The sequence below is a fragment of the Mytilus galloprovincialis genome, chromosome 9, assembly GCF_965363235.1.
Source record: "Mytilus galloprovincialis chromosome 9, xbMytGall1.hap1.1, whole genome shotgun sequence".
NCBI lineage: Eukaryota > Metazoa > Mollusca > Bivalvia > Mytilida > Mytilidae > Mytilus > Mytilus galloprovincialis.
In genome coordinates, this window is record NC_134846.1 from 84,030,200 (window position 1) to 84,163,501 (window position 133,302).

At 32.8% G+C, this 133,302-nt stretch overlaps 7 protein-coding genes and 1 long non-coding RNA gene across 9 annotated transcripts; 5 read left to right on the forward strand and 3 right to left on the reverse strand.

Annotated features, from left to right (window-relative positions):
* The first annotated feature begins 840 nt into the window (after positions 1-840).
* LOC143047080 (carboxylesterase 5A-like) lies at positions 841-10,754 on the forward strand. Its single transcript, XM_076220047.1, has 3 exons — positions 841-918; positions 7,236-8,723; positions 9,404-10,754. Exons 2-3 carry the CDS (start codon positions 7,237-7,239, stop codon positions 9,639-9,641), a joined length of 1,725 nt encoding a protein of 574 aa, XP_076076162.1. The 5' UTR covers positions 841-918; position 7,236; the 3' UTR covers positions 9,642-10,754.
* Positions 10,755-23,312: 12,558 nt separating this feature from the next.
* On the forward strand, positions 23,313-27,143 carry LOC143047081 (uncharacterized). Its single transcript, XR_012969398.1, has 3 exons — positions 23,313-23,482; positions 23,649-25,149; positions 26,854-27,143. It is a non-coding gene; the product is annotated as an uncharacterized LOC143047081 (long non-coding RNA).
* A 12,160-nt stretch (positions 27,144-39,303) lies between these two features.
* On the reverse strand, positions 39,304-44,166 carry LOC143046187 (fatty acyl-CoA hydrolase precursor, medium chain-like). The gene is made up of 3 exons (XM_076219227.1): positions 44,078-44,166; positions 40,144-41,654; positions 39,304-39,662 (listed from the first exon to the last, which is right to left on the reverse strand). The coding sequence occupies exons 2-3, from the start codon at positions 41,652-41,654 to the stop codon at positions 39,326-39,328; spliced, it is 1,848 nt and encodes a 615-aa protein (XP_076075342.1). The 5' UTR covers positions 44,078-44,166; the 3' UTR covers positions 39,304-39,325.
* Positions 44,167-46,558: 2,392 nt separating this feature from the next.
* LOC143046189 (carboxylesterase 5A-like) lies at positions 46,559-51,367 on the reverse strand. The gene is made up of 3 exons (XM_076219228.1): positions 51,212-51,367; positions 48,385-49,882; positions 46,559-47,266 (listed from the first exon to the last, which is right to left on the reverse strand). Exons 1-3 carry the CDS (start codon positions 51,273-51,275, stop codon positions 47,029-47,031), a joined length of 1,800 nt encoding a protein of 599 aa, XP_076075343.1. The 5' UTR covers positions 51,276-51,367; the 3' UTR covers positions 46,559-47,028.
* A 6,399-nt stretch (positions 51,368-57,766) lies between these two features.
* LOC143046190 (carboxylesterase 5A-like) lies at positions 57,767-62,209 on the reverse strand. Its single transcript, XM_076219229.1, has 3 exons — positions 62,095-62,209; positions 58,540-60,095; positions 57,767-58,086 (listed from the first exon to the last, which is right to left on the reverse strand). The coding sequence occupies exons 2-3, from the start codon at positions 60,093-60,095 to the stop codon at positions 57,930-57,932; spliced, it is 1,713 nt and encodes a 570-aa protein (XP_076075344.1). The 5' UTR covers positions 62,095-62,209; the 3' UTR covers positions 57,767-57,929.
* Positions 62,210-69,499: 7,290 nt separating this feature from the next.
* On the forward strand, positions 69,500-73,714 carry LOC143046191 (fatty acyl-CoA hydrolase precursor, medium chain-like). The gene is made up of 3 exons (XM_076219230.1): positions 69,500-69,631; positions 71,123-72,654; positions 73,421-73,714. The coding sequence occupies exons 2-3, from the start codon at positions 71,123-71,125 to the stop codon at positions 73,611-73,613; spliced, it is 1,725 nt and encodes a 574-aa protein (XP_076075345.1). The 5' UTR covers positions 69,500-69,631; the 3' UTR covers positions 73,614-73,714.
* A 3,185-nt stretch (positions 73,715-76,899) lies between these two features.
* Positions 76,900-83,038, forward strand: LOC143047082 (GDP-fucose protein O-fucosyltransferase 3-like). Its single transcript, XM_076220048.1, has 6 exons — positions 76,900-76,953; positions 77,547-77,610; positions 78,736-78,857; positions 79,672-80,075; positions 81,603-81,777; positions 82,462-83,038. Exons 1-6 carry the CDS (start codon positions 76,927-76,929, stop codon positions 82,927-82,929), a joined length of 1,260 nt encoding a protein of 419 aa, XP_076076163.1. The 5' UTR covers positions 76,900-76,926; the 3' UTR covers positions 82,930-83,038.
* A 2,295-nt stretch (positions 83,039-85,333) lies between these two features.
* LOC143046192 (GDP-fucose protein O-fucosyltransferase 4-like) lies at positions 85,334-103,458 on the forward strand. 2 transcript variants are annotated; one of them, XM_076219232.1, is made up of 6 exons: positions 85,346-86,259; positions 89,640-89,725; positions 92,939-93,519; positions 99,545-99,957; positions 101,472-101,652; positions 102,877-103,458. In XM_076219232.1, the coding sequence occupies exons 1-6, from the start codon at positions 86,252-86,254 to the stop codon at positions 103,399-103,401; spliced, it is 1,794 nt and encodes a 597-aa protein (XP_076075347.1). In that variant the 5' UTR covers positions 85,346-86,251; the 3' UTR covers positions 103,402-103,458. The 2 variants fall into 2 exon arrangements, with proteins under 2 accessions (XP_076075348.1, XP_076075347.1); XM_076219233.1 differs by lacking the exons at positions 99,545-99,957; positions 101,472-101,652; positions 102,877-103,458 and adding an exon at positions 96,314-96,344 and having other exon boundaries at positions 85,334-86,259.
* The last annotated feature ends 29,844 nt before the right edge of the window (positions 103,459-133,302 follow it).

Genomic DNA, 133,302 nt, shown 5'->3' on the forward strand with positions numbered 1-133,302 from the left:
TATTGACATTTCTTTTTTGTCAAATAAGTTATTATATAACAGATTAGTAAAGAAAATAATTGTGAAACCTATTGGTATAAATGTGTGGTTAAATGTATTACCATTACAGACAGAATTTCATTTGAAACCATTGTACAACTTTATTTTTTACTATTTAGAAGAAAATAAATTGAAGATGTATCGATGGAAACTTTTACAAAGCATTTTACCTACTAAAAAGTTATTATTTAGATGGAAGGTAACAGACAATGATTTATGTAACAAATGCTTTACTGAAGAAGATTATCAACATTACTTTATGACATGTTCTTTTTTACACGATTATTGGAGAAAAATTCATAATTTATTGCAAATAGTTAATAAAGAAAAAGATTTCACATTGAAAGATATTGTTTTTGGCTATAAAATATCTGATAAATATTACTTTGGCTTTAACTTTCTTATAACTATTATTGGGTTTTCAATTTATAAATCCTACTATGTATCTGATCAGAAAATGAAAAGACTTGATGTTTTTTGTCTATTCATTAGAGAATTTACAAAACGAATGTATCAGTATTCAAAGAAGTTAAAAGAAGATAATTTTTTAGTTTATGTTAAGAATCTATCTGACATTAGGTTTTAACGTTCATTAAAATGTATAGCTTATGTATCAGCTTCATGTCTCATGATATCATTAATTTAGCTAAATGCACAAATTTTCTTGCATTGAGTGAGTTTTTCTGTTTATGATAAGTTCAGTGATTGTTTGTATTGCAAGGCGTTTCATCTTGCTATCGACAAATATCCCCTTCAGCTGTATCTCGTCCATCAGATAGGTATAAAGATGATATAAATCTGCACTTATGAATTCAGACATGCTTTATCAATGACCACGATGTAAACATATTGTAGCAAAAAGATACCAGTACACAGCAGGTTAGTTTTATATATGTGTATTTGTGATTAGTTTTTATGGTATTATACTTCTTTCATTTAACAGATTTCTTTTTATGAAATCTGTTTTGTTTAACATCTAAATGATTATGAAACATCACTTAAATAGTAACTGTATTTATGAATTTATTAAGCGGAAATAAACCCATATTTTATACGTACTGTAATGTAAATATTCGAGAAACATCATATAGAAAACGAATGTTGTGGGAGGGGTGCTCCAGCATAAATGTGTGAAAATCAACGTTATGGAAACGTTCACGTAATTATGAAAAGGTAGGGGTTCAACCCGTATCAACCAATCAGCTAATAGGTTCTTGATCTATAAAATACTCAAAAGGTCAAAATGTTCAGCAGCCATTGCCCGCCATTATTAACGACTTCCAAATATTCTTATACCAAAGTGATGCCGCATAGTTGGAATAGGGTCCCAGTTACGGCAACCAGTCCGATACCCACGAATGTAGTTCTTAAAAAAATATATATAACTTTTGTTTAAAATTGTGTAGTGTTATTATTACACTAGTTCTGTAACTGAATGTAGATTTATTTGAAAGGGTCTGCTTTCTAGTTTGAATTTCTGTAAAAATTTTGATTGATTTAAATGTATTCTAGTGTCAGTACATAGAGTAGATTGCCTAAATTCTGGCCTTTATTCTTCCCCGGAAATAGACAGACTGACCCTGTTGTCAATAAAAACAAAATTTTGCAACGGAATGCCGGTCATGAGGCACTGAGATTGTACTTAGACACTTCAAAACAAATGCCTAACATGAACCAGAAGTCCCAAGGTGGCTATCAAAATTATTAATTGAGCAGGACCCCATTTATTTACTATGATTTTCAATGCGTTTCAATGGGGCAATTAATTGGGTCCTCGTTCCAGTTACCATTGTATATACGATTTTAATTAATTTATGTTTACTACCTTTTCAAAATTGAAATGTTCAGTATATGTACTGTGATAACAATGCCCTTCACCTTTGATTTGTCTGATAATATAACGTCAGGAAATTTGATATACATTTATTACAATATATAAATGATTGAGTTTGGCTGCGTCAAATGGCAAATATTCCATATAAAAATAAAAAGACGTGGATGAGACAGCTATCCACCTAGTTTTAATGAGGTGGATGTAAGCAATAACACGGCTTTCAACAATGAAGAAAACACGTACCGTATAGTCGGCTATATAAGGCCCGACATGAAAATATCAATTAAGAAAACTAACGGCCTAATTTATAACAATACAATTTACGAAATACAAATATGACAGACATAAACCAACAATAACCACTCAGCTACCGTGTTGGGACAGACACACAAAGAATGTGGCGGGGTACAACATGTTTCTGAGCGCCCAAGCCTCTCCTTATCTGGGACAATGGTGTAACTAGACAACATTAGAACAGACTACTTGTATAAAAAATCAGTTGAGAAAAATCGAATCACATCAGATCGTTTCAAAGCAGAAAAACATCAAATAAAAACACAAGCCGAACGTAGCACGGTATTTAAAAATCCCTCATAAAAAAAGACACCAGATATACATTCCTGACAGTACTCGCAGTTACTGGCAGCTACATGTAGTTCAAAGCCAATAATAAATAATAATCAAAGTACTGAAGTACTGAACATCAGAGGACCTCAAGTTGTGTTGAATTATTGATAAATGACAGGTGTTTATATTATACCTACCAGACAGATATGTTCACCATACAATATAGTACAAATATTAAATATAATATGCTATCATATCTGAGATACTGACTTGAACTAGGAAACTTAACTTTGTGAATTATCAATGATTACTTGGTCAAATGAGAACTGTTAGATTGGCATTATGACCATATAGTTGCACACATACAAAAATCGTTAGCGTATAACTTATAATAGAGAATCAACATAGCAAACAATTCTTCAAGTAGCTATATAGTCACTCACTGAACTATGAAAAAGAGGTTTAAGACAATCATATCAAAACAGATAAATTGTAATATTGTGGCTAATTAAAAAATAAAGTGGGGAAAAATATATTGTTTTGGCGAAAGAGGTGGCGAAAAAAATAATTGACCCAGGGGAAACTTTGGGGCTAAAGATACCAGATGAACAGCAAACTCATAAATGGAAAATAAACTTACAATTCCATGACTAAAACTGAAAAAGACATGCATACAAATAAAAGTACACTAGAAACAACATAGAAAAATAAAGACTGAGCAACACGAACCCCACCAAAACAGGTGATCTCAGTGCTCCGGATGGGTAAGCAGATCCTGCTCTACAAATGGCATTAATTAACAATGTTTGTACATGTAGTATCCAGGTCTTTTTTCTGAAACGTTTAGCTTTTGGATCAATTGCTAATTAAATGGATGTTAACACAGCAAGATTACTATCCCTTATTCTAGATTTTTGTTGCAGTCAACACAAACTCTTTAAATGTTCATAAATAGCTTCACTGAGTTACATTTGTATCTTGGTTTTATTGTAACACAGTCAATCATTTATCCATTATATTTTTTTTTTAAATTAGCAGCTATACATGTACATTGTAGGTTCTGTTTTCTAATTAGGCCTTTCCACCTTTCCGTGGAAAGACCTATTGATTTTGTTCTGATTATTATTTTTTTTTTTTCCGCCTAATTTTTTTTCTTGCGTAATTTTGTTGTTTCAAAAGATGTGGCTTAGATATTTGGAATATGATATCGTATAGTTTATACGCTTTAAAACTGACAACCGCGCAGTAAGAGTTATCTCCCCAAACACGGATTCGGAGTTTAGTTTTAACCGAAGCTATCCTGATACTCCATATGAGAGTTATTCCCCCTTATGTATTTGATATAAGTGATTTGCATTTCTAACTGGTAAACCATAAGTGATAGAGACCTAGGGTCTTTTAATTTGAGATCCTTGGTCCAAAAAAATGAAAATTAGGTCAAGGTCAAGGGTCAAGGTCATATTCTATATTTTTTATTTTGGCTTATTTTTACTTATTTTCAAAACCTTATAACATATCTACATCTTATTTTCACTAAATTGTTAGTTGCAACATGCCGTTACTTATAAATTTTTGTTGAAAGGGTGCATAAACAATAAATAGGAGTTTTTGCCCATCTTATATTTAGAATTATGCGTAAAGTCATATAACTCATTAACCATACATAATAAAGACCTAGGGTCTTTTGATTTGAGATCCTTGGTTAATGACCTTGAAATTGAGGTCAAGGTCATAGGTAATTTGCACGTTCTAGATTTTGACCTTTGCTTTAAATTCATATTTATATATTATAAAGCCATAGGAACTGACATTTTCACTTATTGCCCAAAATAGCCTAAACTATATAAAACTCCAAAAAGTTCTCAATTTGGTTCGTAATTTGGGTCTATTTCAAAAGTCTTAACACTCAATAAATCAGTTCTTTTCATAAAAGTACATTTTATGTTCCAAATTTGTCAAAATGTGATGATTTTGGGCAATTTTCAGACCTGAAAGCTTTAAGCCTTTAGGAATAAAGATTTGGCCGCTACCTAAATGTACATGTACCATCCAAAATGTTTTGTAACCAAAAGAATCCAAATCTGATATATATAATTCATCAATATAAAAACGTTTTAGATCTTGGATGGCAGCCAAGTTTAATTATGCCAAAAACAATTAAAGTTTTACCATAGTTATCTGTGGTATAATTTTCACAATTATTCAATGGTTTTGTTGTGTCTGATTTTTGAATAGAATAATAAAGATGGCAAGACCTGAACGATGCCGCCTAATTTTATTAAGTAACATATGAACAACAGAGTCAGTGTGGGGCCACTAAGCTAAACTGCCCGCTTTGCACCAGCCAATATAAATGAATGCCTAGGGTGGGAATTGAACCCACATACACCAACTCTGTTGTCCCTATATTTGTTTTTAAAATAAACAAAAAATTGTCAAGAACAAATTTAAAAATATAGCGCTTATAGGTTTGTCTCAATAAAGATTTGCTTAGTTTGCTCATGCAGTATCCCAATATTGCTCTCAATAGTATAAATAGGCTCATGTGTGCTCAAATAACCATTTAGATTAGTCTCAATATTGATATATATCTAACTCAATTGAGTAGATCTAGCTCAAATTTTACTCAACATATAACTGATCATATTTGCTCAATTTAAGATCTCATGGGTGCTCATAGATAAAGTTAACTGATTGTATTTCTCATAGATATAACTAATCATATTTGCTCAATTCAAGTTTTCATATGCATGTATGTGTGAACAAATGTCTGATATAAGTTACTAAAATTTGAGATGGATATGGTTACACATTTAAATTAAATAATGCTGTAGAGAATGATAAGCACAAGTATGTCATCAAATTATCATATAATTTTGGCGATACATGTCATATATGGTCAAAATAATACAATACTACAAGCTAAGGAAGACTTAAAAAACAGGACAGTTAATCTATATTTATATCTCCAAAACTGTAAGGTTTCTCCCAATATATCTATAGTAATTCAGTAAATGTGATTAACCCAAATTCTGACATTTCAGTGTAAAGTAAGACTCTTGATTTTACGAGCAAGAGTCTTTATACACTCAAAAAGAGTCCAACTCTATAGGAAGAAGAAAAAGTCTTCTCTGAATATTATATAAACAATAAATTCAACCAATAATTATATATTAGAATTACTTACATAGACATAGTCAGAGTCATTACAAATTCCGCGTATTTTCCAGTCAAGGGGACATATTGAATGCAACAAACTAAGTCGGGGAGCGAAAATCCGAAACAGTATCTTAAAAAACAGAAAATAGTTCCGTGTGTGTGTCCAAGTGATCAATCTACTTGTTAATTACGAAGAAAAGAAATTTAACTCAAAAAATTGTTGAGATCTTTATAAAAACAAATTGTTGTTATAAAAAATACACAAATAGTAACCTTATCTTTAAAGGCCTTGAAGGTTCTTGTTACTCCTACCCAATCTGATGGTATTTTCAAAATGGCTGCGGGGGACGTGACCTGATAATTTATTTTAATATTTAATATGACAGATTAAATTTTCCTGGTTTTGCTACGTTAATATTATAGACAAATATATGCTACAAACGGTTTAAAAAGGTTACTCCAAATCAAATAATTGAAATATAATTACCATTCTGTGTATAAATGTGTGAATTGATTTCCTCTCGATTTTCTACACACTCGCTCTAACGCGCAATTTTACACCAGTACCCATACCCTCCTTCCTTGATGGGTGCATTTTACATAGACAAATATAATCGTTTAATATAATCAAAATGAGGATGTTAATTTGATGTATGCCTTTTTGTGCTTCTTCGTTACATTTGTTGTTTTTATAGTGATTAAGATGATAACACAATGTTGACTGCTGTACCCCTATTTTTGACATTTTTACCTATTATGTCTGTTTGTTTTGTTCACGCATCGGTGACTATATAATGGAATTTGATGCGACTGTCATACAAGTGAGAGGTTTAGCTAGCTATAAAACCAGGTTCAATCCACCATTTTCTACATTTGAAAATGCCTGTACCAAGTCAGGAATATGACAGTTCTTGTCCATTCGTTTTTGATGCGTTTTGTTATTTGATTTTGCCATGTGATTATGGGCTTTCCGAATTGATTTTCCTCTGAGTTCAGTATTTTTGTGATTTTACTTTTTGTCCTCTTGCGCACTCGTGGTATTCATCCGCAACAACAATTTTTTGATATTGAAGATCGTTTGATTAAAATACAAATATTTCTAACGACAAAACATTTTCATATTATAAATTTTGCATTAAGAAAAATTAAAAAAAACTGAGTATCCATTGAAAACATGAATATAGAAGAAGTGATACGGAATTTTATTCTGCACTATATAGGTCCGCGGGTCTATAATGTCGGTTATTATTCCAAAACTAATTATATATGCATCTCTTTGATCTTTGCGCGAATTGAAAAGTAGGCGATGGCAATACACCCGAGGCCCCTCAGGGGCCTCTGATGTAAAAAATCATGTATTAAAATATATAAAATAAAAATAAAAGTAAAAAAATAAAAAGGTATAAAGGTCGACAAAAGACAATCTCTATGATGATAAATATACTGAGTGCCAATGAAAACGCAACACTTTGTTTTTCAAAAATAAAATTTATATTAGAAATGATAATCTTTCGAAATAAATTGTTCTTGAAAACTAATTACTTTAACAATAGATCGATATCAAATAAAAATGTTCCATTATCATCTATCGTGCGCAATAGGTAAACAAGTTATTTTTATCAACGTTATTTTTCAGTATGGTTCTGTTTTGGCTTTCGATCTCATTGCTGACAGTTTTCTCCAGTGCTTATGATACAGTCACAGTTAGAACAAATCTAGGCGAAGTGCTAGGTCTGCGAAGAACGGTTCTTGGAAAAGATCTGTATGAATTTAGAAAAATTCCATATGCAAGACCTCCCGTCGGAAATTTACGCTTTGAGAAGCCACAACCCTACGGGTCATGGGAAAGTATTTTAGACGCAAGGATGTTCGGTCCCTCTTGTTTCCAAAATAAAGATTATTTTGGAAAAAGACTTATGAATAAAAACATATCTGAAGACTGTTTATTTCTTAACATATACGTTCCTTCCAATGTTTCAACTGATAACCAAAAATCTGTTATAGTATGGATTCACGGAGGAAGTTACGCCTCAGGCAAAGGATCGATATATGATGGAGCTAGGTTGGCAGTAACAGGAGATGTGATTATCGTTACTATTAATTATAGACTTAATATATTTGGATTTCTGAGCTTGGATGACTTACCGGGAAATTATGGTTTATGGGATCAGATTATGGCTATACAATGGGTCAAGGACAATATACCATCATTCGGAGGTAACAGTAAATCTATAACTATTTCCGGTGAATCGGCTGGAGGTTTTAGTGTCGCTTTGTTGTCCATTGCTCCTATAAATAAAGGCTTGTTTCAGAGAGCAATAATGCAGAGCGGCACAGCCCTCTCTACGTATGCAGTAGGCAAGTTTACAAAATTAGCTTCATTTGAAGCAGCATCATATGTAAACTGTACTGACAATCACGACGATGTTCTAGCGCAATGTTTGAAAGAAGTACCTGCGCATGCTCTGTACACAGCTTTCCGTCGCCGTCAACGTAGAACATATTTACAGATTGCTTTTGCTCCTGTTGTTGATGGTGAGCTGCTGTTAGATGAACCACTGAATCTGATGACCAATTACAGTTCAGACGCGTCGATGTTTTTCCGGTCTTTAGATGTTCTGATAGGAACCGTGTCTGGTGAGTCATCGTTGTTGATTTTAATACTAAAACGTTTGGAAACAAGATTAGGATTTAATCTCACTGATGGAATTCCAAAACAGATTTTGACAAATAATATTGCGCCTGAAATTTCTAAAATTTTCTTCAACAGTAGTTTACATGTTTCCGCCGCCATAAGTAGACGATACAGTCAGTCACGTGACTACATGGAGCAAACTAATGAAATTCTAAATGTATACTCCGATTTTAGTTTTGATGTACTATCTCTTCAGTCACTACAGTTACACTCACCAGACGGACAAGACCATGGTAGTCAGTTTCATTATTTTTTTTCAAGAGAATCACCCTATCCGTTATTTGGAGAATTGCCAGCATGGTTTAATAGGTCAGAGCATGGAGCTGAAGTTATATTCATGTTTACTAATAAATTAACCAACATAACAGAGGAAAATAAACCTTTGTCAGAGATATTAATGAAGTACTGGACTAATTTTGCAAAATCTGGGTGAGTATTATAGTGCAGAACACATCATGATTTGAAAAAGTACAGAGGGCATAGCACTCTCCCTATCAAATGTGCCCATTATTTTAAAACGAGGACATGGCACTACTAGTATCCGTATTTAATACTCCCCTGATATGAAAGCGTATAGAAGGCATGGCACTCTCCCTATATAATTTTCCAATTCCGGTCGAAATGGTGTTTCAATTACACTTTACAAAACCCCAAAACTTTCGGGCAAAGAAACAAATTACGTCATAACTATACGGACATTATCATTGAAAAATGTGGAAATAGTGCAAGAATTAGGCAGGCATCAATCAATTGCAACACATGATATTTATTAAACTACAAAGTAAGAAATAAGGTATGAATTGGACATATGAGTCGGATGGACAGCATACATGAAAAATCTCATCACGATGCGTACAATTATGTATGTCAATCGTGTTAATAAAACTCACCTGTGTCCACGATATAAATTAATAAACAGGAACGAAAGAAAAAATGTAAGAGAAATCATACAAACTTTTTCTCAAACTCTATAAGACGATCTCTCTAGAAATTGTCAAAGATATTCTCAAATATATTTACATCAAAATTGAATAAAGATTAAGTGTATGTATTGCACGATTTATATACAACAAAACCTTAAAATTCTCCTCATGTTTTATTTCTTACAGAAATGTTAATGGTCCAGATTTACCACATTGGAAGGAATTTGACAAAGAAAAGGGACATTTTATCAATTTAGACACGAACATTACATCAGGTCAACATCTCCATGGCAACAGGATGAACTTCTGGTTGGACGACATTCCTATCCTTCTCCAAGACGGAACATCTGCAGCATTAAACATTGACTATAAATATTCAGTATTCATTAACCTGTTCTATGTCATGTTCACTTTCATGGGATGATCAGAGAGAGAGAGAGAGATTTTATCATATAAAATACTTCTTTCTTTTTTTTATGATTATATCTTTTTCGTAATATCTTGTCATATATTTTTTATTTGAATCGGTTGTTTCACTTTGTTATCCAGTCATCTCACCTTTTCCTAAAGATATAAAAGATATAAAAAAATATTGTGAGTATTTAATTATTTATCGCTGATGCATCAACACTTTAAATAAGAGGTGATTCTATTTTTAAACATTAAGTTCTATTTATTATGTAACAAATCTATGCATTCATCAGCAACTACTAAGAGCCACTGGCTGGTAAACAAGCGAACAACACTTACATACATGTTATGAATGTTGATCTTTGAAAGATATACCAGGTAAGTAAGTGTTTATTAACAACTTTTTGGAGGTATCCTCGATTTTGACTTTGCACTGTATAAAGTAAAAACATTTACTTTGACTAAGGTGTCGTTCGTTTTTCAATTTTTTATTTCATTTGTCCTTTTTGTATTATACTACCATGTATTATAACACATTCTATTAAGGTAACACGATACCAATTTTATAGATATTAAAAATGTTTGCCACAAATTTGCAGTAAAACAGAAAATAGTGTTTGCAGGTGTTTTTCGCTAGCTGCAAACATCCCGCAAACATTGCATCTTTTTTGCTGCAAGCGGGTGGCAATTTTGCAGAAAGATCAGTATTTACATTAAAATTGGAAGACAGTTAAGATAATAAAGAATGTTTGCCGCAAGATTGCAGAAAACTTTAACCATTCTAAGTTTGCCAGAACATTGCAAGAGTTAAACAATATTGATTGGGCATGTCTAGTTGATACTTCCTGGAAGCTAACAATTTGAAATTGTTGGCTAGGTCATGTTGATTGTGTTTGATAAATGTTACATATAAGAGACCAAGGAGGCATTTTGGTGAAATAACAGGATATTCAATATGTTATGTTGTAAGTAAAAATTAGTCATAGAACTGTTGATTTAATAAAATGATAAATGTCACCATCATACACAATTAAGTTAACAACTACAAATGTATGTGTTTAAAATAATCTAGCTATTGTAGGATGGAATTTTGTAAATTGATAAAGATATATACTGTTTTAAAAAGTTCTTTTCAATTCTGTATCAAAATTACTACCTAGCTTTATGCTCAATACTCATTTGAGATTTATCTTTTTTTTTTATTTCTTAAAACTGCTAGTGGTGTATGATATCATTTGAGAATGACACCCCGACCCCTCTTTCAAAAATGAAATGCAAGTATGTAAATGTATTTCCTTAATTGCCAGATAAGAAATGCAAGTATTCTTTCGATGACTGTTTGTATAAAGGCAGGAAGTTCTTTTTTCCAATTTTGATGTGTAATTTGAAAGAGATAAATTGAATATGTCTACACATGTGAGGGCCCTCATGGGGTTTTTGATTATGTGATTACTTGGCCGTTTTTTTTAATGATTATTTGATTATTAAGCCAAATATTTCATGATTATTTGATTACCTAGGACTGTATTTTTAGTTTATGATTATTTGATTACTAAAGATAAGCAAATATTTAATGATTATGTGATTATATTGGCAAAAAAATGGTGATTATGTGATTATTAGGACCCCCCCCCCATGAGGGGCCTCACATGTATGACATCGGTAACGTTATTTGAATATAATTTTCTGTGCAAACTCTGCCAATGTTACAAACGACGAAGATTTTTTGTTTGTTTTTGCACATGAATCTCAAGTAGTTATCAAAGGTACCAGGATTATAATTTAGTACGCCAGACGCGCGTTTCGTCTACATAAGACTCATCAGTGACGCTCATATCAAAATATTTATAAAGCCAAATAAGTACAAAGTTGAAGAGCATTGAGGAGCCAAAATTCCAAAAAGTTGTGCCAAATACGGCTAAGGTAATCTATGCCTGGGATAAGAAAATCCTTAGTTTTCGAAAAATTCAAAGTTTTGTAAACAGGAAATTTATAAAAATGACCACATTATTGATATTCATGTCAACACCGAAGTGTTGACTACTGGGCTGGTGATACCCTCGGGGACGGAACGTCCACCAGCAGTGGCATCGACCCAGTGGTGTAAATAGTTATCAAAGGTACCAGGATTATAATTTAGTACGCCAGACGCGCGTTTCGTCTACATAAGACTCATTAGTGACGCTCATATCAAAATATTTATAAAGCCAAATAAGTACAAAGTTGAAGAGTATTGAGGATCCAAAATTCCAAAAAGTTGTGCCAAATACGGCTAAGGTAATCTATGCCTGGGATAAGAAAATCCTTATTTTTCGAAAAATTCAAAGTTTTGTAAACAGGAAATTTATAAAAATGACCACATTATTGATATTCATGTCAACACCGAAGTGTTGACTACTGGGCTGGTGATACCCTCGGGGACGAAACGTCCACCAGCAGTGGCATCGACCCAGTGGTGTAAATAGTTATCAAAGGTACCAGGATTATAATTTAGTACGCCAGACGCGCGTTTCGTCTACATAAGACTCATCAGTGACGCTCATATCAAAATATTTATAAAGCCAAATAAGTACAAAGTTGAAGAGCATTGAGGATCCAAAATTCCAAAAAGTTGTGCCAAATACGGCTAAGGTAATCTATGCCTGGGATAAGAAAATCCTTAGTTTTCGAAAAATTCAAAGTTTTGTAAACAGGAAATTTATAAAAATGACCACATTATTGATATTCATGTCAACACCGAAGTGTTGACTACTGGGCTGGTGATACCCTCAGGGACGAAACGTCCACCAGCAGTGGAGATTCTTGTCATGCACATGATCAGTAATATAATGGTAATACATGTTTGCTAAAAATATGCTTCCTTGCAAATACTCCCGCTCGGTATAGCTTTATACCGGAAAATAAAATCACGGAGTTAGTTCAGCATGTCATGTAAATTATAAAGTATATATACATGTTTTCTTTTTCATCCAATGATACATATTAGTTTGGGTCCAAAGCAGCTTCTAGTTTTCTTTTCGACTTTAAAAACACCTTCAATGACTCGAAAAAGGGAGAGATAAACTGGGTATATATCAGACTCAGAGGAACAAACAAATTAAAGAAGGTGATAGATGAATTCAAGAGGAAATCCGGACAAACAAACTAGACGTGTATTAATTTAATATCATGATGATTTGTTTTTCAATTAAAATGCAACCCGACAACATCTTTTACTTTTTTTTGTTCTTTATAGTCCTAAACTGCCTTCAATTTAGCCTTAATGAGTTCATTAAAACTAAACTGCCTTCAATTTAGCCTTAATGAGTTCGTTAAAACTTAACTGCCTTCAATTTAGCCTTAATGAGTTCGTTAAAACTATAATGTCTTCAATTTATTCTGAGTTTATTCGTTTAATTTAGCCTAATTTTTTTCCGTTAATACTAAAATGCCTTTAATTGAGCCTCAGTTTCAAGTATGCACATTTCTGTTTTACCTTCATGGATAGGTTGTATAGATTTACACATCACCGATTTAATCCAATTTTTTTGGTAATTTAAAGATTTAAATTGTAGTTTATACGATAAATAATTCCTGCCTACGTAAGGTGGGATATTAATAGAATACAAATTGAGAAACCAGAGAGAGATATTTTTAGAAATTAATGAGAGAACCGAGATATTTTTAGAAATTACTGAGAGAACTGAGATAATTTTAGTAGATTGGTTAGCCAATCAGATAGGAGATATAAGTAAAGTTTTAATAAGCTCGTTTTAAGCTGCCAGTTCATCGTAGCATATTTTAATTTTGTTTTTACAAAAAGTTATTATTACAAAATAGTTGTTGCAGTATTTAAACTGCTGTGCATAAACTTTAAGTGTTGGATTATTCAGACTTTATATGAACTCAAATAAGTTATCCCGTGTGATAAAATATATCAGGAAAAGGAGCATGGAATAAACTTTGAACAATCCACGTGTTTGTACTGCGAGAAGTCTTCATTCATACGATATATGTTCTATTTTATATTTGTTTTGGAGTTTTATTATTCATAAATCTGAGGTCTGTTTATTTATTTATTCACCTATATTGCATTTGACATTACATTTATATATACACATGCACGGACGCAATGGGTCCGATTAGGAAAAAGAAAAACAATAACGCAGTCTATAATCCTACATTACTTGAAATTGGACAATTGCTAGACTAAAAGCAGAGTTAGAAAGAAAGATATCGCTTTTCCTATAAATGCAAAACGTTTGACATTGGTACGAATTTTGAAACCATACGAAAATTCCGATAGTATCACATCAAACACAACAAACGCACGTGGAGAGGAAGCACGAGGCGAAGACAGTCACACACGTGGTGAGGAACCCTTAAATGGTAGTGCGGTATACCATCATGCATTGCCACAACAAAACGCACGTGTAGATGGGGATCCGCGATCCCAGGATGCACCAAACACAAACAATAATGAAAACACGCCCAGTAACGACAATCGTGTTTTGATTGGAATTGTATCAAAATTATCATCGACTGTACAATCCCTACAACAGAATGTTTCCGGCTTAACAGGAAAAGTTAATTTATTACTTCAAGCCAGAAATGAAACTACCAGTATTAGTAGAATAGCAGAAACACCAAATGCAAATGTCTCCGCTCCGGTGGATAGTGCGTCCAATATCATCAATCATACTTCTACAAATTCAGGTCAATCTTGGTCAAATTTCAATTTACTGTCCGCATACAATGCATTACAAAACACACGAACTGCACCGAACGCAGCCGCAGGAAGCGAGGAACAGCTTTTAAATATGGGAAATTCAGGCAACATGGTGAGAACAGCACACGGCTATTCTGCAGAAACTCTACCGTTTGTGGAAACAATTTCACCCCAGTTACGAAAGAATATTATATCAGGTATGGACATTAATCTAACATCTTTACTGATACCATACTATTCTGGTTCAGGAACACACGAGTTAAGCTTGAGTGAAGACAAAAACAATAAATCTGACCCTAGGAGTTCAAGATCATTGTCTCTGGGCGAATTTATTCAGGCTTTTGGTATTTATAAGAACATTATGTGTACAACATTTCCTCATCGTAGGAGTGAGCTGGATCTTTATGAACGTGATTTGGTTGATATGGCCACCAGGTATCCGGGTAAGGGATTTTACGAGTACCATAAACGGTTTTCTGCTGATGCGGCAGCTCATTTAAGGCATAACAATATTCCTGTTGACTGGTCTATAAGAAATAACACTTTATTTTGCAATATTTTTGCGAACATTAAACATAACACATGTAGCATTTGCGGTAGCACTTTTCACTCAAGTAGTTATTGTAATCAGTCAAACAATAGCAACAGGAATACGACAGGGTCATACAGGTCAGATCAAGACATACACGACAGGGAGCGTTCTTACCATGGAGGAAAGGAAATCTGTAATAATTTCAACGGGAAAACAGGTTGTTTTAGACCTCATTGTAGAAATTTACATATTTGTCTAAGTTGTAATGGAGAGCACCCTAAAACAGTCTGTACGAGTTCAAAAAACGAGGCACTAGGACCCAACAAAATCGGGTCCAATATGCAGAGAAGAATGTAAACGATCAAGTTTCCCTAAGTTTAGGAGTATCAACACCCATTGTGATTAGTAATTTAGTTCATGAATTAGAAAATCATCCAAATAAGGAATTTAAGAATTACCTAGTTTCTGGGTTAAGTCAAGGTTTTTCCACAGGTATTACAACATTACCATCTAAGTCTATTGAGTGCAAAAACTTAAGATCAGCGTTATCTCAACCAACACACGTTTTAAAATTAATAGAGACGGAGGTAGAAAAGGGCTATTTAGAAGGACCATTTGATTTCATTCCATTTACACATTACCGCATTAACCCTATCGGTGTGGCAGAAGGTAAATACAATAAAAAGAAGCGTTTGATCGTAGACTTGTCGGCGCCTCATGAGGATCCAAAAAATCCTAGTTTAAACAAACTTATCGATAAAGATGAATTTTCTTTGCAATATGTTTCAATTGATGATGCTATCAGAACTATCAAAAGCCTAGGTTTTAAATCTTGGCTTTTTAAAACCGATATAGCCGACGCCTTCGAGGTTATGCCCCTGTCGCCAATGTTATGGCCGTTTCATGGAATCAAATGGGATGACAGATATTACTTTTTTAATAATTGGTGTTTGGGTGCAGGTCTAGCCCAAAAATCTTTGACACTCTTTCACAAGCAATTTGTTGGATTGCTCAGAAAAATTACAATATAGAGCACATTTTACACTTGTTAGATGATTTTCTAGTTATTGTACCAGAACAAGACAATGCTCAACAAACTATGAATACTTTTTTAGATATTTTTAAGTCATTAGGTGTGCCACTTTCATTTAAGAAAACTGAAGGACCATGTCATAAGTTAGAATATTTAGGGATATTTGTAGATACTATTAATATGGAGGCTTATCTCCCTTTAGAAAAGGTTTTACGAATTCAAGAAATTATAGAATATTTCAGTAAGCGCAATTCGTGCACTAAAAGAGAGTTATTAAGTTTACTAGGGCATTTAAATTTTGCGTGCAGAGTTATAGTGCCAGGTAGATCATTTGTTTCACACTTAATTAAACTGTCTACTACTGTTAAAAAGTTGCATCACCATGTGCACTTAAAAAGTTGTAAACCTGATCTTGTTATGTGGTCAAAATTTTTAAAAGATTGGAATGGTGTTTCCTTCTTTTTAAATGATAATATAACGAATGTTGCGGACATTCACTTGTTTACTGATGCTACACCTTCCTCATTTGGAGGTTTTTTATCAAAATGAATGGTTTCAAGGTGACTTTCCTTATGAACTATTGTCTTGTGAGCAAACATCTATGGCTTATTTTTGAATTGTATCCCATTGTAATGGCATGCGTGCTGTGGGGAGATAGATGGAAAAGGAAACGTATATTATTCAATTGTGACAATTTAGCTACTGTTGATATTATTAAAAAGGGTAGATCTAAGATTCAAAGCTTGATGAAGTTAACGAGAAAGCTCACTTATCATTCAGCAATTAATAATTTTGTAGTGCATGCCAAACACATTCCTGGTATAAAAAACTGTATAGCTGATTCTCTTTCTCGTTACCAGATGATGAAGTTCAGAGCCTTAGCACCACATGCAAACGCGATACCAACTCCTTGTCTGCATCCCTCAGAGCTGATGATGGTTTGAATTTAAAGATAGACGAATTATGGGATGCGTCTTTGAGCGAAAGCACTAGATTGACATATAAATCCGCTTTTAAATGTTTCAGAACTTTCCTGGTCATGAATGGTCAACCGTGCTCGAAGTTAATCTTCCTTATGTAAAAGAAGATCTTCTTGTCTATTTCGTAACTTATTGTCAAAAAGCACTTAATCTGAAACACCAGACTATTAAACTCTATCTTGCCGGAGTACGTCATTATTATATAAGATTTTTAGGATATGATCCTATGGCGAATGCTATCAGATTACCAGTTATTCTTCGGGGTGTTAAAAAATCTCAGAACAATGTTGTTCAAGAAAGATTGCCAATTACATCATCAATTTTGAATAAGCTTTGTGCTTTATTATCGAAAGGAATATTTTCACCAGTGCTAGACCTCATGTTTCAGTGTGCTTTTAAAATGGCATTTTTCGGTTTTCTTAGGTGTGGAGAATTTACCTGTCGGTCTTATAATGATAATTCATGTACAGTACTTTTGCAAGATATCACTGTGGATCCGACGAAACAGTTTTTCATTTTTCGCCTGCGATCATCTAAGCGTGATCCCTTTCGTCAAGGCGTGAATATTACTATTTATGAAAATGACACATTTAAACCAGTGGATACAATGAATAAGTATCTGTCTATAAGATATAACAATGGCGCTTTACCAAAATCTCCACTTTTTGTCGAGGATGAATTTCAATCATCGCCGTTAAGCAGGGAAACATTTATTTCTTCATTGAGACAACTATTAGACATACTTGGCTATAATACTGTTAAGTTTTGTGGTCACTCCTTTAGTATAGGAGCAGCTACATCCGCAGCAGCATGTGGTGTCGAGGATCATATAATTCAAACATTAGGCAGGTGGTCATCAGACTGTTACATACGATACATACGAACTGATGCCAAAGTATTGAAAAGAGCTCAGCACGATATGTGTTTTCATAACTAGTTCATTTGTTGTAGTTTAAAGCTTCAGAGAGATTATAATTGTTTCTTTTTTTTGTAGTTTTACACACATGTAATTTTTGTTTTTGTTTTTTTGTAAAATTATGTTACATTTGAGTGGTAAAAAAAAAAAAAACATGGAGACCATTTTAATTCCATATTTTAATAAATTTAGGTTAGATTACATAACTAAATAAAAAAAAAAAAATAAAAAAAAAATAATATTAAATCGCAATAAATGATGTATCTATCTTGGGGGCTTTCACTCATTTAATGGTATTAAATTCGCTTAATTTGGCCATGTTAATTTCGGGGAAATTATTTTTTACCCCCAAGTCAATTATACATCAGTATAGTATATATTCTTAATTATCAGTTCCAATTATTATTGTATAAGTAAGCATGGGATTATTTTGCATATCGTGCTGCTGGTATCCACCGCAGCCGATACCCCGCTGCTGGTATCCACCGCAGCCGAAACCCCGCTGCTGGTATCCACCGCAGCCGAAAAACCCGCTGCTGGTATCAACCGCAGCCGAAACAATGTTGCAGGTATCCACCGCATCCTATAGTTCATAGTTTATTTTTAGAATAATGTTTCAAATTATTGTTTAGATTAGGTAGATTTTTTATAAAGTGAGTAGCCCCCGAGAAAGCCAAAACATAGATACATTTATTGATTATATTGTTACATTTTTTACATGTTGTCATGTAGTTTTAGCAATTATATAATGGAAGTAGTATAGCTTGTTTTTATTAGTCTAGATAATAAATATATATACCACTATGCTATATTATGATGTTTGTTGTTTTGTCGTCTTTAGATATAATGCGAGGTTAAGAAGGGATCGGAATAACTATAGACAATAGCTTTTACTGATTGTCATTTAGAGAACATGTGTGCTTATATACAGTCATATAGATTTAACATTTGGGTTGTCGTAATTTGTCTTTGGTTAGTCGTTTTTCAAGTCACTGATACTAGAAAAGTATGATTGTATAAATGGTAATTTAAAGATTTAAATTGTAGTTTATACGATAAATAATTCCTGCCTACGTAAGGTGGGATATTAATAGAATACAAATTGAGAAACCAGAGAGAGATATTTTTAGAAATTAATGAGAGAACCGAGATATTTTTAGAAATTACTGAGAGAACTGAGATAATTTTAGTAGATTGGTTAGCCAATCAGATAGGAGATATAAGTAAAGTTTTAATAAGCTCGTTTTAAGCTGCCAGTTCATCGTAGCATATTTTAATTTTGTTTCCCACCCGCCCTCACCTTTACCTCTTTAAAAGTGTATTCACATATATATGTATTATATATTGGGGCTACTTACTATTGGCCATGTTAATTTCGGGGAAATTATTTTTTACCCCCAAGTCAATTATACATCAGTATAGTATATATTCTTAATTATCAGTTCCAATTATTATTGTATAAGTAAGCATGGGATTATTTTGCATATCGTGCTGCTGGTATCCACCGCAGCCGATACCCCGCTGCTGGTATCCACCGCAGCCGAAACCCCGCTGCTGGTATCCACCGCAGCCGAAAAACCCGCTGCTGGTATCAACCGCAGCCGAAACAATGTTGCAGGTATCCACCGCATCCTATAGTTCATAGTTTATTTTTAGAATAATGTTTCAAATTATTGTTTAGATTAGGTAGATTTTTTATAAAGTGAGTAGCCCCCGAGAAAGCCAAAACATAGATACATTTATTGATTATATTGTTACATTTTTTACATGTTGTCATGTAGTTTTAGCAATTATATAATGGAAGTAGTATAGCTTGTTTTTATTAGTCTAGATAATAAATATATATACCACTATGCTATATTATGATGTTTGTTGTTTTGTCGTCTTTAGATATAATGCGAGGTTAAGAAGGGATCGGAATAACTATAGACAATAGCTTTTACTGATTGTCATTTAGAGAACATGTGTGCTTATATACAGTCATATAGATTTAACATTTGGGTTGTCGTAATTTGTCTTTGGTTAGTCGTTTTTCAAGTCACTGATACTAGAAAAGTATGATTGTATAAATCTAGATTAAAAGTAAAGTGACAGTCAGTAGACCACTCCGGATGAAAACGGTGTCTGAACAAAACATTTAAAGTCGGATAATGCGGAAATCATTTCGCACAAATATATTGAAGTAGAATTTATGAAGTGTGTATACAACTTTGACTATATATGCGGACTATTAAACCAATGATGAACAATAAAAATATTGCGCACTTTGAATGTTAAATAAGGACCCTTGCAGCAACTCTTTCTTAGTGGTTCATAGACGGCTACACATATATATCTCTACCAAGACATGTGTTTTGCATGCACACGTATAAAACTTGCGTATTGAATGTTGTTTTCAATTTAGACTTGTTTTTATTTATAAATAATTATAAATGTACATGCATGTTGAAGTTAAAACGCCTGCCAATACAAACTCAATGTTCATAACAGAAAATTTATTGTGTAGTCCACCTGAATTTCGTAAAAATTGGCATTTGGTATTTTTTAATTTTTTAAGCGGAGTCAAAAATAATCTTCGTCTGTTTGTTATTTCATTAGGCGAGTAATTTATCTCCTATTTAACAATACAGATAGTTCTGGCTATTTAAAATAAATTAACACTAATGAAAAAACAATAACCTTCGATCTCAACTTTTAAAAATTTTGCACCATCTTTCGATTCTTCGATCAGGCAAAAATTGAGGTTTAAACATTTATTTTAAAGGGAAAGTCATGATTTATTCTGCAGGCAGGGTAAACTTTTAAAGTTGAAAATTTGATAGCTTGGTCACTCCACTTTATATCTTAACTTTTAACAGAGGTGTACCAGCACAACATAAAAAAAGATATTAAAATAACAGTTGGATCCTGACCCATTGTATCGGAGGTATTTAGCACAACACTAAGAGGACACGCCGGTTTCAGTGGTGTTACTGAAAGCAATTTGATTTTTTTCAACTGGTAAATTAACCATGTTTCCCGTCGTCGTTCGTTAATTTTTTACAAAATTATTTTCCTTTGAAATTACTGGGTCCATCGCAACCAAACTTAGCCAAAATATTTTGTTTTTAAATTGTCCAATTATCCCATCTGCCAACCAACATGACCGACAGGCTTTAAATAGGCGATAGAGGTAAAATGCATGTTTGGTGTATTATCTTGAAAATATCTGGCAAAACCCGAAATAATTTCAGAATATTTCGAATCACCGAATATATCTTCTTAGATTAGAATTGTCAGACGGTTACAAAAATTATTTTTTTTTCATTTTGCCTATCTTCAAAAAAGAGAGACACAAAGTACCAAAAGGATGTTCAAACTCGTAAGTCTAAAACAAGCTGACAATGCTTTAATTAGCAAAACACGAAAATCGACGAAAAGACAAACAACAGTACACAAAAACAACATAAAAACAAAAGACTAGGCAACTCGAACCCCACTAAAGATTGGGAGTGATTTCACGTGCTCAGGAAGGGTAAACAAATCGTGCCCCACGCCCGTCGTGTCGCACTGGATGAGTACACTTATACTACGAACAGCAATCAAGATCCGCAAATACATCAACATGGTCAAAATCGCCAGTCAATTCCTAATAAGAGTGATTTATACTCAGAATTGTTTTTTTCTAATATGTAATTGTGGCAGGCTTATGTTAGTACAAATCCGGTAAATAGTCTAATTCGATAGTCACATTTGTGAAAAGGGAAGGGTATTGTAGTTAAAATATAAGAAACATATCCGATATCATCTTTGAAACGGTTACTCCATAACGGTCAACCAACTCTTGATGGCGTCTGTAAAATTAACGAAGGGATGATTTCAACTTCACCATTTGAAACTCTCGGTTTAATAGCTTCCTTGTGAGCAGCAATCCTTTATCAAGGAAATCATGATAGGAAATACAAGCACTGGCTATCGTATCAATTGAGATATATATACTCCGTATGCACTATGCAGGCGCTGCTGAAATGTTGCACATATACATGGAAAGTTCATAATTAGGAAGCGGAAATCGTCTCTTTTGTCGTAAAATTTTGTTTTCAACCGACCCTCATTGTCAATATCTAGGTGTAAGTTAAGATATGAGGCAGGTAGTAAATATCCTGCTTATCTAGTTCGATGGGATAGAGTCGTTCAACATAGTCATCAAATTTTGTATTATTTAGTTAGAGAACATCATCTCAATAGCTAACTTCTTATCTTGCTTCATAAGAAAGTCCCGTATGAAGCCAGCCTCATAATAATAAAGAAACAAGTCGGCAAGAAGAGGGGCACAATTGGTTCCCATTGGATTTCCGATAGTCTGTTGAAAAACATGTCCTCCAAACGTAACAAATATGTTGTCAATCAAGAAATCAAGTCAGTTTCAGAGAATTTTTTGTTTGAATCTGAGTAATTCTTTACAAAGTAGGATTTATCCCTCCCCAAGACAAAATACTTGTATCTACGTTCGCCATTCCTTCACCAACATATCCGAAATTGTCATCTTATTATCTATAACATATCATTTCTTGCTCTTATACAGTGGCAGGTTGTTAAAAGTGGTGTTAATCACAAACAAGGAACCGATCATTTTATTTACGAAAGAAATCTGCGTTCTTTAAAATGGACGTCCACTTTATAACTAGCTAATGTAATACATCAAGAAAATCAAGAAAAAAATAATCATTGCGAAGTCCGTTAGAAAGGCATAAGCGCGAAATTAAGTATACCCGAAAATTATGGCTTACAGTGTTTTAAGATCGTTTTACATTATCACGAAGGGGCCTTTGCATGTGGTATTATTAAAGGCCTAACGGTGATCTATTATATTTGCTAACATATGCCTCTGATGGAAAGTTGTCTTATCATTTTTATGTTGGATAAATGTACTTCAACCTTTACACTGTTGCTGAATAAGAAACCTTTACAGGGTTTATTCATACTTTAAAATGTTACACAAACAAATTATGCATGCACTCTAGAGATATTGATGTATAATTATCGCTAAAAGTAGGTTTTTACTTAAGGTACTATTTTTATAACCTGTTCAGATCGACGGAACGACGAACTTAGTGTCGACTTAACGTTCGTCCGTTATGTCATCGTAACATAAAACTGTGGTGTTTTTTTCATAAAGATAAATACATTTCAAATGATAAATTTCATTTCAAACCCTTTAAGGAAGGTGCACAAGCTAATGTCCATTGTATTTACGTAAAATGCATATGTGCAAACGAAATCTGGAAATCGAATCCAGAAAAGTTAACGGTAATTAAATCAGCTAATCACTATTATGGTCATTTCAAACAAAAGTGTGAAGCATTTTTTGCTACATATTTTTTTAAATGTTACAAACAAGAAAGTGAGTGTTTTAAAGTGCATGTTATCCTGATGAATCGTAATAAATAAATCTGAACAGCTGACAGATGCAAGAAGTTGACATTCTACACTGTTAATTTTTGTCAGTATATAAGTAATGATTTACACGTACCGCCGTAAGCTTGATTCGACCACGTACAAGATCGTTGGCCAAGTCATCAGTCTTTGTGTTTATTGACTGACGATACTGTAGCTTTAGGATGTGACAATAAGACTTAGTCACTATAAACATTTCTATTTCCTATCATGTCTTGGTCGTATATAGTGTTAGGTATAACTGCTTCTGTAAGTATAGTTTTTTTTAAGACTTTGTTTTCTCTTATTTATTGTTAAATATAGAAATAATGATAATTTTGTTATAAAAAAACACACAGAGGAATATTGAAAAAAATTATGCAGACAGTTTGCATTTTTGAAATGAAAATTGACTTTGTGATTTAATCATTTACAGGCGGCTCGATGATGTTTTTTCATTTAGCTATGCCACTTTTGCTTGCTGTGCACGTTGAAGGACTAGAAATACCAACAACCATTAAGACAAGTCTTGGGCATTTGTTAGGTGTAAAGTATACAGAGCCTTATACAAAGAAAACAGTTTACGAGTTCAGAAAAATTCCATATGCCATACCACCAGTGGGGAAAAGCAGATTTACAAACCCTTGGTTTTATGGTCGTTGGCTTGGGACACTAACAGCAACAAAGTTTGGTCCATCATGTTATCAAGACATAGAAATGAGTACAGCTTTTCTGTCGAATACAAATATATCAGAAAACTGTTTACATCTGAATATATATGTTCCAAATAATATTTCCAGAAGAAATGATTATTCCGTAATGGTTTGGATTCATGGTGGCAAATTTGATAAAGGTCAGGGAATGACCTTCAGGGGAGGAATGTTGGCTTCTATTGGCGATGTCATTGTTGTCACTGTTAATTATCGTCTAGGAATATTTGGATTTTTGAGCACGGGCGATTCTGCAGCTCGTGGAAATTATGGATTTAAAGATCAACAAATAGCACTTCTGTGGATACGAAGATATATTAAATCGTTTGGAGGAAACCCAAAGTCTATAACGGTATTTGGCCATTCTGCTGGTGCAATGAGCATTGCACTTCATGCCCTTATGACTAAAGGTTTGTTTCGCAGAATGATTCTACAAAGTGGTTTTGCCACCTCGCCACTGTCTTTATCCACCAGTGTACCAAAGTATACAAAGAAAGTTGCCAAACTGGTCCGTTGCTGGAATAATGATAATAATCTGGTTGTTGACTGTCTCCGGAACATAACAAGCAAGGATTTACAAAGTGCATATCGAGATGTGATAAGTAAAATTGACCATCCTACATTGTCGCCACCATTTGGTCCGGTCATTGATGGAAAACGCATCACTGATAACCCGTCTAATTTATTAAGAAATTCGACTAATTTTAATTCAATTGATCTGTTAATAGGAAATGTTGTAAATGAAGGTTCAACTTATGTTGAACTTCTTAATAAATACCAAAAGTCGTATAGTTTTAATATATCGAATGGTATACCGAAACGTATACTTTGTAACCATATAGCACCACTGCTTGCAAAGGATATATATAGTAACAATCAAGAACTAAGTCAAGCAATATGTAACCGATACGGCAATGGTTCTGATCTGCAAGAACAAACTTCAAATCAGCTTGATTTTTATGGTGATGTGATGTTTAATATCCAAACAAAACGCGCTCTAAGCAGTCATTCAGAGGGAAATTCAAGTGGTAAAACATTTCAATATATGTTTGCACAACACACGGATTTAACACAGACTAAAGTATTGCCATCATGGGTTACGGGACCTGTTCATGGTAGTGATATATATTTTGTGTCTCCTTTCCTTGAATTGATGTCACTATCAGATGATAATAAGAAAGTAGCGGAAGCTGTAATGAAGTACTGGACAAATTTTGCTAAATATGGGTAAGTGACAAGCGAATATAGTATATATTTTATACATATAGATTGATGGTTGCTTTTACTATATTTATATTTTTACCAAACATATAATAGAAAAAACACAAAGAATATGAGGTATCGATCCACTAACTCTGATGCCTCGTTTAGTAAATCTCTTTAAATTACATGTATTCGTAATGGGACACTAGTATATTCCTGCTCCTATCACCATACCTTTTATTTGTCATTTGTAGCCATAATTATGTGTCTGTTAATCCAGTTGACACCAATAACTAGTTTTTTTTTTTAGATTGATAGTAATATTGTTCTTGTATTTTTAAATATTTGCCACTGGAAATGTAGTCAATAAACCAATCAGTAATCATTACTTTTAACAAAATATTATAAAAATGGATCGTATATCCCCCAATCACATAATAGTTATATACGAGTAATTTACGGATACGAAATGAAAATAAGATAAGATAAGATAAGAATTTTATTAGTCTAATCAAAAACCCATAAGGGCATCATTTTACACCACAATATGATTGGAAAAAGCAAAACGGAAAACTAATACGGTAACCATACTATAACTCTGTGGACAGGATCAGAGCCTAACACAACTAGCTTGAGTCTGGTGGGTCAGGGTTTTAAAATAACTAACCCATCTTTGGTATCTGCAACCACAGGTAAAACACATAAACCTCACCGCGAGGAATGGGTCGGTTATATGATGCAAATAAATACTTGATGGGGAGCAACACGTAGCCTATAAACGAAGAGGTGGTATCAATAAATTTTGTTATTAAATTATTAAATTTTTCTATAAATACTAAAAGCTAAATACAGATAAATATGCAAAGGTCGGATGTATCTAATGTCCTGTTTTTTCTTCCTTTCATATCGAAATCGCCTCTTAAGGAAAACCTGGCATTTTTTGTTGGTTTTAATCGTGTCAGATCAAATGGGTCACTTGATGTTCAGTTATTTCTTCAAATTTACAAAGGCCCATCTCCATGAATGAGCAAGCTTCAGATTTTCCGTGTCCCTCAACAACCAATCATGCTATCGTTTTTTTCTCTTGTTGGTAAAGAAATAATGCGTTTAAAATAACTGAAAAACTTATCTTCTTTTCACAAAGTTCAACTTCATTTTTACTTGTTTGGCTTTATAGATATTTTGATCTGAGCGTTACTAATTAGTCTTATGTAGACGTCTGGCGTACTAAATTATAATCCTGGTATCTTTGATAACTACTCTTACCAGACTTTGAAAGCAACAGAAAAGGTGTAATTTGTTGTTCAATAAAAGAAAGCTTACACATAAGTATACATCGATGATCTTGCATCTCCGCCGCAGGAATTTTCAATATTTAATAACAGATTAACTGCCCTCGGGTCGATCTGCAAACCCCCATGTAAATCTTCGTACGACAAAAAAAAAAATCATGTTTACATGTACATTGTGTTAAAGACCCATCGGTGACTTTAAGCTTTGTTTTGCTCTTTGGTCGAGTTGTTGTCACTTTGACAGATTCCTCGTTTCCATTCTTAATTGATACAAATTCAACCAAAAACTTTTCTGAAGCAATAATAGTTGGAAACAATACTTACAGTGATTGATTGATTGATTGATTGATAGCTGAAAGCTTTATTTTGTTAATCATTAGTAGGATTATCGACATGGACACATATTTTAAAAATGTTAGTGTTATTTTTATTTCAGGGATGTAAATGGTGATGACCTTACTCCTTGGCCAGAGTACGACCCTACTCATCAGAAATATCTACAGATTGATGTTAATATGACATCCAGAAGTAAATTGTATGAATCACGCGTCGATTTTTGGTTGGAGGAGGTACCAAATTTACCAAAAATAGAAGTAACTGTAGAAAATCTGTCAAGTTGCATTTCTGCCTGTACAGTTCTTGTATTTTCTTTTTCTTTGGTGTTATCATTTTCATTGTAAATAAAATAAAATCTTCCGTATTCCGTGTAGCAGAATACACATCCTACATCATTTTTTATTGTTTACAATATAAAAATAAGAGATATGGTGTTATTGCCAATGAAAAGACTATCTAACAAAGTTCAAATGAAGTGTATTTAATCAATTACAGGCAACTGTACGACCTTTAGCAATGAGAAAACTGTGTTTGATGTAATTTATTTGCGTATCATATCTTTATGCATAACTTTTATTTATAAGTGTTTGAAATATGAGACGAGTAAGGATAGAATTAATGAAATGTTTATAAACGACAAACGTTACATTTGATAGTAAAAAAACACAGAAGAAAGGCCAACAGCAACATAATTTGTCAACCTTTGTTTGACAATGTGACAACAAAACTATTCCCCTCAACACATACACAATAAACGCCTTACACAAATTACTAATTGATGACACTTAGTGGAAATGTTTTTATATATTTTTTATCATGTTTACCCAAAAAATTATCTAAAAAATAGGAGTTGTGATATAATTGCCAGTAAGAAAAAGACTGTATCCATAGGCGGTTAGGTGAAGGACAAAAATAATTTAATGTTTATAAACGATGAACATGTATGGTGGGGGAAACAGAAGAATGAACGAGAAAGAAACAAGACAGGGATGGCAAGGGGCGGATCGATCCAGCCATTTAAAAAAAGGGGTCCTATCACAGGACAAAGGGGGGTTCCAACTACATGTTCCCATTCAAATGCATTGATCGTTCAAAAAAAGGGGCATTCCAGCCCCCGGAACCCCCCCCTGGATCCGCCACTGGATGGAAAAAATCACTAGTCACCGGGCTTCGGTATGACAAAATATGACACATTTCAAACGAGAAAACATACGACCTGATTTATACTTTGACAATGAAAGATATACAGATAGGCAGACAGTAACCAAAGATAACCACTAGATTAAAGGTTACTTGCTTTTGACACATGCATATTTGAGTGTTTGTGAGCTCTTATAATAAGACTCATGACACAAAGTACCGATCTGAGAGTACACAGTTACTGAAAGCTAGTTAAACACATTATTTCAACTATATATAAAGTGATAAACAAGGTTCTCCCGTCTTTGTTTCTACACTTTTACAAAAAATAGTCCTCTCTTAAACTACTGGCACAAATGGAACCAAACTTAAAGGAGATGTGACATGATTTTTTTTTTTTTTTTTTTTTTTTGAAAATAAATATTTATTTATACATAATTACCCCCAATAAAACTTCGAAAGATATATAATTATCGTTTAAATGGATAAATTATGAATTCAAATGTATCGATCTGTCGACCTACTAATTATGCATATTTCAATCCCGGAAGTCACTCAGAACGAGGCTGTGACGTCAGTGGTTACATCAATCATATTTGACTGACGGGTGTATACATAATTAGCGCTATTTCATTTCCGAATATCTTAAAGAAAAATACATGACAGTGATTAAAAATGGTTCTGTGTGCTGCCAGTGGGTGCAACAATAGACATAAGAAGGAGTATCTAGTTCAAAAAATTGTCCGACGATCCTGACTGACAGCGAACAAATGGCCGCCTTGGCTATATATAGAACATAGAAGTAGAACGTATGTTTTGTCTATTATCTTGAAACCCATTATACATTGTTGTGCGTTTGTTTTTCTACATTGGCTAGAAGTATAGGGGGAGGGTTGAGATCTAAAAAAAAAAATTTAACCCCGCCGCAATTTTGCGCCTGTCCCAAGTCAGGAGCCTCTGGCCTTTGTAAGTCTTGTATGAATTTAAATTTAGTTTCTTGTGTATAATTCGGAGTTTAGTATGACGTCAATTATCAATGAACTAGTATGCATATGTGTTTAGGGGCCAGCTGAAAGACTCCGGGTGCGGGAGTTTCTCGCTACATTAAAGACCCATTGGTGGCCTTCGGCTGTTGTCTGCTCTATGGTCGGGTTGTTGTCGCTTTGACACATTCCCCATTTCCATTCTCAATTTTATGTATAAAAATCTGGCAAGAGCTTTGTTTTCCGAGAGTTTAGATTTACATACTGTCTTTTAACATTAAAACTGTCAGACAACGTTTTTTTTTAATGAAGACAATTCCATTAAATGACAAATAATGTTTAACAAATTTTCAGTTTTGATTACATGACGATTTTACAAATTTTTGATGTTTTTACCAATTATCCTTAAAAACAAGAGAAAAGTTCAATAGCAAAAAATATCAGCAGGTAATAATCTACAGATAGCTATATAGGGTAACATGGTCGAAAGAATCAATCAATTCTTATTGATGATTTTCACCCTTTTTCTTGGTGGTTTTGTCTATTACGTTGGAGACTTTAGGCAATAGATAAAGACAAAATTATCACAAAAAATAGGCAACAGGACAAGATCTACAAAAATGACAGAAATTGTCAGTCAACACCTTGTAGAAGTTATTTCAAACTTTATGATTTACATCGTATTAGTTTGTGCATTAAAATGAGGTAGAAATAACCAGTAAAAACTATAGGTCAAATCCTTTCCGGAGTTCTACTATTGCCATTTAAAGGTGATTTTTACCTATTATTGCATTTTTAGAGAAAAACAAAATTTAAAGATTATGAACAAATGCAAACATGATCAGTGAGACAAGATCTATCTGATAGTACAGTAAAATTAAGGTATGTTCTTCTCTTAAAGCATTAATTTGTATATGAAAACCTTGAATTTGTTGAATATCCATCAAACTTGGTCGTGAAAGATCAGGCAACGCATTATTTTGATCGTGAAAGATAATGCGTGACCAGACTTATTACTAGTTTACCATTTGATAAACCTGCAACTGGTTGAAGCCTGTGACTATTTTGATAAGGATGAACATTAAAGCTAATTTTTTTTAATTCAACACTTTACCTCGAAATTCAAAAAAAAAACAACAACTAAAAACGTCTCTAAATAAGTTTGAAAGATTCAGATCTGAGAATTGGTCAAGTACAATTCAGGCAGACCGACACTATTTAGCCAATAATATGGTTATGCAACGTTTAAACCAAAATGATATCTATCAAACAAAAAATTACAGCAAAACAGTATCTTTCATGAGTAATTTGAGATTGAACGATAAACAACATTTTGTACAACAGTACTTTCTTAAGTTCTGTATATACAACGCAGATGTGGATTGATTTAACTATATACTCCAGACTATAAAATACCAGAGCGCAAATGCTGTAATGTCTCGTCTGCTTTACTTATGATAGTTAATTTTTGGAACGTCTATAATATCAAGGGTTTTACTAGAAGTGTCAAATGCGCTTAATGTGCTTAATATATTTGTGTTCATCTGATGAGTTAAGCCTTTTCAATTGATTTTTATGGTTCGTTCTTATGTTATACTGTTATACCACGGTCTCAGGTTAGGAGGAGGGTTGGGATCCCGCTAACATGTCTAACCCCGCCACATTATTTATGTATGTACCTGTCCAAAGTCAGGAGCCTGTAATTCAGTGGTTGTCGTTTGTTTATGTGTTACATATTTGTTTTTCGTTCATCTTTTTTTATACAAATAAGGCCGTTAGTTTTCTCGTTTGAATTGTTTTACATTGTCATATCGGGGTCTTTATAGCTGACTATGCGGTACGGGCTTTGCTCATTATTGAAGGCGGTATGGTGACCTATAGTTGTTAATGTCTGTGTCATTTTTGTCTCTTGTGGATAGTTGTCTCTTTGGCAATCATACCACATCTTCTTTTTTTTTTAAATCATGATTGTCAATGGTTCATAAAAGGAGTGCAAGGTCAGATGAACCATGACGTACAGATCTCTACAAATATACTGTAGACCAAATACATGTGTTCCGATCCTTACAGTGCCTTAGAAACTGACAAATGTAAAAGTTATGCTTGGCCAATTAATTCGAAACATAAGGTCAAAAGTATATGAACCCTTACCGACAGCCAGACATAGACATCTTACTATCCTTCAATATATCAAATACAATTGACGTCATCATGGTCATATATGAAACGTGCAGACAGACATGTACACCATACACGAAATACCTTGGCGCCATATCATACAGGTATATATCCAAAAGGCTAGACAACATAAAACGAGCATTGCCGAATGATGCATGATAATGAGTTCGATGTTATTTGAAACCTTGCAGAAGTCGAAAATGTACACCTCACAATCATAACAACAGAAAGTTATCCTAAAGCTTAACGAATCCGCGATACGGACTTGACCACAAAAATGAATCTTCATCCATGAAATAAGGCAAATTCGGAGTCAGGTGAATCCTGTCTGACGGAAATGTAGTTTATAGGATCCAATATACAAAATGTGGGTATCCTATAACTCGTGATAAGTGAGTACTTCACATGACAATAAAAAGCTTCATCCTACAATCACCCAACTATTTTACATTTCATTTTCTGAAAATATTAATACTTTGAAAAGCTTAAACCTATTGAGGATGTTGACCTATATAGCTTTTCGCAATACCAATAACAAATATTAATTATGATATAATTGAAGAATAATTTGAACGTCTTCGTAGCATCAGATCTTTCACGATCCTTTTCACGATCTTCAAAAATGCGGTACGTGATCTTTCACGATCCGAAAAAAATCAATTTTTGTGTAAATAGTTCTTTATTTACCAAGTTTCAGATTATGCTTATACAAAATAACTATGAGAAGCATTTGATTAATTCAAATAGAATGCCCTTATTCGTATTAAAGTAGTTTTTCTAGTCGAATTTGTGAAAAAATCATGTTTGTCTACATTTTTTATGCCAGTGAAATGTCGAGAAGCAATCTGCCTTTTGTTGTTTTGTAATAACTATGTACTTTTAAAACTGGATATTCTCACATACTGATCATAATGTTGAACCATTTTGACAGACAGTTTTATTTTGTTGTAAATTTGTCTGTGTAATTAATTAAATTAGAATATGTATTGACCTTTCATATGTCTTTTCGATTAAATGTCTTTCACGATCCGTTACCAGAACTTTCACGATCGTCTCTCAATACTTGACCGCCGTTAGATATTCTTTCACGATCATTTCTCTCGATAAACCGAATGACACCCGTGTAGGTGAGTGATATAGCTTCATTGTTAAAGTTTATATCTTAAGCCTATACATAATTCAATATTGGATTTTATCTATTAGCAGCTGGTATCGAACTCTTGTTCTCTCATTTATTGCACAAAAAGTAAAAGAAGATTTCTGCATTAAACTACAGTTTGAATGAAAATTACAATATAAAAAAAAGAGACGTGGTATGATTGGCAATGAGACAACTATCCAACAAATGAAATTGATGTAAGCAGCTATAGGCAACCATTCGAAAATGATGTGGGCATGTTGTTATGATATTGTAATTATTGTATTTATTTATGTTGGCCTAATTTGTGTTGTATGGCCTGATAGTTGTTTACAGAATAATCTTAGAACTGTGCAGTTTAGAAATTACTGGAACAATTACAGAATGTTTGGAACTTTCCAGAATGATCCTTATAAAAGATGCGTTATATAAACTTCTACATTTTACTAGAAACTTCCATTGTAACTTTCTAGGATGTTCCGGTATAGATTGTTCTAGAATTTTCCTTGATAATTATATATATACAGACACTAAAGTTAAACGCTCACTCTTGCACTTGGACTTAGACATCGATAGACATTTGTATTCACCGCATTTGGATTGACACTTTAATTCTACAAACAACATCATACTGGATTGTGACCGTAGTAGTGAACGTAATATTCAGATTGGATTCCGAAAGATATCCGGATACAGACAAAGATAAAAGATTGGACTCATATTTTGACAGTTAAGTTGACAGTAATATTTGTGTAATACTTCTTGTAAACTTTTGTATAATAAATATTGTTAAATTTTATTATTGATTTGTGTCTTTTGTTGGCTACAATTTAAAGGCGATTTCTGGCCGTAACAGAAATTGGGGGCTCGTCCGGGATACTGAATTATATTATTCAAAATTTGTTTAGTAATTTTTATTATAACTAGCCAACAAAATTCTACAAAATGGCATTTGATGCCGGTAAATTTTTGAAAACGCCTGACCTGGAGGGGTTTGATAATTTAAAGAAAGAGGAATTAGTGTTACTTGCTAAACATCTGAAATTATATTTTAAAGTATCTATGAGAAAACAAATTATAAAAAATTTGGTTATAGACAAATTAGTTGACGCAGAAATTTTAGGTGAAGAGGCTCTTGAACTTAAGGTCGAAAATATTGACGCCTTTAAATTTAAACAGCTTGAATTAGAACATAAACTCAAATTAAAAGAACTGGAGATAAGAAAAGAAGATGAACTTAAATTAAAAGAAGATGAATTAAAGTTAAAACAGGCAGAACTTGAAATGAGGGAAAGACTAGAGATGGAGAAACTAAAACTTGAAATGGTCAAAGAAGAAAGCAACACTAAAGTCCAGTCAAAATCAGAATATTTTGATGCAGCAAAAAATATACGTTTGGTTCCCAGATTTTGTGAAAAAACAGTCGATAAATATTTTCCACAGTTTGAGAAAATTGCTCATAATTTGAATTGGCCAAAGCCATATTGGACTACAATGCTTCAAAGTGTTTTGGAGGGCAAGGCCGCTGAAATATACTCCGCACTTCCATCAGAAAAAAGTTCTGATTATGACACGGTGAAACAGGAAGTTTTGAAAGCTTATGAGCTAGTACCAGAAGTATATAGACAGAAATTTAGATCTTATAAAAAGTTTGATTCGCAAACCTATGTGGAATTTGCTCGGGAAAAAGAAGATCTATTTGATAAATGGCTTACTTCAAAGAAAACAGATAACAATTTTGATAACCTAAGACAATTGATGTTATTAGAAGAGTTCAAACATTGTGTTCATTTAGACTTAAAAACACATTTAGACGACAAAACTGTTGGGACAATACATGATGCAGCTGTAATTTCAGATAAGTATACCCTTTCACATAAAAGAAGTTTCAAGGGTCAAAATGTTAATACTCCAAGTGGAATTTACAAAAATCAAAGCACTGAGCGTACTGATAGTAAGCCTGTTGCACAGAATAAGAGTCAGTCCAGTTATAATATGTCTAGTCCAAAATTTGATACTTTTGAGAAGAATTCACTGATTTGTGCTTATTGTAAGAAAAATGGTCACCTGATGGCTGATTGTTTTAGACTCCAGAAGAAGAATGAACGAGATAATAAGCCGAAGTCCAGTGCTTGTACGACACCTTATATTACCAGTACGTTGGAATGTCCTGCGAGTCAGGCTTTTAAGTCCAGTTTTTGTGATTACATGAAGGAGTATAAACCCTTTATGTCTGATGGGTTTATTTCTATTGTTGATGATACCACTCTTCAGCCTATTAAGATTTTACGGGACACTGGAGCTTCTCGTTCTTTATTGTTAGAAGGTGTGTTGCCTTTGTCCGAGAAGACTTCTGTTGGTGCCTCCGTTTTGTTACAAGGTGTAGAGTTAGGTTGTATAGATGTTCCTCTCCATCGTATTTATCTGAAGTCAGATTTGATAACTGGACCAGTTATTGTAGGTGTTCGTCCTAATCTCCCTGTAGAGGGTGTTACGTTACTGCTAGGAAATGATCTAGCTAGGAACAAAGTTGTTGCTGAACCAATTGTTACCAGTGAACCGGTGGTGGATGTTAAATTACCTGAAGATGATGCTGAATTGTATCCAGCTTGTGCTGTCACTAGGGCGATGGCTAGAAAACAACAAGATGAGGATTTGCAAGAAAACCAGTTTGATTATATGGACCTCTCTGACACTTTCCTAGCCGACATTGAAGGTCCTGGTAGCTCAGAAAAGGCCATAATAAGACCACCTAGTGTTAACAAGAATGTTATTATGCCATGGCCAGACGTAAACAGCCATTCATTAGACCGAAAGAATTTATTCTAAGAACAACATAAAGACCCTGAGGTTCTTCAGCTCAGCCAGAGGGCTCAACCACAGGAGGAAGCAGACAAAGTGGCCGAATGCTATTACCATCAAGACGGCATTTTAATGAGGAAGTGGAGGCCTCCTGATGCTACCCCAGAGGAGGAATGGAGAGTGGTATACCAAGTGATGGTGCCTAAAGTTTATAGACAAGAAATTATTGGTCTTGCCCATGACACCCCTTGGGTGGACACTTAGGTATAAGGAAGACTTGCCTTAAGATCTTGCAGCATTTCTACTGGCCCAGACTTCGAAATGATGTCGCAGAATACTGCAAATCATGCCATATATGCCAGGTTGTTGGTAAGCCTAACCAGAAAATACCACCAGCACCACTTCTGCCTATTCCAGTCTTTGACGAACCCTTCAGCAGAGTTCTAATTGACTGCGTTGGACCTTTACCAAAGACCAAAACTGGAAATGCGTATTTATTGACAATCATGTGTACATCCACACGCTTTCCTGAGGCTATTCCGCTAAGAAATATCAAGACACCTACTATTGTCAAAGCTCTTATCAAATTGTTCACGTTAGTAGGACTTCCTAAGTCTATACAGTCCGACCAGGGATCAAATTTCATGTCAGGTCTATTTCAGCAAGTCGTGTACCAGTTAGGGATTGCTCAGTATAGATCAAGTGCGTACCATCCAGAATCTCAAGGTGCCTTAGAACGTTTTCTTCAAACATTGAAGAATATGATTAGAACCTTTTGTCTTCAATTTGACAGAGACTGGGATAATGGAGTTCACTTTCTACTTTTTGCAGTCCGAGAGGCTGTTCAAGAATCCCTTGGATTTAGTCCCTTTGAGTTGGTATTTGGCCATACTGTAAGGGGACCGTTAAAATTGATTAAGGAAAAGTGGCTTACTGAACATAATGACTTGAATCTTTTAGACTATGTATCTAGATTTAAAGAAAAATTGTACACTGCTTGTCAAATTGCTCAGAAAAACTTAAAAAATGTACAGAACAAGATGAAAATATGGTATGATAAAGATGCCAGGGACAGAGTTTTTGAGCCTGGTGATAAGGTACTTGTATTTTTGCCAGTCCCTGGACATCCTTTACAGGCTAAATAGTGTGGTCCTTATACAATAGAGAGTAAAATCAATGATTTGAATTATATTGTAAAAACTCCAGGTCGGCGTAAACAAAACAGAGTGTGTCATATTAATATGTTAAAACCATATTTTGAGCGTACTAATGAATGTGAGAGTAAACCAGTTGCCACTTTAGGCATGGTTAAATTTGAGAACAATCATGACAAACCAGATGTAATTGAACCACCTTTTAGTTCTAAAACTATGGAAGAGACAGTTAGATTGAAAAATTCAGAAATTTTGTCAAATTTAGACTCAAAACTTGCACATCTGTCTTTTGATCGTAGAGAAGAAATAAAAACTTTGGTAGTTTCTTTTTAAAATCTTTTTCCAGATGTGCCAAACATAACCACTGCTGTTTGTCATGATGTTGATGTAGGAGATGCTTCTCCAATTAAGCAACATCCTTACCGGCTCAATCCACTCAAACTTGAAGCTATGAGAAAAGAAATTAAATATATGCTTGACAATAATATTATTGAGCCGAGTAACAGTGAATGGAGCTCTCCTTGTCTCCTTGTGCCAAAACCAGATAAAACCTTTCGTTTCGTGACTGATTTCAGGAAAGTAAATTCAGTCTCAAAATCTGATTCCTATCCGATTCCAAGGATAGACGATTGTATTGACAACATTGGTCAAGCAAAATTTGTGAGCAAATTTGATTTGTTGAAAGGTTATTGGCAAGTTCCATTGACACAGAGAGCTCGTGAAATATCAGCTTTTGTTACACCAGATGGCTTATTTCAATATACTGTAATGCCGTTTGGCATGAAAAGTGCACCAGCTACATTTCAAAGAATGATCAATAATGTTATAAAAGATTTAAACTGTTGTTATGCTTATATTGATGATCTAATTGTATGTAGTGATAGCTGGGAACAGCATTTAACACATTTGTATGATACTTTTGATAGATTGTCACAATCAAATTTGACTGTTAATCTTGGTAAAAGTGAATTTTGTCAGGCCACTGTTGATTATTTAGGGCATACAGTTGGCCAAGGTCAAGTGAAACCTATTATGGCTAAAGTAGAAGCCATTTCCAAATTTCCTTCTCCTACAAATAGAAAACAACTTATGAGATATTTAGGCATGATTAGATTTTACAGAAAATTTTGTTCAAATTTTGCTACTGTGGTTCAACCATTGACTCATCTTTTACGAAAAGATTCTAAATTTATCTGGAGTGAAAATTGTCAAAACGCTTTTGAAAATAGCAAATCACTTTTAATTAATAGTCCAGTTCTGATTACTCCAGACTTTGAAAAACAATTTAAACTTGCCGTTGATGCAAGCGATGTAGGAATTGGAGCTGTTTTATATCAAGAGACAGATGATAATGTTGAGAAACCTATATCATATTTTTCTAAGAAATTAGATAAACATCAGAAAAATTATTCAACTATTGAAAAAGAGTGTTTTGCAATGTTGTCAGCACTTCAACATTTTGATGTAAATTTGAATCCCACTGTATATCCTATTCTTGTTTGTACTGATCATAATCCTCTCACCTTCATACATAAAATGAGAAACAAGAATCAGAGGTTGACTAGGTGGAGTTTATTGTTACAGGAATTGATGTAATTGTAAAACACATCAAGGGTAAAGATAATGTAATAGCAGATGCTTTATCTAGAGCTTATTATTTTGTCTGTTGCTTGGTCCGTTTCTGTGTGTGTTGCGTTTCGGTGTTGTGTCGTTGTTCTCCTCTTATATTTAATGCGTTTCCCTCGGTTTTAGTTTGTTACCCCGATTTTGTTTTTTGTCCATGGATTTATGAGTTTTGAACAGCGGTATACTACTGTTGCCTTTATTTATTAAAACACTTTGTATATACTATGTATTTTTGTTCATATTATTCATGATAAGTTTTTGTTAAACTAAAACTTCTTTTAAGGGGGAAGGTGTTATGATATTGTAATTATTGTATTTATTTATGTTGGCCTAATTTGTGATGTATGGCCTGATAGTTGTTTACAGAATAATCTTAGAACTGTGCAGTTTAGAAATTACTGGAACAATTACAGAATGTTTGGAACTTTCCAGAATGATCCTTATAAAAGATGCGTTATATAAACTTCTACATTTTACTAGAAACTTCCATTGTAACTTTCTAGGATGTTCCGGTATAGATTGTTCTAGAATTTTCCTTGATAATTATATATATACAGACACTAAAGTTAAACGCTCACTCTTGCACTTGGACTTAGACATCGATAGACATTTGTATTCACCGCATTTGGATTGACACTTTAATTCTACAAACAACATCATACTGGATTGTGACCGTAGTAGTGAACGTAATATTCAGATTGGATTCCGAAAGATATCCGGATACAGACAAAGATAAAAGATTGGACTCATATTTTGACAGTTAAGTTGACAGTAATATTTGTGTAATACTTCTTGTAAACTTTTGTATAATAAATATTGTTAAATTTTATTATTGATTTGTGTCTTTTGTTGGCTACAATTTAAAGGCGATTTCTGGCCGTAACAATGTAGGTTAAAAAAACCGACATGAAAAATATGACACAATTAAATTGAGCAAACTAACGGCCTAATTTATAACAAAATGTTTTACGAAAAACACATATGATAGACATAAATAAACAACAACCACTGAACTACAGGATATAGACATGGCACATAAAGAGTGTGGCAGTGTTAAACATTTTTGTGAGCGCTCAACCCTCCCCTAACTGGGGACAGTGGTGCAACAGTACTATGAAAATTGATTGAAGAATGCTTCACTCATCAGATAGACACAAATAGATATACGTCTTACAAAAACAGAGAGAGGACGTGGACGGGATACATTCCAAAAACAAAAAGACACAAAGTAGAAATCTGAGAGTACTGTCAACAAGTTAGTAAGCAAGTTTTAGCTAGCTATAAAACCAGGTATAATCCACCATTTTCTACATAAAACAATGCTAGTACCAATTCAGGAATGTGACAGTCGTTATCCGTTCGTTTGATATGTATGAGCTTATGATTTTTGCCATTTGATAAAGGAACATTCCGTTGAGAATTTTCCTTAGAGTTTGGTATTTTTGTTATATAACTTTCTACTTCAAAACTTATTTCTGTCATTAAGAATTTGATGATTTTTTTTTTTTTTACCAAAACATGTCAACAAATTGTAAAATTCTTATAAATCAATTATAAAGCTAAACAAGCAAACAACAGGGCAATTACTAAATAGAACATTTGTGGGATACAACTTTGACCATCATTGCCTGGATTTGTGGGAGTTGTTTTCATTGATGGCGTGCTTTGTTGTGTTGAAACTTCTTCTGAACTAGTTGCTGTTGAAATAGTTGCTACGGATGTTGTGGTCTTTGTTGCATTTAGTATATTTGGAATTGTTTGCAGCCAGAAGTCGATTCTGTCTTTGTATAAGTTCTGTTGAGTTGTAACATTGACATCTAAGACAATATAAGATTTCGTTACTAGATCATACTGCTTCCATACAGGTAATCCATCGCCATTTGTATCCCTATAGAAACAAAATAAATAAATTAAAATATACAAACATCCAATGATTTTAATAAAAATCACAAATCACGCCTTAATGAAGCTAGTTTGAAAATAATTATGCATACCCATATACATTGTATCACCACCAGAAAAAATGTATACAAACTGTAGACATGATTCTTTAGAATTTATTGACACATTGTGTAGGACGAGCGTTATTTGATGCAACCCCAATGTTCTTCCCTTCTCCATTTTCATCTGAGTCCAATTGTTCCATCCTTTATCATAGTAGACCTTTCTTTTGGAATTTTCTGTTTGCATTCATTTTCAACAGTATCATATATGATTACTAAAACTCGAGAAACATGACTATTTTAGAAATTTAAGTCAAACTTTCTGTTTCCCCCTTACTGCTACTGGTTATATATAATGTATAAAAAAATGCTTTACAAAATGAATATATAAAAACCTCTGGAAGAAGAAGTAGACACTATACATACCCTGTTTTAGCGAAGTTAGACCAATATTTTATCATAGTCACACTGTAATTCTTGTCATCTTCAGTAGCATTAGACAACGATTTAAATGGAAATAAGAACGGTATCTCTGATGCGTGACCTGGTCCTACAAACCATGGAGCATATTGTTTAGTAGACAATGACCAGATCGAAGAACGTCTGCTAATGTATTGGAAATGTTTGTGAGTGCTTTTAGCTGCGTGGATCTGAAGACTTTGCACTGCTGGACTATACATAAAAATGTCTCCATAATAGTTCACAGCATTCATACTTTGCTGTGATAGTCCATTGACTTTATACTGATCACATATAGGTTTAATAATGTCAGTGTTATTCTGAAAATAATCAGCTGCCATTGTAGGTATTATATTTGTACACAAAAGTTCCGATGGGATGCCCTCTTGCAAATTGGTATAATTTCTTGTATGCATGGTACTTACTAGTAATGAACCTTCTGATTCACAGTTTCCTATAATTACATCTAATGATTTGTAAAACTCAAATGCGGGACCTTTTCCACTCATTGTATTTTGTGGTGTGTCAATCAGAAAGTTATTATCAACAACGGGAGCAAACGCTATGTAAATATGTATATCAGGTGTCAAATAAAATTGTTTAGTAAGTGTAAGTAATGAATTTCTGATTTCATCGGCTGATTTATTTCGCAGGCAAGACATAGTATCATCTGTCAATTCATCAGAACAGTCCAAATCATTGGCAAGTGCTTTTGCAGATTGTCGAGGAATTGGTGATGTAGCCAATAACGTATTGCTAACACCACTTTGTGCAATAACTCTTTGAAAGAGTCCTCTATTATTTGGACTAATGGCCTGTAAGGCCACACTGAATCCTCCGGCTGATTCCCCAAAGATAGTAACAGACCTCGGATCTCCTCCGTATTGATCAATATTATCATGAACCCATTTAATAGCAAGCTTTTGATCCCACAGACCATAGTTTCCAGGTGCGACACTGTCAGATGTGCTAAAAAATCCTAATATATGTAAACGGTAATTAACTGTTACTACGACAACATCACCAAGCGCAGAGAGATAAGATGCATCAAAAAGCATCGCTTGTCCGTTCGAATAACCTCCACCGTGAATCCAGACCATAACGGACTTTTTATTTGAAGACGAAGCGTTAACGGGTGCGTATATATTTAACTGTAAACAATCTTCGGATTGATTTAAATTTGGGAGAAATTTAGCGTCTGACGGTGATGATAACTGAATACATGATGGTCCAAATCGTGTAGCATCCAGAGTTCCTGTCCATCCATAGTGAGCAACAGGCTCCATAAATCTAAGCTGACCAACTGGAGGTTTAGCATAAGGTATATTTTTGTATATTCTCAGTTGATAACTAGAATTTCCATCATTAACAGAAGACGAAACACCCTTTAGTTTACCTAGTCTGGTATTAACAGTTATCGTACTTTGACCCAGGACTGTCACTACTGCTAACGATAACATCAACAACACATGCATCATCTGAAAACAAAGACAGGAGTTCTTTTAATTATTACAGGACAAAAAAGGGAGGTAAATCGTTGAAAAAGTATAACTTTAGGGTTGTTACAAGCACCAAAGATAAATATCTTCGTGTATAACCTTCATATTTCTGAATGTAACAATATGCTGCCAAGTCACGCGGTAACCATCTATACACTTTTTTGCTATATGTATGATTAGAATTAATAATTACGGTAGAAAATTATCAGTCTATAAGCTACAATAAATAAACATTTTACTTTAATTTGATATATACAACTCCGACATTTCTTTATTCAAAACCATGTTTGGCCTTTATAGTAAATGATGACCAACGTAAAGCTACTACTGTGTGGGTACGCTGATGACTACAGGTACAACCAATCGATTGGCTAGTGCTTTGGTACTGACATTATTTAAGTGGCACTTTTTCATAAAAAAAATATGATTTTGTGTATTTATTTATCATATACGTAAAGCTGTTGCTTTATTTATGCCTGTGTTATTCAATGTTAAAAAAATATTTGTAAAATTATGCTTCCAAGAACATGTTGGATTTACAAATATGAAGAGGTGGTATGATTAACAATGAGACAATTCTACTGAAGAGATTAAGAGACATAAATTAACGACTATGTCACGGCCTTCAACAATGTGCAAAGACAATGCCGCATAGTCGGCTATACAAAAGCCCGAAATGACAGATGTAAAACGATCAAAACGAGAAATCTAACGGCCTAATTTTTGTTCAAAATAATAAACGAAAATCATTATGTTACACAGCATAAAACACCTGAATTACATGCTTCTGATTTGGGAGTGCCATATTCATTCCCATGTCAAGTGCGCTTAAAATGGAGTATACGTCACTGAAACAACAAACCAAGTGAACGACAAAATTAAAGACATATAAAGAGAAACATGCCATCTTAACAGGAAAGTTGTCGTTAGTCGCTCTCTATCATATTTGAATTTTGTTTATAATTGTTTGTTCTTGAATCAGGTCGTTTGTTTTCTTGTTTGAATTGTTTTACATGTTATCATATCGGTGTTTTTTTTAGCATAGTATACGGTTACTATTGCATGTCGTACGATGACCTAAGTTTCTTAATCCTCGGCTTTTGTCTTGGTTGATAATTGTGTCGATGGCAATAATACTATATCTTTTTTTGTAATTTTATACATGAGCAATCATAGATCAGCCATCAACATCACATTTTCCAGATGACAAAAAAACGCTAATATCTAATAATGCCACACAAAAGAGGGGCGAAAGATACAAGAGGAACGGTTAACGTCATAGATCGAAAATAAACTGACAATGCCATGGCTAAAAAAGAAAAAGACAAACAGACAAATAAACGTACACAAGACGCAACATAGAAAACTAAAGACTAAGGTAGAAATACACAGTTAGAAGTTTAGTTTTGCATTATGGCAATGGTGAATTTTTTAAATATGAAAGTTTTTGTACAATACAATTGATATTTAGATAATTGAAGAATACTATAGCCTTCCTAGTGGGTTAATATGAAAATTCAGATTGTTTTTAGCATGTTTTATAGGCCATTTCTGTTTGACAGTTCGTATTTTCCTATCCGTACTGCCCATAGGTCCATAAATTATTGTAGTGTTTATCAACAAAGAATTTGCACTCGATCTTTTCAATTCAATTTTATGATAAAACGAGCAGAAATGCATATGATTTTTTTTTTGGACCACTTGATAGATATAAACCTATGGTTTCAGGAAAAGTATAGCTGTAATTGATTAAATTTTTTCTTTGGACAAAATTTTGGAGACTTTTGTGACATGTTCACCCCCTTTTTTGCAATATTTTATATCAAAGAAATGCAGAATGTTGCCATGGTTACACCCAAAAGGGATTATATTTCACCATTATGACAATTAGAAATCAAATCTATGGAAGATTTTCTTTCTATAAATATATACACGCATAACACAAATATTAAGCCTTATTTGTTAGAAAGGAGAGGAAAGAGGGTGTTTAAAAATTATGAGTGTCAATTTTAAGGGTTTTTCCTAACTGTGTATTGCTACCTAAGCAACATGAACCCCACAAGAAACTGGGGGGGGGGGGGGGGGGGGGTCATCTCCGGATGGGAAAGAAAATCCTGTTCCACATGTAGCACCCGTCAATTTGCTTGTGATACAACTGTTATTTGTAACAGGCATGGAAAAAAATGATTCGAGGTAACCGTTAAATTAGTTTGTTTGAGATACCAGACCTCCTCCTTATCTGAATTAGTGTATACACAAATGTACATAAGAAATATCTTTTTTACAGGAAAAGCACTTAACATAAATATAATGCTATAACATATCTAAAACATAAAATGAATATATTTTTAATTAAATTTTATATTGAAAGGGTTTATATTAAAAAAATAAAATAAACTTACTTATTTTAACGATGTTACTCAAATATATGGGTGTATCAGTATGTATACAGTGAACAATTTAAGTAGTTGTGATGTTGATAATATTTATCAGTTAGAAGATAGTGAAAACACACAAGGTTTACTAAATAGGACATTGCGTAAAACAACTATCAAGGAAGAAATGATATCAAAACAACGCTCTACTAATCACATTTGTTTTCTTCAAAATTTAACACTTAAAAAAGGATATTGGGGAGTCCTGCATCCAGATTTTTTTGGTCATCTGCTTGATCAGAATACTTTTTTTCATACAATTGGGGATCAGAATATTTCTTTTAGGAAAAAACTTAAACCCCCGTTGAAGTTAAATGGTCGTTTACATACCGTTTTACTGCACAAATCGCGCATTTCTACATATATTGTCTCTTCATTGAGGCTAAAGATCAAAATATTCGAAAATTCAAGGGCTGACATAACCTCATGGGACCATGATATTGCACTTGAAATAAAGTTCAACTTCTTTTAATCTTACTTTTACTGTGCGTATTGTGGTGTTTATTAATGCACTTTAGATAGATGTATAAAAGGGATGGGGGACGAGATCTTATAAAACATGTTTAACTCCGCCGTATCTTTGCGCCTGGTAAGGAACATCCAGCGTTTGTTAGTCCTGTGCTGTTTTTTGTAAATTTTGTTTCATTTGTATGTTTCCGGAGATAATTTTGACGTATCTTTCGCTAAAATAAATATTTCGGTGCTAGCTGAAGATCGCCTCTTGATGCACGAAGTTTTTGCTGCGTTGAAGACCCATTGATTTCCTAGGGTTGTTTTCTGCTCTTTGGTGGGGTTACTGTCATTTTGACAAATTCCCGGTTTTCATTCTCTATTCCAATTCTTTTAGATACACATTTTGATTTATTACCAATGAATTACCCTAGGTATAAGGCATTGTTTCCCAAACACTGCTTTTAACAATGCCCACAAAAGTTTCCTCCACAACGTTTAACTCGCAAACATTTTTAAACACGCCACATTCTATTTGTGTTTATCCCAATTCAGGAGACTAATTCAGTGGTTGTCTGTTGTTGCTGTATATTATATTGATGATCTTCGTCTATTGTTTTATACATATATCAGGCTGATGGTTTTCTCGTTTGAATTGTTTTACATTATAATGATGAGCCTATTATGGGTTACTATACGGTATGGACTTTGCTCATTGTTGAAGGCCTTACGGTGACCAATTACTATAATAGTTGTTGACTTCTACGTCTTATGGTCTCTAGTTGAATTATGTTTCATTGGCAATCATATTACTTATTTTAATTTGTATATCTAAAGATTTTCTTGTAAATGCTTAATCGTTTAAGATCATTGTTGTAAACTTTCTGGTAAATTATTAAACCAGGGATTTCATTACCACAAATTACTGAAAAACTAAGTTCTTCTATATATATAAAGATTTGGTTTGGAATTTAGATTGTACCGGTAGAAAACTTATTTCAAACGGGATAGAACATCTTCATTTTTACGGTAATGTTTGTTTACCGTGACCGAAAATTTAGAAACGATCCTGGTAAACGTATCGATCCTTTAAATACACTTATAAATCAACACTGTAATTAGATCATTGAATATTGTTTTTGTAGGTATTAATGTTGTCTTTGTTATCAGTAAATTTAAAGCACACATTCATGGATCTACAATGGATGATTTCTTTTTTTTATTATTTGTTAGTGGATTTGAACTAGCTGTCAGTAACTGCAAGTAATTTCTTATCATAACGTAGTGTGTTTTGCTGTTGGGATATATAAGTACACGTCCACGACCACTGTGTGGTTTTGTCGGATGTATTTCTCTTTGTATCCCTCGGATGAGTTAAGCCTTTTTTGACTGATTTTTATAGTTCATTCTTCTGTTGTACTGTAATATTCTTATGTTGTACTGTAATATCACTGTCCCAAGTTAGGGGAGGGTTGGGATCCCACTAACATGTTTAACCCCGCCACATCCTGTATGTATGTGTCTGTCCCAAGTCAGGAGCCTGTAGATCAGTAGCTGTCGTTTGTTGATTTGTTATATATTTGTTTTTCGTTCATTTTTTATACATAAATTAAGCCGTTAGTTTTCACGTTTAGTTTGTTTCACATTTGTCATTTCGGGTCTTTTTATAGCTGACTATGCGGTATGGGCTTTGTTCATTGTTGAAGTCCGCACAGTGACCTTTAGTTGTTAATTTCTGTGTCATTTGGTCTCTTGTGGAGAGTTGTCTCATTGGCAATCATATTCTATCTTCTTTTTTATATTTCATCAATTTTAGAAAACTACAACAAACTAAGACCAAAAAAAAAAAAAAAACATCAAAAAAAAAAAAAACGTATTAGTTAGTCCATGGAATTTATTGGTTATGTTCATACATATTATTTTTTTTCTGAATTCAATGAGATCATTTAAGTTCTGTCATTTGATTATTTGATAGGAGGCTAAAGTTGCTGTTCTTACTTTTTTTCTTTCGACAATAATAGATTGTGTTTAATTTTGTTGTATTTTATTGGCCATTTTACCGACTACTTTATAGGATAGTTCAAATTGGGCTTTGACATTTCTCTGTATCAAAGGATGTAGACCAAGGATTTATTTCAATATCGACAAATTCGTTTTCCGTCATCTAAGGTCAACGGAACAGAGATCCGAAATTAATTGTTTATTGCTAATTTTGTTCTCGTTCTGAAACATGTTTATTAAATCCATATCGTCGATATGACTTGATTTTTTATTCCTGTTTACCATGAAGCAGAATATACGTTACGTTTTAAGTGTGTAAAAGTCAGTATTAAACCAAGGAAGATTTGTGCAAAATTGGTTGTTGTTTTTTTGATAATATGTTTAATGTCCACTTATGAAAGCACACTATGAAATGAATAATCAAAACATGACCTTATAGTACAAAAAATTATTCATTATGATTTAAATCAACGTAAATATATAAAAACCAAAACAATCATAACAAAGCTGATTTGACAACATGGTTGGCCTCCATTATTGTCTAGTTTCTGCATTCTCAAAAGAGGCTTAATATCATTAAGCCAGAAGTCAACACGTGATTTGAACAAGTTACTCTTGATTTTCACATTCACATCAAGTTCAGCATATTGTTTATCATGGACATCATACTGTGGCCAGTGTGGTAATCCTGGTCCATTTACGTCCCTTAAATTATAAGAATATTATATAAAAAGTTAATTATAATCTATAAGCTTGAAATGATGACAATAGGACAACTAATACGATATGGCATGTTTCCTGGTGTTTCCGTCCATATAGTATCCGTTTCACAGATGACCGCGGACATATTCCTAATTTTAGTAACTTCAATCCCATCCCCCTTTGCAGAATGTGACCTACCGAGGTAGACTCATTACTGGTTTTTTTCTTACATGAACAACATAACGGGTGCCACATGTGGTGCAGGTTCTGCTCACCTTTCCCGAGCACCTGAGATCACCCTACGTTTTTGGTAGCCTTCAGGATTGTGTTGCTCAGTCTTTAGTTTTCGATGTTGTGTGTTGTGTGCTATTGTCTGTAAGTTGTTTTTTTGCTTATTTAGCCATGGCATTGTAAATTTAGATTCGACTTGTGAGTTTGAATGTCCCTCATGTATATTTCGCTTTTCTTGCATTGTAGATTTAGGAGTTCTCAATCCAATCAAGAGGGATTTTGACACATGAAGTGTTAACTGGGTGACATTTTATTCGATACACGCTTGAACTTGAATTTGACTTAATTTTTACTCTATTGAAAAGTGTATATATATCATTATGTTTGACAATACTGTGTTCTCAACTACATTTTGTACACAACATATTTTTCTATTTTGTTGGTGTCTAATTTATATTTCGGTGTACATTTGTTTACAGTTTTGAACAGCGGTATACTACTGTTGCCTTTATTTACATTGTGTAAGTCAGTTGTGTTATTTATTTATGATTTGGACTTTAAAATTGAGAATGGAAACGGGGAATGTGCCAAAGATACGTCAAGCCAATCAGAGAGCAGAAAGCATGAATGTTTACTCAATTTAAGCTCCGGTGTCCCAATCAATGTAACTTAATTTTGTCAAAGGACCTATACATTACTTTCATGAATCAGGGTGGTTTAGCTAGCAATTAAACCAGGTTAACCCCACCCTTTGGTTCTCCAAAAAAATGCCCGTACCAAGTCAGGAATATAACAAATGCTTTCCAGTTGTTCCGTGGTTTGATAAAGTAACTTCCTCGATTGTGAGTTTACGGTCTTTTGCAAAGTAAGAAATACTTAATTTAACTTACCCTGTCTTAGCAAAGTTAGACCAGTATTTCATCAGTGTCATGCTGAAGGATTTATCGTCTTTACTGGGATTAGATATAAGATCAGGGAACAAGTAAAATAACTCGTCGCCATGTGCAGTGCCGTTGAACCACGGAGTACCAAGGGAATTATCAACCGACTGTCGTGTATTCAAGTAGAAGAAATGATGGGAGTCTCGGTTTGATGAGTGAATGTTAAGGTTCGACACGGATGGACTATAAAAAAAAACGTCACCGTAGAAGTTTACACTATTTCTGCTCTGTTGGAGTAAAGAACCATTACTTCTGTATTCGTTACATATAAGAGGTGTCATGCTTGATATGTTGTTATAGTAATCTATGGACAAAGTAGGTATAATGTGATCACACAAATAGTTAAACGGAACTCCAGTGGTCACGTTAATATCTTTCCTGCCTTCTAAAATAAGAATCAGCGAGGACCCTTCAGAATCACTATTTCCCATTAAAATATCTAGAGATCTATAAAAATCAAGAACTGGTCCTGGATTTTCTAAAATATTCTGTGGCTTGTCTACAAGAAAGTTATTATCAACCACTGGAGCAAACGGAATTCCAATATGAACCTTTTCCAATTGATGTGTTTTGTTTGATATCATCTCACAAGCTTCATGAATATCTTTTGCCGACTTAGTTCGTAAACATTTCATTGTGTCGATGGTCAAATTTGATGAACAATTCACGAGTCTTGCTAGTTCTTTAGCATATGCACGCGGAAATGGCTTTGTTGAAAAAATACTGTTACCAACACCGCTTTGTAATATTACGCGTTGGAAGAGTCCTTTATTTTTGACGTTGAAAGCCTGAAGACCCGCGCTAAGTCCGCCTGCAGATTGGCCAAATAAAGTGATTGATTTGGTATCCCCACCAAAACTTTCAATATTATTGTTAACCCATTCGATTGCCATCTTTTGATCCCAAAGTCCATAATTTCCAGGTGCAATATCATCGTTTGTGCTGAAAAATCCAAATGCTTCTAGTCTATAGTTGATAGTAACAACAATGACGTCACCGACAGCCGATATATATGAAGCATTATAAAGCATTCCCTGACCGGTCTGATATCCTCCACCATGTATCCAGATCATAACACTCTTCTTGTTTGCTGTGGACGAATTTGTTGGACAGTAAATGTTCAGAAGTAAACAGTCTTCTGATTGATTCAAATTTGGCAGCCATTTGTCAACAAAAGCATTATTTGTCTGAATACAGGAGGGTCCAAATTGCGTTGCATCAAATGTACCTTTCCATTGACCATATGGAACAGGCCTTCGGAATCTGTATTGACCAGTAGGAGGTTTTGCATAAGGTATATTCTTGAATATTTTATAATGATAAGAAGTATTGTTGATTGTCAAAACTGACTGAACTCCTTTGATGTCCCCTAGTTTTGTCGACAGTTTGAAGTTTGTGTCCGAATATACAGTGGTGCAATTTAAAAACAGCAACGAAAGTAAAGTGACTGAAAAGGAATGATTTCTCTTTAACACTTAAGCAGAACTCAATACAGTCTTACAGTAAATAATATGTACCAAGATACGAACTATAACTTATATAAAGACAATAATATTAAACATTACCCGAATTTGTCATTTTCTATATCAAGAAAAAAAATTGTAATGTCAATTTATCAAATGTAATGTTGATTTACTTATAAAGTTCACCCATTTTCTTTTTGCATGACCTAATTTCTTTGTGAAGCTTTTTTATGTTCACAAATGTTGATGATGTAGTTGTCTTAAATATAGGTTCGCATTGCTAACTTTTTCAAAAGAGAATAAGATCAAATAAGTACTTCTATGTAAACAAAATATAGTAATATCATATAATCTTGGCTGACGCCACTCAGATATGAGAAGACTTTATCTTATAATTATGCTACCTTCACTCGTAATTCGAATTTGATTCGCATTAAATAATTCGAATTAGTTTAATTCGCATTCGAAACGTTTTACGTCCAACCGTAAATTCTAGTTCGAATTGCCATGCGCGTCAAATTTGCTTTACTGTCCGAACGACGTTTTCTTTAAATTCGTAGTAACAAAAACGCATTATTAATTCGAATTAGCCAATTCGAATCAATTCGAATTAAAAAAGGGAGAGTGTGTGAACGCGATTAGCGATTTAGATTCGCATTCGATTTGAATTCAATTCGAATTAAATGTACGTGTGAACGAGGAATTATATTCAAATAGTCTGATTAACTGACGACATATCGGAATAATATATAATGTATAAACTACATAAATGTATCCAATCTTCAAAATAACATTGTAACTTAGATCTGAGCGATACAGTGGTATTTGTTGGTTAATCAAAGCCTTTATTTATGATTGAGATGGATGTTGTTTATTTAAAGAAAAGTTATCTACAGAAACATCTACATTTAGACAAAGATAATAATAGAAATTGAAAACGGACCTCCAATTCACTATAGGCATTTTCAAAATATTTTAAAAATCGTTCAAATTTCAATAAGAAAGCAATAAGATAAAATATATCTTTACTAAAAACAACTCGATTTTAAAGGTCAGCGTTTACAAATTGTTTTGAATTGTACAATTGATGTTAAGAAAAAAAGTTAAATCTGTATTGCCTTCGACGTTGCTTTACTATTAATTATATCGTCCATTTTATAAGAAGCGTTACTTTGCTGTTGTTATCGCGTCATCAGTTTTACCACTGAAGGAATTTGAAGTTTACTGTTGATTATATACGCCGCACACAGATTTGAAAAGACACATACTTTTTTTTATATCAAACAACCAAATCTTGCATATATAGTACCTACCGAAATGCTGCATGATTGAATTCAATCCATAAAAGTCACTTACACTTATTTGTCTTTTGAGCATGTAACTGCTATCATATATTTACATTTTATCAGGACACTTCCGTAGTTAAGATAACGAGGAAAAAATAAACATCTACCTTTACCTAGTAGTATAAAGTTGATCATAGAAAGTGTTCTAATTCATATTCCAGCAGATATTTGAATTTTGAGTTCTGTTGTTTTATTGTCTGAAGTATGGATATCCTTTTCTTTATATGTTCTTCAATATATTGTGTATTGAGAATCCGCAGCTTAAAAGATGCACTTTACTTGAAAAATGTATGCATTAGCACCGAAATTATCAAACATAGATGCCAACTCATCAAATAAAATAATTTAACCACATATTGTTTCAAGCTGGCAGTTTGCAATTTTAGCTTTTTTCTCTCTCGGAATGTAAGAACTTAATCATATAACATTTATAAATAATACCACGCTTGGGACAGCCGGATCTAATTTGTGATGTCATCAAATATGTTATGCAAAAGTTTATAGTTCCCTTTATGTTTTATGGAGACAGTTATCTGTACTCTTTTTGAGGCCTTTTTATAATTGTGCATTTATACTATGCCCTTTTTTATGTCAATGTATTTTGATGTAGCCTCTGTATTTATATATTATATCTCTATTCTTCTGTATAATAAGATAAATAACAAAAATACCTAACTCCAAGGAAAACTCAAATCCTAAAGTCCCTAAACAAATGGCACAATCAAAAGCACAAACACTTCAAACGAATGGATACCAAATGTCATATTCCTTACTCGGCTAACAATATGTATAAAAGTAATGACTATTAATTACATTTACTGGACTTTCATACTGATATACTTCATTGTATTATTTTACCAAAAGAGGTATAAGAACAATAACAGGTTCATCTTTACATTATCGTGTAACCCAAAATAAAAAAAAAATAAAAATAATAATCCCCCCCCCCCCCCAAAAAAAAAAATAATAATAGAAATAAAATGTTTTACTTTTACCTATTTTTAAATGAACAATTAGCAAAAGGTTTACATGATATTATAAATGAACAAATACATAGATAATGGGAGAAGACTTAATAAGCTTGATTAACTTGTGTCTCATCCCTTTTGCACATTTAAGCAAATAAAATATGTTTAAACTTATACAAATATATAATTTAGGATATAATTGTACACCAAATAAAGGCCAGGGGCCTGGTTTTTGAAAGTATCTTATGACTAGTACATGTCTTATGATGGTCTTAGGACATGTCATAGTCGTAAGATATGTTTTCGAAAGTGTCCCAAGTTACGATATATCATAACTTCTTCAGTAAACTTAAGCCCCCTCGCAACATGACTTATGATTGTCTTATGATAATCAACTAAAATTCTAATTACTTTTCATGCAAAATTTCATGTTCATTACAATAAAAAAAAAGAGTTGTAATGCTCAGTCGGCTAAATAGTAAAGATTTATTCTTTTCCACTTCGCAATTAAAACTTAAATCTCCTGCGACGTAAAATGGACTTCTTTTCATAGTCATGATTTTGAAAAGTAATCATAGAGTTTCATATTATTTATTTCCTTACATAGTACTAACTGCTGTACCCATATTTTGACTATTTTATTTATTATGTCTGTTTAGTTCACTCATCATTGTAAATATAACGGAATGTGATGAGACTGTCATCAAAGTGAGAGGGTTAGCGCTATAAAACCAGGTTTAATCACCATTTTCTACATTTGAAAATGCCTGTACCAAGTCAGGAATATGACAGTTCTTGTCCATTCGTTTTTGATGTGTTTTGTTATTTGATTTTGCCATGTGATTATGGACTTTTCGATTAGATTTCCCTCTAAGTTCAGTATTTTTGTGATTTTACATCTATTGCACGGGCATTTCGTTAAGCGGGTACTCTATGTACCAAATCTTTAAAGTGTTCACTACAAATAACACTTCGTGTATGATAATACACAGGCAAAGTTCGAGATTTTATTATATATATCAATTAAGAAATAATTCATGGGGGCTTAAATATATCGTGATTTTACCAAGGGGGCTTCAATATATCGTGATTTTACCACGGGTTGGCCCTTTATGACAAAAAATTTACCCTGAACGATAGCGAGGGGTAAAATATCGGCATAAAGGGACAATCCGTGGTAAAATCACGATATATTCAAGCCCCATGAATTATTTCGATTCTAATAGGACAAATACGGCAATTGTTTTGGATCGAAGCGCTCTAGGTGAAAACATTTTTTGCCTTTCCCGTAAATAAACGCACTTTTAAATTGACGTAAAATAATGGAGCAAACTGAATAATTGATGATGCTTAAACTATTTACAATAACATATTTAGATAAGATTGGTTGAATCTAAATGATTATTGTTCTTATATGTCTCATATGTATACAAAAATGTATATAATATAACATGTTTTAGCATCATTTGTTTACGTTTCCTTGTGATGATTTTCGGTTTTACAAGTGTGTATTTTCCCGTAAAATGCTTATATGCTGACGTCATTGTTCTATCATTCATAAAAACACATGACGTCGGAGTGCAATCGGAAGAGCCCTAACAATATATATATATATATTTTACCACGGGTGTGTACTCAAAGCGTTTGAAGGACGTCATGTTAGAACTCAGATTTTAATTCCATTTCATATATAATTTCATGCTCATTATAAACGGAAAAATAATTTGGTTACTAATAAGAATGGTAATATTTCAGTCTGATGTTTATCTTTACTATATATATATATATATATATTTTATCATTTTCAAATCATTATGCCGAGTTCACACGTAATTCGAATTCGATTCGCATTAACTAATTCGAATTCGAAACGTTTAACGTCCTAACGTCAATTTTAATTCGAATTACAATGCGCGTCAAATTCGCTTTAAATACTGTCCAAACGACGTTAACTTTTTTAAAATTCGTATTCACAAAAGCGTATTTCTAATGTGAATTAGATAATTCGGAATTAGCCAATTCGAATTAATTCGAATTAAAAAAGAAGAGTGTGTGAACGCGATTTGCGAATTCGATTCGCATTCGATTCGTATTCAATTCGAATTAAGTGTCCGTGTGAACGAGGCAAGAATAAAAGAAAACATGTTCACTTGTGATAGTCATACATGTAAGAGCATCACAGTTATGACTATCTTAAGACAGCTTTGATTTACATTATATGACATATCATATGATAGTCATAAGATGGTCATAAGATTTGTCCTAAGATATATCTTATGACATATCTTACGATACTTTCGAAAACCAGGTTTTTAAAAGTATCTTATGACTTAGACATGTCTTATGATAGTCTGAGGACATCTCATAGTCGTAAGATATGTATTCGAAAGTGTTCCAAGTTACGATTTGTCATAACACACAAGGCCAAATCATTATAATAAATATGCATAGGAATAAGGGAACATTTGAGGTGCAATTATACATAAATTAAGAATGATTTGTGCATCAGAAAAGTATATAATTTAACAAGAAAATAGATATAGTATTGTATTGGCATATTTTAATTGAAAGATAAAAAAAATAATGTCATACAATTGTGAAACTTCCAAATCAAATACACAAAATGGTCTTTCTGCTTTAATATGAATTATTAATAATTAAAGAAACTTTATTTTTTTTAAATTTTGATGCAAGAAATTGTTTTTTTAATCTCAGAATATGATAAAGATTCTTTGATAGAATGTCATTGAATTTTCATTTCAATATAGTGAAGTATTTGTAAGATGCTTGGGTAGCAATTTGAATGGAGAGAACATCTTCATACAAGGTTTGCGTTATAACGCAAAGGTTTACGTTATATTGAAAATGTTTGCGTTATAACCACTGGGTCTATGCCACTGCTGGTGGACGTTTCGTCCCCGAGGTTTTCACCAGCCCAGTAGTCAACACTTCGGTGTTGACATGAATATCAATAAGGTGGTCATTTTTATAAATTTCCTGTTTACAAAACTTTGAATTTTTCGAAAAACCAAGGATTTTCATATCCCAGGCATAGATGACCTTAGCCGTATTTGGTACAACTTTTTGGAATTTTAGATCCTCCATGCTCTTCAACTTTGTACTTGTTAGGCTTTATAAATATTTTGACATGAGCGTCATTAATGAGTCTTATGTAGACGAAACGCGCGTCTGACGTACTAAATTATAATCCTGATACCTTTTATAACTATTTGCGTTATAATGCAAAAGGTTTGCGTTATAACGCAAAACACAAACATAGGGAGAAATGTTTAAAAAAAAGTTGTGTGGCGCTAATACGCTTCCGTAGAATAGTAATAATTGATAATCATACTTTTCATTTTTATATTTATATTTATCATTTTTTCAATCATTTTTTAAAATAATAGAAAATAGTGTTTACTTTTGACAGTCATAAGAGCATCATAGCTATGACTCTCTAACGACAGTTTTGATTTACATCCTATGACATATCATATGATAGTCATAAGATGATAATTAAATATGTCCTATTAAGGTAAATCTTATGACATATCGTATGATACTTTCGAAAACCAGTCCCCTGATATCGTTGATGAGGTTTTAATTTATTGGCGTCAATTGTTGCTCTTTTAAAAAAAATGCAAACTATAGAGTCTTTAACAATAATATCTGTTATGATTTGAAATGATTGTCGATTGCACTCTTGGTATCTCTATTATATTTCGCACTCTTTAAGTGACGTTTCGTTTTATGAATAACTTTCTTTCGAATTTATCAAAATGTATATTTATCATATTACAGAAAAGGTATAGATAATATAGAGGATTTAAATGTAACTACTAATATTCACTTCGCGATGATTCATCAATGTACAAAATGTAGATGTGCCCACATTAATTAGATCTTTGAACATCGTACCAAAACTAAGGAGAACAGGGCGGTCAGTTGATACATTAAACTCTGAAACTGCTGATATTGAGTTATCAGTACAATTAAGGCAACATAGGTTTACAGATGTTAAAATTTCATAAACTTAGTTAGAAGTCAAATAACCAGAAGGAATCGCATTAACTTGAAAAGGAGTAAGACCGAGTGGGTCGACATGGTACGCATCTCATAATGTGCATGCATCAAACACCTTGAAAATCAACACTCGGTCACAATATCACAATTTGGAATAGAATCCCAAAATTGCAAATCTAGATTAGACTACTGTTTTAAAGATCTAAGAATTCGAAACCAGGGGCCTGTTTATCGAAACTGTCATGAAATCGGTCCAAGAATTTCTTAGGACAGAAAATAGGATAAAGTTAGGACCGACTTTCGACATGTCTCAGTATGCACTTAGAAGCTATCTAAGAATTATCCTAGGAAGGGTGTCCTTACCACTGTCCTACGTATTGGCGTAAAAGAAAATAGCAAATAAAAAGTGAGAAAAAAAAATGAAAATATTGTATCAAATTTAACCAATAACTATAATATTATTTGCACCTGTCCTCAGTTTCGAACATGTTTTTCAGTGGTTGTCATATTTGTTTTTCGTTTTTGTATATTTTTAATTTCTTGTGTACAATTTGGAGTTTAGTATGGGGTTCATTATCACTGAACCAGTATATATTTGTTTAGGGGCCAGCTGAAGGACGCCTCCGGGTGCGAGAATTTCTCGTTGCATTGAAGACCCGTTGCTGACCTTCTGCTGTTGTCTGCTCTATGGTCGGGTTGTTGTCTCTTTGGCACATTCCCCATTTCCATTCTCAATATTATTTTTATTATACAATTGGTTTTCCTGTTTGAAATATTTGCACTAGTCATTTTGAGGCTTTATACATTATGACTTGGATGGAGATTTTTCTCATTGGCATTAACCCTACATCTTCTTATTTCTATAAGCGTAGACTCAGAGATGTACTGTAACATATTAATGGTTGTTACTATTTACCTTCCACGTAAATCCACTCATATCGTAACCTAATGGATATTGCCGGGTTCAAATCTAATCAGAATGAAAAATCTCAAGCTGGTGATTATTCCGTTACGCGTACGCCTTAAATTCGGATAATATCGTTGTTAAGTTTCATCTTATAACTGGTGCATTAAAATTGGTTTTAATCTGAGGCAGGTTTTTCCATTTTCTATTCCATTGCATCATTCGCACAGGGATATCAGCAAGTCAAAATAACTGTTTTTTTCTTATTTACGACAACTAAACTGTGGATTTTTTTAAATAAATAAATGATATCCAACGAAACAGAAATGTTTGGTTTAAGAATTATAAGGATTGATAACTTTTTGTGGTGGTTATTTGAGAAATAATTCATGCACGCAGTAGATTTTTTTGAAATGTGTATAGCTTTTATCTTACGGGGTAAAATAGAACAGCAATACACACTTCATTTTCATTCGTCCTTGACCCTGTGAAAAGTTTCAACAAATATATGGCTTGCACGAATTACTTCTTAATTGCATCTCGTAAAAGAAATCTAGGCGATTACTGTAAACTTGAGGGAGTTGGAACCTTACTTTATGTTTTAAATTAATAAAAGAAAACTAAGAATAAAGCGACTGAAATTATCAGCAAAATTTTATTCAACTGTAAATGACATTAATATCTGCAAATAAAAATAGTTTTTGATTTTTCAATTTTGCACTTTCAGGAAAGTACATTAGCCGATTCAGTTAGAATGAAATTGTCTGTAGAGGCGGATGATATTTTAAATTCAGTTATTTTGAAATAATATTAATTGAGTCATCCAAAAATCCACTCTGTCTTGGTATAAGTTGTTCTTCGTTGTAACATTAACGTCTAGTAAGGCATATTGTTTTGTAATCAAGTTGTATGTCGGCCATCTTGGTAGACCAGCAGAATTAACGTCTCTAAAAGGAAAGATAAAGTAAAGTGTTAAAAGTAGAAAATACTCTCAAATCATTAATCATCGAGCTATAGAATTTTCAAAAAATTTTCTGCTTCTTTTAAGCAATAGTATGAGGCGGATGTCCATGCACACGACAACTGCTCATCGAAAGTTATGGATGCATAGAACATTGAACTATTAGGAGACAGAATAAGATATTAGGATTTGTCTCCTATCTTTGTATTTTAATACTTCTCTTCATACATGTTTCCCAAAGCTTAGACTTCTAGAGAAACTACGATTTTTTTTTACACTGATGGTACTCATTCAGTTCTTCCCTCGCCGCGATATAGTCTTGTTGTGCTGATGCAGCGAAAAACTATCACTAATCAATCAATCAATCAATTAATCAATCAATAGATTCTTACTTTCATTCATAATTTAGAATATTACATTATAGAACTAAAATGCTTACCCTGTTTTTGCAAAATTACTCCAATATTTCATTAAAATGTTTGAAAATCGAGTATTGTCATCGTCTTCTATGTTATTCGATCTTTGTCTCAGTGGAAACAAGAACGATAACTCTGCTGAATGGCCAGCTTCTTTAAACCATGGATACGAATCTTGTTGTGGAGAAAATATAGATCTTCTTTTATTTAAAAACTGAAACTGTTTTGAATTGTAGTTTCTAAAAGCGTGTGAATTTAGACTTTGAACTGTTGGCATGTACATCGTATTGTCTCCGTAAAAGTTCACTACATTTTGGCCTTGTTCTTGTATGGTGCCTCTACTATAATACTTCATACATATAGATAATGCTAATGCAAGGTTACCCCCAAAGTAATCTTCAACGAAGGGTGAAACAATATGCTTACATAAATAGTCTGATGATATTCCGTCTTTCATGTTGAAAGGTAAATACTTTTGATGGGGCTTCAAATAATCTAGAATAAACGAGCCTTCTGATTCATCATTTCCTACAATTATGTCTAACGATTTATATAGGTCGAATTCAGGCGAATTCCGATTTTTTATAATATTTACTGGTGAATCTTTTAGAAATTGCCCATCAACGACTGGCGCATAATTGAGGTCAAGGTGAATATCCATGGAATTATTTTTTAGCTTTAAAATACTACCGTTAGAAGAGTGTTCAAGATAAACTTGATAAATATCTTTTGTTGATTTGCTTTTTAAACATTCAACCGTTTCATTTGTTAATGAAGAATCACAGTTTAGACTGAGAGCTATTTTTTGCGTAAGTGAACGAGATTTAGAAGAAGTTGCTAAAATAGAATCAGCGGTGCCACTTTGAGCTATTACGCGTTGAAATAAACCCTTGTTTCCAGAATGAATAGCTTGTAGCATGACACTAAATGCTCCAGCTGATTGACCAAAAATTGTGATTGATTTCGAATTCCCGCCAAAACTTTCTATATTGTCCTTCACCCATTGAATTGCCAATTTTTGGTCCCATAATCCGTAATTTCCAGCAATTAATGCATCGTTTGCGCTTAAAAATCCAAAAATGTTAAGTCTATAGTTTAAAGTGACTACTATGACATCACCTATGGCACTTAGATATGAACCATCATAGAGCATCCCTTGTCCGGACTCATATCCTCCACCATGTATCCATATCATTACTGACTTCTTATTCGATCTAGATGTATCACTTGGAATGTAAATATTCAGGAATAAGCAATCTTCTGATTGGTTTACATTAGGTAAGAAAGCGGCCATTTCCGGATATGAATATTGCACACACGAAGGACCGAATTCAGTTGCATCAAGAAATTCATCCCATGGCCCAAACTTGAGTGGTTTTTCAAAACGAAGATTCCCAATGGGAGGTTTTGCAAATGGTATTTTTCTGAACTCACTGTAGTTGTGCTGGATGCCTTGCATTGTTAATGTGTTCGATAAACCTTTGATCTTGCCTAGTTTTGTTTGCAGTGTCAGGCCAAGAGTATAACCACAACAGGTAAAAAATATAGCCAGCAGGAGCACTGGACAGGTAAAGGCCATCTAAAAAATAATAATTCTATTAAGTCATCTAAGGTATCATATTTTATTACAAAGACACTCTTTAAGCCACAAATATTTAATTTCCGTTCCTAGTCTAAACTACTAGTTCTTCTCAAGTGGATACTTTTCACTAGCATCGACAGAAAGTTACGCCAAATGAAGAAGATTCAGTACCATAACTAGCCTTTCCGTTTTCTATAGAATAAAATACATGTTATATAACATTAACAGAGGAAACTTTGACAAAACAGAATTCGAAATAGTTATAAGCGCCTTTTCACGAACTTCTATTGGAAAGATAAGAAGTAGCGGAAACCAAATTATCTCAATGGGATTCTACTGTTTTTGAGGTTTTACCTAGTACCAAGGAAGTATTTGACATCTTCAATTTACTACGGTCACTCTCAATGCTTATTTAACAGCCGATCATAGCAAGTAATACACTTCCAAAATGCCGCAATCTGTAAAATATTAGTTTGTTTTTTTATTAAAAACTTCTTTCAAAAGCAGTTCTACGTTAAAAAGATGTACTGTGGATTTCTTTATAAATCGTGTGAATTCAATTTTCGTGGATTAAGCTGATATTATATAAATTAAACACAAACTTAAAATTTTCAAACACCAAACACGCCGTATTTATGTTTTAATTGGAATATAGGGGGTGGATAAAAGGAGACAAAAGATACCAAAGAAACATTTATAAATACCTATAAATAGAAAATAAACTGACAAAGACATTGAAAACAAAAACAGAAAAGGATAAAAAGACAATAGTACCCAAACTCACCACATGGCAAACCAAAGACTAAGCAATACAAAACCCAACAAAAATCAAGGGTGATCTCAGGTGCTCCTGAAGAGTAAGCAGATCCTGTTCCACATGTGGCACCATCGTGTTGCTCAAGAACGACCTGATGATAACACACCAATCGTCATATGTAATAAGATATCCCATAACTGTCAACCAACATGTGATGGTGTCTGTAAAATTAACGAAGGGATGAGTTCAACTTCACCACTTATAACTCTTGATTTAATAGCAACTTTGTGAGCACCAATCTTCTTTCAAGGAAATCTTGATAAGATATATAAGACCTTGAATACCGTATTCACTGGGAGATATATTTTCAATATGCAACGCTGCTGGAGTGTTGCTATATAGAAATGGAAAGTTCACAAACAGTGTTGGGAAGCTGAACTCATCTTTTTTTTTTTTTATCGTAAACTATTTTTTTCACATGCCTGGAGTTTAAGAAATTAGATCAATCGTAATCAATTGCTTACTTTTGTACACTAAGTCAAATTCGTTAATTATTTATCTTATATGGAAAGAGACGCTTACTTTTCCATATTTAAACTAGATCTGCCCATTACGACACGGACTTGTTATTCGGGGGTGCTTATGAGTAACCAAATATGAACGACCATATTGTTACAGGCACATGAACACATTTATGACGTGTTAAATAGATCAGTACAAAATCAAAAGCATTCTCGCAGTTACAAAAAGAAGTTATCAAGCGTACCATGCTGATATACAATCATGCTGTTTTATCCTCAAATATCGGTGGTTGTACATAAGAGTAGAAAACATACGTACCCTGCTACAATAAAATCATGTTCTATTCTCAAATACCGGTGACTGGACTTACGGAAATATAACATAATTATGTACACTGCTGACATGAAATCATGTCGTTCTTTACTCTAATATCGGTGACTGGACTGAAGAATATATAGCATAGTACCCTGCTGACATGAAATCATCCAGTTCTATTCTCAAATATCGGTGGCTGTACATATCAATATATTACATAAGTACAGTTGTGACATGAAATCATGCCGTTCTTTACATAACTATCAGTAGCTGTACTTCAGAGTATAATTCGTGAAATATTAGTACATAACAAAAATGATATTATGCAACTGAAAGAATCTTTTGACTTGTTTATTCATGTTTTCCCCCTCCAAGGTGTATTATAAGTAACAAAATACTCACTTCAATAATGCAACTGGAATATCTTAAATACTCAATAAACGACACGTAGTTTTCAGCTAAAATTATAAACTATTGAAATAGTGACCACCAGTGTATGTATATCAGCGCAATTCTAATATACTGACAACTGGTCAACATTTGTTATCTTTAAAATCCCTTTGATAGTCCCAATATTGAGTAATACAACTATTATGACCTGTTACGATGACCAGATAATTCCGGCATCTGTTAGTAGTCTTGAGGTCAAAATCAACCTACCAAACTTAAGAAGTTATTGGTATACCACTAGTAAAAGTTGACTGATCTTTAAAGCTCTCAGCTTATTATTCAGAAATCAAAAGTGACTGAACTCGTAGGTTCTCTCGTTATCATTCGAAAACTTAATTCCATTGACTAAGGTAGAGGCAAAAACGTCTGGGTCATATATAAAAATAATAATCCTTAACCTTTCCGATAAATCCAAATCATGTACTTTCCGTTCTTTAGAAATAGATTTTAGACATAAAATAGTTAATAATTTATTAAACTTGAATAAATTCATATATCGAAGTTTGCTAAATTTAGTTAAATTCGAAATTGTTGATTTACAAACATTTGCGATTCAAAATATTGGAATGCTCTCATACTTTTAATAATTTTATTCGAACGAAATTTTATATATATAGTGCTATACTACACTTTGAGCCTGTCACGCTGTTTTTTTGTCATTTAAAAAAAATACTCATTTTTATGCAATCATTCGCAAGAATTTATCATATTAGAAATATACTAGTTTATTATTCATGGGTTCATATAGTTTGGCAATTAAGAAATTTGCTTTTCCAATTACTTGTAAAAATAAGCATGTGTGGTATAATTGCAATGAGACAACTCTCCACCAGAAACCAAATAACACAGAACGTATATGTACCCAAAGATGGAATCAATGTTGTCCAGTTTTAGTAACAGTCGTATTTCTCCCAACCAGAAATTAACTCTGTCATGGTATAATCTCTCACAAATAGCAATGTTGACATTTAGTATGGCGTATTGTTTTCTCGTGACCATTAACATCCATGAAGAAAAATAAACATTGAGATGTTGATGACTCTGTTTGTAAAATTATAGACCAGTAAGATTCGCCGATTGCAAGATATAAACTAACCGGGAAAACGTTTGTTGAAAATTAAGTGAAAAAATAATATACAGTGTGTATTTGATAGTACGAGTGAGCAGCTATGCTAAGAGCTCACGATACGCCTTTATTGTGCATCTGATTGAAATTATTGCAAAGATAAAATAGGATATTTAGAAGATATTTAAACAGAAGCTACACATATGATACTCTTATACGTTTAAATATTGGGTCAAATATGACTGTTAAATATCTTATAACACTAGAATTGTAAACCAGAAATTTTTCAAAAGCGATGTAACATTTATTTGTACCGACAACTGTGTCGATCATGTAATTTAAAAGATTTGTCCCAAGCATACTAGAGCTATTGGAGTATATTGAAAATGCATTTTGTTAATCTGATGGTCTAAGTCTCATACACACATATACAAATACCAATTTTAAAGTCTTTGGGTTAACCCGACCAAGGTTCGAACTCACGACCTCCCGCACTCTCAGAAAATAAAAAAAAAAAAATACATAAAAAGGGAGCTTCCTTTTATCAATCCCAATAACAGTTTAAAGTCGAAATCAATCAAGGCATAATTGAGTAAGTGTACGATATGTAAAAAAAAAATCCTTGATTAAAAAAGTTAAGTCCCGTTATTGTTTCAAAATGTTTCAAAATCGAAAGAGGGTTTCTTTCGTCAATCTTAATGTTGTGTTAAAATAAAATTATAGTTGATTCTAATATGACGTGCTTCTTTCGCTTTGTGAACAAACCCATGCTCTAAATCCAATAGAATGTGTTTGCACATGCGTATATTGACTTCTTCAGAATAATGAATTTTATCAAATTATCATGCACTTAATATTTTTCCTTAACTTTAAAACACTTTCAAACTCTTAAATGGTGCACATGATGTTTCTAATGCATTTAGTATGACTGTAATGTGTTGCATTCCGAAATTGATATATTTGAACTAGATACGACAACCGTTCATGCTGGCTGTTCAAACTCCTCCCTCTGAAAAATCACAGTGCAAGCCGTTTGCTTCTTTACAAACAAAAAAGGGAGGTTCACGGAAGAGCCTACACAAACGCTTTTACGCGTATGCTTATCGGACATAACAATTACTTTAATTGTCCTATTCAGAATCGAAATAATTGATACAAGCTATACTTTATTGTAGTTTCAACTTGGGTAGGCATTATATTTGTGTTATTTTAGCCCTCACTTTCGCTCGGGCAAAAATAATCAAGAATATAATGCCTACCCATGTTAAAACTACAATAAAGTATAGCTTGCATCAATTAATTCTTAATTGAAGCTAATTTAAATTATCGTCCGAAGTGTTGACCGATTGGTGGACGGACGACACTGTATAATATTATACTATGATACCTTCCGCCTTCGACAAACGTATAAAACACCACTGTGTTTGAATTTCATAATAATATATTTCAATAACATCTATTTACAGAAACTGTCATTAATTGTAAACAACAGTTTACCTTATAATCATAAGGGCGTTGATTCATGAGACAAATGTTATGTTTATCAGTGGGTAACAAAATACTGAACGGTGTCAACATGCTGATTCCTAACATACCGATTTTAAGTCACACTTATTTTGATTCCACACACAGCGAAAGCAAATCACACTATAGTTGTTTAGGTTCTTATACTTCTATTAAAAAAGGCAATCTGTTCAAAACAAGTATAACAAGAGTATTAGAGCACCATGTACTAAGAAAGAACTAAAAGTTGATACTTTTGAATAATGTTTACGTTTTTTACAATAAGCTATAGCTAATGCTAATTAATGAGATAGTTTTAACATCTCTAGGTGATTATAAGAATACCCAGATATTGCAAAATTTGTTCAGTACAAAATCAAAATTTTGCTTAATTATTTTACCTCTGTTCACGCTAAAGGTTTCCATGGGAATAGATAAATAGCTTCATATCAATGATGTGCCTCTTTAAACAATGATACCTTACATAAGACTGATCATTAGTGAGTCGCGGTATCATGTATAGAAATATGTTTGCCCCTAGAATGTATATTCGACTTTGTACAACTGGGCTGAAAAAAATGGATCGTTATTTATTTCATTCGGCATTAACGTCGAGAAGCAACAAAGAACTCCCTTTTTAACCGTTCGTATTTTGAAAGTATCTAAGAATCCGACTTCCACAAGAATAAACAAAAATATTAATCGTGCTTTACACGCACATTTTTACATCACAGATGCAATATAAAACAAATAGCAGGGGCCTGGTTTTTGAAAGTATCATAAGATATGTCACAAAATACATCTTAGGACATATTTTATGATGATCTTATGACTATCATATGATATGTCATAGGATGTAAATCAAAGCTGTCTTAAGAGAATCATAGCTAGGATGCTCTTATGACTGTCATAAGAGAACGTTATTTTCTATTATTTTAAATAATGATTAAAAAGTAATAAATAAAAAAATTAAAATGAAAAGGGCATATCCAACAGTTTCAGGGGAGGTAATAACAAACGTAAACGTCGTCTATTGTTTCCCGTAATTTCACGGTGTTTCAACGACGTCATAATGGCCGTCTGGAAAGGGCGGTTTCTTTCCTCAAAGGAAAGGGTACGGCGGGAATCGGTAAAAAAACTAATACGTATAGATTATCGGGTTTTTTACACATTGAAACATATCAGCCGTGAGCCACAATGTGAACCTTTTTGGCGAGTGAGCGTAACGAATACGACCTTTAACTGGTAAACAATGTAAAACAAAAGATGACACAGTAATAAAAAAATATTGAAATAGGAAAACATTGTTACATATACACTGAAAAGTAGAAAATATCTGACGATGTTGGTGTTTACTTATGTATGAGGAAACAAACATAATTTAACCCAAAAAAAATGGTGAAGGTCTAGACTAATTAGACACGCCCTCTTAAGAGTCAGCGGGTCCATAACAGTATACTTTATCTAGTACCACATACGTTTTACCGCTAGCAAACTTTTTATATCTTGGTAATGTATCATCATTTAATTCAGATCCACTTTCGCCTCGTCGTAAATATGCGTGATATATTTGCCACTGGAGAACGGGAGCAATCAATTCATCAGTTTCATATAGTGATGCATAATCATTAGTTTTCAACTGCTAATTGTCATAGTTTTCCAGTTTTGTTATTTTATTTTTATTTTATATTTTATTTCTAAACGAAAATTTTAGAATTTCTTTCCGCATCTTTCTCTTTGAATTCATTTGTTTGAATAATCAATAATAATATAGTAATATACATCAGTGGTTACATTGTGTGCAGCCAAACTATGTAGAGGGCAGTAGAACAGAAAACCATCTCCATTGTGTATATATGCAATAACTCATAAATTGAAGCGTAAAACCACGGTAGCCAGGCTCGTTTAGGTGAAAAAGTACTGTGTCAATTTCATATACTTATATATTGTAAATATGTCATCAAAGCAAAAACACATGAAAAAAATGGCCACAATTTATAATAAAATTCAACTTTTTTTCGGCCGTTTCGTTTATTCTAAAGTGAATGTCTCACTGATCTGTTTTGTTAATTAAAGTTTTTTTTCATCTACAAGTCAACTGCAAAAGGCGCAACAGATGTGTTAAAATCAGCCATGCGACCTATTTGAAGATTCATGTGACCTTTGTTGTTGTTTATAGATTTTATTCGAAGTTCGTATATCCCTTCAACCATTTATTTAGATGGTATTTTAACGTATAGATAGCGCGAAACTCTCCGTACTCTATGCATCGGCTATACGACATTTTTATTTCCACTAAACGAGGCTGCAAATTTATACATCCGAGCAGCTAAACGGCTGCACCCAATTTTAGCAAAGATATACAAGTAACTGTCGGACGGGAGCAGTCCAGAGATGTGAATATTTCTATACCCAATCAATCCTTTTTTTATGAAAAAGATTTTAAAGGTATACATTAATACGACAGCAACCCAACGACACATATAATTCAAAACACTAAGAGTCAACATACAGATTTTTGTTTTAGCTAGAAGCCTGTAAAGAAAAAAAAAAAACCAAAACTGCAACATGAATATATGATACGGAGTCGGTGATATTTTAGAAAAGTGTTTGGTTGCAAAATTCCACGTGCTCCTTATTGATTTCGATATGTGAAATTATAGACAGTGTTATATAAATCAGTGTAAGAAAAACACTTCTTTGTAAAGTAATGGTAAAATAAATAATGATTATGGATGACGGACGCCAAGTGGCATATTAAATGAATAATCAGAACAAAAACATCAAATGTAAATATAAAATGAAAATTAACCCTGCTTTGTACTATAGACCGACACAGAAATGGATTTCTAACGTGTGATACGTTTGTTTTAAAAGAGGGATGAAATATACCAGAGCCGGGGACTATTTTAATAGTTTGTAATTCCATGGTTTGCATGTTTCACACCCGGGTTTCACAATTTTGACGAACACAATAGTAAGCTAACTGAATTATTATCTCGTACAGATACTGGTCCATTATGAATAAGAAGATGCGATATGATTGCTATCGAGACAACTATCCAACAAAGTCACTGTGTAAAAATACATTTGTCTGTCTTCCACACCGTCGCACTGCCTTTTTAGCGGGGAAATATAACGTTACGTCCCGAAACGTCTTAATTTTTGGCGCAATTTGTGAGGCTTACGGAAGGGATTGACTAAACAATATAATAATACTTGATTTTTCTCAAAAACGAGTATGGTGACAAATATTTTTCAAAACGTTATGACGTTCCATTTTTTTCAAAGAATAACATATCTGTCTTTGGTCAAATCGATACCGTTAGAAGTATTTAAAAAAATCTTAAATGTGCATTTCAAACTTTAATGTTCATTTCTTGCCGTTTTGGGGGGTAACCATAACGTTTTTGGCTTTATTTGAGTAGGAATTAATTCTTTCAATGGTAAAGTTAGATTTTTCTAACCATCTTGAACTATTTTGCTTCAATTTGAGCCCCATTATATAAGTATATGTGGATTAAAAAATCATATTTAAATTTTTTAAATAAAAAACGTTTGTTTCTTCAAAATTGCAAAAATGTTCAATTTTCAGCAGCATTTTTTGCAAAAACGAAATCGACAACATATATTTTTTTTTGGCAAAATTTTATTCTCTGTCAATTGAAGAATAAAATATCTTAAAGGGAAAAAATTCTCACCGTCAGAAATAAACTGTTGGATATGCCCTTAATTATAACCATTCTTTTTATTTACGAAAATTTCATTTTTTTCATTATAATGAACATAAAATTTCATACAAAATGGAATTGATATATGAGTTGATAATTTGTTTAAATTTAGTTTGTAATATATAATAAATCTTGAACTTTGCTTTCATGTATTATCATATACATGCATTGTTATTTAACTGTGAATACTTTTTAGGTTCGGTACATCGAGTACCCGCTTAACGAAATGCCCGTGCACATACGTTTATATAGTACTATTATATATTCTAGGAACGAAATAAGATGTATATTTATTATACAAAACCATGAGTTAGAAAAGAATTCCAAATTGTATGTCGCAGGAGATCGAAATTTTAATTCACGTAGTTGACAAATATAAAATCTTTACTATTTAGCTAACTGAGAAACACAACAAATATTTGTTTTTGCAATTTACATTGAAGTAATTAAAATTTAAGTTGACAATCATAAGACCATCATAAGTCATGTCGCGAGGGGTCTTAAGTTTAAGACAAAAGTTATGACAAATCGTAACTTGGGACACTTTCGAAAACATATCTTACGACTATGACATGTCCTAAGACAATCATAAGACATGTCTTAGTCATAAGATACTTTCGAAAACCAGGCCCCAGATCATTCAGATTCATAATATGATATGTTTTTTTTTATTTCACATGCAATCAAATTTTCAATCTAAATTTACTCGTTGGGATATATTTATGAAGTTAACCTGATCCAAAAAATAAATAAAAAGAAGCGAATCGTGCAATATTAAATTTTGCACATCTTTAAGAGTTTCTGTATTTGTTATTCAAAAGCTTTCCGAACTGGTGGGTGGGTGTTTTAGACCTGCTATTGTTAAATCTTGTATTTTTATAATTAGATCTGATAAAGTATTTTTGTTACTTTTGTCATTTGATTGCTGTCTTATTGACACACGTTTTTTTTTGTTCTTAGATATGATACATTGTAAAACATGAAATGTAAACAAGATCTAAATAAAAGACAGCGCTAAGGCCAGATAAACATTTATTTAGAGTAACACATTTTGAAACATCTTGCTTGCTTCTCATCATAAGGTCATTAAAGAGGACCAGAAAGACAAATATTATTGTCTCCATATATATAATCTTCATTATTCAGTGATAAGAAGGATATACTTGTACGCTATTTTTTAATTTGTAAGGTATGTAGTTCTTAAATATTTAATTTTTCGAATCACATGATATAATGAACAATTCCGTTTAGTTTCATTTTATTTAATGACTGTCGACTTATAAAATATTAATGAGAAGTTGAAATAGTATGAATATAACGTCGATGGGCTTCTAAAATGTCGTATATGACTTTTGTGGCTAAAAATACTTTTTGACACTAATGGTCTGGGCGGGAGGAAATCTTTGGTATTACAAAATAGCAAACAGTTAGACTAATCAAAATGTGTGAAATAAGACATATTACAAAATTGCCAATGACAGTTGTTTGTAAAATTTGCTTCCAAAAAGTTGTATGAATACTTGAAAATCGTTGTAGAATGGCTTTGGGAAAAAATAATTGTACATTTTTTATTTCTGTGAAAATAATTTACGTTCTTGAATAATCCAGAAATGTCAAAGTTTTTATTTCACTGCTTTTTACAAAAATGTTCAAGTTCACATACGACATTTTGGAAGCTTGCATTTTGCCAAAATTTTCAAAGCCTGTTTGTGAGATATTTTTTTATTGAAAAATTTGTAATTTACAACATTTTAGAAGCCCAGCGACGATAAGGAGGTGTTGTATGATTTCCAATGAGACAACTTTCAATTAAATTTCAAAAGAAGTGGACGTAGCCATTAAAGGCAACAAGGAGAAACCCTAAACGATAGTGTTGGCTTTTAAATGCTCCGACATGAAAAATATACAGTTTAATTGAGAAAATCATCGGCCTAATCTTTACCAAAAAATGTACGAAAAACAAATAAGACTAGAATTGCCATTGCAAGCAATAGCGGATGTCACCCTCCCCCCCCCCATTGCCACTAAGCGGCAGCCATTTCAAAAACTTTTAACAGTGAATGCACATATTTGCATGGCAATACATCTTTCTGTAAATTTTCAGTACATTCAGAGCATTTTATAAATGTTTGACTTTTTTGCAGTTTCCATGGCAACGGTGGCCATTTTGGAAATTCCATCTTCAAAAGTCCCATCTTGACTTGCCAGTCTACAAACATATTAAGTTTCATCAATTTTGGAGCATTTTGAAATTTTTAAAAATTTTGACATTTGTGATGGTTCCTATGGCAACAGAGACCATTCCCAAAATTTAATGGCATATACCACATTGGTACATGGGAGGGACCATACCATCAAAGTTTCGTTAAATTTGACCTACCATTTTAAGAAAGAAATAATAATAATAATAGGGAAAAAGAAACAGAGGAAAAGCAATATGTCACCCGACATTGTCGATCGGGTGACATAAATATTAACATGAACCATCGACAATTACTCAACTACAGCAGGAGCGGGTGGATCCAGCCATTTTGAAAGTATATGGATATACGTTTTATGATAACTAGCCATTAATTTATAAATTAAATTATGCATATTTTTTTTATGCATGTGAAAACATCAAATAAATTTATTTTCTTTGAAAAAACAGTAAATTTAATTCTGAGAAAATATATTTTAGATGAGACCTGCTACTATGGAACATTTGCTAACGTTTGTGTCACTTATGGTTTCATCAGTGAACAGTGAATATATAGTTACCGTTCAAACAAATCTTGGTCCGGTCAAAGGAATCGCATCAACAGTATCATTTGACAATAACACACACGCTTATACTGTTTTCAAGAAAATACCATACGCTAAACCACCAGTCGGAGATCTTCGATTTAAAGATCCAGCTTCATATGGTCCATGGAATGGAACATTAGATGCAACACAATTCGGTCCATCGTGTTATCAACAATACACTCCAGGCTATGATGGATTTTTGCCAAATCTAAAGCTGAGCGAAGACTGTCTATTTTTGAATATTTACGTACCTTCTAGTGCCTCGGTTAAAAATAAAAAATCAGTTATGATATGGATTCATGGCGGTGGATATGTTGTTGGACAGGGTATGTTTTACGACGGTTCTTTCCTAAGTACCATTGGTGATGTGATTGTTGTAACTTTAAACTATAGGTTGGATGTGTTTGGATTTTTTACAACTTCAGACGGTATGGCAGGTGGTAATTATGGTTTCAATGATCAGAGAAAAGCAATTCAGTGGGTTAACGATAATATTGAAAGTTTTGGTGGTGATACACAATCCATTACTTTGTTCGGAGAATCGGCCGGTGGATTCAGTGTAGGCTTGCAAGCAATATATCCAGCAAACAAGGGACTTTTCCATCGGGCAATTGAGCAAAGTGGTACAGGTAACAGCTTTTTTTCTGATACCCCTAAACATTTCTTAGGAAGTGAAATGGTAATTCAGTCACTTAACTGTAGTAATGGTACGCCGTCTGAACGAACATTGTGCATGCAAAGTAAAAGTGCTGAAGAAATTCTAAATGCATCGATATCACTACCCGTGTATGGTTCAGGGTCACTAGATATTCATGAAATCAGTTACTGGGCACCTTATTTCAAAAAGGACCCAAGGAAATTAATGCGAAATCCGCGTTCCCCTGCCGTTGAGTTCTTTAGATCGTTAGACGTTATAATAGGAACATGTGAATCAGAAGGGTCATTATTGCTGCAACAACTGGAACTATTACAGAACAAGTTACCCTTCAACATATCACAAGGTATAACATCTGATTTTATGTGTAAGCATATTGTTCAGCCACTTACTGAAGATTTATATAATAACAATACTGCTATACGTAGTGCTATGTGTCAAAAATATCAAAATAAAAGCTCAATTGCTGATCAAGGACAAAATGTTATAAACTTGTTTAGTGACTTATTTTTCCATAGTCCAGCAGTACAAAGTTTGAACATTCATGCCATAAACAATAATACAACTAAACAGTTTCAGTATGTCAACGAAAGACGATCTATATTTTCGAGTTTCCTCGGCCGTTACCCATGGTTTAAGGGAGCAGGTCATGGTGATGATTTACCATATATTTTCCCATTTCAATTACCATCATTGCCCTCTGCAACCGATGATGACATTTCTTTCAGTCTGAAGATGATGAAATATTGGAGTAATTTTGCAAAGACTGGGTAGGTACAAATTAAAAAAAAAATCATATATACATGATATAGTTATAAACAAAAAGATATGTATGGTTAAAAGTCAATAAGACATAATTGAAACAAGATGCATAACCTTTTGAGGAAACAATTGTTATATACACCATTGCTAACGATTTGTATTTATAGGCGACCTTTTTGTATGACTCTTTTCGAATTTTCAAAAATGATACCATATTTTGACATAATTATCAAAAAAGTATCTTTTTATGATAAATTCTGAATAATTTCGTTCATCAAAAAGAATAATTTACATGTTATGTATTTCTACATCAATATTGTTTGATTTAAAATATTAAAATAAAATATTTATTTATGTTACGCCTGCTTGGTAAATTCGTGTGCGACAACCGTATAAGAATCAAGTTGTCACGAGTAACAATTGGCAATGTTTTGTTTGAAAACAATAACCTGAGAGACATGATTAGTGCAACAAATGTTTACCTTCTACTTAAAATTATTAATTTTATATCTTGCTTCTTTTACTTATTCATCTCAAATATCTCATCACAGCCAGCAGGATACTGTAAAAGATACTGTTTAATACTGTATTTATACAGGGATGCTTCCAAATAAATTGTTTAGCACAAGGACAAATTATTTTGTAAAAATAATGATGATTAAAATAATTTATAATAAGAAAAAATAAATAATATTATTTTCTATTTCCGTTTTATTTGGAATGACCATTCAAGAAGATATTTAAAAAGAAATCCTATATTTCGTATTGTTTTAGGAATGTCAACGGTAATGGTGTACCAGAATGGCCAGAGTATGACCTTGTAACAAAGAAGTATTCTCTTCTCGATGTCAATCCGGTGATACAGAATAACTTGTACAAAGACCGAATGGACTTTTGGTTAACTCAGATACCAGCCTTAAAATCTGGAACAACGCCTTGTACTACGCCAGAGTGTATATTTGGATAAGTGGACTATATAAAACTGAGTTTTACAAGTTGAAATAATGGAAACTAACAACGCCTTGTACTACACTAGGGTGTATATTTGAATAAATGGATTTATAACCAGATTTGTAATAACATGAGCGACACGACGAATGTCACATGTGGAGTTGTATATGCTTACCCTCCCGGAGCACATGAGATCACCCCCAGTTTTCGGTGGGGGTTCGTATTGCTTAGTCTTGAGTGTTCTATGTTGTGTTGTGTTCTAATATTTGTCTGTTTACAGTCTTTTTCTCTTTTAGCCATGGCGTTGTCAGATTATTTTCGATCTATGAGTTTGACTGTCCCTCTGGTATCTTTCGCCTCTCTTTTAAAGCAATCTTCTAAATAACTCTATTGTAATAATTGAAACACATAATTATGATATAAATCGTTGACGTTTGGTCATTTCTTTTGTCTAGTGCTTTTTTCCAAATATTTCGATTTCACCGCCATTTGACATTAAAAATTATGAAAAATTAAAAATATAATGGTACGACAAATGAAGGCAACAGTAGTATACAGGTGTTAAAAAGTCGTATATATAGATTTAGAATTAAACAAATCCAGGTAACAAACTTAACCCGAGCTTATCACATTAACTATAATAGGAAAACCAAGGAACGAACTATTTGATATCAACTGCCATATTCCTGACTTGGTATAATAATAAAACGATGGGTTGAACCTTGGTTTATGGCTAGCCAAACCACCCGCTTATATGGCAATTTCAAAATGACATCACCACGTGAGATAATTACAGCACAAAACAAACACAAGAAGGCTCATCACAGAGAAATGCACAATTAAATAATACAATAGTCGTTACAACATGTAAACTGCACAATAACAACAAACATCTTTCATTAAAGACAAACAGCACAGGACATCTCAAACAGTGATGTAATTTTGTAACAAATATGTAATCTTGAAATTCATACAATTGTTTTCATACTTCTAGTCGAATCAATTATGATGGTATTGTAAGGCTATTTAAAATAAATGATGTGACGACGTCATAATAATTTGGACAAACACAATACTTTCATAGACACATTGTACGGATCAACCAATACGTGATGTTGTCCGTAAAATATACGGAGTGGCATTTCTAATCTTTCCTCCTCATAACCCTTTTGGATACGAACATATTGTATTTAAATTTGAAAAGTTAAACAAAAGATATATATTTTGGTTGTAGTCGATTATATGTATTTTAATTCAAGGGAGTGATATGTCGAGGAGGCAAATACAGTAAACAGACATAAAACACCATGGTAAAAAGAATATGAAAAAGTGACCGGTTTACAAAACACTGCATGAAAACTTATAGTTTGCACATAATGACATTACCTATAAAATATTATAGCTCTGTCTTTTCCATTTTTTGCTTTGTGAATACCAATAAGTCTGAAAATTTTGTGATATATTCAATCCTTGATGATAACTAAAATCTTGTATTGATAGGAATTTAGAATGATAGTAACAGCCATATTGCAGTTGGCAGAATTTTGTTTTGAAAGCTTCATACGAATACACCTCAATCGTGTGTTGTGATGTTTATCTAATGCCGTCTGCATAAAAAAAGATGGGCATTGAATGTAACTTGAAGTCATATGTCATATTTATTTGTACTTCTGAATTGGGTTATTTCCAATTATTGCTATGTCGTCTTCGCAAGTGGTGGCATAGCAACTTATCAAACCGAACCCTCCGACACGTTTTGAGTCTACGAAGTTGTTAAAAAGATGGTCAATATAAACTAATAAAATTCAGCTCTTAAATTTTCTCATTTTGTTACACCTTGCTCAATATTGAATGCGTCTAATATATCTCCTTACTGTATGTTTGTCTTGTTTTCTGTCTATCGTTTTGTTATTTATATGTTTATTTGTATGTATGTTTGTTTGTTTTTTGTTGATTTAGTACCAATCCTATTATTTGGATTTTAGACTAATAAAATTCGTATTCTTATTCCTTTGAATTTAACCTAAGAAGCAGCTTCACGGTACATGTTATCGATCATTCAAATGCATTATACAGAAATACCTAAATGATAGAGTCTTCTTATACTTAGATTTGTATCTCAAACTACTTCAAAAGCAGATTTTCCGTCTAGCATACCATAATTCTACTTTTTTTTTAATCCTTAATTTCTGTTTTGAATTCATCCATTATTCGGGATGATATAATAAGCAGTGTTTTTAGAAAACCCACGCCAAACGAGTTTGTTATTACGTTACCTGAACGCTTCAAATTCGGATACAATAACTTTAAAACGGCGAATTCGAGGTAGGAGTTGTTTTATTTTGGATTATATATAAGTAATCGAACATTTGTTGATTCAATCATTTCAAAATGGTTGTCCCTCCTTAGTTACGCCTGGTCAACTGTGGATTTGACGGCAACTTTTAGCCAATGAAAAAAATTGTTACATACAAATTGCATTAGAATATTATTTATCTGTTTGTCTTTTTCATTTTAAGCCATGGCGTTGTCAGTTTATTTTCGATTTATGAGTTTGACTGTTATCTTTCGCCCGTCTTTTGCTATATGACGTAAAAACTAAATTGTCGAAAAAAAATCATTTATTCAAAATCATAAAATGCAAAAATTCATTTTGCAAATACAACATATGACATAAAAGTTTATCTTTAATCAAAAATTATCACAAATGATTTATGTTAAATCAACATACATATCTACTTCTAAAGATAAAATTATGGGAGGTATGCGGGTGGGATGTTTTGTTGGGTACATTTATATAACAGTGCTTTACCATACACCATACGACATCAGCAACTTAATAAAAATAATCAGTCAATTGAACTTCTTTACTAACATCAATTTACGAAATTTACGAAATGGGACACCTTGAAATAAAACACGGTTCTCAAAATATTTACAATCTTGGCATTTTGCAATCCAATTGATCGGTAGTCAGTGCTGGAATGCTGCACGAATGACTTTGAGCAGTCTGCTACATTTTTGTACCAAGTTGTTCCCCTCCAAATATATATTTTCCGTTTTGTCTGCAATCTTTTATGTTTTCTAAAATTGAAATTAAATGTACTGAATAAGTAAAAAGTATTCATTACAGTTTTTATACAATGTGCTGTCTTTAGCATAAAACATTCAACATGTTATCAGATTACAGCGGTTTGTTTATTTCGGATTCAAATCACTGATTTTCTGAAGGTTTTAAAATTAACAATGCGTTTACTTTTACAAAATCACTATAAATGGGAAGAATATTTCGTATCGTAATTTTTTTGTTATTATTGATTTCAATTTTTATGGGTTATTTATACGTTTCTGTTTTGGTGAGTATTACTACGCATTCTTTTTTTTCAAATTCAAGATGATTGTAATGTTACTTTCTGACAATTTTGAGAGGTTTATCGTTCTTGTTATTCCCTTTTTGTTATATCTACCATTTGTAAATATAAAAAAAAACTTTTCATAAAACTCAGGAAATTCAAGTTATGTGTGAGTTACTGTTACTTTGCGAACTATATTTCAACGAAATTCGGAATAACAAAACCAATTTGATAATTTGGAAACCTCCGTAGGACTAAAATATTATTACCATACATTGTAGGGGTAGCATTTTTTTTTTAAAACAAGCAAAACTCTTTTAGTTGTAAAAAAACCTGTTTCTCCTTATCAGAGACAAAACGCTGGCCTGTAATTGTACACATCTTTGTCTTTTTGGAACATTTATTTGTCCATAATTGAAAGTTTACCACAGCTAAGTATTTCTGGATTTCTATATTACTTACTTAATTACTGCCCTTGTATGCCATTAGCGTGTTGGGCAATAACGAAGATTTTCCACTTTTTGCGGTGGTTGGCAGTTTTCTGTACTGTGCCCATGTCTGTATGTATCAAAAATAAATAATCAAATGTTTTGCAGCCTCCTGAATTAAAGCTAAGACTTGGTTTTCATGTTGAAGAACAGTTAAATCCAAAAGGAGAAGGTATGTTTGACCGACAGAAATTGTGCTATATTACATATCGTATTCTAAACATCAATTGAATACACAAATGTGCTTATATAAAAAATGTCATATAAATGTTAATACCGAATATTGAATAACAACACTCCTATAAAAAGAGACACCGTTGTAATCCTGAGAGGTCTGGTCCGAGACCACAATTGTCGTCCCTTGATTTTCGATTTTCGTTGTTCTTCGTTGTTCTTGTTCACGAATATAGTCCCTAGTGTTGAGAGTGGGTTACTTGCCATTAATTTGTATACCCCTTCCAAATTTATTTCTCCATGTTTAATGCCTCAAATTGCAAATAGGGGGGTGAAATTACACTGTAAAAAAATTTGGGTCCAGAATTTTAAAGGAAAGTAGTGATTTGGTCCAGCTGAAAAAGGTTGAAAATTAGCACTTCGGAAGCTGTCAAAAGATTTCAAGACGCCCTAAACATAAAATTGTCCATATTTTGAGTTAGAGCCGCTGAAGTTTTCTATAATTTTGATATAATTTGTCCCAAAAGTAGTACAACACACTGTAAAAGTTTCTTTGAGAAAGCGCAGGTGGGATTTTTTTAATTTTCATTTATGTTCTAAAAGAAATGCACTACGAAATAATTGTGTTCTCGGACCGTCTGATCTAGTGTCTCATGATTGGGTGATGGTTGATACGTGTGGAGTAGGATTTGCTTACCCTTCCGGAGCACCTGAGATAACCCAGATTTTTGTGGGTTCGTGTTGCTTAGTCTTTAGTTTTCTATGTTGTGTCTTTTGTTCTATTGTTTGCCTGTTTGTCTTTTTTTAATTTCTAGCCATGGCGTTGTCAGTTTATTTTCTATGTATGAGTTTGACTATCCCTCTGGTATCTTAAGTCCCTCTTTAATCTGTATTTAAAAAAAGACATCACATACCTGTTTACTTCATTATAAACATAAAACCGATTTTTTCATCATTCTTAATAACCTATCTGACGCCATTTTGGATTTTCTAGATAGATTTTCTGAATGAATGTGTTCAGCTATCTAGATCTATTTCGAACCGTACTTGAAAACATTTATATCATTTTGAATAAAAAATTAACCCATCAGTATGTGCTTTGATAATAATTATACTTTTGCAGAACCTTTAATTATATGGTGGAGTTTCTTTTCAAATGACAGTACAAGTTTTTATGCAAGCTGTGAAGATGTTAAATGCTTCATTACAAATAAAAAAGAATACAAAGACAACCAAAGAAATAAGGTATGAAAAGTATGTGTATGCCCTCGCCGCAGCGGAGGAGCATTTAGTTTCGTCCTTTTCCGTCCGTTCCAAAATTAATAGGTAAACGCACTCTAAACTCTAAGTTTGCTTCAACCAAATGTTATGGTTACACACAATACTTATTTCTATAAAACACAGGTCAAGTTCGAACTTAGGTGAAGTACCCATCCCACGCATTTTGCATCAAGTAGTTATCTACATGCATAACAAAATTTCAGTTTGAGGAAATTTGTGATAATATTACGGCTTTCATCTATATATATCGCGCTAAATGTTACTGTTGGAAAAACATTGAAGAAAAAGGGACTAAATTGATGCTATAATGACGAACTGTAAATAAAAATAGCAAAACACTAAGTATTCAGACCATAAAGAAGCCATACCACCAAAGTCACAATTAACCGGGTGTAAATTAAGGTGCACATACATTTGTAAAAGATCAACAGTTTCTGCTCAACTAAAAAGAACTGAGTCGTTAACGGAAAACTTCTCACCATACGACATCAGCAACTTTATAAATAAATCGCTCAATTGAACTTCTTAAACAACAATAAAACGCAGTACAAAAATATTTACCACCATGACATTTGGGATGCCGATCGCTTGGTATTTGTTCGGATATTTAAATGAAAAAGCTGAATACCTTAATAAAAGTAGTTTTATCTTCGTTTTGGTGTACACTGAATTGACTGGGAAAGTCCTGCAGTTAGATTTAAAGCCTGTAAAAATGATTCCAGAAGAGATACAACAAAGAAAATTATAATAATTCTTTTCGCTAAATACTTTATTCCAGGCTTTCTTGTTTGATGGCACATTTCTTAAGCCAAACAACCTTCCACTACCGCGTCAACCAGATGATTTATGGGGTCTATTTCAAGAGGAATCCCCTAAAAATAACTACTTACTTTCCCATTCTGAAGTCATGGACCTATTCAATATAACCAGCACATTTAGGAGAGACTCGACTTTCCCAATACTGCTTCGTGATGTACAAGGTATTGACTGGTTAGAAAGTAGTAGATATTTTTTACCAACGCCCAAGAAAAACAAATACTTAGCAGAACTATCTGCAGTAGTATATGTGCATAGTGACTGTAATCCGCCATCTGGAAGGGATGATTTTGTCAAAGAGTTGATGAAGTATATTAAAGTAGACTCCTACGGAAAATGCCTGCATAACAAGGACTTACCTAAAAGGTATGATAGTTAAAACAGACACATCATCTATTATTTTCATGCTTATATTTATGTTAAAAAAAGAGGGAAATATTGACAGTGTAAAAATTTTGTCTCGGTCATGCATTTAAAAGCAAAAAAGTTGTCTTATTCTTTGAAAAAGGAAAAAAACACAAAATTTTTATTTTTAAGATGTATCTTATTTACAATATACATCTGTAACAGTAAATTTTGAATCAATACTACAACATAGAAAATGGCGTTGTATCGATCTCTTAACCACACCGTAGAGACTGAATTGAGAAGTACATATAATCGTTTCTTTTATAGACTAGACCGTTAGTTTTCCTGTCCGAATTGTCATTTTGGGGGCTTTTGTAGCTTGCTGTTCGGTGTGAGCAAAGGCTCCATGTTGAAGCCCGTACCATAGCCTAAATGGTTTACTTTTTTACAAAATTTGACTTAGATGGACAGTTGTCTCATTGGCACTCATACCACATCTTCTTATATCTATTAACAACACTTCTGTAGCAATCGAATAAATAATAAAATTGAGAATGAAAACGAGGAATCTGTCAAAGAGACAACACCCCGACCAAAAAGCAGAAAGCAGCCGAAGGCCACGAATGGGTCTTTAACACAGCGAGAAAATCGCGCAACCGGACGCGGTCTTAAGCTGGCCCTAAACAAAAATGTGCACTTAGTATAATTCAGATGTTTTGTTATCAAGTCTTCCAATTTGTTGAAAAAAATTGACAATTATAGTTCATACTTAAGCTTGTTATGCAACTTGAACGAAAATGCATCTTGAACGAAAATGAATGTCTGCAACATCTTTTTATTATCTGAAAACAGCATAGAAGACTTATAGTAGATGTCGCATGATTCTTTCCGATAAATTTGTATCACTGCAGACTTTATCTGTGGATATTTATTCAGATATCTTAGGTGTAAATTTATGTACTTTTAGCTATCATTGAATGACATACCGATACTAATTGCAAATCGTAAAAGTATGAATTGTTTATTAATTAGTCTATAAGAAAACCTGCAATATTTCTCAGCGTTTTGTTTTGTATAATGAATGCAATGTAGGTTCTCGGTGCATTTTGGGTCTGTGATTTTGCAGTAGGTTGTTTTCTATAGATTGTTTTACCATTTTCTTAAATGGTCTAAATTATGTGACTAACATAATACAGTGGAGTTAAGTTTCCATCTTTTTAACAGCATGACGAACTGTTTGGGGTTTTGGTTTCGAGTTTCCAAGCTGATCTGTGTATAGTTGCTGGGAATTGAATGTGCTTGATAAATCATTTTACAATAAATAGATATATGAAACAAAATATAACATGTATAATTTCAGAAGCATTTTCGGATATAATCAACAAATAACTATAAGTTAAAGTACTGTCTAAATGTGAAAAATTAAATTCAATCTAGTATGACTATAAGATCACATTAACCATATACGGTAACCCTTAAAAAATCATACATGAAATTATTTTGTTAGAAACTATATAAAAACAAATATTTCATGAATATTTTTAGTCTAATAGATCCCCTGCCTGGAATGTTTGATACAAAGTTCTACAAGCTAATGGCTAAATACAAGTTCACCCTTGCAATGGAGAATTCTATATGTGATGACTACATTACAGAGAAGTTATGGAGACCTTTACACCTTGGTTCAGTTCCTATTGTTTTAGGTTCTCCTAAAGTACAGGTATGAAAAGATCATGTGTTTTTTAAAAGTAAACATAGGCACAATTGATCTATGAATTGTGTGGCAAAATGAAATGCTTTTTGGTGCAAATCCAAAGTTCTGCAATGTCATTCGCACCCATTTTGGCGTCACCTGGCTCAGTAGTCAAATTCAAAACATTTTACAGTTATAATATACTGTATGAAATTAACGCGAAAAAATACCTTTATGAAGATTCAGTTTTAGATTTGATGGTTGTTTGCAGCTGACATATCCCCAATTAACGGTGGCAACTACAGTACTGTTACATTGTACAGTTATTCCTTACTTCACATTTGGTTCCATTCCTATGAATATGTTCTCGTATAATAATCAAATAGTAATAGACTGCACTAAGCCGTAACTACTTGAACAAGTTATTTTTGACATTTTTTAAACCTTATCCTGCTGGTATATCTGTTAAAAATTGAAAAAAACGCATTATTAATTCTTTCCGTCTGAAGCACTTACAAACAGGATATAACAAAATAATTCTGGAAAAGCGATCGTGTTATCATGAATTCAACAGCAATTCATTTGCACTCATATAGTAAAGGTTCCTTCTGTTTCTAAATCAAAACAAAACTATCTTCTGATTTGTAACTTCTTTGCAACAAGAATAATTTGTATAGGATGATTTACAAATGGGTTAATTCTATTTTCCAGGACTTTCTTCCATCAAACCATTCAGCTATAATAATAATGGATATAAGCTCACCTAAGAAAATAGCTGATTTTATAAAGCTCTTGAACAATAATGATGACATGTATAACGAGTATACAGCATGGAAGAAGACAGGAGTCACCAATACATATTTAAAGAATGTTCTTCAAAAACGAAATTCCATAGATCCCCATTTGCGTTTCCAGTGTAATATTTGTAAAATTTTACATGAAAACAAAAGGAGAAAAACATCAGGACTTCCTATTTTTAGATACAGATCAAATCATAGTCATTACGGGTGTCCTGGTCCTGTGAACTTTGATCCCAAAGTTAAACCGAAACCTTTTGAAAGCATATATAGACATTTATATTATCAGTCTGTCTTTGAGGCTAAGGCTGTATACCATTTTGCCAAGCTCAATCGTAAAGTAACTTCAAATGAATTCAACGAATACTTATCTAGAATGTAAAGCAACGTCTAGTTAAAGTAAGACTATAAATAAGCGTATCCGGTCTCATATATATACAGAAAAATATTGTGGCATATACCCTTTGGAAAGTAAAATATTATTATTGTTATGTTTATGTTTTCTTTTATCTGACAACTCTTAACACAAAATAAAACAGGTTTAATACACCATTTTTCCAGGGATTGACTGTACCAAGTAATAAAGAATGTGACAGTTGTTTAAATTTTATTGGTTGGTAAAGTCTAATGTTTCATTTCGTCAGATTTTAAGTACCTACATCTTTTTTAATTGACCTTGGAGTTCGCTACTTTTGATATTAACATATACTTCCGTATACATTTTTAACAAGTGGTCACTTTCACATCTATACATGAAACACCCACCTCCCACTGGCGAAAATCCCCTTCCAAACCGTGGTTTAATTAACTTTTATCAAAAGGCTTAATCATACTATTCAATATTCATTTATTACATGATTGATTTTTTATGTCAAACATAAAAATACATCAATCTTTATCTAAGTAACATCTGGACAATATACAGTGTAAACTTTATCGTATGAAATCACTTTAAGTTATTTTCATTGAGGGGGATATAGGCAATAATCTGCAAATCCATATTCTTACAGTAATAAGGTCAATCACTTTGAATGTCATTGACTAACTTAACTGATCCATTCTAAAGATCTTTAAAAGTCTCTGTTCATTTCCTACTCAACTTCGTACTTTATTTGGCCTTTTTAACTTTTTCGGATTCGAGCGTCACTGATGAGTCTTTTGTAGACGAAACCCGCGTCTGGCGTATATACTAAATTTAGTCCTGGGGTGGTGTTCTCGAAGCTATCTTAGGATTAGGACGTGTCCTAAGTCTATCTTATGACAAGTCTTTGTCCTAAGTCGTGTTCTCGAAGCTCTCTTAACTTATGACATAGAATGAAATTCAAAACAGTGTGGCTGTGGCCATTGATTGACACATTAAATTGATCCATTGACTGGGACAATTTAGGTGAACGTTTGTATGTAACGATCAGTGCTCACTATGTACTTTTTAAAGACACTTAAACTATGGGGTCACCAAAGGTTCTCAACACCTTAATAAAGTAATTCGAAAAATTAATCAGAAATAACACGATTTTTTTATTTATATCAATTATATAAATCAAAACATAAAGGTTATTCCTGATTAATTTTTTCGAATTATTTTATAATTAAAGGCGTTAAGAAACCTTTGGTGACCCCACAGTTTAAATGTCTATCGTAGGTACGTCGTGAACAGTGGTCGTTACAGACAAACGTTCACGTAAATTGTCCCAGTCAGTGGATGAATTTAATGTGTCAATCAATGGCCACAGCCACACTGTTTTGAAATTCATTCTATCTCATTTTTCGTCCTAACTTTAAGTCAACCAATAAGGTGTCTTAAGATCATCCTATCTTCATTCTAGCATAATAAAGTTTGGATTTCGTTTTTTGCTCATTATTTTACGTGAAAATGAACATGAAATGAAACGCTTTATCGGTTATTAACTCACGAGATTGTGAATGATTTTAAACTTTGAACTTCGTGTTTCACGATACGATTACACTACAGATGTAATTCTCATTTCAAAACAAATTGTTTTTCAGTTTAAATTACAATCCTTTTTGACATAATTACATTGGTAATTATGCATTTAATTCTATACATGTTATTATAAAATTCGTAATCAATTTTATTAAATAATTTATGTCATGAATAAATGTTTATCAAAAAATTACTTTAACGATTTAAAATTTCGACTTAGGATATGTTTAGGACGTCCTAACATAAGATTCTTCTGAGATAGCTTCGAGACACAACTTAAGAGTGTCCTAAACTGGTCCTAAGTCCATCCTAAAATTGATCTAAGATGTGTCTTAGGACGAAACTTAGGATACTTTCGAGAACACCACCCCTGGTATCTATGATGAGTTTATTCATTTTACACATAAATTTTAAGACTATTGTTGATTTGGAGCTTGACATATAATAGGCATGTGCCTTTTCTTGAATGTTGACTTTTGTTGTTAGGTTGCTATCACATTGTCACATTGAATAAAGCAGAGCATGGGAACGAGGGAAGGACACTATTATGTCTTAGTATTTTGATACAATCTGTGCCAAAGATAACTACTGATACGTTTTATTTGTCTAAGCCATAATCCTGTTTTCTTTTCCTCGTTTATGATTCATAGTATTTAATACTTTCTTTTTTGTCTTCGAGCCTTAAAGGTTTAACTATAGTTATATAAATACTTGCTAATAAGTCAGAGTTATTTTATACATACTTTAACTATTAAGACTTTATCCTTTCATGTGCTTAAAAGTTTGTCTTTTGTTTGTTTCTAGTTTATTATGTAAGATTTATTGCACAATGTATTCAGATATAGAATTATTGGGCATATAATGTATAAGTTATACAGTATTTCTAAAATAAGACCTAAAGTTAGGTTTGTTTAGAATTCGATAAAGCCACGGTACAGACGTTGGATATATAAATTGTGTTTCATTTTTGTCTGTGGATAAAGCATTTATTCTGGATTTATATTTAATATGTGGTGGAGATTGTTATTATCACGTTTATTGTTGATAATTTGAACTTTTATTAATATAACAATAGTATTGGAATTCCAATTATATGTCTTTTTGACTAAGGGTGTGAGCTACATGTATTCTCCATACCGTTTGCAATAGCAGGGTCGTCCTATTATAGAAACTATCAGAAACTATAAACGAATAATACTAAAAGCATCATTCCACTTTAAGAGGAGATTGGTTTCTCAAAAATGGGTACCAAAACATTTCCTGCCAGACACGAAGGACTGAATAATCCTTTGGATGTTTAGTGCAGACATATGAATACAAAAGCAAATCGAGAACGTCAAATCCATAACTAGTGAAAGTGACCCGTAGATGACCTAGGCAGTGCAGTTACCATATATTTGTTTTATTTTTGTCAGATCTGATCCATTTGTCCTTTTGAACGATACAATATGTTACACTAAACTAGTAAAAAAAACTCTAGTCATTAAACCGATCTACAAACATCAGGTTACAGTTCAACTAATACAAAAATTTCTACCAACATCTGAGTATAGTGCATGCTAATACATAGACAATAATTTAATCGTCCGAATCCGTATTCAACCACGTGTGCAGTCATCAATGTTTATTTTGCACATCTTAAAAATTCATTTGTAGTCTTTACTGTAATCCGTATTGATAAATTATAGTATTGATGGTAAACTTGAAATATACATATTATTATTACCTATGATAAGGTATCAACAGCTGAAGATATAAAATGCACAGGTAAAGTGAGATTTTCTTTTATTAATAATGAATATTTCACTATTTTTGTGTTTGCGTTTCATCAGAAAATGTCATTTTATTAAAATACTTATCATTTGAGTTTCTGTTTGGTACTCATGTACTATTCTAAAAAAAAGACAGGCATAAACTTATGCAGATTTTGAAAATATTCAAACGATATATAGATAGATATGACCATTGAAAGAAAAATTGATTTTTTACAATTATTATTTTCATAAGATAAAGCCATGAGAATACTCATCCATCAATTGTTTTTTTTTATTAACCATTACGTTTGCTTCTGTAATATACTCAACCTTTATTTTCATGATTGTCAATGAGACAAATATCCACCACAGTGCAGATAAAGTGGATATAGGCAATTATGGGCAACCGTATGGCATTCAACAACGAAAATGACCCATACCATATAGTTGGTTATAAAAGGACCCGACATGAAAAATACAAAACAATTTTTGTTTACAAAACAATTTATAAGTAAAACAAATATGACAGGCGTGAACCAACGACAACTACAACAAAAATGTACTGAACTACAGGCTGTTGACTTGGGACAGTCACATAAAGAATGTGGTAGGGATTATGAGCACTCAACCCTCCCGTATGTTGTCAAGACCTTACACAAAAAAGAGTTATCATTAGGTCAAAATAAACTTACAGCGCAATGGTTAAAAAAAAGAAATAGACAAACAGACAAACAACAGACCACAAACCACAACATAGTAAACTAAAAACTAAAGAGTAACACGAACCCCATCAAAACTGGGGGTGATATCTTGTAAATTTAACACACAATAAATTATCTTGAATATAGATTTAGAGTTTTCTAAGTCAACACAATAGACCACAAACCACAACATAAAAAAACTTAAGACTGAGTAACATGAACCCCGTCAACAACTGGGCTGACCTATAGAGTAAGACACACCTCAAATCATTGAATATACTTCTCGAAGGAATAGATATATGGTATAGAGCTTTCCAAGTCAACACACCAATAAAAATAAGATTAATGACGTAAACATGGTAAATTGGATAGTCAACTTATAAACAAAATAGATTAAACGTGTTTAAGCTGTGACAAATTAAGTTGGGATCAGTCTCTATTTAAGTCATACAAACGCAATAGATATATTGAATTTACAATATGATGCAATAAAAAATGAATGATTTTTTTTTTCAAATTGTACTTGCATTTGTTTTGAGAACGTAATTATTGATTAGATATATTTATAAAAAGAAGGAGACAATCCTGCCTCGTGCATTGTCTTAAACTGGGTATAAGGGGGTATAAATGAACAAATTAGGGTAACAGGGCGTTAAATCTTAGAACCCTCCAATAACTAAGTTGCAAGGTCCATTGGATTGCCAAATGTCGTTTCTATCCTATCCAACTCTTTTTCAAGTGTTATTCCAAATTATTCAACTTTAAAACACGATAGTCTTACTTTGCAAAACATACTGCAGAAGGTCAAGGATATGATTTCTGTAAAAAGATTATACTTTAGAAATATAAAAGAAACATTACGGGGTAAACTTAATAATCCTTTAAAAAAACTTATTCTAATACTAGTAAGTTACCAATTCAACACTGTATTTAGATCTTTGAATATTGTTTTTTTTTTGGGTATAACTATTGATTTTACTACCAGTGAATTAAAACAATTTAATACTGTTGTCATACACACGTGCACTTTCACAGTTCGATACCTATATTTTGGCATTGCACAAGGGCATGTTTTTTCTCTGACTGTTAAAGTAATTTATACTAAATCCTTTGGATGTTGTATGTGTAATGCTTGACATTTGAGTCTTAGACCCCGTTCACACTAGCATTTTTGTTAATCGATCTAATTTGAATCGATCTGAATAAAACCAGTTAGCGTTCACATTATCCTTAATCATAGCGATCTCTATCGGTCTAATCTGAACGACTGCGTTCACTTTACAATTAAAAACGCAATCGATCTGACCTTTTTACCCGTAAAACTGTAAACATTGTGTATAAATAGAACTGATTTATCAAATTCATGTATAATACACCGATACACATACATACTTGAAAGAAAGTAAAAGTTATTGTTTATCTTGAATCACAAGTTAAAATGTTGATACCCGACGGTGTTATTGGAGTATTCTTTAAATTTGAAAAAATTATAACTGTAGCAACAAAGTTGCAACACGACGAAATACTGCGGTTCCTGAAAAGAGAAAAAAAATTAATATCTAAGAAAAAAGACATTTATGCTACGACTTAGACAACATGTTTTCAGTTATATTAAAGGCCTTTTAACAGAAAAATATGGGTTAAACAACGAACCTCTGGGATAATTTTGCCGCTATACATGCGCATAAGTTATTTTCGATTCAATCGTACTAGTTTAAACCGATCTCTGCGTTCGTCTAGTTTATATCGATAAAAATGTCCTAGTGTGAACGGGGTCTTAGATACTTGATTTTTTTTATATTTGATTTTTTATTAGTTGTTATAAGCTTGAACTAGCTGTCAGTAACAAGTTTTTTTTTCGATGTTAGGGATATATTAATACCCTGCCACGCCCGGTTTTTGTTAGATTTTTTTCTGCTTTAGTATCGATCTGATGAGTTAAAGCCATTTCAATAATTTTCAATGTTTGTTCTTATGTTGTACTGTACACCACTGTCCCACTGTCCCATGCTAGGGTAGGGTTGATCGTTTCAAGACATATCTAACACCGCCAAATTCTATAAGTGTCTGTCCCATGTCAGGAGCATGTAGTTCGGTGGTTGCCAAATTTGTTTCATATACTTCATGTCTTTTTTTTTTCAAGCTAACTACATGTACAATGTATACGATCTTAACCCTCCTCTTATATATACCTGAGGCTTATGTAGGTAAAACAAAAACACGGCAATACGCACAGTAAAAGTCAGTTCAAGTTGTCTCATTGGCAATCATACCACATCTTTTTTTTCTGTATTATTATTATTTTCTTTTTTCTTCAATTTTCCGTCTTTTGATCCATTTTTATATATATATATATATACTAAATAGATATACCATTCTATACATGCATGCTCATACATATATTTTTGTATTATATTGTTATAAATGTTAAATGGAGAAGACTTCATAAGTCTGTTTGACTTGTGTCTTATCCAATTTGTATTTAAACAAATAAAATATGTTTAAACTAAAAAAAAATCATACCACATCTCCTTTTTTATGTACTTGTATTTGTAGGAAGTGGCGAAGATTAATTCCATATTCAGTGTTCACAACAATAGTTTTATGTACTTGTATTTGTAGGACTGAAGTGGCGAAGATTAATTCTATATTCAGTGATCACAACAATAGTTTTATGTACTTGTATTTGTAGGAAGTGGCGAAGATTAATTCTATATTCCGTGATCACAACAATAGTTTTAGTATTAGGCTCATACTGTTATGAAGTACTTTTAACAGGTAAGTTTAAGATATTCCTGTACCAATCATTACTATAATTTAATCAAGAATTCAGTGTGTGGTAGCAAGTACATGTAACTGAGTCCCGGATATTCCGCATTTTAATTACAAACCTTTTGCAAATCTTGAGTTTTAGACATATTTGATAAGTAATGTTCCTTGGTTCAATAGAAAATAAAATATATATTAAAATGATAAAGTAAAAATAATTTGATACCATAAGCCGGAAGAGCAGAAGTTAACTTAAAGGAACAAAGTAAGCTAAAAAATATTGGTAGGTCATGGACCTTCTTTTCGAGATATTTGATTTTAAAATTATAGCGGGAAAAGGCTGACTAGCGCAGACTTTTACTTATATTTGCATTGGTATTACTCAAGTCTCAAATCAAAAGAAAAGAAATCTGGAATCTGATTATAGTTGGGTAAATGACCTTTTATGAACTATTAAGTCTTATATGAAAAGATAACGGGTGTTATGGACTTTAGAGGAAATGTGGACTTTAACGGTGCCACAACCTTGTATCGTAGGGAACACGGTAACTTAAAGGATTTCGAACATCTGACACACATTCCTAACCCTCACCTAAGTTTATCCTTAAATTCTCATTTTTTTTCTGATCTTTCAATCCTTTTCGCCCGTTGTAATTAAAACTTAACACGTTGTGGTTGGTAATTTCTAAAGTAAATCACTTACAGCCGATTTCAATGAGTGTGTAGCTAAAGGTAATATCTTTGGTTTGCTTGCTTGCTAGCTGAACCATGAAGTCATTGTTAGGTAAGGTATGCTACCCTTCTTTCGAAGTAGCCAACTCCTACAGACAGATAGATTGGTTATCTGTCGATGTAGTCTACTGTTAAAGGGGAATAGTTTACCTAACCTAACACTATCCTCACGGTTCAGCTAGCAAGCAAGCTAGCCAATGATACAAAGATATTACATTTGCCTACACACTCATTTAAATCTGTTGTATTAATAAATAAGAAAGAAACACTTAAAGTGTTTAACTTTGTTTAATGAACAGTTTATAATGATTTATATTTTGTAAATGATTACATAGAATACCTAATTGCATACTGTATACATTATAAAAAAGAAGAGTAGGGATAGCATTATTCTAGGAGAAACGATATTGATACGAGCAAGAAAGTCAGAGTTTTATTTCTGATATTATACATGGAGAACTCATTAATGTTTTGAAACCATTATTCCTCATTTGTCTATGACTCATTGCCAAGAACTAATAGATAATTAAGAAAAATACATAGCCAGTTCAAAATAAAAAATTTATATTTCAAAGACAACAAACATCACCATCCATGGCCAATAACTAAAACTAAATTATAAGTCAAGGACAACACACATCACCATCCATGGCCAATAGCTAAAACTAAATTATAAGTCAAAGACAACAAACATCACCATCCATGGCCAATAACTAAAAATAAATTTAAGTCAAAAACAACAAACATCACCATCCATGGCCAATAACTAAAACTAAACTATAAGTCAAAGACAACAAACATCACCATCCATGGCCAATAACTAAAAATAAATTATAAGTCAAAGACAACAAACATCACCATCCATGGCCAATAACTAAAACTAAACTATAAGTCAAAGACAACAAACATCACCATCCATGGCCAAAGCTAAAACTAAACTATAAGTCAAAGACAACAAACATCACCATCCATGGCCAATAACTAAAACTAAAAATTTATAAGTCAAAGACAACAAACTTCACCATCCATGGCCAATAACTAAAACTAAAAATTATAAGTCAAAGACAACAAACATCACCATCCATGGCCAATAACTAAAACTAAACTATAAGTCAAAGACAACAAACATCACCATCCATGGCCAATAACTAAAACTAAAAACTTAGCGACAAAAACAAGTAAATTTTTAATGTTTTTGTCTTTGAAGGAATTTGGTATTTGTGATAGATGGGGTTCTATCAAGACACAATTTTCCAATCTAATTAAAGTATAATTCTCTGATTTCGTTGTACTTATATGAACCTAGTATATATACGAACACGCGAGTCAATATGGACTATCATTTTAATCAGATGGCAAGTTTTCTAAACTCAGTGCGGTTTAGAATTTGTTATAAGATAGAATTTTCATATTGTGAATGCTGTTTTATCTAATTTAAGAACTCGTGTTATGCGTCATTTGCTCGCTGTTTCATTAGCATGCAAACAACATCGTCTTTTATTCATGTATCGGTAAGGTTTCTTTGAAGTACAGGTATTTTAAAAGTGAGACAAAGCTAAAACTTTGAAAAGTCAAATAAACAGTTCGTTCTTGGTTTTTCATTTCATTTCTCTTATGGCAAAACTTCATTTACGATACTTTTCACTTACAAAAACTTCAAATGATCTTTGACTTGATCATTATATGACTTCACAATTTAATTACTCTGAAAGTAGCAGATTAGTTCTATATATAGCGTCTTGATAAAGACAATTAGAAAATTTGATTAAAGACTTTAATGTTACTAGAAAAAAAAAAACTTAAACACGTTTTGTAATTCGTGTATCTTTATTGATTTGCAAGACTGTAAATCAGGTATCTTTATTGACTTACAAGACTGTAAATCAGGTATCTTTATTGACTTGCAAGACTGTAAATCAGGTATCTTTATTGATTTGCAAGACTGTAAATCAGGTATCTTTATTGACTTACAAGACTGTAAATCAGGTATCTTTATTGATTTGCAAGACTGTAAATCAGGTATCTTTATTGATTTGCAAGACTGTAAATCAGGTATCTTTATTGACTTACAAGACTGTAAATCAGGTATCTTTATTGATTTGTAAGACTGTAAATCAGGTACAATGTATCTTTATTGAATTACAAGACGGTAAATCAGGCATCTTTATTGATTTGCAAGACTGTAAATCAGGTATCTTTATTGACTTACAAGACTGTAAATCAGGTATCTTTATTGATTTGCAAGACTGTAAATCAGGTACATGTATCTTTATTGATTTGTAAGACTGTAAATCAGATATCTTTATTGAGAAAACAAATTTATTAAGTTAAACATTTTCCGATTTTTGTCTGAACAGCCTTTATACTGTATTTTTTCAATTAATGGTTCCTTCATCACATCTCAGTTCTAATAAGAAATATATAATATATGATACATATGAAAAAGCACATGATGCGAAGAAATCTACAAAAATTATAACATTTTTGTAGAGAAATCATTAAAAGACGTCTGTATGAATGAAGATGACTGTGCAACAGGACAAACTAAAGATATGGAACTTAATAGGGAAAATTTGGAAATCTTAGCCAAGCAAAGTCATGCTGAAAGTAATACACATTTGCACTACGAATCCAGTCCTTATAGTGAGCAAACGTTGGAGAGGAATAATGAAAGAAACCCAGTGATGCCAGTTGATGACTTTAAAGGGGACGAAGAATTCGAACAACTTGATTCAGAACCTACCTCCACAACAAATAATCCAAGTTCAAACGAAGATTTATATCAATATGCAGATAAAACTGTGCCAACTTATTCTCTACTTAAAAATTCAAAACTATCAACAGAAACACTAGTTCGGGGAATAGAAAAGCAGGATCAAGTTGCATCAGATCGAACACGTGATAATGTCAAACTGTCAAATATCGGAAAACAAACTCCTGCTATACCAAAGTTATTGTGGTGGGACTTTTATTCACATGGTGCAGGAAAAGATGACATCATTACTTGCAAACAAGGTGTCAAATGTCACGTGGTATCAAATCGAAGTTTAACTGATCATCCCGATACAATGGTAAGAAAAAATAAAAATAATTTATTCACCCTTACGAGGACCCGAGTTCACCCCGATTTTTTACAATGTTCATGTTGCTCAGTCTTTAAGTTTTGGAGTTGTGAACTTGATCGTCCTGTCGTTATCGTTCGTCTCTCTTTTAATTAAATCACAAACACATTTCTAAAAGGATATCTGGCTAGCCAAAATGGTAAAAGTACAATTTGTAGTATTAGTTTCTGCACTGGTTGATGCCAGTTGGATCAATTGAAAGTTATTTAGTTAAGTGGTTTTTTTCTGTATTGATTATTTTGTACTTTTATAATGTATTTTTTGTTATTCTATTACATGCAATTAGTTTCAAAAGACAAACTTTAAGTGCTTAACACAGATTATTTATTCACGCATTACATAAACGTGGCGGTCATAAGTGTTTACTTTTTTGTGAGCTATTTGAGTACAGGATGTTGGTGTATTTTTGTCCTTTTCAAATTTTAATTGATGTTTCCAGGAGGTCTTCGTATGTCTTTAAGAATTTCTCAACTCTTCTTCATATAAATTCACGATCATTCTTGATTTACAACTATGATGAAACTTCTACATATATCAAAGAGAAATTGAACTTAAAAAACTCATCTTAGCAATTATTTATGAGTAAAGAATCCGTTGTAATTAGACACTTGTAATGCCCGCGTCACACTGTCCCGATTTTAATATACGATGGACACCCGAATGCGAAAATTGTAAGTTCGTACGAAGTTGGTCCCGATCTCGTTAAAATACCAAAAAGTGACCGAAGCAAGTACGATGAATAACGAAGTCTATACGATGGTGCCGAAATTATATACGATAGCAAAAGATGGACATACGAAGGTTAACCGAAGACGGGTATTTAAGCTTCGTATCTCAGCCGAAGCCTACACGATGGATCACGAAGGCTACACGATGGATAACGAAGGCTACACGATGGATTACGATGATGACGCGATGGCCATACGATGTCTAAAAGATACGAACAGAATTTCGACAATATATCGTTTCTTTACAAGTCTGCCATGCATGGCGGGAAATCGATCTTTTTGTCTAATTCTTATAAAACTTAGTTTATTATCCCCTCGCCTACTACATTTAAGTTGCGTGTAGATAAAATTGTTATGGACACTCTAAAACCAAAATGCTCAAAACTTGGTATGGTGTTACTCGTTAAGAATATCTTAGCGCTATTGACTTTAAAGTTCAAAGGTCAAGGTCACAGTGGCAGTTCTAATACAAGGCAAATATCACCCTTGTGGACACTCTAAAACCAATATGCTTCAAAAGAATTTAACCACATTTGGTATATTGTTCCTCCTTGTAATGATCTGACATTTTTTACGTTCAAGGCCAAAGGTCAAGGTCATGCAGATGGACTTGTTTTTTCTCCTTGAAATAGCATAATACACAGGAAATTGGTTGCTCATTTTTTTACCTGCTGGTTCTAAAGACAATATTAAAGGTATTTCCAGTTACTGAATGTTTTGGTTGATTTCTAAAAAAAAATAGTTTATGTATCAAATATGCATATTCAGTTTACCACTTTCTGCATGTGTCATATACAAATATAGTGTCCATATTTGTCCCCAATATGTTACATACGAGGGGATGCCACGCTCGGCATTGCCTCGTTTGAACTGTAAAATGTGTGCACTAGTCTGAATAATCACCCATAATTATGCCCATGTTTACTGTTCTGTCTTAAAGGTAAGGTAATGGGTTCGTTGATCCCTTTTATTAAAAAAGAGCTCTTTCCAGGAGAATATCATAATAATATAGACAAAAGGAAAAATGTGGGGAAAGCAACAAATGCGGCAAAATATGACATATAGAAAACAAAATGGTTATGGAGTAAACATTCGTGTGACAACAACCCAGACGATACATAAAAAAATCAGAATAATGAAGAAAAAGTTGGTTTCCCTATATACGTGTACCTGCAGTGTTGGTGTACGAGGCGCGTTTATAATTTTCATTATGTTACTTGATATGAAAAATTGACAAAAAATAATATTTTACTTGTAAAAGTAAATCCTGAGCCTGTAATAGCTGCTCTTCTTGTTCCATTTGAATTAATAGAAACAACGCTGTCGCCTTTCTTGTTCTCATAGAATCATATGATATTAGCTCCATGTTTTGTGAACGTCTTTCTTAACTGTCGTATTAGACTGACCAGTGCATATCGCGCATGGCACTTTAAATGTATTTTAGCGCGAAAATTAACTTACATTTAGCTGGATTTATTGCCGTCGTAGTTCCATCTTGTCGCCGTCGTACTTTTATTCGATGGCAACACGACGGGATTACGAGGTCTTCACGAAGTCGTGTTGCCATCATAAGACCTTCGGGTATCTTCGGGATTCATTCGTGTAGACATCGTAATGTCAAAACTGTCCGATGGAAACGATGGAAACACGAATGCAATACGATGTGCAAAGATGCATTCCCGGTGACATTACGATAGTGAGGATGGTGATACGAACTCAATACGAACCCTCAACATCGGACGCACCTTCGGGGATTTTTTAACATGTTAAAAAATTTAGAACCCTTCCCGAAGTTGTCCCCGAAGGCTAGAAAAAGTGGCCGATGGTTCTACGATGGTTAAAGATGGCACTACGAATAGCCCGATCTGGATACGATCAGTCCCGATTTTGAAAATTTCCATTATCGTATTGCCATCGGCGAAAAAATCGGGACAGTGTGACGCGGGCATAAACAACACCCCGAAGCCACTAATTGTATTGATAAAATTTTATATCGCTATATTCTATATACTTAGGTGAGAGTTATGAATTCTTGGTAAATGTTCGGACTACGATACAAGGTAAAATATTTTGCCCCATAACATAATTTTTCTTTTCATAAAAGACTTTAAAATCTCACAAATGGTCATTTACCATAGTTAAGGACGATTTTATATTTATTTTCTTTCGATTTAAGATCCAAATAATACCAATAAAAAAAATATGATAAAATTCTAAGTCAAACTTTTCTCGAACCTATCAATATTTGATGTTTTTTAGCTCACCTGGCCTAAAAGGCCATGTGAGCTTTTCTCATCACTTGGCGTCCGTCGTCGTCGTCGTCGTCGTCGTCGACGTCGTCGTCTGTCGTCGTTAACAATTTTTCAAACATCTTCTCCTCTGAAACTACTGAATGGATTTGAATGAAACTTAGCATGATTGTTCCTTAGATTATCCTGCACAAAGTGTGTGCTTCGATTTTTGATCCGTCAAAAAACATGGCCGCCGTTACTTAAAATAGAACATAGGGGTCAAATGCAGTTTTTGGCTTATATCTCAAAAACGAAAGCATTTAGAGCAAATCTGACATGGGGTAAAAATGTTCATTAGGTCAAGATCTATCAGCCCTGAAATTTACAGATGAATCAAACAAACCATTGTTGGGTTGCTGCCACTTAATTGGTAATTTTAAGGAAATTTTGCAGTTTTTGGTCATTATCTTGAATATTATTATAGATAAAGATAAACTGTAAACAGCAAAAATGATCAGCAAAGTAAGATCTACAAATAAGTTAATATGACCAAAATTGTCAATTGACCCCTTAAGGGGTTATTGTCCTTTAATGACAATTTTTCACAATTTGTTCATCACATTTGCTAACTTTAAAAAATCTTCTCCTCTGAAACTACTGAATGGATTTGGATGAAACTTAGCATGATTGTTTCTTAGATTATCCTGCACAAAGTGTGTGCTTCGATTTTTGATCCGTCAAAAAACATGGCCGCTGTTACTTAAAATAGAACATAGGGGTCAAATGCAGTTTTTGGCTTATATCTCAAAAACGAAAGCATTTAGAGCAAATCTGACATGGGGTAAAAATGTTAATTAGGTCAAGATCTATCAGCCCTGAAATTTTCAGATGAATCAAACAAACCATTGTTGGGTTGCTGCCACTTAATTGGTAATTTTAAGGAAATTTTGCAGTTTTTGGTCATTATCTTGAATATTATTATAGATAAAGATAAACTGTAAACAGCAAAAATGATCAGCAAAGTAAGATCTACAAATAAGTTTATATGACCAAAATTGTCAATTGACCCCTTAAGAGGTTATTGTCCTTTAATGACAATTTTTCACAATTTGTTCATCATATTTGCTTACTTTAAAAAATCTTCTCCTCTAAAACTACTAAACCAAATTCAACCAAACTTCAACTGAATGATCAGTAGGGTGTATAAAATAAAGTTTGTGCTTTATTTTTTATTTCGTAAAAAAAAATGGCCGTCATGGCTAAAAATAGAACACAGGGTAAAATGCAGTTTTTGGCTTATATCTCAAAAACTCCAGCATTTAGAGCAAATAAGACAAGAAGTTAAAGTATTTATTAGGTCAAGGTCTACCTGTCCTGAAATTTTCAGCCGAATTGGGTAACTGGTTTTTCAGGTATAATGCCCCTGAATTGATGATTTTAAAGAAATTTTGCAGTTTTTGGTTATTATCTTGAATATTATTATATATACAGATAAACTGTTAATAGCAAAAATGTTAAGCAAAGTAAGATCTACAAATAAGTCAATTTGACCAAAATTGTCAATTGACCCCTTAAGGAGTTATTGCCCTTTAAAACTTTTTTCACAATTTGTTCATCATGTTGACTTACTTTAAAAAATCTTCTCCTTTGAAACTGCTGTATCAATTTCAGCCAAACTTAGGCTAAATGAGTTTCAGAGTATCTAGTATAAATTTTATATTTCATTTCCTTGTATGTCAGAAACATAGCTCCTATGGCTAAAATAGAACATAGGAGAAAATGATTTTTTTTTTGCTTTTGAAGAAAATAGGACGATTCAAAGAACATTTAAATAAATTGAAAAGCCAAAATAATCATTGATGACAGATTTAACCAAAAAAATTAAGGTGAGCGATTCAGGCTCTTGAGAGCCTCTTGTTTTTGTTCTTTCACAAATTATAAAAAAGAAGATGTGTTATGATTGCAAATGAGACAACTGTCAACAAGAGACCAAAATGACACAGACATTAAAAACTATAGGTCACCGTACGCCTTCAACAACGAGCAGTGGTGTAGTGGTTAGTGCATCGGACAAAGGTTCCTTGTTCGATTCCCGTTCCGGGATGAAAATTTCAGGGACTGATTTTCGGCTCTCCCTTGACACCACTGGCGAGTATGGTCTTGAGGAAACGATTATAGTCCGTCGGAAGGGGGCGATAAATGGCTGACCCGTGTTAAGAGAGAGCCATATCTCTTGCACGTTAAAGACACCCTTAAGCTTGTAGATTTCGAAAATGAGTAGTCTAATGCCGCTACAAGGTAGCACTCGCACCCGTAAAGTGGAAAGGGATTAAAATAAGTTGCAAAACTTGTTTCCCAATCCACTATAAATAAATATGTTTAACCTAACAACGAGCAAAGCCCATACAGCATAGTCAGCTATAAAAGGCCCCGATATCACATTGTAAAACAATTCAAACGAGAAAACTAACGGTCTTATTTATATAAAAGAATGAATGCTCTTCTGACTTAAAGTCTAGAATTATCAAGTTTAACATAAGTACATCCTTAAAGAAATGAATTCCATTGGAAATACAGTTGTCGATTTCAATATCTCGTTAATGCCTTTGATGAAAAGTAGGACATATAAATATTATAATCAACAATGCTAACAAGATGTATTGGTATCAGATTTGAGAGAATACTTTTAGTACACTCAAATACTTTGTGTTAATTGTTGGTTTTCGGAAGAAGTTTAATGTTCCGATGAATCAGACCTTTTTGTTGCCACAATTCCACAGTTTGAGTAAGATTTTGGTAGATTTTAACTAAATTTTTGAGATATACACTATTACACCTTGCATATGAACATTCTTCAAATCTCCAACTTTAAGTATGGTAACGTGGGGATACATGTAATGATCTATATCCATCTCCTATTTTTAGTTCTATATGGAATGTTAGTTAATAGAAGACATGATTTAGCAGTGAATTTTATCAAAAAGTATTTCATGATTATATGTTTCTATTTCGTAGGCAATCATTCATTATGGAACACATTTCTATTTCATGGATCTACCAAAACATCGGAGAAAGGAAGTCACATGGGCTGTCATTCACGAAGAATCTCCGAAAAATGCTGATTTTCTATTCAATCATGAAGAAATACTATCTCTTTTCAATTACACTGCTACCTTCAAACGTGAATCTGACTATCCAATCACCACTCATTTTCTACCAAGCATTTCCTACCTACAGAGCAAACAATATCTTGTGTCAACACAAGATAAAAACAGATATCAAAAAGAAGAAAATTTAGCCCCAATATTTTATATTCATAGTGACTGCAATGTACCATCAAACAGAGATGTATACGTGGAGTTATTACAAAAGTTTATACGAGTAGACTCGTATGGTAAATGTAACAATAATAAAGCTTTGCCAGACAGGTATGTATAATTTCGTGTATTCTCAAGAGAAAATAGTTCATTGTTATTATAACTTGTCTTTATTTTGGTTTTCTGCCTTCCTGATTCATTTCTTAGTTTTTATAGTGTGTAAATGAAAGGAAAGAGTTGAAATAATTTTTGAGATGTATTATTGTTACAGTGGGAATGAGTGATTAGGCAGGTTGTAAAAGGTAGAATATGACCTGTACAGTGGGAATGAGTGATTAGGCAGGTTGTAAAAGGTAGAATATGACCTGTTCAGTAGGGAATGAGTGATTAGGCAGGTTGTAAAAGGTAGAATATGACCTGTTCAGTAGGGAATGAGTGATTAGGCAGGTTGTAAAAGGTAGAATATGACCTGTTCAGTAGGGAATGAGTGATTAGGCAGGTTGTAAAAGGTAGAATATGACCTGTTCAGTAGGGAATGAGTGATTAGGCAGGTTGTAAAAGGTAGAATATGACCTGTTCAGTAGGGATTTTCCTAAAAATTGGATTAAATGTTAAACTTATACTATGCATTACACATAACCAACAGTTTTGATAATTCGCAGTGTAATTTTTTTCTAATGTGAAAAAAATGTTATAAAGAAATGATAGGGTAACTAATTGTGGTATATGTATATGGCCAAATCAAGTTAACGCGTTAAACAGGTGCTTGGCTTTTGTAACAATTAACATTTCATTTGCGCCACAAAACACATTTATTTCACTCCTAAATAAAAGACTTGTATTTTTGTTCATCAGTGGTTGTAGTTTGTATATTTTTTACATATTTGTTTTTCGTTAATTTTTGTACAAAAATAAGGCCGTTAGTTTTCTCATTTGAATTATTTTACATTGTCATTTCATTTTTGTCTTATTTTGGTCTCTCATGGAGAGTTGCTTTATTAGCAACCATACCACATCTTCTTTTTTTTATATTTATTTGCGCCCATAAAACGTGTTTTAGTATTAGTATCATATAATTACTATTCAAACTAGCTTCAATGTATTTTGTTCGCCAGCACTACACGTTTCCCCATATCACGTCTAAAAGGTTAAGGTCGGATAATTGAAAAAGGCATTACCTGCAGCTTTATTCCATTTTGATTGAAGCTATAAAACTTGTTTCTTTTCTTTTATGAACTACTACTTATGTGTATATTTTTTCATAAAAAAATACTTATTTCCTTTGTTCATCTCAGACAGTCCATCCGTTGTCACTTTGCAAATGTAAACTTAACCAAAGTGGTTTTCCGGACTTAATGTGAAAGAGTGTGATCTCACTTGAATAAAAATGGAGAACTCGACAACATTTGTAATCCGTGGAAGATATCAGTTTTCAATTATGCTACATTATTATTAATATTTTGGAGCAAATCAATAATAACATTTTGATGCAAATGTAATGCGCTCGTAGAAATTGGAAAAAAAAAAAGAAATGAAATGCCAGTGAGTTGTTCTTGATTTTCATTCTATTACAGTTATTGTTCTTTGTATTCATTCATTTGATCTACTAGTACTTTATTTTGCAGTTTAACATTCGGTAAAAGCATGGCCCCAATGACTTCCAAAGAATTCTACGAACTTGCAGCCAAATACAAGTTTACTTTAGCAATGGAAAATGCAGTATGTGATGACTATATAACTGAAAAATTATGGAGACCATTTCATTTAGGATCCGTTCCTATAGTATTTGGATCAACGAAAATTAAAGTGAGTTATTATTAGTATTTACGATGTTTTCAAAGCTTCACAAGACTATTTCACACGCATGCGTATATGTAGGAAATGTAACTTTACCCTAGTGCAATTATGATGCAATAAATGCATTAGTCTTTGAAGCTAAAAATTCTTTGGGTAATTGATTCTCAGTGAAATATCTTTTATTCGTTTTTGAATTCATATATCAAATTTATTATAAAGCAGAAGTCTTATCTAATCAAAGTAATCAAAATATTGCTTTACGGGATTTCCCGATATTGTATGTACTATTAAATAAATTAAATTGCTGTATTTCTTCTGAAGGTTAGATATAGAAGAAAAACATCAAAAGACGCGCAGTATTTGCTGTATTTGCAAAGCGTTTATATTTAAAACAATTAAAACGATTTGCTTGAATTTTAAACGGGACAATAATTTTCAAACACCAAGGATGTAAATACTAGTAGTCACAAGTCACCGTACCATGCGTACGCTATTCATTAATGAGCAAAAACCAAAACACACGAAAGACAACCAATGCAATTCGTACCGCTGACTTAAGAAAAGCACAAAAAACTACTTATTTTACAGGGTAATGTTTAAGACAAAAGTGTAAAAAAGGTTGGCTTGGTTTTATATCTTTACGATGGTGTCATGCAATATCTCAAACTTATATAAAGATGACCGACGATATTATCTATGACAATAAAAAAGCGAAGTGTTGCTTATATAGATATTTCAACTGTACCACTATTATAATAATAAAAGTTACGTCAAGGTATTGGAAGGAGAATCTTTATTATACTGATTTTATTCTCATTATTTTTAAAAGTATTTGTTTCATGTTTTCAATTGATTTCATATTTCTTTATATATCGTAAAATGCATCATCTTTATAAGGCAATTTGCTGGCTTTTGTACAAAATATCAATAGTATAATTCTAGTCATTTTATAATATGCCTATCAAGTTTAGACATTTCATAATTTGTCTAAAAATTTTATCATTTAACAAGATGCCTGAAATTAGAAAACGTATGCTTGTAACATGTATATATATTCAAAAGTGTTTACAAAACAATTCAAAATTGAGATAAACGGTGCCTTACTAAAATAACTTTATAAATTGGATATGTTGATGTTATTTATAAATTGGATATGTTGATGTTATTAATAAATTGGATATGTTGATATTATTTATATCAGACATTTAATTCTTTTCCACTTTGATCTCATAGGATTATTTACCGAACAAGAAATCTGCAGTTGTCATAAATGATTTTGATGATGTGGAAAAGCTTGCAGCCTTTATTAAATATTTAGATAGAAACGATACTGCATACGAGGAATATTTACAGTATAAAGAACCCGGAGGTTTGACAAATACTTTCCTGATTGATTCAGTAAACAAAAGAGAATGGTCGAAATACCATGATCAGACAAAACCATTTTATTCGCTATTTTCTGGGTTTGAGTGTTACATTTGTGAGGAGATGCACAAAAATATCGATACCATTAAATCTGGAAAAGAACTTCCAATTAAAGTAGCCAAACTTGACCATTATGGATGTCCACCACCAAAGAGGTTTACTGATAAAGGTCAATACACTGTAATTGATCCAAGGTTTTCGTATTTTTGGTATGAAGGAAAGTATAGAGCAAAAGCTTTCCGGTATTATTACGATAAGAACTTAAATTTTACAGAAAAAAATATTGCTACTCTGGCTAAGTCGTTTCGTCAAGAATATATGGATGATGGGTAAACTAACTTTACCATCATACCATATGGGAATGAGGAATTCTGTTAACCTGGACAGCAGCCAGTGCGTGCTATTAGCTCGGATCCTAACAACTAATGATACATTATTGAAAGAAAATAAAGAAATAATAAAAAAAAAAATCTAAATATCACTAGAAAATTACTGCAATTTACTTTGAACTGAAATACATCATTATCTTTTCCTTGGAACTTTGATTTATATTCTCATGGGGTTTGTTGTATCCTTGTTACAGTTTAAAAGTCAAAAGTTTTAAACTGAATGCATTGTATTAAAATCTGTCGAATTATTACATCATGTGTCAAAACTATTTCATCCATGTAAGGATTTAAGTTGAATAGGGTACACCGAGGAAATTCTTGACAAAAAATCGAATACACACAGTTTCCGTGCATTAATTTTGTTCGCATTGTATCAATTCATTTAAAACTGCATTCCTTTGAGATTCTAAATCATTCAGAGTTAAAAAGGAATACACTTTTTATTTGGTTTGAATTCATTACTCAGAATGATAATACAAATTATGAAAGAGACGAATGTGTATCTCATCTAGAAAAAGATTTAGAATGTATAGTCTGAATTTTGTATTAAACCAAAATGTAAAAAAATATTATACAAATCCATTATCTTATATAAACCCTTAATATAAGTAGACTGGTACAAGTAGTGATATTTAAGAAATGACTGTACTATTTTTTTTCCTATGAAGAAATAACATAAAAAATGTGGTGCACACTGAATAACTCGCGTAGCAGGTTATTTTAAAGTGTGCACCACTTTTTTTTTTAATATTATTTCGAATAGACAGAAAAAGTATTACAATCATTTCTTATAATTTAATATTAAATTCAATTTTAAACCGGCATAAACCATGAAAAAACGTTGATGAAGTCATGATCACATGAAAAAACTATGTCTATAAGCTGATAAACAAAACAACGCCAGCCAATCAGAAGACACGTTACATCCAAAATTAAATTAAATCTCTATAAGCATGATAAGAACACTATTGCGTTCGTCAATTAGTCGTTCTAATGGAGGAGTTTTAGCCGTTTTAGATTATCTTTTATACATAGTCTGTGACATTCATTAGTTAACATGTGAACCTCTGCTTAAGGAAGTAATTATAATAGACAGACGTAAGTTGTAAGGGGTAATTTACTTGGTAATTTATAAATGCCGCGACTTAAGTGTCACATCACTTTTCTAAAATCTATAACGCCAAGTTGACCATTTTAACATAGAAAAACAAGTATATTCTAACAAAATGTCAAGATAAGTAAGTTGTATTAAAAGATGTGAGACGAAGTAAATTATGTTATACATTATGTTGTAATGGAATTTATCCTTAGTCGATTCAGACAGAAAAATTATCGATTCCATTCTATTAAAGACGCAAGAATAATGTACAGACCAAGTTTACACATGTTTCACAAACGTGTCGAAATACTACATGGATATCGTTTTTAGCAATAATTGGATGATATAATGTTGATACTTGTGTTTTGCATTCTATAAGGACATGCTTTTATCTGGTAGCATGTTCTTCACTACAAGTCTATTGAATCTTGAACTCCGCCACATGTTTGATGAACCTGTCCTAAGTGAGGAGCCTGTAATTCGATGGTTGTTATTGATTGATCCATGCAATATTCCATTTTGTTTTATTGTTTGATAATAAATTAGTTATCAGAATAATGACCAACTGAAATAGAATAACAGGGGAATGGACAACTGTTCCTTCACTGTGAGTGCTGTCTTTTTGATCGTTCAATCCGCATTGAAGATTTTTTCCTAGAAGATCCACCAAATAATCTCAAGTCTCCTTCCCAAATATGTATCTCTCTCATTTCTCCTGTCAAGTTGAGATTAGTTCCTCCCTATAATACTCTTGGTTTTTCGACATACTTAAGATTAGGAATACTGAAAATAATTTGTCGTGGTGCCATTTTGAAAGTTTTAACCCTTGGTTAAATATCTAAACCATCCATTAAATGTGGGTTAATTATTTATGCTCTAAACCAAGGATGAAACAGAGGGTTGAGTTTAACCACAAGAGAAACAACAGTAAATAACCAAGGGTTAAACAGAGGGTCGAGTTTAACCACAAAAGGAACAACAGTAAATAACCAAGGATTAAACAGAGGGTTGAGTTTAATCACAAGAGGAACAACAGTAAATAACCAAGGGTTAAACAGAGGGTAGAGTTTAACCACAAGAGGAACAACAGTAAATAACCAAGGATTAAACAGAGGGTTGAGTTTAACCACAAGAGGAACAACAGTAGATAACCAAGGATTAAACAGAGGGTTGAGTTTAACCACAAGAGGAACAACAGTATATAACCAAGGATTAAACAGAGGGTTGAGTTTAACCACAAGAGGAACAACAGTAGATAACCAAGGATTAAACAGAGGGTTGAGTTTAACCACAAGAGGAACAACAGTAGATAACCAAGGATTAAACAGAGGGTTGAGTTTAACCACAAGAGGAACAACAGTAGATAACCAAGGATTATGCTATTTAACCTTTGGTTAAAATTAAACCGAAAGATTAACAATTGGACCCTTGACATAAACAGACATTCATCATCATCATCATCATTCAGTTATCTGGTTTTTGGTCATTTGAATTAGTTCTCATTTTGTCATGCTGTATCCGTTTGTTTGATCTAAAATGTCTCTATTGACGGTTCATATAACGGTCACGGTTGCATTCAACTTATCTCTTTAAATCTATCAAAGTACATATCAAACATTGACTGTAGGACAGACAAAATTGTTCTTGTGATAGTTCTCCGACATTTCAGTATAAAATGACCAAAGTTATTTTCTTGTCAAATTTTCTCTGTTACTCTACATCCACTACTTCAAATTAGAATTTATGACAAACGGGATGCTGTATATTTTGTTAATGTCTACTTTCTCAGCAGTAACTGTTACATATCCTTGTATGTCCCATCGTTTGGTGATTATATATCGTAAACATGCTTATAAATGTACATGCACCTGCCGCTAAATGACAAATATAATTTGCGCGAATACGACAGGAGACAAGTGGTATAATTACTACGCTACTTGACGACTTAAAACGTTTAAACGTTTGTTTGCACTTGGCCTAAGTCGGGAACATGATGTCAAGTGGTTGCTGTTTGTTGGTGTTTTTCTTGAGTGTTTTTCGTTTCGTGTTTGTTTTATGTAGAGTAGACCGTTGGTAGAAATAACGTATTGCTTACAATTTAAGGCCCTTAATGTAAAGCATTGGACAGTCAAAGTAGCTGGTAAATATATATTTTTGATTGTAGTCTGAAATGCAATATATTTATCTTTTAATAGGAACAAATATCTACAGATAAACACAAGTCTACTTAAGATCCTATAATATATATTTCTCTTTTATAATCAGATTTCAGTCTACCTCTACCACTTTAGATGCAATCTTAAGTGATAAAAGTAAAATTAGTGATTTAAGAGGAAATCTATCGTTTTATGGAGTTTCTTTGAAACATTATATATTTTCATGTTGATTTTTTTAAAAACTGGAATGATTCAAATTAAATTTAGAAAATGTAGTAATTTTCATCTCTCAATTCAACGTCAAAAAGAATCATTTGATTTATTGCAAACATATTTTTGTCTAATCTAGCTGCTTGTAAAGGAAACATTTAGCCTTTGTTAGTCTTCTGTGCTTTTTACTTTTTGTTCACTTATATGTTTCGGAGTTTTTAAATGTGTAGTTCATTTTGCTGAACATGTATTCATCATTATTCATGAGCAAGCGGAAGCACGACTCCGGGTACGGGATTAATTTCGTTGATTAAAGGCAAATTTCTTTTCTTTAGTCGGGTTGTTGTGTTTTTGACAAAGTTTCCCTTTTTCATCCTTACTTACTCACTTATGATTTTTAACGGCCTTGACTATATATAACACCCTCGCACGGTCTGATCCCTCAATTTTATTCTCTTTTTAATAAGAGAAGTTGTTTGATTGCCAATGAGACAACTCTGCACCATAGACAAAAATGACATTGAAGTAACCCAACTATAAGGTACCTTGCGGTCTTTATATTAACCATTGAAGTTACCCAACTATAAGGTACCATGCGGTCTTTATATTAACCATTGAAGTTACCCAACTATAAGGTACCATGCGGTCTTTATATTAACCATTGAAGTTACCCAACTATAAGGTACCATGCGGTCTTTATATTAACAATGATACAATAAACCATGGAAAAGAAAAAAAGGTCAAGATTGTGATGACGTTCTATATAATTAGGATCATTATCAAATTCCACTTTGAAAAATCTATATAATTACGTCTGGACACATTTCCTGTCTTGCTTCTTTCAACGTAGTCTTTAACAGTGATTCGTCAACATAATTATGAACTAAGTTATTCCTTGGGGAGTTAAGACTTGTCTAATGAGTCTCCCCAATAGGTCATTTGTTTGAACTTTATAAACTACATCTTTCTTGTCATTATTTGTGTCAAAGCAAAATCGCCTGTATCTAACATGGATCGGTCATTTGGGAATGATTCCTTACATATAAGCAGCCATGCATCTACATGAAGATCCATTTACAGACACTTACTGTATATCGAAATAGATTTATAATTGGAATGTTATGTCTTTTTAATAATGGATAAACAGTAGATATTATTTAAGCTGTTTGTTGATGGAGTCAAATCATTGGTGTATTCTTGTATAAAGGAATAGTATGAACATGTTGGTTATAAATTATTGAGACAACAACTAAACGAAAAAAACCTACCGAACGTTAATAATGATGAAAATTAAAAAAAGATTTGAATTATGAAATATACTAAATTATACTAGAATACGCTATAATTGGTTGTGTACTAAAAGCCTTTCTAATAAGTTCTATTTCATAAAAGGTTTAGTTCATATTCATCACTGTTATGAATTAAAAATTGAGACATATGCATGGGATGTTGTACATGTAATTAGACGTACAAGAAAGTTGATACAGGGAAGTTAATCATAAACAATGAGCTAAGAATTGTGGTCCTATATCAAATCAATAACTAGTATACACACCCATCATGATTAAAATTGTATATGCCAGTCGTGCGTTCGCCTACACAAGGTTCTATATTTAGATATAGAAAAATGTGGTATGAGTGCCAATATGACAGTTCTACATCCAAGTCACAATTTATTAAAGTAAACCATTAAAAGTCAAAGTACGGTCTACAACACGGAGCCTTGGCTCACACCGAACAGCAAGCTATAAAGGACCCCAACTGTATTACAAGTGTAAAACTAAATGTTCAGTACATGTCATAAAACTACAACCCAAAACACAGTATAAACAGAATATACATATACAGAACAATGTGAAGCATCAACAATTAAGGTAGCTGACATGTATTCCTTCATCTTAGATGGTAACAATCGGTAAAGATATTTAATTAAGGCAAAGGATCAGTAAATGGGCTATGTCGCAGATTTTGATAAAATTTGGCAAACAACCTTGTCTCGTTGAACTGCAACTGCAAATCCAAAAATATAATGCATTTACATATATATCTTTTTGATCTAAAATATTACTGATTGACTTCTTTCAATATGGGTGAATATTTGTATAGAAAGCACATACAATCTCCGAAAAAAACATTCTAAAATTTGTTAAAAATCATCAAATCTTTATTTTCGACTCCATAGAGTTTAATTAAAAAAAACTATATGTTTTTGACACATAAGTTTCTGTTTCAATGAAACAAAATAATCAGATGGTAACTGACTTCGTTTTTTGTGTGCAGCAAAACAAAGTTATTCATGTAACAATGTTCAGCCAAAAACTTGTGTGTGGTCTAGTTGAACATACGAGATCAATTTCAGAAAATTCTACGAATTTAAAAGATTGCAAAAATTAATTTGATAATATTAAATATATTTTCTCATAATATATAACGGTTTTGACTCGCTCATTGTCTACTTTTGGTGGTCAAAACATGTAGAATATTCTGTCATCTATAATTGAAGCGTATTTCCTTTTCTACGATAGTAGAGGGGCATTATGTTTTCTGGTCTGTGGCTCCGTTCGTCCGTCCGTCCGTCCGTCCGTCCAGGTTAAAGTTTTTGGTCAAGGAAGTTTTTGATGAAGCTGAAGTCCAATCAACTTGAAACTTAGTACACTTGTTGCTTATGAGATGATCTTTCTAATTTTTAAGCAAATTAGACTTTTGACCCCAATTTCACGGTCCACTGAACATAGAAAATGAAAGTGGGAGTTTCAGGTTAAAGTTTTTGGTCAAGGTAGTTTTTGATGAAGCTGAAGTCCAATCAACTTGAAACTTAGTACACTTGTTGCTTATGATATGATCTTTCTAATTTTAATGCCAAATTAGATAATTACCCAATTTCACGGTCCATGGAACATGGAAAAGGATAGTGCGAGTGGGGCATCCGTGTACTTTGGACACATTCTTGTTTATAAGATGTTGGGGTCAAAGCGATGATTTGATTACTTGATTAACGTGTCTTAATTTGAAGAACTAATTTCGGAAAAGTGAAATAAGATTCGCCGTTGATTATTTTCTTTCTTGATTTACCGTTAGAGATTCGCTAATAAGTAATATAGTACATAAAAGGGTGGCATGATAACCAATAAAATTACATTGTAACAAAACAAAGTTATATTTTAATGATGAAAATTTCACATGCTGGATTGTTAGATACAAAAAGTCAGGACAGATGACGTTCTCTAACTTTATCATTCAAAATTATACGTTACTAACTTAAGTTAAACGCTTAAACCCAAACGTGATCTAAATGACACAACATAAACAGTAAATCTGCATCATATTTTGACTTGCATTTAGAAATTGAAAAGAAATGGCCAAAGTATTCAACCTTGTACAGCGTAATACATTTAAATATTCATTTACTATTTATGAGCACTTACAGTTTAAATATTTCTGCACATGTTTTAAATGGAAAGTAAAATAACAAAAATACCTGAGTGAAATTATAAGCAAAAGGTAAAAAAGCACATAGCAATATTAAAAGAACATCAAACTAATGGATAACAACTAACACATTTCTGACTTGGTACAGACATTTTCTTGTGTAGGAAATGGTGGATTAAACTGGGTTTGAAAGCAAGCTAAACCGCACACTTGTATGACAGTCACATTATATTCTGGTATATTGACATCGATGTGTGAACACAACAGACAGTAAAAACAATATTGATACAACAGTCAATATTATGTTATAATATTAATCGCTATAAAACAATGAAATATGCAACAAAAAAAAAAAAAAAAAAAAAAAAAAAAAAAAAATGAAAAGGCATATAGACAAAGCACATAAGCATACAAGAAAGACAAGAATACAAAAGTTTACCATAACACAATCATGAGATGTTAAAGAACAGACCCACATCAAATTGATAATACAAAAAATATAGTAAACAATAAAAGAAGAATTCACAAAGACAAATAGATATATACTATAAGACGTTATTAAGATGTTAAACATCGTGAGTACCTAGAGTCTATAATTCCAGGCCATCGTGTTATATCTGTGAAGTTGATACAGAATATATATCAACAATGTCTTGGAATCAACGAACTATTTAAGAAAAACGACGATACTTTTTTGACATATCCCGGTTTCATCAAATTGCTGCATAGACACTGGTGACGTTTTACAAAGTTTGTGTAGCAGCTGCAATGTTTTGAATACCGAATGAGTTGGGAAAAGTAAATACCATATGCAGGTGAAATTTCTATAGATTGTCATAGATTCTAGCACTGGAATGACGGCTAATTTCGAGAAATAAGTCTAAAAACGAGACAGAGGAAGTCGTATTGTTTCGTTGATCTATAACTAGTTTTGGAGGATATATTAATAGAATCCAATAGAAAAGTTTAGATTGTTCAGTACTGGAAAGACCATCATCAATATATCTAAATGTGAAATTAAATGAACTGCCTTTTTTGATATTCTTGTTTTTTGACAAGTGTCTGAAGGAACTCCGACTCATATAAATGTAAGAAGAGGTCGGTAAAGAGAAGCACACAGTTTTTCCCCATAAATGGTGACAATTTGGTGAAAAAATTGAACTCCGAATTTAACAAATATGTTGCCAATAAGAAACTCCAGCATACTGATCACTTCTTCCTCTGTGTAGCATGTTGTACTTTTTTCTCTCACTATTAACAAAATATGCCGTATTTTATCCCAAAGTAATAAATTTATAGCGTATGCTACCATTTTAATGTTGTTAAACATTGTGGATTATTTCTCTTTTGCGATTTTTCAATTTCACTTGCGGAATGAAATTATTAATATACAGGGCTGATTAATCAAAAATTTCGATAGAATAATTTCATAGGAAGATCGAGATTGAAAATTATACAAAAGTTCATTTTTTTTACACTTACGCATATGCTTAATACCATTACACGAGTTTCACAATATTTCTGAAGACTGTCTTTCATATGGGATTACCTGAGTGCTCATACTTAGAAACATTCCAGCAGCACCTGCATACGGGTATATATCTCCCAATTGATACGATATTCCCGTGCTTGCATTTCCTACCACGATTTTCTTGATAGAGGGTTGCTGCTCACAAGGAAGCTATTAAACCAAGAGTTCCAAATGGTGAAGTTGAAATCATCCCTTCGTAAATTTTACGGACGCCATCACGAGTTGGTTGACCGTTATGGAATAACCGTTTCACAAATGATATCGGATATGTTCCTTACGTCGTAACTACAATCCCCTTCCCTTTCATGAATGTGACCTACCGAATAAGACTATTTACCAGATTTGTTATCACATAAGCAACACGACGGCTGCCACATGTGGAGCAGGATCGGCTTACCCTTCCGGAGCACCTGTGATCAGCCCTAGTTTTTTGGTGGGGTTCGTGTTGTTTATTCTTTAGTTTTCTATGTTGTGTCGTGTGGGCTGTTGTTTGTTTGTCTTTTTCATTTTTAGCCATGGCGTTGTCAGTTTGATTTAGATTTATGAGTTTGACTGTCCCTTTGGTGTCTTTCGTCCCTCTTTTGTTCCTAATTATTTTAAAAGACACTCGTGGTAGTACGATTTACATACGAAGGAAATAATACTTGAAGAGTAGAAGTCGTATTAATAATGATACTTATTGAACGTGTCTATTACCTCTTTTGGATAACTGACAATTTTAAACTTTTATGAAAAAATATGAAGTTCCTTGATTTAGTTCTATTGTTAGACACAAACGATTGATAGTGGGTTTTTTACAATTTTTATTCTCCGATGGTATCACTATATAGTTTTGTTAAAATTCTAAAGAAATTTCTTGCAGGAATTTCGCATGAACAAAATTTTGGAATATAAATTCCTCAAAATCTGTTATATAAACATTTAACGGAAAAGAGATATGTGTCTTGACAGTTACTGTTAGACCACAAGTAAAATTGCATATATTTTGAGAAGAAAACAACTAATTTGCTTGTAGAATACAATAAATCAAAACTGACATGGTATTCTCTGTAAAACATGTTGCTTTTTTAATATGATTATATAATAGAAAATCTCACATATATAGTTTCAGAGGCATAAACTTATATTATGAAGTTTTTGAGGTAGGTGCTATTTCATTTTAGATTCTGTTATATTTATCGGACATTTATAGTTCTAAGAAAGTAAAGATGACGGCTTTTTCCTTAGTTACAACTTGTCATATTGCTTCTGATGGTAAATATGGTAGCCAATAAAACATAAAATGTAAATTAAAATTAGCGAATGTTTGGCTGAAGAATTATAAGGATTAAACACATTTTTTTCTATAGGTTATTAATATTTATCCACGGCTTAGTATATTTCTAGGATTTTGATTGGTTAACGCACGTCGTTACAAATTCCATATCCCCTGAGTGTTGCTAACCCATTTCACCGGACGTAGCTACCCATAACATCGGGGAAATTCATGCGCGTTTTCCTTAGTTCCATGGTTGTTCCTGATGAAATATCGAATTCTGTAGATTATCCATGATGTCTGTATAATTAGATACTTAATCCATTAACGATTTTATCTTATTATGTCGATAATTTGCACCAATTTTAGTAAATATATCACTTTTTTGCCACAACTTCAATTAATGGGATTACTGACCTAGCTATGCAAATGACCCACGTTAATGACCCACTGTCTATGATGTAACTCTCACAACTTTGAGCGCCAAATTCGACTCATTTCACTTTCTCTGTCTATAGATTAAAAACGTCTTATATTTGTCTACCTGTACGGTTATACCAAAGATAGTACCCTATACCCCGTTAAAAATATGTCAAATCCCAAATTTCAATAAAAGATATTTAATAAATGAAAAAAACGTTACTTTCACGTTAAACTTTGTGGTAGAATTTTCTCCAAAAATCGCCCGATTTAGATTAAGACCGGGGAAAAAATCGTTATCTACGTTCATATCCGTAGATATGGATATTTTAACACACTTCAGTACCCTGTAGACCCTTCGGCTGTGCCTCAGGATGTACTTGGATACGGATATGAACGTAGATAACTTATAGTAAACCGGTGGGTTTATATCACAAACTTCGGACTTTTATTCAGTTTGTGAGTTAATCGCCCCGGCTAACACACCAATAACCTCTAGAAAAAATGTGTTTAATCCTATAACAATATAAGGGTCTATAATCTTCACATATTAAGTTTTAAAATTTGTATTCTAGAGTTACTGATGAGTGTCTACAATTGAAGAACGCGAAGTTGTAATCCTGTTATATATGATGAGGTTATACAAACCACTTAAAATTAAATACATAATATATGAAACTTGCTGTCTATAAGTAGGTCTCATTTATTTGCTGAAGCTAGAAATCATTTCTATGGAAATGAACAAACGCAAAGATCATAATAATGTTCATAGAAATTAAAATTGTTATCTAAACCGGCATTAAAAAAGTATATCTAAATACGTCTAACATCCACATATTAGTATATATGTAAACCTCAGATCTGTGTACGACCTCAAATCGGTGTCTGTTTCTCAAATCTATGCCCCATCGTGACGTCAATCGCTAATCTATGTCAGTAAAAAAGATTCGGCCTCAAATCTGTGTCCGATTTTCAATCGTGACGTCATTCGCAAATCTGTGTCCGTTAGAAAGATAAGGTCTCAAATCTGTGTAATGTGTTTTCCAATTTGTGTCGCCATGCGCAAATTTATGCCCGTCTAATAAATTTGGCCTTATAGGTTTTTTTATTTTATTAAGTAATTGTCCATAATTCAATATTAAGTTGGTGTGTGTTCTCCATGTATGTGCAAGAGCTGAAGTTTAGTATGCGTTTAAGAAAATCCGCCTTAATTATTTAGCTGGTATTTATAATATTGTTTCAGTACGGTCCTATATGCTTTTTGTTTTATCAAGTCATTTTTCCATGTGTGTGGTTAAAATCTTAACCTGCGTGGGTTATTATTGTATGCCGTCTTTAAGAATGAAACTACACATATTTATTTTACTAAAAAAGACAGCAAAGAATGAATATTTGTTTGCAACTTCGACGTACTTCGTTTTGTCTTATGAATTTGTTCATATCGCTCATTGAGATTTATACCACTTTATCTGTGTTTTTCCTTAAATACTAGTATCAAAAAATCATTTTAAATGATAAAAAAAAAGTTCTTTATATTTGAAATATTTGTGAATCACAATAGAACATATATCAATTGTTTGGTATTAGCTGATATCTATTTAGTTCAAATGTAAAACTTGTAATAATGTCTTTAATAACGAACATATTTCCCCGAGAAGAATCATTCTTTATGTTTTGGCACATTCCTTCTCTCCAGAAACCAGATGTAAACACTGCAGTCTAGCTTTGTTCATGGCTGGATTTGTTTTGAATTATAAATATTCCCCAATAGTAGTAGTAAGTAAAGATATTCTGATAATTGTCAGAAAACATTTCAAGAGGATAAATCTCTAGTTGACGTTTTTTGAAAATATTCCATCAGTCTACTATTTATAACAGATTTTCCTCCAGGTTAAAAAAACCAAAGCATAAAGCAATTCTAAACCATGTGTATTAATAGATAAAATGTAAACCTTGCTTTTGTCATATAAACCACTTCTTTAATGTTTGTTCTGTGTGAGTTAATGCTCCGTGTCAAAGGCCGTACTTACACCTGTAATTGTTTACTTTTCATTGTTTACTTGATGACGTTTTGTTATGTTTTACGTCAATGCAAGGACATAGATTTGAGTAAATAAAGGACATAGATGTGAGACAATACAGGACATAGATTTGGAACGTCTATGACGCAATATTAAAAAGGACATAAATTTGCGGAAAGGACATAGATTTGAGGCCGGACATAGATTTGAGGCTTACATATATATATATGTCTGAACATTTTTCCGGTTTTGTTTCTTTCACTGTCTTTATCAGTGATTAGTCTATATAATTATTAAAAAAAACCCAGTTGTTCCTTAATGGAGTTTATAATGTTCTAATGGGTCTCGAATAGGTCATATGTTTGACATTTATAAGCTACATCTTTATTGTCATTACTTTTGTCAAGGCAACATCGCTTTCATGTCACATGGATCGGTCATTTGGAATTTTTTATATATCTATATATAGAAGTAGATTGCGAATCGACATATAAGTACATTTTAATGATGAATATTATGGAAAAAATAGTATCAAATGTATTTAATGTTACTGGAATACACTTTAATCTTTAATGCAATTAAGCTATTTAGTAAGTTCTATTTTATAAAATGTTTAGTTCATAACCATTACTGTTTTGATTTAAATATTGTCATATCTGATTTAACGTAGTAATTAAGACAGAGAAGTAAATCATGAACAATTAGCTAAGAACTCTGATCATATATCAAATTGATAAATAGTATATACAGGTTGCACTTTGTAAATACAGCTGTTTTTCAAAACACTCCTCTTTTGGGGAGATCTTGAATATTCATAGAACATAAATTTTGTTTACATACTGGTTGTATTCCATCTCACAGAGACATAACTTGGCAATGTTACCAGTAAATAAAAATGTGCATATTGTTTACATTGAAATCTGTGGTAACCTTTCATTCGAGGTAGGGGTAGTTAAGAAAATTAGTGTTAGTTTAAACTCTGTGAAGTTTAGGGCATATAAACGTTGAAAATATGCCGCATAGCCCTATATTTTGACTTGGTGCATATGAACTTCCAATTCTAGGATAAGATTTTTTTCAAAACTTCATAGTAAAAGAGGTACAGTTTTAGCCGTAAAAGGAGTTCCTATGTGAAATTGCATTGTCAATATTTACAGAAATGCAACCTACACTTAGCATAGATAATTTACAGGATTAAAAATATCCACGAAAGACACGCGTTTCGCCGACAAAAGACTCTCATATTACTCATATTATTAAATTTTGAGTATATGTAAACCAAACTACAATCTAAAATATGGTATAACCAGATTAGTAAAAACAAATATTTTTGTTTCATTCGGGTTTTTTTTTTTTGTCACAAAAAATAAGACAACTCCAATATAAGAGGAGAATAATGTGTTGTGAATATTTCAATTGAGAAATTAATTCAAGTATGCTGTGTTTATGTACTGTCCTAAATTATTTTATATATTCGTTGTTTTCTGTGATTAACATGGCGAAATGTACTATTATATTCTTTATGTATGTATTTCTTTGTCCTGAGTGTTCTTGAATGTATTTGTACTGTATTTTTGTCATGCAATGTAGTCATTTTAGCGGTATATGGAACATTGTTATAAAGCGCGAAGTTTTTTTGTTCTTTTTTAAAATTTCGTTATTTCAATCAGTTGCTTGTTAAATTGTCTTCAACAAGTCCAAGCTCCTTCTAAAGAATAAATATAAGTTTCTATTATATTAATGAATAAAATATCTATCTAATAAATGTATCTTAACATTAACTAAACATTTATCTTCTAACTTCTTTGAATAATACATTCGTTTTGTGAATTCCCTTGTGAATAGACAAAAACATCTAGTCTTTTCATTTTCTGATCAGATACATAGTAGGATTTATATATAGAAAACCCAATTAAAGTAATAAGATACTTAAAGCCAAAGTAATATTTATCAGATATTTTGCAGCCAAAAAACAATATCTTTCAATGTGATAGTTTTTTCCATATTTACTTTTTGCAATAAATTATGAATTTTTCTCCAAAAATCGTGTAAAAAAGAACATGACATAAAATAATGTTGATAATCTTTTACAATAAAGCATTTATTACATAAATCATTGTCTGTTACTTTCCATCTAAATAATAACTTAACTGTTTACACCACTGGGTCGATGCCACTGCTGGTGGACGTTTCGTCCGCGAGGGTATCATCAGCCCAGTAGTCAGCACTTCGGTATTGACATGAATATCAATTAAAAGGTATTTTTTTTTATAAATTTCCTGTTACAAAACATTATTTGTTTTCGGAAAACTAAGGATTTACTTATTCCAGGAATAGATTACCTTAGCCCTATTTGGCACAACTTTTTGGAATTTTGGGTCCTCAATGCTCTTCAACTTTCTACTTGTTTGACTCTACAACTGTTTTGATCTGAGCTTCACTGATCAGTCTTATGTAGACGAAAAGCACGTCGGCGTATTGAATTATAATCCTGGTACTTTCATCCAGCTTTTTACTACATTTTTATAAAATATTGGAATATTAGGCAGATATTGATCAGTTTATCATAATCCATATTCATATAAACTGCTAGGCAATTATTTCCTGAACCTTGTAAATAATTCAAAGGTATAAGTTGCCATCTGGCAATATCTGTATTTAAGATTATACATATCCATGATGCTTTTAGTGATTCAAAGTGACTTTCAATGTCAATCATATTCAAACCCCCGTTTTCATAACTACCAATTATCGTTTTTCTTTTAACTTTGTCTGGTTTGGAATTCCAGATAAATTTTGAAAGCACGAGGTCTTGTAAGCCCAAAAACCAGGTTATACCCACAATTTTAATGTCTTATAATGTCCTGTACCAAGTCAGGAATATGGAAGTTGTTATCTAATAATTTATTTCTATGTACTATTTTTTTTGTTGCACTTCAGTGTTTCTGTTATTTCGTTGTTTTCCTCTTATAGATGATGTGTTTCTCTCGGTTTTAGTTTGAGACCCGGAATTGTTTTCTCTCAATCGATTACTGACTTTTGAACAGCGGTATACTTCTGTTGCCTTTATTTAATGGTAGTCTTCTGTATGTTCTTTATGAATGAATAAATGAATGAATGAATATTTTAATATTAAAGTGCAACCTGAGTTACAACCAAACAATTACATTCATATATACAAGTAATTTGCAGCCAGCTAAATAGGCTTATGATGCACTGTACATTGTGTATCATTATTGAAACATATACTGACCTACGTGGTGTGGTGTGCTCCTAATGTTGTACAATTAGTTAAAATTGATTTGATGGTCACCAACATGGACGAATTGATTGATTGATACGATATGGGTAGCTATCAAAGGTACCAGGGTTATAATTTAGTACGCTAGACGAATGTGTGTCCATTCACTAGTGACATATTTTTACAGTCTCAGATCATAAAATAATGGAGTCGTCGTATATTCTGTATTTGTACTGATTGTGTATTATTCCTTGTTGTGATATTTTGACTGAGTTTCACATGGCTTTTGATGTATGTATATATATATATATATATAGAAGGAGATGATTGCCTTTTCAATATTCCTGCTCTCGCTGTTTTTGTACCATGTGTTATTGTTTATCGTTATTGATATATCTGTGATGTTTTTTTAAGCAGTTGGATGTTGTTAGTTGGTGAGGACTGACTGTGTGATATTTTATGTCAATTTCCTCTATTAATATCTTGTTATATATTATAAGAAATTTTGTATGCACTAGTTTACAATAGAGTTCGTTTCTAGTGATTTTTGTGAAGTTGATGAAGTTAATAAAAGAATTATTTTTTACACTGAAGTTGATATCAAACGTTTAGAAACTACCACGTGCTTCATTTCGTCTCTGTGTGATCTATAATAGTTGAGAGTGCGATAGTTACCAATTGTTTTAATTTATCATTAGGTCTGTTCTGCCGGTGGATTACAAATAGTCTACACAGGAACGATAGGTGCCGAGCATTTAGATAGGATACAATTGGTTGGTTTCACCAGTGAGTGCCAGATAAAATCCCCGGGAACTATAATGTAATAAAGTTTTATCAATGTTCTATTCCATACCTACGTGGTCAATGAGTAGTTCATTAGAGTACAGCAGCTAGCAAACGTTTAAATGACAACTTTTTTGTCTGTTCCGCGGATGGGTTTAAAATTCTACATTTACCTGCTGTTGAATGACCAATTTTCCCCACACGGGTACAATAGAAATGACTAGTGATGTTGATATGTGTATGATTATAATTATTTTAACTGTAAAGTAAAAGGATGAATTCCCCTTCATTTATAACATCGAATTAGAGCTATTTTTTAAGTCTTGCATTCAATACTTTATATCATGTAGGTATGAATTGAAAAATGAATTAAGAAAGATATATATGGTATTCTAATATGACGTGCTTCTTTCGCTTTGTAAACATCACTGTGATAAATTTCTCGATATATCTATACTAAGCGCGGACTCCGAGATGTACATAATGATGGCTGTTACAATATACTTCCCACGTAAATCCACATGTATAGAAACCTATTTGCAAATCCTTTGTCGATTTTATTGTTTTAAAAATTGCAATTAAAAAAAGACAAAATCACTATTATTCTTATTCGGATGCATAATAAAAAGAAGCAATGCACAAGAGCTCGGAGAAACCAACAAAATAAAAATAAAATAAAATTCCACGAAAGTCTATCAATGTTTTTGGGGCATTTAAATCATTTCAAAACCTGACGTCATACAAATGAAAACGCTAGAGTTGAAAGTTTTCTGTTACGCGAACCATTGAAATGTCGTTTACTATTGTATTAAAACTGATTATCAAGGTAGGTTTTATTTTTTTTTCTATTCTATTGTATTATTCGCATATTTACTGATTTTCAGCAAGTCAACATGGCGGCTCCTTAGTTACGAAATGTCAACTTTGGATTTGACAGTAGCTCACGAGAAAAAAACCATGTAAATCAAAATGGCAATTGTTGCTTTTAAGAATGAAACAGATTTTTTTCAGCGGTTATTTACGAAATAATCCACGCAAGCTACGGATTTATTAGAATATTTGAGCTTTATCTAACAGGGAGTAAAATAGAATAGCCACACACACAACCATAACCACCCTCGCTTCAGTCTTTCTAATGATCGTACTTGTCCTATTAGAATCGAAATAATTCATAGAAGCCATAGATTATTGGAAATTTACACATGGCCTGGGCCATGACATTCGAATTTTATCCTGAGCGTTGGCCCAGGCCATGTGTAAATTTCCAATAATCTATGGCTTCCATGAATTATTTCTTAATTTTGTCAATGAGACAACACTTGACGTTTATCAAACAACAATTCATAAATAATCAATGAAGCAGCAACCCTACCACACAGTTTGCAGCCAAATAAAGTAATTTTTGGAGGACGTGTTTTTCTACAAACTATCGGCATTCCCATGGGTAACAATTGTGCTCTTCTGTTGCCGACCTTTTCATTTATTATTATGAGGCTGACTTTATACAGGAACTTCTTGACAAAACAAAAGAAGTTAGTAATATCATTTAACTTATACCTGTATAGATGATGTTATCTCACTATATACGTCAAAATATGGTGACTATGTTAAACATATCTAGCCCATCGAACTAGAGATAAACGATACAACAGATACAGTTAAGTTTGCCTCATATCTTGACTAACATCTAGTAAGTGTCAATGAAGGTCGGTTGCAAACAAACTTTACGGCAACAGAGAAGATATCAGCTTCCCAACTGTGAACTTTCAATTTCATTGTAGCAATATTCCAGCGAAGCCTGCATATGCAGTATATATCTCCCAATTGATAAGATATTATCGGCCTTGTATTTCCTTGATAGAAGGTTTCTTCTAACAAGAAAGCTATTAAACACAGAGTTACAAATGCTGAAGTTGAAATTTTGAGGACACCATCACGATTTGGTTGACCGTTATGGAATATCCATTTCACAGATGATATCGGAAATGCTACAATGACTACAACCCATTCCCTTTTCACGAATGTGACCTAACGAATTAGACAATTTACTGGATTGTAATAACAGGAGCAATACACCGGATGTCACATGTGGAACAGGATTTGCTTACCCTTCCGGAGCACCGGAAATCGCCCTTAGTTTTGATGGAGTTGTTTAGTCTTTAGTTTTCTATATTGTGTCTTGTGTCCTATTATTTGTCTTATCCATAGCGTTGGCAGTTTATTTTAGATCTATGCGTTTGAAAGTCCCTGTGGTATCTTTCGCCCCTCTTTTATTCATACAGCACTGTATATTTGAAAAAAATGTGCAAATACTTCATGACCTATATATACAAACATGAGAGATCAATTTCCAGAACTTCTACATTCAAATTTTATCGAAATTTAAAATTCGAGTTTGGTTTTGCCACATCAACCTACATTTATTTCGTTAAATATTCATTAAATATTTTTGCACACATTAAAAGATCGAAAAATTATGCGAATTTCTTATAATGCATATACTCCGAACGATTGGAGACGCTCATTGACTACTTCTGGCTGTCAGCGCATGTAGGACATTGTTTCATCTATAATTGAAATATATTTCCTCTTTTCTATTTTTTGGGTACGTTGTGCGAAGGCCAATACAATTTCACCATTTTTTTTAAAAGTTGGAAATCCAAGTATTTAAACGAGAATCGTGTGAAATAAGACTAAATTTTCAACGTTTGAGTATTGACTTGTGGCATGTAGTAATGTAACATCTGTAAGTAGCTGACCATGCAGAATATTATTCTAATGTATTTTTTAATTGCTATTTAGTCTAGACATTACGCTTACACTATGGTAGAAGTTTATATATATATTTTTTAAATTAGTTACAATTCAAAAGAGGGACGAAAGATACCAAAGGGACAGTCAAACTCATAAATCTTAAACAAACTGACAACGCCATGGCTAAAAATGAAAAAGACAAACAAACAACAGCACACACGACACAACATAGAAAACTAAAGAATAAACAACACGAACCTCACCAAAAAACTAGGGGTGATCTCAGGTGCTCCGGAAGGGTAAGCAGATCCTGCTCCACATGCGGCACCCGTCGTGTTGCTTATGTGATAACAAATCCGGTAAATAGTCTAATTCGGTAGGTCACATTCATGAAAGGGAAGGGGATTGTAGTTACGACGTAAGGAACATATCCGATATCATTTGTGAAACGGTTATTCCATAACGGTCAAACAACTCGTGATGGCGTCCGTAAAATTTACGAAGGGATGATTTCAACTTCACCATTTGGAACTCTTGGTTTAATAGCTTTCTTGTAAGCAGCAACCCCCTATCAAGAAAATCATGATAGGAAATGCAAGCATGGAAATATCGTATCAATTGGGAGATCTATACCCCGTATGCAGGTGCTGCTGGAATGTTGCTACTTAGAAATGGAAAGTTCACAATTGGAAAGCTGAAATCATCTCTTTTGTCGTAAAGTTTTGTTCTCAACCGACCCTCATTGGCAATTTCTAGATGTAAGTCAAGATATGAGACCGACTTAACTGTATCTAAAAACACTCAATCGTTTTAGTGTTAAGCATTGGACAGTCATGGTAGATGGTCAAATAGTTTTACTGTAGTCTGTATCGCAATATATTGATTTTGAAGAACAAAACTATACAGATAAAACTTAATTCTACTTTATATACACCAATAAATACTTTCATAATCGGAATAAAGTGTATCATTGTCACTTTAAACATATCAGTTCATTTCAAACGTTTTTACCATTTATGTCAGTTTGTTTCGTTCACACATCATTTTCAATATAATGGAGTTTCATGCGACTAACTTAAAAGTAAAAGGTTTAGCTTGCTATAAAACCAGGTGTAATCAATAATTTGCTACATAAAAAATGCCTGTACTAAGTTCGGAATATGACAGTTGTTATCCATTAGATTGATGTGTTTGAGCTTTTGATTTTGTAATTTACGGACTTTTTATTTTGAATTTTCCTTTGATTTCGGTAATTTTGCTACTCTACTTTTACCCATCCACACTGTTTTCTAAAATTTTACTTTCTCTCGATTAAGTTTATTTTTTCCTTTCTCTCTCTCCCAACTCACCAACTAAGCGATTAATTATTAAAAAAATCTTAATATAAAAAACTAATTTCACGCTAATATGGGTACTTGTAAGACAAATATGTGTCTTTATAAAAATGATTACCACACTGATATTATTACTCAACAGATCTTCAATTATTTTTAGTTACCACATGACCTTCATCACTGAACAAATCCCATTGTCAGACATAAAAGGCCCCTACTCGACAACGTGTGAAAGCACAATTGCTTACCCGGCATTCATGACCAAAATAATTGAAATACAAATATGACAGACATCATTCAACGTTAACCATTAAATGACAGGCTACTGACTTATGTGTTCCTTCAAAATGAATATTTTATAGCACTGAAATGATACAATTTAACTAGAAAAGTGAAATAAGATTCTATATTGGATTTTTTTCTCTTCTGATTTACATAAAAAGATTTGATTCGATTGAAAGAAGTCTAGTACGATGAACAGTTTTCATTATACAACAAGGAAGTGGCATGAAGACCAATGAAACAAGAATCCTAAAATTCCCAACTGGAGTAGATTTAAGCAATTATATGCCTTCAACTATGAACAGATCACATGGCGTATTGCTAGTTAAGCGAGGTCCTGACATAATAATTCAAAATTACGCTTCTAAGCTAAACGCAATTACCTCAACTTGAAATAAGGATAAAAATGCACAGTTTAGTCTTCATTATTTCTTGACTAACATCTTGATATTGACAATAAACATCGGTTGCATTGAGAACAACACAATTTATAACAAAAAAGAGATGACTTTAGCTTCCAATTGTAACTTATTTTTCATTACTATATCGCTACTGTATTCCATTAGAGCCTATATAGTGCATATTGAGTTTATTTCTCTAAGTTAATAAGATATTTCAGAGTTTGCATTTCCTGTAATGATTGCCTTGTCAAAAAGTTGCTTTGCATAAAAAAGGTTCCATGTGGTAAAAAAATTCTTTAATGAATATTTTTTCTCACAAGTGATGACTTGTATGTTCACATCCAATCTTTTATAGTAATATTCTTTACAAAGCACAAAAATATCAGTATTCACCTCAAAAGCTTACAAAACCTTTAAACAGACTTATTAAGAAGGGATATAGTTAGGATACTGTTGTCAGGTCATTAAAGATTGCATATTTTGGCTTAAGGTAACAGGTACGTAAATGGCTTGTCCTGCGAATTTTAAAAGAAATTGTATGCACGTAGAACTCATTAAAAGATAATGAAAAATCGAAAAATTTAAGTTGGTCACCGATCTAATTTTCGAGTTCTAGGCATTTGAAAGTGGTAATGAAACAACATAAAGTACATAGACATAACGTCAAATTTGAACCAAAAATAAGAAATTTCAAGCTTTATTTATTCTGCAGTTTAAACCAATCCTACGATTTTTCTATAAAAATCTAATGTTTTAAGGTATTATTTTCCTTTCTTTTGATATATAATTTTCATGGGGTTACCGAACTCCTCTTTCATATATCAGCCGTTGAAAGGGTGTTGTTGACGGGAAAAGAGAGAAAAATTATGACGTCGCCGAAAGGATTACGCAACGTCAAGGCTATTTCAGCAGAATTGTAAAGACAACGACTGCCTCATTATAATTTGTTTGGTTATTCAAATGCACTATAGAGCATATTATCCTGCCTGGAAAAAGGATTGATTACCTATTATTGTTTTTTCAGTGATTATACGAGGTCTTTAGTATTTATAATGTATTTCTGGAATGATTAAAACACAATGTTTAAGGACATATGTTTATAAACTTATTGAACAGATACGATAAAAGATCTATCGTTAAAATAGATCATCCGATCGAATGACGAGATACATTCAATTTTCACATATTCGACCACAATTTTGCTGCTTCACAATATTGGAGGCGAAATATACCGCGCAACGGGAAATTGAAACTTATAAGCCGAAAACATACTGACTATGTCATGTGAAAAAACGAAAAACGGCCGAAAGACAAACAATGGTAAATAAATGGAGAAATGTGTCCATGGGAGACAGATGATGCGCCCGCTTGCATATGATGTTATAAAATGATATTACTAAAAAACTTTAAAGGTGACGCCACCAAAATTTAAACTAGATCTGTGATTTGTTTTGGTAATCAGCATTGTGTATAAGTCTTCTAACATTTGTTTGAGGCAAACTAAAGTTACAGAACGGAAACCAATTTTGGACGATAAGATGGACGGACAGACGGACAAGTGTTAAAAGTAATGCCCCCTCCGCTACGGCGTGTGCATAAAAAAGTCACAACATTTAACTTTTAATCCTCCGATAGTTGCAGGAGGTCATGCATATAAAATATATAAAATAATGGTTCAAAGACACGAGAACTTAACATAAACATGAAAACATACTTCGATCCAAATAGTACTGGTCATTTGCAAACTTAAGTAGTGTGTTTAATATGACACGAAAGGAGATGTGGGATAAATGTAGATTATAGGCAAAAGACCAACAAAAAGAATATTTCAAAGTTTGTTGCATATTATCCCTACTTTTTCTCCATCGTTGGTTTTGTTCCGTTATTATAGTGCGGACAGTGCATAGATGTTAATATCTAAAAACAAATGTTATAAATTCCAACTAATTTATCTTTTGTTTTTTTTTTTTGTTATTCGGTTTCGCCGCGGTTGACAATGTTTTCTCAGGATATCAATCTGCTCTACCCCCCCACTCAGCTATGTGTTGTCATAAATTGTTCAACATAGACTTTGAACACACTTTATATGACGTTCAGATAAATATCCAGTATAGATTTTGTGAGCTAACAATAAACTGAATAGAAAAGCTGCATGTGATTTTGAAGAACCGTCTTCGAGAGATTTTAACGTATGTATTAGATGTTGCAGAGATTGGAAATCGCCAACAGAATTATGGACCTCGTAATTTATGCCAACAATATTCCTGTTCGTACTTTAGAATTTTTTGCGAAAATGAGAAGAAATACGTAAAGCAAAAATAAAAACTCTAATTCTAAATTTTTATAGCAGCATTTGCACATGTATATAAACAGTATCAAATGAAATCGAAATAACTGTAATTCCGAAATTTTGCGCAATTAAAAATGAATTGATTGATGCAAGCAGAAATTTCTACATCTTCAGTATAATATATATACTCTGCTAATTATTTTATTATTTAAAGCCGTAATTTTCAATCAGCGTATCTATATTTTCCCTTGCCGCTTTTTCATGCTGGAAGCTTGTAATTCACAATGTTCCATTCAATTCAAATTGATTGAAAAGCAACGTGTATTCATTTCTTTTAAATTTTCGTTTATTTTGAAAGACAGTTTTACTTCGGGTTTCCCATTTGTTCATGTGGAAGGTCCCATCACCATCAGTCATTACGATTCTCGTTCAAGTTTATTGTCACTTTCTCTTGCTTACCTGTCTGAAGTAATTTCCGACATTATATTTTACAAATTTCATGTCCCACAGAAAGCAATTAAACTCTTTTGTTTTTCAATATTTATGTTTACTAAATATGAATTATTTGTTTTTAATAACACTAGTACTTTCATTTTCAAATTCTATTTATAGACCATATCGCGGACGTGAAAGAAAGCACTGTAAAGAAAGGTTTATGTTTATATTAATATGAGCAATAGGTTATATAACAGTTATAACAGGAATATCAAATTAAAAAATATTAGTATTAACCTCTTTTTTTTTTGTGTGTCGAGGATTGAATACGTCCTAGCCGTTTTCACTCACGTAGACAGTTGTTTTGGGAAATTTTATTTCCTTGAATGCAAATGACTGAATGTAAGTCCGTGACAAAGTTTGCTTTGGAATTTCAATAAATAAAATGACAATATATAGTGTAAGCTTTAATTTGTTATTGTTGGAGTTTACGTGTGTAATGCATGTACGTGTTTATCATATTCTTATCAATATATCTACATTTCGTTTTTACGTCACATATCAACATTCCCAATTTTTTAAGTCTCTGATCTTTGCCGATTACCGGCGTATAGTAAGTTCATGTATGGACAGTTACCCCAAGGTATAAACAAATACTTCCGAGACCCATTCTTTGTACTTTAAACAGTTTTGTAGAAACATAAGTTATATGCAAGCTTTAAGTTGGTCAGCTAGTATGAGTAAACCTAACTCAGTCCCAGGAAACACATGACGTCCTTGCGACGTTATGTATTGGTCGCTGGAAGGTCATGGCTGACGTTACGTTAGTACGACGTTGTTGCAACGTTGTGAGAATGTAATTTTACGTCACGTCAGATACGACGTAGAACCGACGTCAGGACAACGTTATTATTGTTTTTAATAACGTTTATATTACGTTGTTGCGATGTCATATTGCGACGCATCTGTCACGTATCTATGACGTTATAGCAACGTCGTCATATTTTTGGTCGATAAAGTATTAAGTTGATTTTTACGCTATTATAAAAGAGGAACCATGTTTTTGTCATCAATAAAACATCGTAATAATAAAAAAAAATAATAAAAAATAATTGCAATATGTACTGTACATCGATCAAATAAATCACGTAATTAAAACGTTGTAGCAACGTAATTGTCGACATCCCTAAAATTTACAATAGCAAAATTTCTTCTTTTTATATTATGTACTAGATTTAATTTGTCTTGTTTGTATTGGTAGAACTAATGAACAATATTTGATATAAGGCAGGCATTACCTGTGAAAGGGGACGAAGTCTGTACGAATTTATTCATGTAAATAAAAGATACGGAAATACCGTAACGTTTCCGATTTTGGTTCCGTTGTTAGGGCTTTTAGTTGTGACGCTATTTAAGTGATGACGTCATATTCAAAGTAAACGCCATTCACCAAGCCACTGCACTAAGATCCAACGTAAGTACATTGATCTGTATTCTTTAACTGTTGTTTTTTCTTCTTACTTTTTATAAAGTTTCTATTATAAAGGAACAGAATGATGTTCCCGTAAACAAAACATCTGACGCCACAAAAGCACAATGGAAAAGTGATTGTCAAAAGTTAGAGAGGCCTGTATATATGTCAAAATACACAGTGGCGTAGCTAGGCTATTTTTAAGTGTACGCCCTAACCTCGGCGAGGGGTTTGAGGGCCCAATCGAATCCAGGTTATAACAATTACTAGTAGTGTGTTCGAGGGGCAGGCCAATTTCTGACAATAAAAACTAATCAATAGCAAGTTGAACATACTTTAGAGACCATCTTTTTTATGTGATTTTCAAGGAGATTTGGAAAGCCACGTCTTACACACAGCTACATAGATCTAGTATTTATTTGCAATAATGTTTGACCTAGAATAATTACAATTTAACTTTTTGTACAAATAAGTTTTTGTATTGTCATTGTAGGAACCAACTGTTAAGAGGATAATTGCAGCAGCTCCAGAAATACCACTACCAGGGACCCAGGAGAACATTTAAAATAAACAAAGTTAAAACGATCAATTCTTCACTTTTTGATATACAGATATAGGAAGATGTTGTGTGAGTGCCAATGAGACAACTCTCCGTCCAAATAACAATTTTAAAAAAGTAAACCATTATAGGTCAATGTACGGCCTTCAACACGGAGCCTTGGCTCACACCGAACAACAATCTATAAAGGGCCCCAAACCATTCAAACAAGAAAACCAACGGTCTAATCTATATAAAATAAAAAAACGAGAAACGAGAAACGAGAAACGCGTATAAATTACATAAACAAACGACAACTACTGTACATCAGATTCCTGACTTAGGACAGGTGCAAACATTTGCAGGCATTATTTACTTTTCATAAACTTTTTTTTATAACTTTCATGGGTGGGTTTTTAGCTAGCCAGATATTATATTCAGAACGTGAACATGCTTAATGAGAAATGTATACTACGATGAAATAAATTGAATATAAAAAAAGAAGATGTGGTACTATGATTGCCAACGAGACTCTCCACAAGAGACCAAACGACACAGAAAATAACTATAGAGGTCAATGTACTGCCTTCAACAATGGGCAAATCCCATATCGTATAGGCAGCAATTAAAGACGAGTTAGAGACCGGGGCAACAGCCCTCTTATAGAGTAACATATATGATAAATGCATATTATTTTTACAAGCACTATCAAGAACTGCATACGAATAGGCAGCCACTCAGCTATAGAGGGCCCTATGATTCATTTCTGTTATATCACAATTACTGAAACAGTAATTCGATTGAAGCTACAAAAAAAAAAAAGATGATGATGCAGAATATACGAATTCCTTCAGAGAATAACACCAACATATATCATCTAGAGGTCACCTCATGGTCCCAAACACAGTTGATACTATGTGTGTGTATATACGATCATTTTTTGGTCAATTATAAAGCATAATATAAAAGTGAAAGTATATTACGTCGACATAATGTGATATTAACGTTGTAGAAACGTAATTTTACGTTTTACGTCACCACAACGTTAATGTATGATGTTGCGATAACGTGATATAAACGTTGTTGTAATGTCAGGAATAACGTTGTAGAAACGTAATTTTACGTCACCACAACGTTGATGTATGACGTTGTGACAACATCGACATAACGTGATATAAACGTTGTTGTAATGTCAGGAATAACGTTGTAGAAACGTAATTTTACGTCACCACAACGTTGATGTATGACGTTGTGACAACATCGACATAACGTGATATAAACGTTGTTGTAATGTCAGGAATAACGTTGTAGAAACGTAATTTTACGTCACCACAACGTTAATGTACGACGTTGTCACAACGTCAAGAAAACCATACACTTTTACGTAAATACAACGTAATAACCTGACGTCAATGCGACGAAAACATGACATTGTCACGACGTAAATATGACGTAACATTGTTAGCTGGGGTCGCTCTTCGGCCATCACGACATGCCAAGTTTCTTTCATTTTCATGGGAGGAAAGCACTGTTTATCTCTCACAAGATATTTCATTTTACATTATTCAATTTTAGCTATAGTTTGATGAGATACACTCAATACTCTTCCACCAAATTGACCATTATTCCGATGAAGCGGAATATATTCCGACATCTTGAAAATATTTTTTATGATGTACGGGAGATAACTCCCATAGCAACAAACGCCTATTTTCCCGTTTTCCGTTAGAGGCGTTCATTTACGTACCTCTCACCTTAATATCGATTGACTTATAGGGTCTTTGCATCGAAACTAAACACATTTATTTAAAAAACATGCTGATATTTACTGACAATACATTTTTAAAATCTACACAATTAGTTTCTTGAAGGAAGTTTGAATGAACAAATAGTTTAAAACAACTAGTTCCAGAAAATTGATTCATAATCTTTTAACTGAAACAAGACATATGTGTTGTGACTGTAACTTAGAACACAAGTAAAATTGCATATATTTTGAGAAGAGAACAACTAATTTGCTTGTATTGATATAATCAATCAAAACTGACATTGCATTCTCTTTAAATTGTTTCTTTTTTTTTCTTGATGATTATATAACATAACTATATAGTTACAGAGGCATACATTAGTTTTCTCCTTTACAGTCGTCTCTCTTTTAACGTTCATAAAAATTAAGATCGTTAATCGAACGTATATTTAAAAATGTTCTACGTCTATATCTACGTCTGAACATATTTCCGGTTTTGTTTCTTTCACTGTAGTCATTAGCAGTGATAAGTCTATATAATTATAAAAGCAGTTCTTCCTTTAGGGATTTTGACTTTTCTAATGAGTCTCGAATAGTTCATATGTTTGACATTTATAAACTACATCTTTATTGTCATTACTTTTGTCAAAGCAGCATCGCCATCATATCACATGGTTCGGTCATTTGGGATCTCTTCCTTATTTCAAAACAGCCATGTCTCTACATAAAAATCAACTTTCAGACAGCTACTATATGTAGGAATAGATTTAAAGTGGGAATCTAATGTCTATTTATTTATAGATAAACAACAGATATTTTCGGAATTGTTGGTGGAGTCAATTCATCTGCGTATTTTTGTATAAAGGGACAATAGATAAAGTTGGGTGTAAAACATTTAGGAAACAACTTAACGACGAAAATAACCACAAGTACATTTTAATGATGCATATTATAAAAATATGAATTACAAAATGTACTTAATGCTACTAGAATACTTTGTAATTGGTTAAGCACTAGCATCAATCTAGTTAATTCTCTTACATAAAATGCTTAGTTCATATTCCTTACTGTTATGAATTAAATATTGATGCATCCGATGGGTTGTTGTAATAAGACGAACAACTTATCTGTAAATCAAGAACAATCAGCTAAGAATTCTGGTCATAAAAAAATATAATAAATAGTATATAAACTCATCATAGATAATTTACAGGGAAAAGAAAACTGGCAAGAGACACTCATATTACACAAATGAATAAAATTAAATGAGTATATGTCAACAAAACTACAACCAAAAATACGATATAATCAGGTGAATAAAACAAAATTTTTGTTTCATTCATTTATTTTTGAGACACAAAAAAGAGATAACTCAAATGTAAGGGGAGAAGAATGTGTTGTGAAATTTTCAATTGATAATGTATTTCTATTATGCTGGTTTTTTTTGTACCGTCCTAAATTTGTTTATGTATTCGTTGTTATTCTATGGTGAACAGGGTGATATGTACTGTTATATTCTTTATTTATGTATTTCTATGTCCTAAGTGTTCTTGCATTTATTTGTACTGTATTTTTGTCATGTAATGTTGTCATTTCAACAGTGTGTGTAACATTTTCATTAAGAGCGATGTCTTGCAAGCCACAAGACCAGGTTTAACCCACCATTTGCTTTTCTTAAAATGTCCTGTACCAATTCAGGAATATGGCAGTTGTTATCTTATAATTCGTTCCTATGTTTTATTCTTTTTTGTCGCACTTCAGTGTTTTTTCGTTGTTTTCCTGTTATAGATGATGTGTCTCCCTCGAGTTTAGTTTGAAGCCCGGATTTGTTTTCTCTCAATCGATCCCGTACCGTTATTGTTATTACTACCACTGGATCGGTGCCTCTGCTGATGGACTGTCAGTCCCCAAGGGTATCAGCAGCCCAGTAGCCAGTACTTCGGTACTGGCATGAAAAGACTATTTTTTGTGTTATTAAATTTGCTGTTACAAAATGTTAGAAATTATTATAAATTAAGGAATGAATCTCCCTCATGCAAAGCTCTGATTCCTTTCACCGATTTAGCTATACTTTTTGGAGCTTTTGGATTATAGCCCTTCATCTTTTATATAAGCTTTGGATTTCAAATATTTCGGCCACGAGCATCACTGAAGAGTAATGTATTGTCGAAATGCGCATCTGGTGCAGGAAAATTGGTACCGTTAATATTATTACTACCACGGAGTCGATGCCTCTGCTGATGAACTGTTAGTCCCCGAGGGTATCACCAGCCAAGTAGCCAGTACTTCGTTACTGGCATGAAAATACGGATTTTTTGTGTTATTTAAATTTGCGGCAACATAAAGATGTCAGCTTCCCAATGGTGAACTTTCCATTTCATTGTAGCAATATTCCAGCAGAGCCTGCTAACAGAGTATATATCTCCCTATTGATAAGATTTTCCCGAT

Bases quoted from the DNA above. Each gene is read 5' to 3' on its own strand.
- LOC143047080 (XM_076220047.1), top strand. From the start codon at position 7,237: ATGGTTCTGTTTTGGCTTTCGATCTCATTGCTGACAGTTTTCTCCAGT. The intron at 8,724-9,403 runs GTGAGTATTATA...TATTTCTTACAG, and splicing joins ACTAATTTTGCAAAATCTGG to AAATGTTAATGGTCCAGATT.
- LOC143046190 (XM_076219229.1), bottom strand. From the start codon at position 60,095: ATGGCCTTTACCTGTCCAGTGCTCCTGCTGGCTATATTTTTTACCTGT. The intron at 58,087-58,539 runs GTAAGCATTTTA...CTTTCCTTTTAG, and splicing joins AGTAATTTTGCAAAAACAGG to AGACGTTAATTCTGCTGGTC.
- LOC143046187 (XM_076219227.1), bottom strand. From the start codon at position 41,654: ATGATGCATGTGTTGTTGATGTTATCGTTAGCAGTAGTGACAGTCCTG. The intron at 39,663-40,143 runs GTATGTATAGTG...TTGTTTCTATAG, and splicing joins TCTAACTTCGCTAAAACAGG to GGATACAAATGGCGATGGAT.
- LOC143046192 (XM_076219232.1), top strand. The intron at 93,520-99,544 runs GTAAGAAAAAAT...TCTATTTCGTAG, and splicing joins CTGATCATCCCGATACAATG to GCAATCATTCATTATGGAAC. The intron at 101,653-102,876 runs GTGAGTTATTAT...TTGATCTCATAG, and splicing joins TTGGATCAACGAAAATTAAA to GATTATTTACCGAACAAGAA.
- LOC143047082 (XM_076220048.1), top strand. From the start codon at position 76,927: ATGGGTTATTTATACGTTTCTGTTTTG. The intron at 77,611-78,735 runs GTATGTTTGACC...ATACTTTTGCAG, and splicing joins GTTAAATCCAAAAGGAGAAG to AACCTTTAATTATATGGTGG. The intron at 78,858-79,671 runs GTATGAAAAGTA...ACTTTATTCCAG, and splicing joins AAGACAACCAAAGAAATAAG to GCTTTCTTGTTTGATGGCAC.
- LOC143046191 (XM_076219230.1), top strand. From the start codon at position 71,123: ATGAGACCTGCTACTATGGAACATTTGCTAACGTTTGTGTCACTTATG. The intron at 72,655-73,420 runs GTAGGTACAAAT...GTATTGTTTTAG, and splicing joins AGTAATTTTGCAAAGACTGG to GAATGTCAACGGTAATGGTG.
- LOC143046189 (XM_076219228.1), bottom strand. From the start codon at position 51,275: ATGCTCAAAAGACAAATAAGTGTAAGTGACTTTTATGGATTGAATTCA. The intron at 49,883-51,211 runs GTAGGTACTATA...ATTCCTTTTCAG, and splicing joins TTCAATCATGCAGCATTTCG to TCACTTTACTTTCGTTGCTG. The intron at 47,267-48,384 runs GTAAGTTAAATT...TTATAATTTAAG, and splicing joins TCTAACTTTGCTAAGACAGG to GGACGTAAATGGACCAGGAT.